Raw genomic sequence first — 135,576 nt, 5'->3', positions numbered from 1 at the left:
TTTGCTGCGAGTGAGCTAACTTCAACCTAAAGTTAGCTATAGCGTCAGTTTGCTAGCTAAAAAGCTAGCCGTGGGATACGCAGGCCAATTGATATTAATGGTCCGAATTGAGCTAAAGTTAAGAACGTACTAAATTGATTTTAAACAATTTTACTTACTTACTATCGATAATGTTAATCGACACTTACTATCGATTAACATTAATGCTGTATTCGGGGAGCGACGACGTAAATTTGGCAGCCAAACCAGTTGCAGGGAGCCCAACCGTTCACCATGGCGTAACGATCGCGAGTCGCCTGATAGGACACGCCAAGACAGCGCTATTTCCCGTATTACTATTATTTCCCATAGTACCTATCTCCCACTATGTCAATAAAACACGTTAAAAATACGATTACCTACTATATAACTTTATTCGGAAAAAATAGGACACACTATATTAAGAAATCTGCAATTATGAATGCACACGAGTCAGGAGAACTTTATTCTTGATTTTACAACCCTTAATAACGCAAAGTCAATTGGATTAAACAGTTAAAAAACACTAAAATGTAAAAACACCCCACTTCGTATTTTCCAGATTAGGTGGCCCTAATTTATGTTAGTCTGCAATCATGACATTGCTGACATTTTAGTCTAAAATTGTCCAATTTTCAACAAATTACTTGCCCTTACCCTTTTATACAAACACAGCTTCTCACAAATATTTTATTTGGAACAACAGAAACATATTGTATTAGAATATATCCTTATCTATGAAAATAGTTCATATATCATTGTCTTTGTAGCAGAGCTGTTACATGATAATGGTTGAGCTACAGAGAATTTGTCCCCAAATATGGTATGCCTGTAAATCCAAGGGTATGCTAATAGATAAATGGTAACCACCTTTTATTGCTTTTTAGGATGTAACCAAACAACATATCACAAAACAAGGCTATTAAAATGTCAACTCCATGTACCTCTTATAATGTATTTATGTAAATCTATATTTTCTCTAGCTTTAAAAAGGTTTTAGTATATCCCCTAGCACCTATTCTTATTATGTCTTGATACTTTTGTATGAAGTGTATTACCTCTCTCTGTAAAGAAAAAAAAAACCCAAAACACTGTACTTTACATTTGGACAATGAAAAAAGAGACTAAAAAAGACATGATACCATTTCGACATAGACATCAGGCTTTGAATAAGAAGACATTGTCCTGATAATATTTATGTTTAAGCATGGTGCAAAAATGATTCTGTAATATTTACTGTTGTCTGAGTGATATTAATTTTTATGTGTTAAGTGTAAATAAAAAAACCCAAACAGTATATGATTTTTAAAAACAATACAATTTAATTTCCTTTTAACATTCTCCCTTGACACAATTTATTGAAACACTTTCAAACATAAAATTAAAACATCAAATCATGTAATCCATTTGACAAAGCACAAAAATAAGCAACAAATTAATCAGATTGGTTGTGCAAAAAAACTGAACTTTCAAACAATATTTTTGGCTGTCATGTAATATATTCATCATCTTTTAAGGCCAGAGATCAAAACAACAAAAGCAACAGAAAAAGGACTGAGATGAGGTAAATACAAGTCTTATGTTGGTTCAAGAACAGCAAGATGTATAAACCATGTCTAAAGACCATATGCATAATAATATACAAGAAGTAAACGAGTACAAAGTGGGTTCACATCAGAAAATTGACACAGTAAGAATTGGCAACATGGAGGTTAACAGATAAAGGTGCTCAGCAAACAAACATAAAAATAGTTTGTGAAAAAAATTTTTTTTTCCTCTCTCTTTTTTTCAATTTAATGGTCAGTGGCACTGTAAAGCAGGTCTGTAATATATACTTTACAAAATGTATTTTACCTTATGTATTGTATAAAACAGTACATTTTCTGTATTCTCACTTTAAGAACACAGTACCCTATAAAACCATGTATACAGTATATACAGCAGTTGTTCCACAAGAGGTTAGGTTGGTTGCTCTGAAATAACCCTAACTGAGTCACAGTTGGGCAACAGAAATTTAACTAACTGTTAACTTTGAAGTCCTATGGTAAGTCCCAATTGTGTATTTACTGCATGCCTCCAAACTAGGCTGTAAACTGCTGCTCTAGAGGTTAAATCTCACTTTCTGATTTGCACTTTCTAACTCATGTTGTCCTGTAGTATTCTAAGATATCACTTTGAAAGCATTAATGATGTACAAAATTGATAGCACAAGTTCATAATGACACTTGAAGGTTAGGCACAGCTGCGTAAAAGAGGCTAATAATGGTGTATTTTATATTCAGGAACAGTACATGTCAAATTTGTATAATTTTCAAATTTCAGCAAAATAACACGATGACAGAGATTTATTTAAGTAGCCACTATCACCTATTCCAGAAAAATAACCACGCAGAAGTCAGAGAAAAGTGTTTTCTACTGGTGTCCAGGATTTAAAATGTCAAACTTCAATAATCAATAAAATACATTCTCATTTCAGTGCTGCTCATATATTTTTAGAGCTCAATACTACAGAAGGAACCTTTAAACTTCTGTTTAATATCCAGAGGCCAGTCTCAGTGAATGCTACTGACCAAAAATGTATTTGTCTGAGCCCAAGTAAAAGGCTGCAGAGAACATACTGGTAGACAGTTTTACCCGTGACATAATACCTCAGACTATTCTTGCAACCCAAGCTACCTCTCTATGGACAGAGGTGATCTTCCCTGCTGCTGCTGCTCCCAAAACACGAACTATCACCACAAATATAAAGACGCATGGCCTGAAAATGACCCGTTTTTAGGCATTACCGGATGGGGTCCAGGGATCCTGTGACCTTAAAATTTATCCCGTCTCCAGGTAGAGGTGATGGGATGAGGGGGGAGAGCCAGCAGATGTACCACCGAAGTCCCAGAGAGTGGCGCAGGTTGCCAGGGAGTCCAAGGCTGTAAGGTCGTCGGTTTGAGTACCACTCCCTGGTGGTCTGCCCTCGAAACATGAGGAAGAGATGAAAGAAGAAGAAGGCGGACACAAGCAGGAAGCCCACCACGCAGGTGTCAGCGATGAAAGCAAAGGCAAAGGCACGTGCCGAGACCTGGCCTTAAGACAGAGAGAACAAAAGGACTTGATAAACCAAAGCCAGTAGTGCATGTATGAGTCTGACAATCAATAAGGCTAAACCCAGATTCTACCTGAAACTAGCATGATCCAAGGTATTAACAGCAGCAAGACGCTGTGCATAGTCACACCCTCCTTCAAAATGACGATGAAAACCTCTGCGTTCATCAGAGTGGCATACAGGAGTCCAGACCACATGAATAACAAGCAGCTGAGGAAGTAGCGGTAGTTACGGAAACCGACACATCTGCCAAAAAAGACGCAGTGATGATCCCGGCGCAGAACACACACATTGCAATCATAGCAGTGGGAGCAGCGAGGAGGAGTGTGGGTCTCACAAGTGTAACAGTACCTGCATGAGAAACAGATGACCAAAGATGCCCATAAACATTATTTCACAGATGAAGTTAGCAAAGACAAATGGAGAGAATAGTCTTTATCAGATGTGACACTCTAATAACTTAAGGTTGTCATTGCACACTTGGTGGAAATTTGTAATACAAAGAGCACGGTCTAGACCTGGACTTGATATAACACTGATTATGAATTGGTGCTTTACAAATAAAGACTGATTGGGGCACAGACAGCCTAGTGTTTAGGTCATGCTCAATGTGTGCCTGCACCCTGGGTTCAAGTCTGCCCCTTCAATACAGATTTTCTAAAATAAAATTAATATCTAAAAATGTTTTTTGAAAAAAAGTGTACAGCTGTGTACACTCAGGGAGTTTCTTGGTCGGGGTGTCAGACCCAGACACAGCAAACTGTGAGACTAAAACTTCAGGAAAACAACCTGAGGTGGATTGTTGTGCAAAATGACTTCAAATTGAGGCAAGTCCAAGTGAATCTATGTCCGTAAGGAAGGTCAGAATCAGAAATGCACAGATGCCTCGATTTAGCATCAGATATCAGCCCTATTTACAAACACAGACAACCAGTTAAATCATGTTGCTTGCACAGATATTGTTATCTGTATTGTCTAATCAATTTTATGCTGGCCTCTAGTATATCTAGCAACTAACTCAAATACTTTTTTTACAGGGCAGAAAAAGAGACCTGATGGACAAATTTTGACCTGTTTTCATGGTAAACTGAGAGAGAAAATATTGACAAGAAAATATTGGAGTGTTACAATAGATAAAGTATCAAAAAACATTTACTTTTATTATTACTTTAAACATTGATATCAATATCAGCCCTGATTTTCAGTGCATGTCTAGAGTCTGTAGTCAGTGATTTTAGGGCCTAACAACAATGAACAGAAAACTAACAAGTGCCTTTTTCAAAGAAATTCTAATACATTTTGTGCTTTAATATTAGCCAACGTCACAAATTTAAATGCTCTTAAAGCTAAAAGATGTTTTGGTTTTAATTCTGTAAGGCACTTTGAATTGCTTTTTGTATTAATGATAGTCTACAAACAAACTTGAAATGTCTTGAGTTGATATACATATATATATGGAGAGAGTTTGAGAGAGAGAGAGAGATAACATTGATCATTTGTCAAAAGATTGCTGTCAGGATTTTCAGTAGTCATATACTAATGGTAATGCCTCTCAGATGAAAGAACACTATTGTCTAAAATATATTTGTATGTTGCAACCAACAATCACAATGAACAGGTATCTTTAGGCAAATTTCTCTTAATTTCTAGAATGTTAATCAAAAAAAGTTGACAAATAACACACAAAAGAAGTACACATCATGGAAAAAGAGACCCTGTCCCAAGTGTGACAAACATAACATTTCCAAAAGTGCTGAAATGTAAATAAATACTGATGCCCCCTTATATACATATAAGCCCCAATACATTGATAAGCACTGAATGTATTCTATTTTTCATGAGATCCTCACAGCTGCCCCTCTCTTACCTCCAGCCTTGCCCCAAGCCGTCTCCTCCCAGGAACACCCCCTTGATGCTGGGGCTGGTCCTCATGAATAGCACGGCGTTCCAGCAGATGTTAACCAGCATGAAGTACTGGGCTAGCAGGTGGACGGCTTTCCACCAGGAGGACCACTCTGTCTTCTTCTGGTCGGGCTCCAGCGGAGCCTCGACCAGCACCAGGTAACTCACCTCCCCGGTGATAGAGAAGACCAGAAAGGTGTTGAGGAAAACGGGGAGGTGATGACACATCCTCTCCACCCTGCAAAAAGCTTTACTCGCAAAACTCGTCATGTTTCCTTCCCGTCCGTCCACCTGAAGACAGCTCAAAGGGCGATGAGCTCACTGGAAGGACTGGTTTGACAGACGCACGTTGGTAGTCGTTGGTTAGCTTTTAGCCTAATAATACAAACGTTACCGTTTATGACAAATGCATAAAAGGCAGGAAATAACCTTTATCTTGTTCTCCTTGAAGACAAATTAAAAACATGTAAAAGCGAAAATGAGTCGCTGTTACTTCCACCAGAGTCCACTTCCCACCATGGTATGTTAGTGAATGGAAACGCTCCTTCTGCTGTGTGTTACATGAAAATATATCCGTAGTCAAACAACAAATTTTGATTCCTAACGTAACACGTCCTGTTTAATCTACAGTTAAAGAAGAAGCGTAGGTTTTTTGTGTTTTTATTTACCATGTTAGGTTGTAAACCGTAATCACTGGAATTATTTGCTGCTTTTCTAATGATATTTTAATTCCATGTTTATTTATTTCATCATCCCAAAAAATTCAACCAGATTCAAAGATGCCGCATTTTCAACTGATGCTATGAGGTTTTTATAACATCATTAAAAAAATTTTCAGGGAAATGCTAAATAAAATGCAAACATGGTATTTCAATTGAATGCACAGTCTTTTATTATCAAATTGAAACTTGTTCTGAAGGGAAAGCAGACATTTCTTATGAAAATGTTACTACAAAGTAAAATATTAATTGTTTATCCGTATTTCCATGGATGTTTTCATATCTTATCATCAGTTTGGCATTTTTACAAAGTGTCATTACTATCTAACCACATAATCCCACCCAAGTGTGGGCAGCATGCCTTTGGTCCCTCCCCCTCACACAGACCTTAATCCCTGATAATCTCGGCATCCAGTGAAAACCTGCAGTCATGGCTACACAGAAAGAGAATTTACTATCTCCGGGGAATCTGACCGGCATAGAAAGAAACACTTTCTCAAAACAAAGACAGAATGGTCTGAAGAAGAGGTATGATGAATGGCGCAATCGGGCCAAGAAGTGGTGATCAGGAGTTTTTAACTTTTCTATGAAATAGATCTGGACTTTGGATGGGATTTGTAAAGCTAAAGCTAAAAAACGGACCAAGAATGCAATCATAGCCAAGCACTTATTCATCTATTCATTCATTTAAATAGCAGTTTAAGGGTGTTGCAATGACAACTCGGGGGGTTATATGTGTATATCTCATTTATCTCATTTATTTTATGATGCTTTTTTATGATGCATTGCCTCTTAAATTCTCACCAGGCCAGTGCTGCCACAGACTGATTTTTCAACTCTCAGGAGACATCAACACCTGTAAGGGCACAAACAAAGATAACAAGATGCTTGTTCTGTGTATCTGACAGTCTTGAGTTTTGTAATCCATGTCTTTGTGTGTGTTTTACCCGCAGTAGGGCCATGCAGCTGCAGCAGCATTGGCAGGAGCTGAAGGAGAGAGAGCTAAAAGCCAAACAGCATAACTGGCAGTTGATGATGCAGTTTGAAGAGGCACAGAACACACTGAGAGAGATGATGACCCTGACTGCCACCATGAAAACTATTCGGGTGCTTATACACACAGAAAATGTACAAAAAAAATTTAAGGAAGTAGCTTGGGAAATGGAGTGCAACTACTAAGTTAAGTTTAAGAGACACTTCTTATCTGTACCTTGGTCCTGCCTCTATGAAGCTGAGCCTTTCTCTTGAACCTTGTCCCCTCCAGATGGAGTATGAAAGATACCTGAAGGAGAACTCCCCCATCTGGCAGCAGCAACTCCAGGAACAAACACAAGCTGCTCAGAAGAAGGTACATATAAAGAGAGAGGGTAACATAATATAAATCATTATTAATGTTAACATCCCTCTTATATAAGATGTGCAATGTCCTTACCATCAATTTGTGAGAAAATTACTGATAAAAGAACTATACATGTACAAGAATTTCTGTGTGCCATGAAGCTCCATGGAAGCCCAAATTGGAAATACATGAAGACATTTGATGTACTTCAGTTTTACTGTGGCCTTAAAATGACACACATTTGGTTTTAGTCCATTCTCGCATGATAGTGAAAAAATTTGGTTTTCTTGAGGTCTAGTCTTAACTATCTTGGTATTGACGGATAACAGCATTGGCTTATAACAAGTCATTTACAGGAGCTCTGTAGAAAAAGATGTAACATATGACTGAGAGTTTAATATCTGTAGAAAACAACATAAATTTATCATTATCATGTGAATAAAATAAACTGAAATAAATATAAGGATAACTGGCATCCCAGGACTGCTGTACCTGATAAAGAGAATTGTCTAACTGTTCTCTGAGATATCAAATAATTTCTTGATGACCAGAAAATTATTTTATCACTAGAAAAAAAGCTTTGATGCTGATGTTAATAACTGCGCTATTCTGAGGGAAGAAAAATAAATAGAAATCAAGAAAAGAACCAAAATTAACTCATTATTGCAGGAAAACCAGCATCATTTCCTTGAGATAATGATATAAATGAGTGAGGATAGTGTGAGATAGTGAGAAACAAACTGTTAAATTAATTGATTCCTCTAGAAAACAGAGAAAATTAGATGTATAGATATGTGTCAGCTCAGGGATTCCACAGCTTAGAGCTTCTGCAAACTCCTTGTAATGAGACTATTTTGTGTTCAACAGAGGATGGAGGACTATCTGAGGTCATGTCTAAAGAACACACAAAGGATGACAAAGTCTTCATCAGAGCAACCTTTGGATCCACAAGGTTTGCCCTCCTCTTTACTGACTTAAAAATATCAATAAAGATATAATAATTTTGCATTTAATTTAATAATTTAGGGTGCCAGTTTAGCTCAGTTGGTAGAGCAGACACCCATATACAGAGATGAGCACTGGTCACATTTGCTGCGTGTCTTATCCCTCTCTCTCAGATTTTCTGTCTCTCTTCAGTGGTTCTACTAAGAGTAAAGGAAAACGCCACCCCCCTAAAATAATACTTTAATAATTTGTTAACAAATTTTCCTCAGAGAATTAAAAGTCACACACAAAGTTTGAGCATAAAGAAAGCACTAAACTCCAACTCTTTTTGATTGCAGGCCTTGCTGTGAAGACTCAAAACATCGCTCCCCCTCAAAGTCAAAACAACCACTTGGACTACAACCAAGATGGCTCCCCTCACCTCCCCTTTATGCAGACTTCCAGGATGATTTATCCTCAATCCCAGACTGCTGGGTTTCCCATCAGAGTGCCCCATCAACCTCAGCATTCTTCTCACGCCCAGCCCACCATCCCACAACCTCAAATGTACCCTTTCCCCCACCTTGCCTCCACTTTGGGTCCTTGCCCCCCAGGCTGGGGGGCCCTGCAGCCAGACTGTCCCTGGTTCTCCATTGCAGATGCAGCTGGACTCCCCTCAGACTTCGAGACACTGTGGGGTCATCTCCACAGGGAGGAAGAGCAGGCTGCTGAGGAGAAGGCTGAAACAAGCAGATCGTTCAGCTCACAGAGAGGAGAAGGTGGTAGAAGCAGAAGAAGTCATTCATCCCAGGAGCTGGATGTCAAACCAGGTGAGACGAAAAGGATGTGAGTAGTGGAACTTTGTGTTTTAGTGTCCTTCCCTTTGTCTCTTGATTAACTCATGCATGTAAACACTGTGCCTACAGTTCGTCTGTCCAGTGGCCATGCAGAGAGCAGTGAAAGCAGCAAGGAGTCTGATCAGGCAAGCAGCAAGAGCAGAAGGAAGAGGAAGGAAAAGAGAGGAAGAGCACAGCATGCTTCCTCAGAGAGAGAAGCACTCAGCTCTCAGGGGTAAGAAGCATTCTGAATGAAGTTTCAACAAATTAACCCACCCCTGTTAATCTCTTATCCTTAAAACTGCACCACTCTGTTAAACTTTTCATCTCTGGGTCCTACACTGACTTGTGAGGTTCTGTGTCCCAGACCATTCCTAATCCACAAAACAACAAAAGAATGACGTCTAGATACACTAAAGGGGAATGTCTAAGTGTAACCTTTGTTGGTACACAAAAGCTCCACACTGCTGTGTTTTTCAAAATTAAACTGTGATGCAGCTAAGAATCTAAGATATGGACGTTTAAAGGTGTTGTTAGTTGATAAAAAAAAAAAGATTCATCACAATTAATTACAGGCTTTGAGATTAATTGCATCACTAATGTGAGGACTGCATGACAGATATACGTACCTAATGAATTACCCTGTTTCCAGAGATGGTCATTTCTGAAACTCACATTTTAATTTTACTCTGTTCTTTTCCTTCTTAAGACATAATTCTGCAATTACTTAATGTATCAGTGTGTCCCAGGTGTTGTTGATTTTGCTCTGGGATAGTAAGAAAATTGGGGAGTTTAGTGCACATCAGGCTTCTAGCACAGCTGCAAAATGGGCATCTGCAGTAATGTCTGAACTGTCATGTCTGTAATCACAACATGAAGTAAGAGCACACAGTGTAAATGTCAGTGAGAATAAAATCATGTCCATTGGGTGTGGTTATGACATATGTAGTGCTGGCATATAGTTAAGAAGATTTCTGTTATCACACTAGTACAGTTTGAGGCAGTTTTGACCCTGTATGTTTTAAATAACAGCAACTTCCTGTTACATGGCAATATACATCAAAATTTGCTGAGCAGTCAGAGCTATGCCCCTTAAGTTTTGTTCATCAGTTGAAGCAATTATTTCTCTTTCAAGGTCTTTTGGAGCTTTATACAAGTTATGACATAGTTTCAGATTCATTTTTGCAAGGAGTAGTTATTCCCAAATGAGGCATGGAAATGTTAAATTTTAACCAATCATGTTTACTATAAATCCAAAAAGTCAGACTTTCCTGTTTTGATAATATGGTTCTGTGAGGCTTTTTTGCATGTCTGGGTGTGATACATATGCCTGACCATTTTATTAATCCTAGGTTGAACGCATTGTGGGGGCTGAATTCTTAAAATATTGTAGGGGGTGACAATGAGCAATTTAGCCATGCTAACTGAAAAACTCCCTTTGAAATGTTTAATTTCTCCACTGGGTTCATGTCGGGGCTACACGGCGGCGCGGGGGTTAGCACCGTTGCCTCACAGCAAGAAGGTCCCTGGGGTTGGCATGTTCTCCCTGTGCATTCATGGGTTCTCTGGCTTCCTCCCACCACCATAAACATGTGTTTTGGTCAATTGATCACTCTAAATTGGCCGTAGGTGTAAATGTGAATGTGAGCGTGCCTGGTTGTCTGGCTCTTTATGTCAGCTCTGTGATTGACTGGAAACCAGTCCAAGGTGTACCCCACCAGTCGCCCAATAACAGCTGGGATTGGCTAAATAAGCATCATTCAAAAAGTTTGCTAGTTTTTTAATGTTTGAAAATCTCTCCAATCTATCTCTTTAACCCCATGGAAAACACTCATCAATGACCACCTCCAATCCATATCCACTAATATGCATGTCTATGTATTTTTGTCAGGTCATCTGGGACTTCCAGTGCAAACATCTTTGCTGCAGCCACAGCCCGAAGCTCAGAAAGTGACACCTCATCAGAGAAAGGCAGTAGCAGAAGAGAGAGAAGAAGTGAGGGACTTGGTGTTGGATCCCTGAAGTCTGAGAAGGAGATTAAAAAAAGAAGCAGAAGAAAGGGAGATGAATCAAGGAGTCACAAAGATGGCGATCAGTCATTTGGTGAAGAAGTGAAGAGCCAGACTGAGAACTCCAGGAATGAAAAAGCAGAATATCCAGAATGTGGATCTCGGATGGAGGAGGAATCTGGAAGTGTCAGTGTTGATATTGACAAGGGAAGTTTAAAAGAAACAGAAAAGGAGGAGGGTGAGAACTCTGAACTCAGCAGCATGGGAGAAAGGGAGGAGGAGCAGGAGAAAGATCTGGGAGATGAAGATGATGTTGAAAAAGAAAACAGTAAGATAAATGAAGAGCAAGAGGAGAGAGTTGTAAAGGAGGCAGGTGATGAACCTTCAGATAGAAAAAATACAAGTGAAGAAGAGGACGACACAGGAGCAGAGGATGAGATGGAGGAGCAGGAGTCAGAGAAAGAGGAGGATGGGCTGAATGGAGAAGATGAGCTCAGGAAGCAGGGTTCTGCATCTTCTCAGGATGAAGAGGACAGTGAAGGAGGTGAGGGCAGAATGGAGAAGGACAGGGAGTCAGATGAAGAGGGCGGGAGTGATGATGAAGAAGAGCAGAGAAGAGACAAAGCAGGAGAATCAGAGGAGGAAGAGGATTCAGACGACAGCATCATTGCACCTCAAGAGAACAGGTAAAATTATTACAGAAGAAAGGATCTCACTGACTGATGACAGCCTCTGAATTTAATGGTATCTTGTTTTTCAGAACCAAAAAGATCTATGTTTTTCCAGAGGCAGTTGAAGATGAAGAGGAAGATGAGGAGGAAGAAGACAAGGAGAGTGAAACAGCTTCATCTGATGACAATTCAAATGATGACAGTGATGATGATATTGAGCATCTACTTGCACCTAAAGAGGAATTAAAGGATAAAGAGTGAGTGCTGTCTATGCTTGATTTTAAACTTATACTTGCAAAACAACTCATGTTTTATTTTTACCATTTTTCAGAAACAAAGAGAAGAGTTCTGGTGAGAAACCCAAAGGTACAGAACAATCGTTCATTACAGCTGAAAGATGTTTTGGAAGCTTAAGGAGCTGCTTTTCAAAGATGTTCTCATCAGTTTAATTTCTGTTCCAGCGAATGGCGACAAGGTGGAGATATTTCAAGTGGAAAGTCACGAATCAACAAAGACAGATCTACAAAGTGACTCTGATGAGTTTGACCACTTCTATGACTAAATGTTTTAAGTTCAACTGCTTTCAAATAAAGAACAAATGTGAAAGATGTTGCAGTCAAAGTTATAATTTTCAGTCTTTTTTATTCTAAACTACTGGAATAATTAGATAGGGGTTGGTAAAACGTGATACTGCAACACTTTTTGATACCATGTGTTCAAAAAATACAACCTATTTTAATGATCAATGGTACTGAAGCCAACCCCTGCATCTCATCCAAACTGCACAAACATGTTAGAAAAATTCTGTACAGAAACACGGGTATAGATACTGCAAGACGTGGCTTACTTTTTTGAGAATTGAGGAAAAAGGAAAGAAAAAAAAAAAGAAATTATTCACTGGGTGCCTTTAATCTACCCAGCATTTAAAGACATACAGACCTGTAGACTAACATTAGTGCATTTTATATTTGTGTTACACACACAAAAAAGTGATTTTTTTATATTTTGAGAAAAAAGAAAATGACCGGGTCTCTGGGTAGAGTCTGTGCAGGTTCTCATTCATCCAGGTCATGGCTATCCAAATCTTGGTCTAAAAAGAACTGAAGGAGGCCAAATGCCTTCAAGAACTTCAGTAGTCAAGTTGTTAGTCCCCCCCACCTTTGGATCAAGACTTGGAAAATCTTGGTAGTGATGTCAAATGGTTGCCCCTTTCTTTTTTTCCACATCTTCCACGTGCTCACCTTGATCTATGTCACATTAACTTCTCCCTTCTGTCCTTTTCACCAGAACTTCACTTGGGTTAAGATGAAAAAGGCTTCAAGGATGAAACTCTTTCGAAAAATATGTGGGAAGAAGAGCACACAGCAACTGTATGACATCACAACCTGGAGTTCATTGTGCAACAATGGCAAGCCACATGTGAATTTACTTTTAATATTTTCTACAAATGTAGAAATCTGAAGTTCCCTTTTAAAATATTGTTTTTGGAGATTCTGCCTTTATTTTGATAGGATGGCCAAGAGAGGCAAGAAATGTGGGGCAAGACGTGCACCAAGACCTTGAACCGATCCCGCAGCCAGTGCATTAAGGAATATATGGTAGCCTAGTCCACCAACTGAGCTAAACTGGCACCTGTACTATATGAATTTAAAAGACATTTAGGTTAATTTCATAAAGTGCATGTGCCTTAATATACAGAGTTTTTTAAGTTGCCAAGGTAAAAGAATGAATATTGGATATGTAATGTACACTAAATTTCGGTTGCATAACAAAACGAACATTAAGCAAGATCCTTTTACCTAAAATTTGTCAGTCGGTAATATAAAAAAAAGGAATAGGCTGAATGTTTTGACTTTTTTTTTTTTGCCAGTTCTGCACCATCCAAGGAATAAACCCAAGTAGTTTTCCTCAAGGCTCCTGTTGACCTGACCCTAAATGTTTGGAGATGTGAGTCTGCCTTCAAATTCAAACAGAGCCAATATTTTTCATATTGTAAAAATTTCTGTTTCAACATCTTATATTTAGGTTCTATTGTGAATTATTTTCTAAAAATATGGGTTGAGATTTGAAAATCACTGCATCCTGTTTTATTTATATTTTACAGTGTCCCAGTTTTTTTGGAACTGGGGTTGTATATGAAATTATAATAATCAACTATCTTACAGTTTCATCAATTGACATAAGTTTTATTGAACATTTTAAAGTTTTTTTTAACACCAAAAGAGTTAAACTTATAATTCATCATTCATTTATTTTTGTTTTTTAATTTTCATTGAACGGCACTTTGGTGAACTGTTGCTGTCGCTTCCAAAAAAAAAAAAAAAAAAAAAAATTGGTTTGGATAACATCACCCCCGAACTGGCCCACATCTGTATCTAACTTTTTTCTCACTTTGCATGTTTCCAACATTAGCAGTCCTGTTAAATTATAATTTCCCTCCTAGTTAAAAAAAAAAAATAAAGTTCTTAATCACCACGTTTGAATATGTAAGGAAATGTGAAAGTGGAGCTTTCTCTCAAACTTTTTAATAATTTTAAAAGCTTTTGTGCAGTTTTACTGTAGGATCTACATTTGTTTTCTACATATTTCCCACATTTCAGAACAGTTTGACTTATAAGGAATTACATATAGACAGTTCAATATCTGAAGGCAGTTCTTACTCAATAAATCCCTTGTTCTGTTGAGAATGCCAACAGACTTAGATAATATTGGAATAATTGACCATCATTGGTATCATATTGAAGTTTAAAGGTCTAGTATCATTACATCCCTCAATGCTGCTAAATAACAAAAGCTGGGGTTTTTGCAGACTTCAACTCATAATATTAGAAACTAAGAAACAGAAAAGTAATGCACAGACCAAAGCAGTTTGTACAAAGAGTCACAATAATTTATTGAAAAATGTGTTATGGTTTTATCTGAATAGTTTATATTCTGACCACATTAAAGTACACTCTCAAAATGTTTGTCATAAGAAAACAAACAAAAAACAACTATTATTGTTGCTTAAACAGTAGAGTGAATTATTTGGGGCATGTTTGCCTTTAAACTTTATATTTTAAACTTGTTCTAGATAAGCAGGCTTGTTTCTGCCAACATTGAGTACTCAAGTCTTTCATTTACTTTAGATTTTAACCACCTGTGCAGCCAAACATGGGCTTACTCTCTTCCCGTCATCTGATGCAGCAGTGCGCTGAATGAGCAGTCTGCCGTAGGTCCCGCCCACCCGGCCTTTAGTCAGCCGTGCAGGATTAACACACACACAGCCGACTACATCCTGAACAGGGGGGAGATGAAGTTAAGAAAACATCAAATGTAAACAATGAAAAAGAAAACTAATGGAGGAAGAAAAGAGACAGAGAGATTTATCTGATTTCTTCACATTGAGTAAAATGTGCATTATTTTAGAGGTTTTTCTGCAGAATTCCCTACAAAAGTCAACATGAACCTACTTCCTTTTAGAATGCTTTGTGTTCTAAATACTGCTTTTAATTTGATTCTGCGTATAAACCAGAGCCTATGTTGGCTCTCTAATCTCTCCATTTCTTTGTAGGTTGTTGACACGTGAAAAGGTGTTTTACCTTCACAAAGTAGCGCAGCTCAGAGGGAATGATCAGAACATCTGGGGTGAGTGGCATCTGTCCATAGCCCTGAAACTTCTCATAATCCATGTTCACGTCCTCCACAGGCGGGTACAGCGGGTAGTAACTGCAGAAAAAACACAAACACAGCAGTTATTTATGCTTGGCAATGCTCAGATATAAAGAACATCTGAACTCTTTCAGGACTCCTACCTCCTCTGGGTGAGCATGTGTTTCAGTATGCGTGAGAACCGTTCTGTACCAGTGCCACTGCAACAAAATTAATTCAAAATGTAAACACAGAATAATGTTTAACTTAAGTATTAATCAGTTATATACAACAATTTCTTTTAACATTTGACTACAACTTACAAAAAAATAAAAAAAATTAGGCAGCTGAAAGCAACTTTGTTGTTTGAATAATTAGAGATGCACCATATTATTGGGCTGATGTCGGTATCTGCAGGTTTTAAAACAGATACTTTTGCTGTGAATATCAGCACATATCAACCATGCAACATATCGCCTTGCCATCTGTACCAATAAGTTTTTTAAGTTTTAGGCTGGAGCAATAAACATACGCAAGTTGCCAGCATTGATATTGGCTTAAATTAATCGGCAAATATTAGCATATAGATTACTGGCAAAACAGCAGGTATTGAGCATCCCTATAAATAATGGAACAAAAATGTTCAGTCTGCACGTTTAAAACCTCCAACTGTTTAGCCAATCAGAAATTTTATAATCTAGCGCTTTTGCTGGATGAAGGCTAAGATAACTGAAGACAGTCCTCCTCACCAGCTGATCTCCTCTGCCCCCATGTGGAATAAGATGTCTGTGGACGTCAGGCCAAAGGTCACACCGTCGATCAGCAGGGTGCAGGGGTCAGGGACCAGGGTGACACGCTGCAGACATTAAACAGAAACACAGGATTACATAACATGATGTGCGTCATGTGCATTTAAGACAGAACCAACGAGAGATGTTTCTTCTCTGCTTTAATTTGCCAACTCAAGCATCACAACCATGTTTTGCTTCAGAGCAAAATGTGGAACTCGTGTAGGACATACTACAGTGGCCCTGAAGGCCAACAGGATTAATATTTCAAAAGTGCAAAATAAATTTCACAAAACACAAAACTATTTCACAAAAGCTTGAATCATTAAAACCTCTTTGAGGCTCTTTATATGATAGATCTAATTCTTTTCTTTTAATGCAGACATCACTGTTTAAATGGGCTGATCCCCTTTTTAGGAAGCAAAATACATCAACCAAATACAGAAACACTAGGATTCAGGTGTTGTACCAGAGGATTTAAAAGTTGCCAAAGTTATTCCTTTGTTTAAATCAGGTGATACACATTGTTTTAATAATTATAGACCTATATCTATTTTGCCTTGTTTTTTGAAAATATTGGAGAAAATTGTCTACAAAAGGATTCTTTTTCGTTTAGATTCTAACACAATTCTTTACAAGCACCAGTATGGTTTTCGCAGAAATCACTCCACATATATGGCTCTGCTTCATCTGACTGACAAAGTCACCTCTGCACTTGATAATAATGAATTTGCTTGTAGTATATTTTTAGACCTCTCAAAAGCATTTGATACAGTTGACCATCATATTCTTTTGGACAAACTGCATAAATATGGTTTTCATGATACTACATATGAATGGTTAAAAAATTATCTTTTTAACAGAAAACAGTTTGTCTGTGTTCAGGGTTGCTATTCTGACAAAGCTAGATTATTCTGTGGGGTTCCACAAGGTTCCATTCTTGGACCTTTATTATTTCTCATTTACTTAAATGACTTATCGAGTGTTTCAGATAGTGTTTTGCCAATAATGTTTGCAGATGATACAACCTTAGTTCTATCTCATCCAAATTTTAGTTCTTTAATTAAGAATGCTAATATTGGTTTAACTGCTTATTCTGATTGGTTCAGATTAAATAAACTATCTTTGAACATAAAAAAATCAAATTTTATTATTTTCAGTGGTAAAAAGTCATATAACAAGAACCTATCTCAAATTTCAATTGAGTCTGTTAAGATGCCTCAAGTGTCAAATACAAAATTCTTGGGAATTATTATTGATGAGACTTTGAGTTGGAGAGAACACATTGACTGGGTTAACAGAAAAATAAATAAATCTATTGGTATAATAAGGAGGGTTAGTCACCTGGTCACTACTAATTGTCTCCTCACTCTTTACTACAGTTTAATTTATCCTTATCTTTCATATTGTAACTTAATTTGGGCAAGTACATCTACTACTACTCTTCACAAAACTTTGGTCCTCCAGAAACATTTTGTTAGAATTGCAACCCGGTCTGAGTCACGTACATCATCAGTTCCTCTAATGAAGAGACTCAAAATTCTTACCATTTATGACATTAATGTTCTTCAAATATGTGTATTTACTTACAAGATACTTTCAAGTGAGGGGAATATTCCTGAACAGTTTAAAATATATTTCAAAGAAAACTCAATGGTTCACTCTTATTCTACTCGTCATTCTTCTGATCTTCATCGTCCAAAAATTCTTACTTGCAGAGGTCAATTTTCATTCAGGTATAGAGGTACCAAACTATGGAATAGCTTTTCTCATCTGCTAAAGAAATGTTCCTCTACAAATTGTTATAAAAGATGTTTAAAGGATCATTTAATAACTGCTTTGAAATAGATTCTCTTTTTCATGCCAGTTATGTGTACATTTTATAAATTATTTTTTTGTTTTTTTATCTTTATCCCTTGAGTCATTGGCAATACAATCCCTCATAGAACTCACACACAGTCATACACACCACTCACATTTTCTATGTAATCTTCTTATTTTTTATTATTTTTCTTTCTTTTTATAATTGTTGTTGCAAGCTTGTCATAACTTCCGAGTAACTTGTTTTTTGTTTATTTTTATTTATTTATTATAATTTTTTTTTCTTTCTTTCTTTTTGTATGTTATACGTGCATATAATATTGTGTAACTTTAATATCCTTTAGGTGGAGGCTTCAAATAAGCCCTTTGGGTTTTTTGCCTCTCCCTGCACCTCATATAATTTGTCATCTTTGTCTTTTGTGTATTTCATAATTGTGCAAAATAAATAAAATAAAAAATAAAAATAAAAAAAAACACGAATACATTTCACAAAACACAAATACATTTCACAAAACACAAAAATATTTTACAGAGCACGAAATGAATTTCACAGAGCACAAAATATGTTTCAGGAAACCGGAAAGGGTAGGACCCTGGTACTTGTCTCTAACTGGATGAAACCCCAGTCATTTTTTGTGTCCAGTTGATACTACAATAGCCGATCTAGTGCGAAATTTAAAGTTTTACCAGGTTAGAAGAGGACATTCAGCTGATGTAAGGCTTTAACAAGGGACATAGGTATCATGTGATTCTGAAATGCTCTCTACGTATCTACACATTATTGTGTCACTCTTGAATGTCATTTCCGGTATGTCAAGTCCCAGCAGTTCTGAAATAGTATTTCCCTCCTAATGATATTTAATGAAGAATATCCGCTACTTCTCCCAGTCCGAGGTCCTTCCAGTGAGATTTAAGGGTTCCAATTAGGACAGGGTGATATTCATGTTTTGATAATATCCTCTTCCTATTTTAATAGCATGGCTTGACAGAGGGCCACTGCCAGCCATTCCGTACCATGACGCGCAAGGAGATATGCACCGGTATATATGAGTGTGTTTGTCGTTCGCCAAATTAGCCCTGAATCATACACATGTGTTCTTTAATCATTTTAGGTTCCAAGTGATATGTGTATTTGATGATAAATAGAGAGCATTTCAAGAATCACACGATATGTATGTCCCTTCTTAAGGCCTTATATCAGCTGAATGTCCTCTTACATCCTGGTAAACACTTAAAATTTTGCACTAGATTGGCGATTGTGGTATCAAATGGACACAAAAAATGACTGGGGTTTCATCCAGTCAGAGGCAAGTACCAGGGTCCTACCCTTTCTGGTTTCCTGAAACGTATTTTGTGCTCTGTGAAATATTTTTGTGTTTTGTGAAATGTATTTATGTTTTGTGAAATATTTTTGTGATTTCTGAAATGCATTTGTTTTTTTGTGAAATGTATTTTGCACTTTTGAAATATTAATCCTGTTGGCCTTCAGGGCCACCGTAACATACAGCAGCATCTAAATCAATTAGAATATCATGAAATTTTTTTTTTTCCTGTAATTTGATCCAAAAAGTGAAACCTACATGTATTCTAGATTCATAACACACCGAGTGAAATATTTCTGGACATTTTTGTCACATTGATGCAGTCATTCATGCAGAATGAGCCCTGATCAAGTTCTAAGTGCATAAATGAAAACAATTTTCCAGGAGGTCATTTCTGTATAATAAATCCTTTTTTTGAACTGGTGTTTCACAAACAAACAACGAAAAAGAAGCAACCTTTGCAAATTGGACTTTTCCACAATATTCTTGTATTTTTAGCTGTAAGCTGTAATCATCAAGACTAAAACATCAAACCTCTGAAATATTTCACTGTGTGTGATAAATCTAGAATATTCAGTATACAAGTTTTACTTTTTGAATGACATTCCAGGAAAAGATTAGCTTTTTCATGAAATTCTCCTTTATTGAGCTGCACCTGTACATTTTGTTAGGACTACCAAAACCACTCAACCAACTCTAAGATAATTAGTGGACAAAACCTACGGTTCAAAAACTGTGCTTCTATTAATAAGTGTGGTTTATGATAAGCCTGGTCTTCTATATAATTATCAAATAAATATTGTATGAACATAGTCTTGGTGTGTCTTACCTGTGCCTGGTCTTTGTTAAGGTTTGGCAGGATAAAGGGGGGCTGTGGGTAGATATAATGGTGGTGGACGTCTCTCTGGGATGGCACAAACACCAGACGACAGCCAACACTGTGGAAAAAAAGAGAACATATGGCTTCATGATGGTGAGTTTCTGATTCTGACCAAGGAGCTGGTTGTGGACTTTCGTCAGTGCCCTCACCCCCCTCACGTTTCAATATTCCATATTTTGTATTTTTGACATTATTAGTGCTCTTGAAAACTACTTTTATTTGCCCTCGATTTCCATTGTGTTTCTGTTGCCAATGGCCTGCTTTGTATAAGACACTTTTTCGCTGCTGTAAATTGGAATTTCCCCTTGTGGGACTAATAAAGGAATATCTTATCTTATGGTGCATCAAAGGGTAAGGAGATCATGCATTAATAGAGGGACCACTACGATGGGAGATATGAAACATACCTTTTTGTGCCATCCACAATGCTTTCAATACATCTTGAGAAAATGGTCTCAAACGTTTCAGTCACCTGGCCTTTCTATTAGAGAGAGAGAGACACGTCACAGTCAGAAATGTTCGAGATACAATTTTTCACCCTTTAAAAGACAACAAAATATAAGGCTGGATTAAAAACATCAAATGAAAATTGTAAACTTGAAAGAATGTGGGTCAATTTTTACACATTTTCACTCGTAATCCACTCAGTATCACTGCTTACATGTAATTGGTCTTGTCTAGCCATGATTCAAACAACCCATTATAACAGCACTTTATATTAAATATCCATGCATGCCAATAATGTCCCATCCTCATCACTTCAGTTTTCATGTCCAAAAATAATAACATAAGTTAGACAAACATCTTTTATTTCTCAATCTGAATATAAAAGACTGAAAACTAAAAAAAAAAGATATTTAGGTTTTTAGAGCAAATAAAGCACTCTATAGCAGAGTTTGTTAAGCTCACAGCTGCAGAGGTCAACAGGCTGTTACATAGCCTACATGAAGTTTGATCAATTTTATATGAAGCAAACAGCTGATGCAAATGCGACAAAAACAGATGCAATGATATTATCACTTCAAAAGCCGTCTGTCAAGAGCCTGTGTGCAGATGTGCACTTATTAAATGCTGTATTCTTCTCTTGGAGACTGCACAGGTATCTAGCATTGGCAGGTGTACTCCGTTTCTCCATTTCCTGCCTCATAAATGATTTGAAAGTGTTAGGGGCAACTAACTAGGGGTGTAAATTACCAATTTTTTTCATGATATGATACAATATCGATTCTGTGTACAGAAACACTATTTTCCAATATCAAACTCTGCCTTGAAAGAATTTCAATTTGATTCAGTTCAAGAGCCTATGATTGAGAAATCTCCAAGCTGTGACACCCCTACTGAGCAGTAATCAGGTAATCAATACGTTGAACAGATGAAGTTTAAATTACCATGCAAAGACTTGGGGATGTGCATTATTAGCTGACCAAACATCATTATCAGAACCACCAGTCAGGTAAAACAATTTGTAAATATTTCCATATGTTAGCCCTCAATGTCAGTTAAATATGTCCATGCTGTGAGTAACCACCTTCCACCAGCTGTAGCCATAGACTAACAGCAGCCCTGCTTATTGGACTTTCCCTTCATGAACTACAGCCAAGATGTAAACAAGCAAAGTGAACAGATTGCATCCCTTATGAGCAGCACAGTTTTTTGATCCAGGACATAGAGATAAATCCTAAGCAGGCAGTGTGAGTGAACCTGGCAAATAACTTCTGACAGAGTATTTGGATTAAACCACACTCTACGAACCCGTACAACATGGTTTTCACACAAGATGCAGCGATAGCTCTAGGTCTGAGACGTAATACAAAAATATGCTTATTATCAGCCGCAAAAAATGTTGACTGATTTTAAATGCTTGACTTGATGAAATCAGATTAAAAATGAAAAAGCAACAGATCTAGGAGCAGTGGGGTAAAGAAGAAGCAAGCACACTTTGACATCCAGATCGTCAGCTGTCATTACTCCATGACTACACCCATTCCCCTCCATCTACTCCACATTTGCCCATCAGTCACACCACCATTTAGTTCTGTCCCTGTGTATTCCCTGTATTCGTAATTCCCTCTCTTATTTTTTATTCTGTGAAATACTAAATGCTTTGACTGGAAAGTGTGATTATTGGCAGTTTTTTTCTGAGTTTTTAATACAAGAGATTTCTACTTTGAATATCTTTGATACTGTGTATTTTTTGTGTGGGTTTAATTTGTCATTCAATTAAAGGATCTGCATTTTATATGTTTAATCCTTATGTTACATTTTGGTTTAAACAAACTTAACTAAAAATAATAATTATACCAAAAACAATAATGACTTACCTTTACTGCCAGTAGGGAGACCTAAAAATAATAGTAAGACCTAAACAAAAAAAAAAAAAAAAAAAAAAAAAAAAAAAAAGCTCTAACAAAACTGTCACAAGGTGTTTGGTTTCACTTGCCTCAATTTGTTCATGTTTGGAATCCACAAATGGTCCAAGCTGCAGGGGAGAAAGTTTCATTAGAAACCAGTCCATAAGCTACTTCCACTTAACATTCGTATGTGTGAGCAGCTAAACTGTGACAGAAGAGCTTTTTGTCTAACTGCACTAAAGTGAAATTAATGAATAAATAAAAACTGTACCAGCAGGCAGACATCAGGACGATCTCTGATTATGACACTAATGAGGTCCAGTAAAGGGTCATAAGCAAGGCTGTCAGAGGGAGTGTACGGCCCACACGCTACGAGGACATTCAGCGGATCTAAAAATGATGAGTGAGGATGGAATTAACACAGGACTATGACCTGAAACCTACTGTAACACAAGCAGGCTGAAACAGCACCAAAGTTATGATGTTTTCAGGATTTACATGCATTTATTTCAGCAAGAGTCAGTAAACAGTACCACAAAACAATGAATGAACCCTACCTTCATCTGTCTCCATTTTCACATCAGGGGTGTAGAAAGGAAGCGGAATCCCCTGTCAAAAGAAAAGACTTTTTACTTTAAGCAAAACTTCACATTAATGCTGCTTTACTTACATTAATCTTTACATTATCATTACTAACGTTATCTTTATATATCAGTACCTGGGGTGGAAAGTAACAATGACATTGACTCATGTTACAGCAAATTAGCTTTTTGACAGACTTGTACTTTTATAAGTAGTTTTTAATGAGTTATTTTACTTTGACTAAAGTGTACTCTTTATAGATTTATTTTGGGGCATTTTTGTGCCTTTATTTTCATAGAGGAGGACAGTGCATAGAGTGGGGGACAGGGATGAGGGCAGGGGAGAGACATGCAGTCAGGCCGGATTCAAACCCAGGCCATCCGGGTACATGGGGCGCGCTTTAAACCACAAGGCCACCTGTGCCCTGACTAAAATTTACTCTTGAGAAAGTTTCTACATTACTATGATTTAAGTTACTGAGTTATAACTTAAGAGTAAAAACATAAAATTTAAATGGCTTAAAGAGGAGGTCCAAGCTTCACATCAACTACATGAAACTGGCCGGTTGTTAGTTTTACAGGATCCACATGGTAGTCAAAGGCACACACTCTAGGGGTAGGATGTCCCGGTTCTTGCTGTAATTGAAGGGTAGGGGGAAGTGCTTGGGTTACACAACTTTTCAAACAGAGATTTTCCAGGGCACTCTCAACACTGAGTGTTATGTTGCTTCGCCAGATTTGAAAATTACAACAATCTTATTTCATGATTTAATGTTGGTTTAAAACATTATGGTCCTTTTGATTTCAAACAAGTATTTCAAGAAAATCCTTCACAGTAGAAATTCAGGGTGTAACGGTTCACAGAGGTCACCGCTCGGTTCATACCTCGGTTTTGGGGTCAGATATGAATAAAATGACAAAAAAATGAACATAAAGTCTCAGATTTAAAAATCTAAATCTCCCAAACTTACATGTAGTGCAGCTTATACTGTGTTCCATCTAGTATTATTTAGAACTATCAATAATAGTTGGTAGAGCCTGTAATATATCGAACATGAGACAAAAAGGAGGAAAACAAAAAATCTGAAAAATAAAAGTCAACCCAGAAAACAGAAGTATATCTCCTGATTTTGAAAAATTCAAAATAAACACAAATAAAATGGAAATTAAAAATACATGCTTTTTGGAGCAATGTATCATATTTATGATTTATGAAGTGTGCCGTGACACTGTTGATAATAAAAAGCAAGTCAGTGCAGAGCAAGCGAACCTGAGCAGAGCACTTAAATGCACCTGTAGTCGGCATTCTCTTCTACAGGTCCATGTATAGTAGGGGTGGGTAAAAATATTGATTAATTGATGCATCACAATATTTCCTCCCCCAATTCAATATGGATTCAGCAAATCCTCTGAATCGATTAATCTCCTGGCCAGTGGGGGTCGCTGTGCGTGTGATTCGCGTTGTATGGACAGAGGCCGCACTCGACCAAACAACAACAACCAACTATAACCATGTTATGTGAGGTTTATCATAATTTCCAAGAGGACAGAAATAGTATTTAAGTTTACATGCACTTTACTTTTTCAGCATTTATACAGAACTGTCATGTTTTTTAGTTTTGTACTCCATATGCACAATCAAGTTATTGTGCAAATTTTTATTTTCAGATGTTTTGTTGCTCAAAAATGTAAGGTGACTTACCAAATATGTTCATATGGGCATGAAAATAATTATTAAAAATTGTCAACGGGTTTTTGGTGTATTTCTACTTCTGACTGAATCGACATTGAAGCATTTAAATCAATATCGAATCGAATCGATATCAAATCGAATCTCAACCTAAAGAATCGAAATCGAATCGAATCATGAGTAGGGCTGCATATTGTTAAGAACCTCACGATTCAATTCGATTTCGATTCTTTAGGTTGCGATTCAATTCGATATTGATTTAAATGCTTCAATGTCGATTCAGTAAGAAGTAGAAATACACAAATAACCCGCTGACAATTAACTTTAAACCTCACATAACATGGTTATGGTTGGTTGTTGTTGTTTGGTCGAGTGCGGCCTCCGTCCATACAACGCGAATCACATGCACAGTGACCCCCACTGGACAGGAGCTGAATCGATTCAGAGGATTTGCTGAATCCATATTGAATTGGGGGAGGAAATATTGCAATGTATCGATTAATCGATGTTTTTACCCACCCCTAATCGTGAGGTTCTTAACAATACCCAGCCCTAATGTATAGTCCTTAAAATGTATTAGAAGCAGTAGTATTCTCAACCCTCTCTGCTTTTGCATCTGGAGGCTTTTTAAAAACAGCGCAGAGACAGGGGGAGAAAGAAAGGGCCGGTGGGTTTTGCTTGTCTGCTGTGGAAGACAACTTTTCTTCTTCTGTTTTGTTATGCCGACTTTTCCCCCTTTGTCGATGTTTGTTTAATAACGGTTAACAAACAATTACCAGCATTACTGTCACCCAGATTGGTGGGCAAATGCTGTCAAAATTGTTTTGTTTCTTTATTTTTTAGTGGTTCAGATGTATACATCATGTGACTATGTGCAACAACTCAGAAATCATACATTCAAAATACTACCATTTAGTTGCATTTTTGTTTAAGACAAAATAAGTACAAGTATGGCGTTTAAATAAAGAAATATTAAACTACAGTTTTTAAACTTTAACATCTCAGCTTAGTTGTAATGGGTTGTAAATCAGAATGTCTTCATTCTCAGAGCAATAATATCTATAATCTGCAGACGAGCCCAGAAGACAAACGCATCAGGTACAAAATAACTTCTGCTGTAAAGTGAATGATCAGGTGTGCTGTTACCCCGAGGTAGTTTAGACTGATGTCCAGTGGTCTCTCAACTTAATTTCCCCATTTGTATGTGACATTTGAATGCCTTATAATATACAGAATACAGTAATCTAATTTACTGAGGTTACCTGAACGCCTCATATTTTCTGTCTTTCAGCTCGTCAAGTTTGCTCATTAACTCCAATCTTGCTGATTCTACCACATATGTCTACACTAGAATAATATTTTTAACCAACAGGAATTGCTACAAAGTTTTGGAGCACTTTTCAGCATTTGTCTGAGAAGGTGAAGAAGAAAACTGTCCTGAAGCTGCTGAAGAGAGTAGTATGAGTTGAAGGTACCACATTCTGGTTTAATGTGATACACAATATTTATGTGCTATTATGTTCCCCTTGCAAGAACTGATACATTTTTCACACCAGTTATATCTTAAAATGATGTTGCGGCATAGAGCCAGTGAGATTCGATAACAGTATCAATAAACTAAAAGGTTACTGATTTTCAGGTATTTCAAAAACACAGAACCCGGTATCGATCCACATCTGCAGTCTCTAAGCTCCTTGTTGTCAATGATGTTGGTGGTCTGCAGTCTTTGGTGACCTGTTACCGATTGCATTAGTTAGCTTAGACGTTGTCATTGTGTGGACAAATCCAGGTCTGCTGGACTCAGCCAGTGTAGCTTGACGACCATGGCTTGATCCTGTGTTGTTGTTAGTGTCTTTGCTAACATTAGCAAAGATGTGCTTTGCCCGAAGGTGGTACTTAAGACTCATTGTGCTTCGGTGTAAAGACAGTTAATCACTGCAGCATGTACCCACAATTTTGGTTTTATCTTAATTAACACTCGCCAGCTTTTTAAAAAGAAAATTGCCATTAAGCAGACCTGGGTTTGTCTCCTCACTCATTGCTGCTGGCTGTGTCTGACCCGTCTCTCACCTCTTCACCCTAGAGCTGGGCGATATGGCCTAAAATTGATATCCTGATATATTTTTGCTATATCCCGATACCCAATATATATTGCGATACTTTGAAATGCCCTCTACGTGGCTGTATGATGTTTAATTCAGCTCCAAATGACACTAGTTAGGTGATTAAAATAGACTGTTCTATTGGATTTTTTATAAAATTGTTTGCAGAATGGGTAAAAATCAATATAACATCAAATTTAACACTGTTTTATTTTGAAAAAGACTTCATTCAAACTTTTACTAATAAATCAAACATGCATAAATCATGAAATACTCAGTCTTTTATAGCGTATGGACAGTTCTGAAATGTTTTCTGAGTTATGTTTACTATTGCTGATTATAAAATGATTATTTTCCTCATTAAGGGTGAAGCAAACCTTCACAAAACTCACCAATCCTGCATGCAGCTGATGGCTAAAACCCTGCAGTCTAGTCCACCATTCAGGCTCACAGCTGTGATTATATTGGTCTGTTATCTGTGCTGATGAACGCTGGACCATTTTCTGACAAGTTCATAACATGGCAGCATCTTTAGAGCTTATTTAAGTAGCTCTCCTGTGATATCATGGGGGAAGAAAGCTTGTCTGGAGGCAGGAACTTTCTTAACTCCGTGTTGTCGGTGTTTTGAGCTGTTAGGCTGAGATCAGGCTCCATAGCTGTGGAGAAGTGGATCACATTTGTCTGCTGCTGGGCCGTCTTCTTTCTGACATGTACAACTCTGGCAGGGAGTGTTTTAGCACCATGCTCGTGCCCAGGCAACTCATGTATTCTGGGTTAACTGTCTTTGTGAGATTTTTAATCCTGGCTTTTCAACAACTCTGGGCTCATGTCTTTAGCGATGTGTTGTGTTACTACTGCTGTTAACTTGGAGTCATTTTGTGGCATATTTTAACGATTACCACGTGAGTTCAACCTCTTCCTTTTTAAAGCTGAACCCCTGGCAGATGACAGACCCAGCACTGTTTCTCGTCCGCCTCTGAATGCAGGTAACTAGCTGCTAACTCGCCACGCTGCTCTGTTTACCCGTGGACATAATATACGTAGATGTTGCATTGGCCAGTGGGCTGTACATCAACGCCTCCGCCATTTTGCCAGAGGCATTCCTGGGCAAGATGCCTCACTCCTGTGCTGCGTGGGTCTGCACTAATAGATGCACAGAAGAGACAAGATCCCGTGGAAAAACATTTCACGGGTAAATTAATGTGTTTACCCATAGTGTTTACCTCCTTCCTTCTCCACTGATACAAAAATGTGCATGTGCGGAGGAAGGTTTTCTGGATGGGCAGAGGAGTGAGCGCTCTACTGTTACAGATGCATTCAGGGACAATGGGAGAAGCGAAACTCCAGTGAGAAATGCAGGCTGACGGCTCAAAACTTCCACATAATTTATACTTGGATGTCAGAGATATAGTCATTTTATACATCGTGCGTAGCAAAAGACGCGATACATCGAGTATACTCGATATATCGCCCACCCTTACTTTACCCTCAGGCACTAAACATCCACGCTGGAGGACTACGAGAGGAAGTTGTGGTCAAACTTATTCATATGATTAAAATGAGTTTTTCTTGTTTTTTTCTTTTTTTTTTACGCATTAAGGTTACAAGATTAATCACAAGTGTTAACACATTAATGTTAACAGCCCTAGTTATAACTCAAATCTTACACCTAACCTCCTACTAGGTATTAAGTCCTCTGTAAAATATGGCTGTCATAGTGATAGTTCTGAGAGACAAAATAACTCAGAGGATGACGAGGGGCTGAGGATTTTGCTGGCAATTTGGTGTCAGCAGTGTGCTCCTCATGATCAATAACACTGTTGTTTTTGATGAGTGGAGATAATTTCCACCGACCACCGTTGAATTATCTGGCATTATTAGCAATTTCACCACATGATGTCGGTGTTGTTATTTTTTACTGTCTCTAGGTTTAGACCGTAGGCATTAATCATCACCATGGCAAAATTCTTAATCATTTTTTTATCCACACTTGGCGCTGTTTGAGGATTAATGGAAGTTAGCATGAGTTATTTTAGCCATTAGCCTGTTATGAGAGAATTCGACATGAGAGGCAGCATTATGTCAATCACTGGGTTGAAAAATTATTTTCATTGGTTAAATTAAGTAAAACGTTATATCTGAGAAAACATTTTGGTTAGTTTGGCTGCAGTAGCTTTACCTCTACTTCAGACAACTTAAATCAAAGGAGCTGTACTTTTACTTCAGTAAAATACTGTTGTACTCTTCTCTCTCTGGTCAATGCATAAAAATGATTTTCTTACTAACCTCATAGAGTTTGGAAGCCATCAGTTTTCTTCCTGTTGTGTTCATACCCTCCATGACCACAACCTGAGGAAATGAGAACAGACAAGGACATGATTATAAGATAAATACTTCCGATAAAACATTAATATCATGTAGCAAAGGTGGAAGAAGCACAAGACTACTATACCAAAGTAAAAGTGCAGTTACTCAGGTAAAAATGTAAGTAAGTAGAATTAAAAGCAGTGGTCTATAAATCTACTTAAGTAAAAGTAAGTCTTTAAAAGTTTACTCATAGTACTGAGTAGCAACTTTTAAAACCCAAAGAGGCTTGAACAGTGAATTTGATCTTTTTTATGTGCAATAAGTGAATATAAATACCTAACCAGGTTCTTTATTTGTAACTTAACCTAAAGTAAAATGTTACAGACATTTTATGATTAAATGTGTAGTCATTCTCCTGTACGTAAGGTGTTGTAAAAACCAAACAATTGACTAGTTTCCTGTTGCTACCAAAAAAAGCCCGAGTGCCTCATTTTGGCTTTTAGTGTTTTTCTTTAAACTCAGTGCTTGATGCTTTTCAAAGTGTAGTGAAGTACAATAATTTCCCAAAAGTATACTGAAGTAAAAGTTAAATGACTGATTTGGAGAAGTACAGGCACACAAAAAGCAACATAATTACAATAACATGAGAAAATTTATTTGGTTACTTTCCACCCCTGCTCTAGCAGTGCTGAAAGGTTGTCAGAGTTCTCGGTCAGACACTGGGTGAGACTCGTGTCCAGGTCCTTGGCATGCTCTGTTACTCTTGGTGGCCTTGTATCCTGCTGCACACACCTCAGTGCACAGGAAAAGGAGAGACCACCGTATCAATGCTCTAATCTAGTGATTTACTCTGACACAATACAGAGCAGAAAGGGAAAGTTGGATTTTACTGTGGCAGGTCATTAGGTGCTTGATACACTGACTGTCCTAAGGACTTAAAGTAGTAGTACTTTTATGGTCCTTTTACTCACCTGACCAGGAAACAATGAGTACTCTTTCAGCTCTTGTAAGTCCACAGGTACTTGCTGTCCACCTTGTTCTGGTCCTGCCTCTAACAGTATGGACTGAGCATTCAGTTTGCCATTGCTGTCACAGCAAATCTGCCCCAAGACTGTAATACTGTCCTGTAGGGGAGGACATAAAACACAAGAAACTAATCGGACAGAAAATGTATTAAAAAAAAAAACAAAAAAAAAAAAACATTCATTTAGTTTAGATCATCAACATGGTAAATCTATTAGCTGCTTAAGTAAAGTAAAAACTTGGACTATACCTGGGCAGGCAGAGAGACAGGGGAGAACTCCTCAATGTTGAAATGAGTCCTGAGGCCATCGCCAAGCTCCTCTATCTTCTCTGTCAACACTACAAAATGGAAGGGCATTAGATCTTCAATTTTTAAGAATGTTTAAGCAGCATGTTGGATTGCCAAAATGACTTTTTCATAAACACAGTAAGAAAAAGCTGCTTATTTTATCATTTAAAGAAATGTATGGTCATCAGGGTATACCGTACTATGGGAGATAATGTCCAAGGTTTTTAACTCTGTATTTCATTTAACAGAAAAGAGAAGTCTTGGTATAGATGTTTCACTTTTTCTATTTCTTTTGTACAAATGCCCACGACTGCATTTATCAAATATGAGCCTATTCCTCCTAAAGTTGAAGTAGGAAACAGTAAGAATCTGTTACCATTTCGGACATCACGCAGCCTCTGGAACATGTACTTGTAGCTGCAGTTGAGTGAGTGTTCAGGTCCCTCTAGCAGCTCCACCTGGACATTTGCACCTGGAGCCTTCCTGCCAACCCAGCGGGTTCCCTGCACAGCCCCGAAAGTAGCCACCACCTCCCCTTTGGCTCCTCGCTGACTGTACTTCTGTGACGGTGTGGCACTTCCAAAGGAGTGGAAGAAGAGCGGAGTAGGATCAAAGTAAAACAAAATCTACACTAACAAGCATCGTCTAGTGTTTAAAATCAGTTTTCTAAAGATTTATTGGCATACTATTATACAGTGCTTTCACTTAAAAAATGTACAACCCAAATTCTTAAAAATGGGGCACTGTGTAAAATGTAGAGTGATTTAAGACTCTTCAGCAGTTGATATTTCTTAAGTAAATGCTGTAACAATGCCATAATTTTAAACTTGGATACGGTTCTAGTAAAAATCTAATGGTATCAATATATGTTTCAATACCAAAGCAACTACAAAACACTAGTCACTGGCACTCAACAGTTGACATTTGTTTTGTAATTTTTTAATCACCCAGATAATGCAAACAAACCCCTACAAGCCATCTACTGCACACAAAAGGCTGGCAACATCTCTCGACATTTTTGGGCACATTCCTCACCTACGTACCTCAACAATTAAATAGATTAATTTTCCAAGCTTTGGCCATGTTATTGTGAGTACCTGGGAGAAAAGCTGGCAGGTGACAGTAGCAGGCCAGGGCTCACCATCAGGGCTGCTGTTCTTTTTGATTGTGGGTGTTCAGGAGTGGTCAGGGCCCGCTTCTGAGAGCCCTAAACACACACACACCCACACACACAATCATCAATGCACACAATCAGCCTAGTATCTAGTTCATTTGGTGTAAAGGTATATATAAAAAGAAACACTTAGGTTAGGGCTACAGTAACAGCTAACCTTAGCAGGAGTAGAGTAGGCATCCAGTAGATTCTCCTCTTCTTCTTCTGCTTTAATTCTGAATAAATAACATCAAGGACTTTCTCACTGAAGTGCATTAATGACTGAAGACAGACAAAGTCAGAACATTAAAGCAGTGTTCATTTTGGCAGCTATTTAAAATTTAGTCTTAAGATTAAAATTCATTTTAAGTTTAGCACAGTGGAGAAATATCATGGATTTGAAACCTCTGACAGTCCATCACTGACACTTTAGTTTTTGTAAAGCTGAATGAAATGAGACTAAACCTACTTTTCATCAGAGCTTTAAGCATTAAAGATCCAGATCTAGTCTAGTCTTCCAAACGTAAAAAGGTTGCCGATTAACATTTTCAGCCAAAGTTTTAGCCGACGGATTAACGCAGTGAAGCGTAAGAAATCATTCTGAAGGATACAAGTCTTGTAGTGAATGGATGTCCCTGGTTCTATTGTGAGTCTCCTCTTTTCTGAAGCTTTGTTTGGATTTATTTTTTTTGTTCAACACCTGCAGAGAAAATAAGCACACTGTAAATGAAATACTGAAGTCTGTATCATGTTTCTAATACAATGAAACGTTTAAATTCATCAAATAAAATGACAAAATTTGTTATGACATATTAACAGTCAAAGTATTTTCTTTTCACCTCATGTTCAAATTGCTCCAGGGTGTCCATGGTGAGTTTTAGTCCATTTTTTGTGGTGCTGTAGGCTACCCACTCCAGAACCATCTCATCTGCCTGTATCCTGTTACAGATACACTGTTCCACCACTGGGACAGAAGAAACATATGAGAGAGAGGAAGGTGAGTGGGTGAAAAAAAAACTCTCATTACACACTGAGGCATCATAAAGTGTAATTTCTCCAATTATTGTATATTGAATGAAACTTAACTGTGGGGCAGACCAAAGATTTATATTGAGTGCACTATACCGTTGTTATGATACTGGTATCTGCAAGTATTAGCTTGGAAATATGCTTATCGGTAGATATGACAATTCTGCTATTTACAGCCTATACATCTATACATCGGCCATACATACCATATATATAGGCCTTAAATATCAGTAAAATGTACCACAGTACCATCAGTTCTAGCGTCTAGGGCGCCACACACTAAAAGAAGCCTACCATAAGTGCTGAAAATTTTGAAAGAAGCCCCAAGCACAAAAAACAAAACAAAACAAAACAAAAAACAGAATGTATATCCTCCACTTCTCTCTCAGCTCTGCTTGACTCAGCCTCTCTTTGCACAGGTGACTCTTGGACTTCTTTAAAATAAACAAAGTGTCTACACATTGCTGTCAGCTGAAATGAGTTTTGAAATATCAGTATATAGGTTATCAGCAAAACTCCAGTATCATGCATCCCTTATATATTGCTGTCACTTCAAGCTGAGTCTACTTTAATTAAATATGAACCATATTCAAGATATCTGAGAGGCCTGGAGATAACTGCGTTTGACTGATAATGTACAATACCCCACAATTAAGATAAAACAGGTGTTTAGTGTTTATTTTCGTTTCTAAAATGCAAATTAGATGCTCTACAAAAATATAATCAATCTATCCATAAAGTACACACATAGGAATGCGCAATATCATCGCCACTGGCAGATACTACCTGAAAAGTGAATGACCAGTTTCTGCAGAAAAAAAATTCTGCAAATTCTCTGGTTATAAAAATCTGCCTAGATGAGCTGTAAATATTAGCCACACAAATAATATAATGGATTTTTAAGCTGGACCAACAGGCTTTTGTCAGCTGGAGACTTTTTCTTTATTCGTTATCATTCCTTACAGTTCTAGTGTGTTCTAAGGACTTAATTTGGTATTTTTTTCATCTTTAAACTTTGAATTGTGTTTTCAGGACTGAAGCTTTAGATCTGACCTACATTTAGAAACGGTATTTATACCGTTAATATCGACATAAATCTAATATTGTGCATCCCTAGTGCACACTGGTTAACGCGTGTTTTGCTAAAGTGGGCACCTATAAGCTATTAAGGTAGTTGATGTTGGTTAATGAAAGGGTCATATGATGGAAATTAAAGAGACAAAACCAATTATGTGACAATATATCATACCATGATGCAGTAATGTAAAGAAGCTTAGACTAATCATCTCAAAGACCCATGAAGTGTTGCATAGCGTTAGTCTGCTCGCTTGTGTGTTTACAGCTATCAAACCCAGGAGCAGTGGAGGAAAATAACTAATGAGCAACTTCTACAATGAGCAGATTTTAGCTACTTACTTTTGTCAAGGACAGAGTCATCTTGGCATGTTATGTCGAACATTTCCAGCTCTGACTGAAGGCTTTCTCCGGTTACTGCTGCCATTGTTTTATGCTAGTTACTTTCTCTGTTATGGATAAAGGGCTATGATCCACTGAGACGTAGTTAGCTACTTCATACCATCGCCGGATATCTAAATATTTCAGAAAATATCCAAATAGTAACTGAACTACGCATTCAATACAAGATATGAAAACTCCAAATAAACATCAGATGTTTTGTTTCATTTTACCGCGAAAATGTGCTGTCAGTGTTGGCGGCCGGAGCTGACGTCAGAATGTAAAGTCACGAGCGGAAGTGATCTCCTCCGGATTTCGAGTAACAGTCTACTGACAGCCAAAAAGACAACTACCGCCAACTATTGGACTGGAGTTTGAAGCAGTCGAAAGGCAGGCTTATAAATGAACTACAATAAAAGCTTAAGTGAACAAAAAACTAAATGCGTCAGTCCTTTCAGAATAAAATTATCTATCTAACGGTTAGGGGTTTTAAACGGCGTGAGATGATGAAAATTTAATCCATTAAAACCATCACTAAAATTCCAGTTGGCAACCGTTTTTACATGAGAAGGATGAGACTGAAACCAGCTAGTAACAGATTTGTGGTGACAAAACGTTGTCAAACAGTGAGTTTAGTTTTCATGAAGGAAACTAACATTAGACAAAAATGTAACTATTTCTATGTTCTATGTTCACCTTTCAAAATCCATAATAAATCTGTTGAAATCCAAGTAAATATGAGGGTAAAAGAGGTAAGAAACAGAGAGAGCATGGGCTGTTAGGTAGGATGAATCTGTAGCTTGTCTAGCTGTCAGTGATAGAAAGCAGGGGTCACAGATTTTGCAAGGTGCTTGGAGACTATAAGTATAATGTGGCATCAGATTCAGATAATAAAAATAAAGGGTCTGACTAAATTTTAATCACTTTTTATTGACTCAAAATTAGAGTTTTCTTGTCAAGTAAAACTAGAGTACATCTATAAGTGTAGGAAATTACCAAAATGTGACATAAATTAATAAACATTTTAATCTTGAAATTAGGACTAAATTTAAATAACTGTAAAAATTATGTGGTGGGCAATAACAGAATTAACATCTGCCACAAAATTAATATATTTATGTTCCTTCGTAATTGGTCAAAATAATTTTTATGTACTTTCAGGCCTGTTTGAATATTTTCATTATTGATTAGTCTAGTGATGTGTGCAGAAGTGGGTATACCCTTAGTTTTAAAGCAAAGTATGCTCTATGGTGACAAAAAATAAGTGGCTCTACCCCGTACTCCCGCGTATACCCTGCACACCACTACTAGCCATATCATAACTATGTTATTATATAATGCATTTTGTTTATTTTTGGGCGTACACTGAAAAGAACATGAATGCATGGCTATTTCAGATTATAAATAAAGTTTAATACAGATCTCTTCTGTAATGTTACCTATTTGAGAATTTATATTTTTTGCTACAACAACAACAAAAAGAAAAAAAAGAAAAAAAAACCAAAATATTTTAAAACAGTACACTTGCATTAATTAATAACTATTTCTACTGCCAGCCCATTTATGACACTGCAAATGCTTACAAATAAATCTAAAAAAAAAAAAAACAGTGTTGTCTGCCTCCTCATTTATTACGAACTCGACACAGACAGATGTTCTCAGAGTTCGGTTCTTGTTGGTTCATCACTCTCCAGGTGTCCATCCATCTTTTGGAAGCAAAAGTATTTAGAAAAAAAAAAAATCTAAAATTAGATGTCTTAGAGAACTGAAGTGCTGCTTTAGTCTCTGAGCACAACAAACATCCAACTTACCTGATCTGAATAGCACCCACCCCTGGAGACAAATTTCCATGATGTCACCCTCCTCAGGGATTCACGGAGGGAAGCCGACAGTTCATGAGTGTCACGCACCTAACCAGCACATACATACATTATGGATGCAAGTATGACTTCTGTCACACCATCAGCCTGCTTGTACCTCAACATACATATGCTTGCTAATATCGTCTGTAAAACTGAGCTGTGAAAGTTAATACCTCTTTTATTTGAGTCAACATTTTCTTTCCCATTTGAAAAACTGATATTATTACAACCCCAAATCCAGTAAATGTATATGTATAAACGTGGTGTAAAATGTATAACGGAAAGCAGAATGCATTGATTCGCAAATCTCATAAACCCCTATTTTATTCACAATAGAACATAAATAACATATCAGATGTTGAAACCGAGACATTTTCACCATTTCATGAAAAACATTAACATATTTTGAGTTTTAAGTCCCATTTTTGTATGATGTAGGATCTAGCTGCTCCACAGCCCTGGTTCTGCTTTGACAGATTTTTTTGTTTAATGATGTGCCAAATGTTTTCTGATGGTGAAAGGTCTGGACTGCAGGCAGACCAGTTCAGCACCCAGACTCTTCTGCTCTGAAGCCATGCTGTTGTGATGGATGTGGAATGTGGTTTAACATTGTCTTACTGAAACATGCAAAGCCTTTCTTCAAACAGACGTTGTCTGGATTGGAGCCTATGTTTCTCTAAAACCCCTGTTTACTTTTCAGCATTGATAGTTCCTTTCCAGATATGAAAGCCCCCCAAAATAAAGACCCTAATGCAACCCCATACCATCAGAGATGCAAGCTTTTGAACTGCACTGATAGCAGGCTGAATGGTCCCCCTCCTCAATGGTCCACAGGAACTGGTGTCTGTGGTTTCCAAAAAGAATTGAAAATTTTGATTAATTAACCACAGAACAGTTTTCCATTTTGCCTCAGTCCATTTTAAATTAAATCAAGGGAAGACGATGGTGTGGGAACTTAGCTGTAACTTCTAAAAAGGATGACCGGACACTGCGTTTGTCTTTTTCTTCACTTTACTTCGAACAATGAAGCATTACTACAAGGTTGCATGGCATACTCTCTCTTGTTTCCATTCATTCTTGTTACATTTCTCAGGCATACTTTACATCACTTTTCTACACTGCTTTATGGCATACAAAACTGCAGTTTCAAAAGATTAACAGATGCATACTGCCACCTTGTGGTCAGTAGAAGTAACTGTTCAATAGTCTAAAAATCATGAACTTAAGTGCTTCTAACTGAGATAAACCTATTTTAGCCTTTTAACTAAATGTAAACTACGTTAACTACTGTATCAATGAATTAAAAATACAACAAGTGGCATTTCTGGATTGTTTTCACATATGGCTTCTTCTTTGCATGATACAGCTTTAACATGCAGTTGAGGATGACACAGCCAACTGTGTGGACAGACAAAGACTTCTCGTAGTGATTCTATACCCATGCAGTGATTTCCAGAACAGAATCATGAATCTTTTGATATTAGGTTCTGTATATAGTGGGTTATTCAAGGTCTTTGCATGGTCTTTGTCTCTGTAAAGTGTCTTGAGATAACTCCGGTTATGAATTGGTGCTATACAAAGAAAGATTGATTAATTGACTGACTGAATTTCACAATGAAGAACATTTTTCTGAAATTGTTCCACAATTTTTAGACTTTTTTTTTTTTTTTGCAGATTGGTGAACCCTTCTTGACTTTTGAGACTCTACCACTCTAAAACACTCCTTTTATACCCAGTCATGTTACTGATCTGTTGCCAATTAATCTAAAAGGTAACAAAATATCCTCCAGATTAGCACCACTTACTTTTCTAGTGTTTTGTTGTTCTGTCCCATGCTTTCAAAATATCTTGCTGTCATCAAATTGTGAGCAAATATTGTTCATGAAAAGGTAAAGTGTCTATGTTTCTATATCTTTTATGTTATGTTCTATTGTGAAAAATATGGGTTTTTGTAGAGATTGCAAATCATTGCATTCTGTTTTAATTTACATTTTACACTGCGCCCCAACTTTTTTTGGAATTGAGGTTGTAAAATCTCTTCACCCCTCACCTTCATGCAGTTCAAACAGGCATCTCTGAAGTCTGTGCTACTGCTGCAGCTCACAATACTGATTGATGAATTAAGAATCACTTCAGACGCTGAACGCAGCTTCTCTTGTTCCTTACATGCAGCACAAAACACAAAAACACACCATAAGGTCCTCAATGACACTCTTATACAAATGTTTTTTCTTTAAACAGATAAATGATCATCAGAATAATAATAAATCAAATTAATTTCCCCATCTCCAAGAGCCCAAAATGTGCTTTTCCCATAAAAACCGTGCACAACTTTGTTTTTCTTAGTTTGAAATGATAAAATGTTGATCATAATACTGGTTGTAACCCAGTAATGTTTGCCATTTTCTTCCTGATAAAAAGGAAATTTCAATAAATTGGTTTTAACTTTTGTTGATTTATTTTCCTATCAAAAGATGCCAACAGAAATCATATCACATTACTAGAAAATTACCTAATCAAAACAAACAGTGACAAGCATGAATAAAGAGATGTCTGTATTTCTGGTGTGTTTCTCAGACTTGCTTCTTGTCTGCAGTTTTGGGCTTTCAGTGCGTTCTTCAGCTCAGTCTGCAGGGCTGTTGTTACTCTCTGCCTGTTGTTGTTCAGAATATCCTCCAGGTGGTGCTCTATCAGCGCCTCTGTGACTTTGGGAGGAGTACAGACAACAAAACAGCAATCAAATAACAACTTCAATCCAGTGTTTTTGATTAAAGATATGGGCCTCGTCTCACCCATGATGTCAGAGAGCTGGCAGGTGAAGGGGTCAATGTGCTGCAGGAAGAGGAAAAGCAGGAGGCTCTGCTGTATGGGGGAAAGATTCAATTCTTGTTCTGGCTCTTCAGAGTTTTCTTGTTCAACCGTGTAAACAGTGCCAGAGCTGTGCACAAGATCTGCAGAAGATGTTCAAACAAGTTTTTTTTTAAGTAATAAATGAAACGGGAAACGAAAAAGTTAGCATGGTTTTAAGTATTTTTTACCATACATGGCAAGTCTACACTGGTTACAAGCAGAGATGTACAGCTTTGGGTTACAAAATCAGAACAGGTACGTCACTTTGTGGAAATGGGGGCCGTACCTTCGGGTGAGGCAAGTGATTGCTTTAAAGTTTGCTTATATAATTCTAGCTATAAAACTTGATGTTGCTTAAGCTGAAAGATTTAGCCAATGTTTACAAAGCCTTCTCCTCAGCATGTATTAACAGCACCATCTCCTCAGACTAATGTAATCCTGTTTCCTCACTGACAGCAAAATTGTGACAAAGGTTCTGCAAACACACAGCCAGAGACTGCAGCTGACTTAAGTTTTTATTGTTACTATGAATGAATGAACTGACTGTGATTAAGAGTATGTGGTTTTACTTCAATTGTGATTCATTGTGTAGTCTAAAAGGGGAAAAAACAGATTATGCAAGAGACGATTCTAAGAAATCAGCCAGTTCTTTGCTTTATCATGACTTGACTGGACATCTCCATTGCATAAAGTTTCCGTAGCAGGGAGGGTTTCATTTGTGGTGATTATGTCAAATTTCAGACACATTTTTCTATATTTGGTTTTAAAAGATTCCAATTCAGCCTGCTGTCTTTGTAAGGATTTTTGACAGTTTTTTTTAATTAAGGGTCAATTTTGGACTAAACTCATGGATGAATACAGTGAAGCTAACTGTTGGAAGGAGTTCAAGTATCTTGTAGGTCGTTTCCACCAAGCAGTTCGGTTCAGTTCGGTGCGGGACGGCATGCTTTTTTTGGCGTTTCCATAGAGAAGGGGTCCCAAAAAAAGCGAACCGTACCGTCCCACTTTTTGGCACCCTTCTATAGGGATGCCATTCTTACCTAACCGTACCAAAAAGGTGGAGCTACACACACAACAATAGGGGCTGCACTGACGTCATGTCAGCGCGCGACTCAGCTGCTCGCCTCCGGGCTTCAAAGACGGAAGTCTGCGCTGTGAGAAGCGGGCGAAAACAGGAGAAAAATGGACCAATATCTGCCTAAATGGGAAATATTTGGACTCGACGGAGATCCTAACTGTTTCCTAGTCTATGGATATTGATGTCTGGCCACAAATCAAGTTTCCTGACGTTTGGCTGGATGATTTTAAGAACACAAAGCAGAACCTGAAGGCTCACATCAGCCTGATCCATCCGCGATGGATGAGAAACTAAATTAATGCATAAGTTTTGTGAATACGAAGCCTTTGAACAGTTCATTCACATCAGTAACTAGTTATTAATCTACATCTTACGTTAGATAAACTGTGAAAACATCGCTCTGTGGTTGTTTAACGGGCTCGTAAAACTTCAGGCTGCAGACTATTTTTAAATGAGATCAGCGCACCCCAGATTTCTGACTTAATCTAGGTTGATTTTAACTCCAGCAGAACTTTAACTTTATTTTTTAATGCGGCGAATTCTCACAGTACAGCTCTAAACTTTCATAGTTTGTCGTATAAACTGTTCTAGACTAGATATATTCACATGTTAACGTAGCGTTACAACTCAAACCATCTCTATACACGTATTCCATCAGCTGAGGATCTTTACTGACAGCGGTTAACATCATTCAGATGTACTTATTTTTTTGAAGCACTTTCAGCTGAAATAAAGCTATTTAATGTTTATTCCCGACTGATTTCTGTCCCTCATCCTTTCTATAACTCTGCAGCTGGAACAGCTGACTCGCGCTGTCTGTGACTTTACATGCATGCTTTCACAGCCCCACCCACCAAGAGAGCACGGGTGTCTGTGGAAACGCAAACTATTTTGGGGTTTAGCGTACCAAACCATACCAAACCGAACTGAATGAAACCGGACCCCCTGATGGAAACACGGCTCTAGGGTCTTGTTTAGGAGTGAAGGTAGAATGTGATTGACAAGAGGGTTGGTACAGCATTAGCAGTGTTGGAGGCCTTTTATAAGACCATCCTGGTGAGAAGAGAGCTGAGTCAGAAGGCGAAGCTTTTGATTTACCCTCACCTACAGTCATGAGCGTTGGGTAATAACTGAATGACTGATGATGAGCTTGTAGATACAAGCGGTCAAAATGAGATTCCTCAGGAGGGTGGCTGGGCACAGCCTTAGAGAGGGTGAGGAGCTCGGACAGTTGGAGAGACCTCAAAGTAGAGCTGCTGCTTCTTTGCATCGAAAGTTGCCAGTGGTTCAAGCATCTGATCAGGATGCTTCCTGGTCGCCTTCTTGTGGCATATCCAAGGGGGAGGAGATTCTGTGACCCTGGGGGCAGTCCCAGAACTTTCTGGAGGGGTTATATAATCCATCTGGCCTAGAAGCACCTTGGAAACCCTCAGAAGAAGCTGGAAGATGTTGCTGGGGAGAGGGATGTCTGGGTTGACCATGACCCAACCTTGGATAAGCGGAGGCAGACAGTGGATGGTTGGATTGATTTTAAACCAACCCGTTCCTTTCCAAGAATTTGACATTAGAAATCAGTTCGGTATTTTTCATGCAATACATTTTCAATAGGAATGCGCAACATTATTGGCATATTGGTATCAACAGATATTTGCTCAAAAAGGTAATTATTGATTATAGCAGATTTTAACATTTCTTTTGATAATTGCAACTGATATATCAGCTGTAAATATAAATCTTTATTTAAATTTGTCATATGAACAAATAAGTTTGTGGAGTTTAGGGCAGGGCCAACAGACTGACATCAGCAGAACTTTTTCTTCTGTTCATTCTCATTCCTTTCATTTTAGAGTGTGCTTATGGGACTGGAGTTTGTTTCTTTGTTTATCCTTACACTTTGAAATGTGTTTTAGGGACTAAAGTTTAAGGTCTATATTCTTTTTATATATCAGTACTGATATCAGTGTCAGCTAAAAGAAATTGGTAAATACTGGCAAATGTGGTATCTGCAGAAATGCAATACCCTGCATACAAAATCCACAAGCCAGTTTTGTGCAAAAGTACCATTAATTCAGTAAATACTTGAATGCAACACAGATTACCATCTGTGATGCATCCTTTTCAGAAAAAAGAAACACAGATGTTGATCACAGCAACACAATGTTTTTAATAATTTTTAAGAGGAAACGAAGAAAAGATTTAAAGTGCAGCATAATTGTATGGTTTCAAAACCACACACACAAGTTATTATGGTCAAAAATAAATATGAATCTTTTAAAATCCTTTTTTTTTTTTTTGCTTTAGGACATAATGGAAACCAGACAGTGCAATGTCAAACTTAAAACACAAAACTTTTCCCACACTCCAGACCTCTGCTGTGAGATTTTTTTTCAGCGTGGATGTAAGAAGACTTTATAGTTTCAGGAATAAATGTTTAGAATCAGCATAAACCACTTGCGCAGATTAGTTGCACATGGAGATAATTCAAAAAAGATGTCTTTCCCTCCTGTAACCCAGATTTGTGATGGGGTCATGTCTCCAAGTGCTGTCCTTAAATATGTTGTGATTGTTTGTTCATTGTTCTGTTTGGTGTTTTTTTTCCTCTGTAAGCACTCCTCTTATTCAAACTATGGGCTTTTGTGATCCATTAAAGTTTTTTATGGGAAGCTCTAGGATAGGGCTGTGTTTACATTCTCCAACAAATAAACCCAGGTGGTTGGAACTAGTATTTTTCCATTCAGGCCTTGTAAACCAGATGTAACAAATCTGAGTCTTTCAGGGTGTCTGTTTTTAAGACTGGATTAACTGTCCTTGACCACAAACCAACTTCAAGATGAACATGCATCCTGTCCAAGAAAACTGGCCATTACAGTTCCCTTAGCCGAAGACCAAAAATGCCTCCTTGTCATGAGTGAGTGTTGTGGTTTTTGTCTACCTTTAAAGGGGGAACAGTGAAGGCTGTGCAGGCCCAGGTCTTCACAGTCCAGATGTGCAGGGAGGGTCTGGAAGAAGGTGGAGGGGCCTGTGACAGGGACAGTACTGGGGCTATACACCAGCACCTGAACACGTGAAGTCAAGGAAGACTCAGATATTTAAGAAACCTGGGCTACAACAACTGAATTAACACAAAGCAGAAGCACTTTAACATCAAGGAAAAGATTAGGGGTATAGAATATTAATGGCATGTTCAAGGTATTGACAGATATCTTATAAAGTTAATCACAACTATTAGCAGATATGAACACTGTACACATTTACATCTGAAATGCGACTACATATTGACAGAGTCTATGGGAAAGTTTGTGCAGTTTAAAACACATACAATGGCCCCACCGGAGTTGATTTTTTTTCTCATTCCTTAAAAATTTCCAGTGTTTGGAGGAGTGAAGTTTCTGGTCAGAACTACAGCTAGTTAAATTTTTTGCGCTTGAGAAGAATGAGTTCTCAAGTGTTTATTTCAAGGCTTTGTCAGGGAACCACCTTACAAACCTGTTATTTTGAAGAATACATTTTAATTTGAAAGGGTATGCTCAATGAAAAGGGCCACTTTTAATTTAGCACTCTGCATGCTCACTGTTGTCAGCACACTGCTACAGTGCTGCCTGTGGCTCTCAAAAAGGAAGATGAAGTTTTGATTCTTACAGTTAAAAGTACATTTTTAAAATGACGTATGTTTACTCCAAAGAAACACATTGTTTTTCATTCCTCAATGTGTAGAGCTAGGAAAAAAAAATCTAGTTTATGTTGTTTGTCTAGTCTGTCTGTTTTTAAATCAAATACAATTATATATAGTGTAATAACAACATTAAAATTAATATTCATAATAATTGTAGAATGAAGAAAGATAGGGTGTAATACAGAGGTTTTCAAAGTGTGGGCGAGTGAGCCTCCCCTAGGAGAATGTAATTTATTCTGCGGACCCCCACCCCACCCCAAAAAAGGATTTGAAAAATGTAAACTATATTTTCAAACCTTTGTCTAATCTGTAAAGATTTTTATGTCTAACATTTAATATTCTTGATACTTAGGTTTGCCTGTATCTTTAAACATCAGTTATTTGGTTTCAGTAATTAACTTATTGCCAGTACCACCTGATTTTTATGCTCTGCACTCTAATTTAGTGGGAACCATGAGTGTGCATAAGAGTGGACCATCCTGCACCTTCAGCCCTGTCTGGAACTCACTTAAGATCACTGTTGGTGCCAAAAACCTGCACCTGCAGAGGCTGTCCTGGTGTTTAAGGTGCTAAACATTTCAGTTACCTTCAGTGACCAAAATTCCTTCTACCTCCTATCAAAAAAGTCCCCTGACTTAGTGCCTTGACTCATGACCCCAGGGTTTGCAGAGCCTTATGCTATCATTAGTGCATACATCTTTGCAAATTAAACAGAATCAATGTTGAGCATCATCAGGACCAATGCAGGAAAATCCTTACTTTAAAAATCGACTCTAGTCTCCGAAGTAACTATTAATCTGTCCACTTTGCACCACACACAGCAAAGTTAGCAAAGCAAATCACCTTTTTCTCTAGTTTATGGGTCCACACCTCCCCTGAGGTCCTGTGGCGCCCCCCAGGGGAGGCCCGCCTCACGCTTTGAAAACCCCTAGTGTAAGATAAATAGTAAGTCACTACTCAAAGCTTCAGACCGAAGGTAATGTTTGAATTTAGGTCAGTCATCCTCTGTCGCCGTGACAGTCCTCTCTAAAATCCATGCTACTGCTGACCTGGCACAAATGTGCCTGTTGATCTCACACTACATCTGAAGCTGACAACAAACATCACCCTTCCACCCACAATGCCCAATTTAGGTTTCTCTGAAAATTTTCTGGCTTTGTGAATCATACTATCAAACCCATAAACATGACAGCTAAACTGCTCTGTAGTTCTCCCAACTGGCATTTCTTTAACAACTAAAAACACATTTGATATCCAAAGTGGTGCTCCAGTCTAGTTGTTTTCAGTCATGACTAGCCCTTACTCTCTGGTGAGTGAGGACTTAAGTTTCCTAAACCTCACCACACAGAGGAAGAGCGCAGCCCCAGTCCAAAGGGAGTAATCCACTGTTTCCCAGCTGTGCCCCATGACCACAGACTTAAAGGTGCTGACCCTCATCCCTGCTTACACATTCAGCTGGAGACCACATCACGGTCCAATGATGTGAGCTGAACCACGTCCTCTGTAAAAAGCTGAGAGGCCACCACAACAATTATACTCGGCAATTCAGCTGCAACTTCAAATTCTTTCCATGCAAACAGACAAAGGATATTTGAATGCTGGTAAGTTGAGTTGTCAGATGTGGGTACTGCAGCACACAGGGGCTCAGGAGTGTGACAGGCTGGATGCAGAGTTCCCCAAACAAGCCGTGATCCATGGCTGCAGGGGGGATACTGAGGGGTATCTGACCTCCACAAAAAGGGTGACCTCCGAGACACCAGCGTCCTTTTATCACACTCCCAGGAGGCCTTTAAACCCAAAAAATTTGTTTCATTTGTTTGTGTCATTATTAGATAAGCATTGCATCAGTTGGGTTTTATTATTGGAGTGGAAAGTATTACTGGCATAATATTGGTATCTGCAGATATTAGCTTAAAAAGTTACAAATTAGTACCTGAAATAATACATTTCTGCAGATATTTCCAACCAATTTATTGGCTGTTAGAGAGATATTTTGGTATTTTTAAAATTTGGTTGTATAATGTACTGGGCAATAGTTATGGCATTAGCGTTTCTGTGTGTGTTGCTCCAAAGCGTGCTGGGTGCATGAGCAAGCACGCTAGGCTATTCAGTACTGTAGACAGGTACAGTTTGTCCAAACAATTTAGTGAGTTTTCTGTAAATGCCAAAAAAAATTTATCTCAAATGTACACAATATCGAAGAATTTTGAAGTGTTTATTTTTCCCCCAGAAAAACTCTGCATTATTGTGCAATGCAACTTTCAGCTATGTGTTCTTCCCCCTCAGCACGTCACTATCTCCTAGTCTCTCTTTTTGGGAGAAAAACACTTCAAAATTCATTGATAAAGCGTGAATTTGAGCCAACATTGTTTTATTTTGGTCCATACAACTCACTAAATTACATGCAGAAACTGTACCCTTCTTCAGTGCTGACTAGCCTAGCTTCCTTATGTGATTACCCCAAGCATGCTCTCAAAAAGGGGCAACATACTGAAATCACAGAAGGTTAATGCCATTGTTAAAGCCAAGTACCTGAAACAAACCAACTTCAAAGTACCCAAATATCCCTTCAAACCCCGCCTATATCAGCAATATGTGCGATTAAGTTTGTGGAGTCGTATTAGGCAGGACCAGCAGACCTACATCAGCTGAAGTCTTTGTCTTGTTTGTTTCTTTATTTCATCCTTAAGCTTTAAAATGTGTTTTAAGGACTAAAGTTTGTATCAGCTAAAATTAATCTGTAAATATCGGCATACTGGTTATCTGCAGAATTCCAATATTGTGCACCCCTTGTTATCACTTCTCTACTAAGAGTGATATAACTTTGATACACACAAAAACTGCCCATTGAAAATAATAAAACAGAATTACTGACTGTGTGCGACAGGTGACATCCAACACCAGCGGTGGTTGGTCAGCCCATGCGATTCTTCTCTTAATATTCCCTCTACAAGAACACACACTCAAAAAATGTTGCTTGTGAGGAGCAAAGCAGGAAAAGGCTTAACTGAAGTAGCAGGACACGTTATCATTTCATTTTTTAAGCTAACACACAGAGAGGGATTTTGATTCCTCTGTACTCTTTCTGATCAAAACAGATTTGTATCTGTTTGTTGAAAGTGTTTGCAAATCCAACTATTTCTCAAAGCAGGCTTGTAGAAGGTATAATTATGGTCTTGAAAAGACAAAATCCCACACACAGTTCTTGCTTTAAATTACCATTGATTAGAATAGTCCTTCTAATGGTGATGCAAAACAAGAGCAGCATGTGTACATTAATTTTCAAAATTCAAGTTACTTTATTTAATAAATCAAATTAAATTGCAATTAAAATAAAAGTTTCTGTTTTTAATCCCAATTCAACTCCCTTTATTAAAGGGAAGGAAAATTTAAGACCAAAAAATATTGGCAGAAATAATTCAGGTTCAGGCACTTAAAATGTTTTTTTTTTTTTTTAAATGTAAAAGACCTTTAATTCATTGTTCTAGAAATATTAAAAATACAGCAATGCATATCGGTGCAGTTATCATTTGGATTATTTTTGCCAGTGGTTTTTGGTCTTAAACTTTCCACCCCTTTTCTGAAGTTTCCCTTCGATGAGTCGGTCTGAGAGACACCAGAAATGTCCAGTTGTATCTGCTTTGCATATGTAGTCTTCTGTTTTTTGAAATTCTGTAGAGAATTGTTTGTGGTGAAAACTTTTCCCAACATCTGTCTGATACTAAGAGTAAGTGACTTCCTAAGTGGAAACAGACCTGCTTTTAATTTGAAAGAAATTAAAGAACCTTGGGCAGCTCAAAGACTATGACATGAACTTAACCATGGGGAAGGGAACTTGTTATGGATTGAAAAGGAAACAAGTGAACAGGAAAAAGGTGAATGTTTGATAACACAAGGTGTAAATGACTTTTGACTGGTCCCCTGAGCTGTCTAAGAGTTTTTTTTTTTTTACATTAAATGAGACATGAAGGAGCAGTGGTGTCCTCATCTTTCATCACTGTGGCTGCAGGGATAGGCTTGAACAAAATGATAAATGCATTAAGCTGACAGCCCTAGTTTTAAGTGATACTAGTTTATTGATAAATATTATTTATCATAAAAAAAACATGCATAGTTAGAAGCCATACCTAAATTCTCGCCGGAAGATCTGTTGACCAAGTTTGAATAAGAAGTTGATTTTGATCTATGAATTTATAAAAAGAGCACATCACATTTCTGCTGCCCACTTTAGAAGAATATTGTGGATGCTACTTATCGGGAGGAAAAGACCCTACCTTTGCATTAGCCAAGCTGAATGTGTGTAGGAGTGCTTCTATGTAAGCACACCACCCTGGACCAAGAAGACTTGAATCTGTCACCTGAAGAGTGCAGTAGGGACAAAACGTTTAAAAATTGTTTTAATCTTGGTAGTATTATTAAGGCCAGCAAAATGTTTGTTATTGTTTATTGTTTCTAATACCTGAAAAGACAGGAGAAATCTGAGGGAACCATGCCGTTCAGTGAAAGCACATAGCTCCTCAGGGTCAGGCTGAGGACATGACCATGCACAGTGAAACATGCTCTCCTTCAAATCTGTGAGGACTAATGCAGAAGAACAGATACTTCACAGTGCAACAACAACAAGTGTGGCATTTGAAAGTCAGATATGTGTTGCTACCCATACCTGGCTGGAGTTTGTCCATGTTAATCCCTGCACACCAAGGACCAGCTGCTGCAACTGGACCAAGAGTAAACCATGTTACAGCATTCATGCTTCACATCATTTCTAGAGATGAAATCCCAGCAATTGTTGATATCTGCAATTTTCCATTTTATCATCAGCACAGAGGGAAACAACACTTATTTTTTAGGTGATGTTTTCTTTTAATCTTTACTTTACAGTATTCTGTTACTGGCTTAAATTAAAACTCCTTCTGCCCAACAGTGACCAATCTGTCATGCATTTTCTCTTTTAACTTGCATTTATCATTCGATTCACCAGAAATTCTGCATTACACTTTTCACTACACCATATAATTTTCACCCTGTTAAATAAAAGGGATGGTAAAAATTACAATATCATTCCTATTTTATACTGAAACTAAGCTAAGATTAGGTTTGTGTTTGTTTTACATGGAAAACGCATCAATAGATTACTACTGCAAAAGTTGACTGCTATTAAAACTTTTTACAGGGGGCTCACTTCTAAATTTAAACCTGGGCTCATTTTTTCATTATTTATCTGAAAATAAAAATGCATGTGCTTACTTTAGGCTTTTCATATCCTTTGAAAACTATGGGTGAAGTCTTACCAGTGCAGTTCAGACTTTGAACAGGAACTCGTTTTTCAGTCCACAAGAGTACCAAAAGACCTCCAGTACTCTTTAAACCATGCTGCTGCCTCTGCCTTCTCAAACACATGATCAACCGCAGCACCTGGATTAATCAACACACAAAGCACAAACTCCTGTTTATAGCTAGCTAATGCTAGCACACACGGTAGGCTGATAATTTATGCTAAATAGCTTCAAAGCTGGATTACAACCCTTCAGTTTAGAAACAACAGCACATACCTTAAGTAAAAAATAACCGAACCCATAAATGTCAGTGGCAAGCTTTATGTTAGAGGCTAAAGCCTTAATTTAAACGATTACCTGCTGTATTTCTCTAATCATCTTGAGAGAAGAGTCACAATTGAAATGTGACGCGCGCTAAATGGAAGATTTAGGATGCGCGCGATCAGCATGATGACCACTAATCATTTTTCCTTCAAGCTCTACCACAGGAAACAACACTGTAAAAATAAGGGGGTTGGAAGTCAAACTATTATCTAAGATTAAAATTAAAGGTTTGTCTCATGAACATAACAATTTACCTTAAAAGGCTGTAAGGCACCTATATGAGAAAACTAAATTAGGCTAAGAAATGCTGACTTAATCTACCAACTAAAGAAAGGGTGTCAAACTCAAGGCCCGGGGGCCAAATCAAAAATCAAACGATCTTTCTATTATAACTGGCCCACCAGTATGAGGTCTGCAGATTTCCTCTAGTAAACATGGAAATCTAAACTTGATGATTTAAAATATCCTTGTTAAATAAAAAAATATGGAAAAACTAAAGACTGAAAATTACGGAAGAGTATTAGGGCCACTGGAAAAAAAAAAATTTTGAGACAAATTTTTTTTTTCAATTGTGAGAAAAAAGTCAGAATTCTGAGTTTAAAGTCAGAATTCTGAGATTAATCTCAGAATTCTGAGAAAAAAACATTTGAGACTTTTTTTTCATTTGAAGAAAAAACTCAGAATTCTGACTTTTTTTCTCAGAATTCTGACTTTAAACTCAGAATTCTGACTTTAAACTCAGAATTCTGACTTTTTTCTCACAATTGAAAAAAAAAAATTGTCTCAAATTTTTTTTTTTCAGTGGCCCTAATACTCTTCCGTAGAAAATAATTCAATAAAAAGTTAAAAAAAGTGGGGAAAGAAATTAATGTGGTCTTTTCATATTTCTAATTTTGCATATCACAATTCTGACTTAAAATGTGATTTTGACTTTTTTCATGTTTTGACCTTCAATATTAACAATTTAAAATTCTAAGTCATATTTTTACCTTTTAAACTTGTGATTTTGACTGTCTATCTCATGTATTTGCCTATTAAAAACAGTGTTTTGCCTTTAAATTTCGTGTTTTGACCTTTTGAACTAAAAATTTTGACTTTATATCTAAGATTTTGAGCCTTTAAACTTATCATTTTGCTTTTTTTTATCTCAGAAGGATTTATTGTCATGTTATTTATATTCCTTCATATTTTACTAATGGTGAAATGAGGTTGACAGTCTATGTTTAAATGTGTCGACCTTGTTTGACTGTAAGGTTAGGCCTAAATTCAGAATCCATGATTGACTTTCACACTCCTGGCCTAAATATTCTGGCCCTCAGAACATCTCATTGGAGCAAATCTGGCCCCAGACTCAATTTGAGTTAGACAACCCTGAACTAAAGTAAAACTGTAAGGGAGAGCTGGGCACAACCTAACACTTTTGGATTTGGTTCAGTCATTTAAAAAGATTATGTCAGTTACATTGATCATGTTGTTATAATACTAACATACACACCTCTACCACAAACTAACACTGGAATAGTGTTCATTTTGACTGCTATTTTTAATTTTAGTCTTAGTCATAATCTTTTGATTACATCTTTTAGTTTTAGTCACATTTCAGTTATTTCTTCCCCTTTTTTTAGTACAGTTTTAGTCAAAGAAAACTCCAAAATATTTTAGTGTAGTTTTGGTCCATAAAAGGTTTTTACATTTTTGTCTTTACATTTAGTCTAAGCATTTATGATCTTGCCTAAATCTGGTACCATGTCATGGTGGTGTGTTCTATGCAAACTGCCAAACCTGGGGTCCCTGCTTTCTTCTGCTAAGAGGCAAAGAAGATACAGATGCATTGTTTTTCGACAGATTTGCCCACAGTGGAGAAATATTGTGGATTTTTAATGTCCGATGAAAACTAAATTATATTTTAGTCTAGTTTTAGTCATCTTGAAGAAAACGTAACTTTTTGTCAGTTTTAGACATCACAGATCTGTCTTTGGCTAGTCTAGTTTTCGTCATGTAAATAAAGGGCTGTTGACCAACACTTTTAGTCACAGTTTTAGTAAAAAGTTAACCCTGCACTGGAATTGTGTTTTTATATTTAACGGCTTTTTGGAAGATTGCACTGAAGGTGACTGAAGTGAAATGTTACAACTTCCTCCATATATGGGGTTAACTGTAACATCAGTAGGGGTTGTTATAACACTTGAAGTTTGCTTGAACCCAATTATTCATATTTACGAAAAGGTTGAAATATAGATTGATATTAAGCATATGTAAATATTATCTCTTAGTGATAAAATATGTAAGAATGTAAATAATATAGAGAAAGATGATATGTATATTTATATATGTATATGTCACTGAAGGTCTCTTGCTTTTTCTTGGTTTTATCTGCAGAACTTATGTCAAAATAAAATGCATGCACATTATTTGACGCCTTTTTAAGATTTTTTTCAACACTTGCATATCCAGATATTTATAAGAGTAAATAAAAATTGGTACCACAAACATAATCTAATATTCTTTATTATATAAAATTTTACAACAATGACGCAGCATATGAAAACAAGATATAAAAACAAAACATATGAGAATGTTTCTCTATTTTTCCTGCCTAGCTTTAACATCACTTTATATGTAAAACTGTAAATATAGACATAGTAGCTATGAATCAATTTCCTTCTTTGGCAGACCATTCCTTGTATCCACCTTTATAGTTACGAGCACTAAAAGAGAGGAGAGAAAAACACATTTAACAACAATAACAAAAAGGAGAGACAAAAAAATATAATAACTGTGTCCTAGAGGAAATATGTACACAGGAAAGATATGTATTTTAAAACATGAGCGATATTAATGCAGTTAACTTGACTTGCCAATTCAATGAAAATATGACTGTATGTGTACATTGACAAATTTAAAGTAAAATATAAATTATTTACTTCACATATCCAAGCTCCTGGGCTTTGCTTGTGGCTTTACCCCCTCGCATTCCCATCTGGCAATGGAAAACCAGCTCAGGAGTATCCAGCGGTGGTTTTGTCACTCCATATTTTGCCTTGAATTCTTCTGGCTCCAGAGCAAAAGCAGCCTCCACTGAATCAACTGAGTAAGGGAGAAATAAAGGAAGCAAAAAGATTCTGTTACATAAATGGTGAGCAAAAAGGAAGATCAAACACCCAATGCAATACAAACAGACTATGGTACTTATACAGCTCATACAACCATACCTCAGAAAGAACTTTGGTCCAAAAACAATTTGGATTAATATCAACACTTGAGTAAAGTGTGGTTATTCAGTCTTGAGTATGATCCACTTTCCTTTATTTTGTGTTTATCTAATTAACAGAATGTTAAAAATCACCATGGATATGAAGTGACCCTGGAATATGTCCCTTATCCACCTCCTCTTTGGTGCGGACATCAACCAGGAGGAGATTCTCACTCTTTCCCAGAAGAGCTTTCAGATCCTCATAGGAGATTTCTGCATTACCTGACAATGGGAGAAGAAACACTGATAAAAAAAACTTTGCAATGTCATACAAAACAATTTTGAATATCTTCATAAAAATTACACATTTTACATGAGTTTAAGTCAAAACTTTCTTAAAATTTCAACACCATCAAAGCCTGTAGAACACACCCTTAAAACCCACCAACTACTGCAGGTAATACGGATCATGCATTAATATGACACCTGACACACCACAGCAGTGCACTAATCAGCCTCACAGCAAGAAGGTTCCTGTTCCTAATCCTCATTTGACAGGGTCTGTCTTTTCTACCTGTACATCCTCCTTTAAGCTTGTGGATATTCTTAGCTGAGGTACTGTTATCTGTTCATCTGAATCTGAAGTTATTGAGAATAACTTTGAAAATCATTACATAGTTGATTTCAGACTGTAGAGGGCTTAGCTGGTAAAGTGTGTTTTCAACTCTCTAATGCTGGCACTCCTACTTTTACTCATCAGACTCTTTGAGTGAGAAGATATGGAGAGAGAGTATGTGGCCCCCACTTATCTTTGATCTACCCGGAAATGGAAACAGTTGCCTTGTTCAGCTTTACTTCAAGGTGAAGATATGAAACTCGTTTGGTGGTTGTTGCTTGAACAACCAGCTGGCATTCCCCAAGGATATGCCTCCAGATGGCTCAATCTGCTGAGTCATTCACAACTACTACGCCATAAATAAAAAGAAACAGGCTGTATCGCAACATGTTTCATGTTAAAGAAGTGTTACTAAAGGCTACAAAACATTTCTTGAACTTGAATAACCTACTATGTGAGGCAGTAAGCAACGACTATGGACCTGTGTTAAGTTATTTTGTCACAAGAACTTTACTTTTCATTGTAAGACTATCCGCAATTCTGCTCACCACAGTTAGATTTTAATCAAAATGTTTTAATTAAGTGTTCAGTTGAATTATTTTTCTTCTCAAAGAAGATCGTGGATGGTATTCAAAAAATCCGACAGGAAATCTGAGAGACAGCAGAAAATATGGAAACACTCACCTGAGCTGGCCATCCTGGTTGATTGAAGCTGTCCTCCTATTGAGGGGTCGTTTCATACGTTATAAACAAACATCTTCTTCCTTATACTCACGACAGATCATTGGATGAAACGCACATGGAAGGCGGGACTTGAACGGAAGGACTTCTGTTGGTAGCCAATAAAATCCATATCATAAGAGTTCCGGAAATCGCCCTTCAAAATAAAAGAGACGTTGAAAGTAAGGGGGGTTACTTCTTGTGCAGGAAAAAATGGAAGCGCTGGTCAGAAAAGAAATTAAAAATAAATGGCTGGACAGGTAAGACTGAGATAGTATTGAAAGGAACTATAATTTGCAAAAATATCTATCAGCAGTTCAAGGTGTCATTAGAAAGAAAATAAGAGAGGAGGAGGCAGTGTTAACTCCACTTAAGTTTGACCATACAGGTTTGATTCAAAGTTTTAAGACATTGTCTTTGGTAGGTAAAAAAAAAAACAAAAAACAATCAGAGGAATACTCGGATTGTAAAACCACAGAACATATACAACACAGTATTACATTGTGGAAAATATAGTTGGGAGAGGATAAGGTGTAATCAATAAATAAAAGCATGAAGGAAGAGAAACTTTAGTATGGAATGGGAACAAAAGGAGAAGGGGCAAAAGAAACAGAAAGTTGTTTTTAAATATTTCAAGGATATATGGGTTTATTTCAAAGCAATTAGTTGTTCTTTGAATGTAGTATGCTTGTGCTACACAATCCAGTACAGTATGTGGCAATAAGCACCTTGTCTGAATCATGATTCAACACACAGTAAAACCTTAAAAAGAAGAGATGAAGTAGTGGTTTCATGAATAAAGATAGGGTTGGATGATTTAAATTCTCAAGAGAAATCAGAAATTACACAGTTCATAAAACATTTTCTCAAAGGGACATGTTTTATATTCATAATTCCAAAAGAAACATGATAAAATATAGGTCTACTTAATGTTTCCAAAGCAAAAGTGCTTCCCTGAGAATGACCTAATATTTATTTAAACATTTTTTTTCTGTAACTTTTATGCTAAACTATTGCATTTCATATTCTATATGTATTATTATTCTTTCTAATTATTGGTCATAAGATCTTTAGCATCCATATTGCGTCCATTACTTATATTGCTTATTCCGTAGGAGGTCATAGTGTGCTGGAGCCGATCCTAGCTGTCATTGGGCAAGTGCTGGGTCACACCTTTTACTGTTGGCCAGTTAATCACAGGGCCGACATATAGAGACAAACAACCAGGTATATTCATACCAATGGGCGATTCAGTATCACCAATTGGCCTAACAAGCATTACTATGACTATGAAGGAAGCCAGAGTTCCTAAAAAAAAGCTCATACATGCACAGATAGAACATGCAAACTCCACACAGAAGGACCTATTGAACTGGAATTAGAACCAGGAACCTTCTTGCTGTGAGCTGACAGTGCTAACCACCAGCCACTCAGTGCTGATTATAAAATGCCTTATAGCTTAAGCCACACTTGAAAGTATGAATAGTTTTAGGTGGCAAAAAGGGAAAAAAACTTTTGAGTTTTAGTCAATTTACTTAGCCATATTTCAAAACTGATATTGATGTAAAACACTCATATTTAATATTCATTTAACAGTCCAGCAATAACGTTCTACTTCTCTGCTGAAAATTGAATTCACTTTTCTTCACAGTTTTTATTAATAAACATCTTTTTTTAGTTTGACTTTGTCTTGTCTTCATAATGATAAAGGTTAGTCAGTGAACTTTTTTGTCATATTTTCAGTTGACTAAATTAACACTGCAGTTACTGTGCTTCCCTGAGATCTTTACAGTCAAAGTAAAAATAATCACTATACAAACTGTTAAATTAAATATCTCTGCTCACAGATGAATAACAGCTGAGATGAGAAAAAGAATAATGACAAATGCAGTTATTTCACACAGAATGAGGAAAACAATGGATGAATTGAACTGTTATAATTGAACAGTCACTAGATCTCAATCCAAATCTTCATTAATTCAATATTTTGGTCTTATTATTGAATACCCCCATTTTAGTTGAAAAGACATAAGTAACCCCAGACGTTGGTAGAGTTTTTATCAAAATAACTTTTATTTATATCAAAGGTTTAGGTCAGCATGTAAATAGGAAAAATAATTAAACAATTTAAAGAAAATCCAGCCACAAAACAATAAAAGCAAACAGTACATTAAGTAAACAGAGGTTAATTTGCCAGCAAATTGACCTGTAGTTTGAACCACTATTTTTTAGCAAAATGACTAATTTGTTAGTGTTATTCAAGGAATACAACTCATCTTGATCCCATTATGTTTAAATATCCCTTGAACATGGAGTGTAAACAACATTTTTATTCTAAAGTTAATCATCAAATATCCCAGAGCTATTTTTTCTAATTACAACATTGTCCTCCCAGCTTTAAGGCCCCTTGAGAGCCCGCCTAAGGGGCCATTTCAGTGTGAAGGGATGGATTGTCAGTGCTGAAGCAGTCTAGTTCACAGAGTCTCCTGAGTGCTGTACGAAGGGTTCCCCAAACCATCAGTGGAGTCTCCCTTTGCCTTTTTGTGCATCTTATACTTCCATATGATCACAGCTGCTATGATGAGAATTAGAAGTAGGGCAACTCCTCCTACTATTACCCCAGCAAACAGCTTCTGGTCAGAGGATTCATGATGGTTGAAGCGCATACAGGAGAACTCTGATTCACCACTACTCCCTGCTTTGTTCACAGCCTGTACACACACTCTAGTCCCGACTTCCACTGAGCTGATCACTCCTCTTCGTGAAATGTCTTTAAACTTCTCGGGCTCCCCTTCACTTCCTTCTATCACCACTTTGTACTCAGACACCACAGAAGAAGGAGCACACCACTTGACCTCTATCTTCCCCCTGTCCGCCCCTGTGCTGATTGGATTCAGCGCCATGATGCGAGGTGGCTGAGGGGGTCTATCTTCCCTGCTGACCCCAGGGCAGAGGCACCCATATTTCTCTAAAAGGCTTGCACAGGGCTCCTGATTTTCTGAGCAGGAGTCATATTTGCAGGGCTGTAGCGGTCCTTGTTGGACTGGAGTGGTCTTCTTGGCAATTTGGATGTCCTCTTCATCTTCATCTAAGGAACTGTAATTGATGCGATGGCGGGTCGTGGGAGGAGAAGTGATGGCAGCATGACTGAAGAAGTGAGAGTTGGGAAGTGGAGAAGCAATCAGAAAAAGGAGAAGTGTAGTCAGGATCCTGCACAGTGACATCATACCTATGGGCAGAAATGACAACTGGTGAGAAAAATCATACAGACATAAATTAATCACAAACATTGTTCATAGTCGACTGTGAAATAATTCAGTCTGGGGCAGGAAATGGCCTACATATTCATGATCAGTGCATCCTCAATGGTATAATAAAAATGACAACAGGAAGTCTGAACATTGAGGTGGAATAAGGGAGCTATGATAATTGTACCAGTGCGTCAAAACACACGGAAACAAAACTCACAAATGAAAGCAAGTGTAACGAAGACTAACAGTGCACCCAACAGAATAAAGTTTATAAGACACAGAACAAAAAAAAACAGCTTTTTGTAAGACTTAAATAATTCTTCAGTGTGTTTACCAAGATATTATTTAATCAAAGTCTATGGCTCGGAAATGCCTCTTTTTTTATATCCAAATATTTGTGGTTTTCTGGTTTCCATCCTGTGCTATAGATAAATAAACACTGAGTGATGGAAGAAAATAATACATCTTTTGGGGTGACCCTATCAGCACCTCTGCTGTCTCCTGGAAACAAGCTAAAAGAGAGCTGTGGGAACCAAAGGACAGAATCTAAACACAAATAGGTTTTAATGTTGAATCTCTTGTTGAATTTAAGAAAAACCTAAAAGTTTTTCTCATGCAAATAGAAGCTATACACAAGCTCACCATTGTTTTGCATCTGGTCAGCATAAGAGTATAAAATCAATTTAAAATGCTGAAAACGTTTTACTGTACCTCTTTGTTGGTGGTAGATTTTTAAGTCTTAGCTCTCTCTTCCTTCTTGTTCGCTCTCTTTCAGTGTGAGCTCACTCTGTTCTCACCGTCTTAAGTTGTTTCCCTTCGATTCCCCTCCTCCTTGACACCCCCTCTTTTTCTCCCCTTAGTGCCTCTCCCACCACCCGCCCCCTTTTCAAAATCGTTTTCATGCTTTTCTTCGTTTTTTTTTTCATGTCATGCCTCCTTCACTTTCTCAGCAGGGCTCCAACCAGACATCATTAGTCTTCTTTTATGTTTTTAGTTTACGTGGAATTTTTCAGGGGATGTGTTTAAGGAGGAAAAGGATTGGGGGCAGACTCACCAGTGCCAGTGTGCTGCTCAGCATATTAATTTGCTTAGCAGCAGCAGGAGGCATGCATGTGCGTGTTCCAGCATGTGTTTGTGTAATCCAAAGGTGTATCTGCCTGTTTTTGATTACGTCTTTAGGAGCTGAACTTCCTGAGTGCTCTCCAGGTGTTGTTGTGGAACTAAACGGCACATAAGGTCACTTCATTGTGTGTTTATGTGCGCCTTTGAGAGTAGGGGGTCAAGAATGCGTACTTGTGTGTTTATATGGACCCCCCCTTCTTCATCTTGTGGCCCCTATTGTGACAAGCTGGAGGGGAACGATAAATTCTCCCTCCATTCTCATCCTTTTATGGGGTGAAGCTGGCAAAGCAGGCGAGTTCTTGCTTTTTCAAAGTGCCTGTGTAGAGCATATGAAAGGAAAAGTACCAATGCAGAGGCCTTTGTCTTTTTCCAACTTTAAAACTCAAAGGAATTACTTTTCCAACATCACTAAAATCCTGATCTGTCCTTTTAGATTAGAGTTCAGCTGAAACAGTGTCTGTTTATTACGAAGTCCATGACATGGAATTTCTCTAAGAGTTTCTCACCAAGTACATGGAGCCAAAGTACACCATAAAACAGCTGACAGTCCAGAGGGGTTGTGAGAGTGTGTACTTTTATGTAGAAATCAACTTGTTATGTAAATAATAAGGAAAATGTTTTATCAACATGTTCAACAGCTGAAAATGGAGACAAATAAATTATTGGTAAATGAATGAAAATGGAAGACAGACTTGAACTTAGAGTCATATATATGTATACAGCAGGAAGTAGTAAATGGATGATGTACAAAAAGGCATAGTTGGGGGAAAACATATCAGATTAATGCACTTTGTGGATTTGTATCCAAATAATAAAACGAAGAACAGTTAAGGGTCAACAGCAAAGATCTAGCAATACCTCGCAAATAGAGACAATGACACAAATATGAACAACTTAAAAGATTTGACAAAAATATAGTGCATATTACAATGCTTTCTCTCTATGACTGGTTTCTCTTTGACATTGATAACTGAGCATTCTAACTTTTTATTGTCAATTTTTATCATGAAAAATTAGGGCTGTCAAACGATTACAAATTTTTAAGTGCAACCAGTCTCAGTGTTTCCGTAGCCAATTGCGATTAAGCTCCCCATTTTCAATTTTCACAATTTTGCTTTTTAAGATTGTTTTGTTTCATTTTGGATTTTTGGAACTAACACCTGCAATTATTTGTAAAGAAAACTTAAAAACTGGGTTAGAATAGAGATTATGATTTAAACTTGACAACAGAAAAAGGAACTTTTGAAGAGTTGAAAAGATAAGGAAAAAATAAAGAGGTAAAAGTTTTGAAAACACAGGGGGCACAGAACTTTTGGCTGTCTGTGTGTTCTTTTTTAAGTGTAATGAGATATTTAGGCAGTTTAAGACTTATTTAACATCTTTATGAAGCCATGGAAGAGATAGAAAATGTGGGTTTTTCTTTCAGTAACAGATTACTTTTATGAAAATTTAACTAATTACGGGATTACTTGAATTGTAAAACTAATGTGTTATGTTACTCATTACAACAAAAAGTAATCTGAGCACTTTAACAGATTACTTTGTAATGCGTTACCCCAACACTGCATGTCAGTACACGACTTTTGTCGTTTTGAAAAGAAAACAACTCACTGCTGTTTTTTGTTCTTCTTTTAACAAAGAAATGTCGTCAGGTTCTGATAAAACTGGCGCTTTAGCAGCATCCATGCTAATGTCTTCTGTCATAATTGCAACGGCCTCTTGTTGCTGCTTGCTTACATCACGACGCTGCAGCGCCCGAAAGTTCTGCCCCTCATCACTGATTGGTCCTGTCACTTTCTAACCAGGCCCGAAGGTTCAGTCGGGAGCTTTGCAAGATGAATTCACGCGTGAGAAACACCAACGGGTGTATCCATCTGCTTTGCAAGGTTAATCATTTACTATTTTGACTGTCTTTCCAGATGGCTTGTGTCATTTCCATTCCTGTTAGTTGTGTTTATTTATGTTGACTAAATTTTGGTTTGACTTTCCAGAACTTCTATGTTTGGTTCACTGCTGATATTTATTTTTTATCATCCCCTGAGTTTATGCCTTTGCTAGTCCGGTAAAGCACTTGGTAAACGTCTGTTTTTAAAGGTGCTATTTACATAAAGTTGTTATTAAAAAAAGGCACCTCTGTGTTCACGCTGGAGACAGTCCCAGAATGCACATGCCATTACTAGAGTGGGAGTTTGGGCAACCTATGGCAGCAACTATAACAAAACACATCCTGTTATAATTTTAAAAAACTAAGAATTTCTCTCTTTGAAAACATTAGGAAATATCTGGGATACTTACACATACAGGAGATATATATATATATATATATATATATATATATGATTAATACTGATATTTCAGTGCAGAATTTCTACATATCGTATCTTTAATGATGACAGCTATAGAAATAAGATGATTTTTTTAATTAGTAACTATACAACCACTAAATAATGAGTATTCCGCCTAAAAAAGGAGGAATATGACGAAAAGGAAATTTCATGTTTTGTTTGTCAGAGAATTATAGAAAATATAATCTTATTTGTTAATAAATTGACTTAAATCTTATGTCTAGTAAAAAAAAAAGCCTGTGCTTAAATGGTATTGTGAGCCCAGCATAGTGATATGTACTATGTACTGTATAGTGAGTTAACAGTATCGTTAAATCCCTCATTGAAAATATCAAAAAGGTCCAAAAAGGTCAATTGCATTTCGAGACCAAATCATATCAAATATCAGCGAAATATCAATTATTTTTATCATAATATTTATTCAAACTTTAAATAGATTTAAAAAACCATGTAGGTCAGGAGCAGAGAGTTACTATGAGCAACTGGTCTGTGGTGTCTTTTATGTCAAATGCGCTTGCTGAGAGGGAGTGTATGAGTCACAGTTGCAGAAATGACAAGCTCCCTGTTACAAGCAAAATGAAAAACTAGTTGTTCATTTGGGAGGTTCTGCAGAAGAGCCTTGCATCATGAATTTATGTGGTTGGGTTGCTGGAAAAGGGTGTAAATCCTCTCATAAACCTGCAGGTCTACAGACAAATGGTAGGTACCTAAGGCTTAATACACCTTTTTATAGACTTCACAGGAAAGGAGAAGAAAATGTGGTGGGGGGTGGGTGGCTAAGTGGTTAAAAAGGAACTAAGCCTTCAGATCACTTCTTTTAGATGAAAACACATTTCTTTGGAGAATAAGAAGCACTGTTGATCAGATAGGGTCCAAATCTTGACATTTGAGCACAAAGTCTTTAAATTCAACATTTTTTGTTAAAAATGTGTATAGGGACTGTCCTCTACAGGTTGGAACCACTACAACTTTAAAAATACAATTTCTACTGGCTGATCTGGTGCCATGTGTTGTCACCACAGAGCTCAAGAGTAACAGCCCACTTTTTCCCCCACTGTTGACTGAACTATTAGCAGCTGGCAGCTGAAATTTGCAGGCCCACCAATTAGAGACTTTGCTGTGACACTATAGGACTGTGGGTAATGTAGTGGTGTCAACAATATACCTGCTTGTGTCTTCTTTATGATCATATATCTTTTCACCCTGTTTAAATCATCTTCTGTTAAAAAACAACCATTTAATTAACTAGTAGTGGCAGAAAAGGAGAAGTGCAGAAGTTTAAGTCATTAAGTCAGGATCAACCAATCAGAGACATTGCTATGATGCTCTAGGACTGTGTGTAATGACTGGACTGTGAGTGGAATGTGTCTGTGAGTAATGCAGTGCTGCTGGCCGAGATCCTGAGTGAACTTTTTTTTTTTTTTTAAAGACAAGGTCAATAATGTGAACTTGTGACTGGATCAACGCCATGTAAGACTTCATTCATTTGCAGTTGCACCACCTGACACAATGGTTGTGACACCTAACATTTGCATCTAAATTTCAAATTAAACAGGCAAATATTTTGGCCGGTACTTTTATTCTTGTTAGAAAGTGAATACATTTATTAGATAAAAAATGAAATGAAGAATAAAATGGTAAATAACATTTAACTGTTTTATAGAGGTTGTACCACCTGGCATGGAAAGTTTGACCGCTCACCCAAGAAAAACTGAAATGAATCAATTCTGTTGGAATATGTGATACCTCATTTACCTAATAAGAAGTAAGGTTCATGCTTTTAGAATTGTCAGTGATATTATTTATTTCATAAAGGGACTCTTGCAGTTTCACCACCTGAAACACTGTTTGAGACACCTAAAATTTATCAGTAATTTAAGATTAAACAGACAAAATTTTGACTCATATTGTTACTTTTGCTCTTGTTTGAAAGTGGACACGTTTTTGTAATAAAATCAAGCATTTAATGATTAAAATATTTTTTAGCTTTCTTACATTGCAGGGTGTATCCACCAACTTTTGACTAAAAATAAATGTTTTTATCTTGACTTGAATAATAATAAAAACTTTATTTATATTGCACCTTTAAAAACACATGTTTACAAAGTGCTTTAACAGACATAGCAATAGCAAGAACTCAGTCCTGATTATCAAACAGAAAATCAAAACTAACTGAGACACAAAAGTCTATGAAATTAGTGAAGTTGAAAGGGATGGGAATGACGTAGATGATCTTGAAGGCAGTTACAACACTAAAAGATGAAAAAATCCAGGAAAAGACAGTATGATATGATATGAAAGTAAAATTGTATACACACATATAAAAACATCAGATCATTAGCAATTAAACAAAAATAAGAAGATTACAAGCAGATAAAACAGAAGAAACAGGAAAATATTGAAAATAGAGGATACTGAGATTGCAATGGAAAGGCTAAGGATAAAAGGAGTAAGACCAGCAAAATAAGAGTGATAGTAAAAATGAGTTAAAGGAAGTGTCACATAAGAGCAATTCTTTAAAAGTGAGTGTTAAGGAGTGATTTAAAAGATGTTACTGAATCTGCCAGCCTTAGATTCTCGGGCAGGTCGTTCCAAGGTTGAGGGGCCCTGACAGCAAAAGCCCTGTCTCCTTTAGATTTTAGTCTCAACTTTGGAACGGCCAGGAACCCCCTGCCAGAGAATCTAAGGCTGCGTGAAGGCTCATAAGAGGTCAGCATCTCAGTAATATAACCTGGGGCTAAACCCATGAGAGCTTTAAAAGTGATCAGTAAAATCTTAAAATCAATTCTAAAAGTAACAGAAAGCCAGTGGAGGGAAGCGAGGATAGGTGTGATGTGATGTTAAAACCAGTTAAAAGCCTAGCTGCTGTGTTTTTGACCAGTTGGAGGCGGGACGGGGATTTTTGGTGATGCCAGAGAAGAGGGGGTTACAGTAGTCCAGTCGGGAGAATATTAGGGCGTGTATGATTTTTTTTCCAGATCAGCAGGGGGCGGGATGAGTTTGACTTTTGAGATTGTTCTGATGTGGATGAAGCAGGACTGTACGACTGTTCTGAATAGGATCTACAAACCATTTCACTCTGCAGTGAGTGTCGGCTGGAGTTAAATAGATGATAAGTAATGCTACAATCGTAATTTTTTTTCACTTCAAGTCTCATGATTACCATGCACCACCCTGACATTTAGGAACTTGCAAAGACAGAAATTTTTTTGATGATCATACTAACTTTATTTTGATAAGTTTAAATAACATGAATTTTTTTAAAATATTTCACCCCCCCCCCCCCCCCCCCCAAATAAATAAATAAATAAATAATGCTGAAGTATTCTAACTTGAGATCTCACAATTAAAATGTCATTTTTGATATCATCACTCTTCTGTTCATTCACTCAATAGTTGCACCACCTGACATTTTTGGAATTTGAGGTGCCAAAATATGCAATTAATTATTATTCAAATAAAGTGAAAATGTGTTCAAACAAAGTAGGTTTCATATAACATACTGATGTAATCCATGAACTAACTAATTTTTATTTCCAAAAAGAAAAAATAAGATTTGGACACACAAAAATATGCATGCCATGTCACTGATCCTTCTACATGGCCATTAATGATCATTTCACACTCAGGTAGCTCACTCTACCTTGAATGGCTATAACTTTGGCTAATAATTAAACCTGAAAAAGACTGAAAAATGTGGCTGTTGCTTTGTCCATGATGTTCTAAAAGCATATTATCTTTAATTCCAGAGTAAGTGCACCTCAGCTAAATCTACAGCTAACGACCTTGTTAAACCCTAGAGTTGCTTTAAAAAAACATCCTACAAGTACAGGAGAAAATCATGAAGAGAAAGATTTTGTGCTTTGTCCAAACGTAATGTGTCTGTTACTGACATCTGTTCAAAAGTTGTTCAAAGTATGCAGAAAAACTAAATCAAAACATTTTAATCCAGTTTTAGTCCCGTTAATGGCCTTTCCTTTCAGTCACAATGTTTATTCTCTCTGAACTAATTCAATCAACAAAATTGTAAAACTGATGTAGTAGTAAAATACTCATATTAATGATCTAGCAATACTTTAGTTGATTTGAAACACTCTGATGAAAATGCTGACCTTACATAAACAGTGGAGAAATATCATGGAACTTCATTTCTAACTGTCCAGCACCAATATTTTAATCTTGTTTTAGTCTCTGACAAAAACTATACTTCATTTTTATCAAAGTTTTATCTTCAAAGATCTATTTCTAGTTAGTCTTTGTGTCGTCTTCCTCATGGAAAAAGGTAGTGGACTAACATTTTAGTCAGAGTTTTAGTGCACAAAATTAACATTAATTGAACCATATTTTTATTGTACATTAGCATGCTCCATACGAAGATTCATACATCCTTAGCTTCTCCTCAGATGTTCCCTCATCTCCAGCTTTGTTTAGCTGCAGGTACCAGCTTGTTTTGGCTACTTTAGAGTAGACAACCATCTCCTCCACCCTTGCTAGTCCCTCTGAGTCAGGAGCTGACCTGCCTAGAACTGGATGGTACAGGTTACTGTGACTTAACAGATGTCTAAATGATTCATTTCAGCACCCATTCTTGAGCCACACAATACACTTCCAAGCACTTTGATTTCCAAAGCTTTGTTTACTTACAGGAATATTTTCTCAGTTGTTTACTGTTACATCCCCCATAAAGTATTTCAAGATGCAATCACTGAACAACACGAAAGCTATTTGACTTAGTGAGCTTGTAACGGTTTACTGGTAGGATTACATCTCAAAACAAAAGAGCGGCTCTTTTGCTCAAATAAGGAAAGAGGATTATAAACAGGCAAACACAGCCAAGCACTCAATTCTTTTCTTCTTCTCTTATCAGGGATATAAAGAAAATGACTCTGCTTATCTTTCTGGCCCATGACTTGTAATAAGCTACTTTGACCCCTTACAATCCCATTCAATTGTACAGTATGGTGACTTATAGGCATCTCTTTGTTTAGTCACACTCATGGTCATCCCTGATGAATTTCTGGAATCATCTTTCAAGTGAAACCAAGCACAGCAAAGGAGGCTGACTCACAGTCCCTACACTCAGACTAGAGCACTGATAACCCTGTTTTGTCTCACAGAAGTAAAGCCGAGTTCATAGTAAACTGGTTCAATAGTAGACTCTAAAGTTGGCGACATCACCAAGGAAGTATTCTTCTATGTGTATTACTTTCCAGCGTCCGTGACAGGCCTGCATGCTGAAGTTTTATACAAGCTGAGGCTCCAAGGCCCCCGAGGAATGAAGGAAGCTAGAGAGTGTGAGTCATATTGTACTACTTTAGATAATGACTCGCCTGCTGGTGCATTTTCTCTCTCCCACCCCTACAGCATGTTTGAGCATGCTACAGAACATGCACCCGACAGACGGCATGTACCTTCAACTCATCTCTTGATTATAGATAGCATCACCATTTCACAAGACAGTAAACTGAGTTTTAGTTTTCTTAACCAAGAGAAATAAATGTCATTTAAGGCAGAAATTCCCCTTCAGTTTCACATTTACTCAGCCTCGGTCTTTCTTGGGACTTATCATGTCCACTCAGAAATGTGGGGGCCTCTAACAGATGCTCATTCCCTCTCCTGCCCACACCTCTCTGAGGAGTTGAAGTATTCCAGTTCAAACAGGAAGCACTACCAATGGCTGTATCCCCCTCACCTTTGGCCCCCCACCTCATTCAAAAGGAATCCTGGGGTAGTCCCAAAACCAGACGCTGTGAAGTTATGTGAACTGCTATTTATAGTTTAAAAACACTGAGGAGCCAGCGTGGGCCACTCAGCCTTGCTATTCCTCAAGGGGATCATTTGAAACAGTCCTATAATGATGCGGCTACTCCAGTGGATGATGATGATGATGGTGATAATAATGATGATGATGTTGTTTTGCATTCCTAACTTCAATTCATGTTTGTGTGATTATAAACAATGCTAATTTTGAACCGTGGTAAACAGAGAAGCCATCCCGCTTCAGGCTGAGCTCAGTTTAATCCCACCAAGATGAAGTTACCCCTTCATAGTTGTGATAGATGGAAGTTTTATTTAAAGGTTATATCATGCTAAATGCTAGTGTATTATACGTGACAATGCAAACTTGATTGTTTTGACTTGTTTATGTGGTGATTGGGCCATTTTTCTCTGCTACAATGCAAATGGTAGGTTAACCAGATTCTGTCATCAAAATCATGATGTTGCAGTTCTATATTCTTGTTTGAAACTTCTATAATGTACAGAATCTGACATTCAATTCTGGAGACAACAACACATTTTACTGTACATTCAATGCTTTTTCATATCCAATATGTTTCACATTTAGTCTTAAACAAATGTACCAGTAATGTGGGTTGAAAACTCAATTTTTAACCCCTTTACTGTCATGTTACAATGTTACAATGTTACAATGTCATTTAGCAGACGCTTTTCTCCAAAGCGACGTACATTTGAGAGCAAGAACAACACAAGCAACGATCTAGACAAGAAGAAACAACATCAGTAAGTGCGATCAAGTGCTTCAGGTCCAATTGGACGCAAGTGCTGCCATGTAGAGTTTAAGGCAGAGTACCTAAAATATACGTTGTTGTGGAGGTTTTTTTTGTTTGTTTGTTTTGTTTTGTTTTTGTGGGTTTTTTTTTTTTTTTGTTTTGTTGTGTTTTTTTTTTGTTTTTTTTTTGTTATTAGACAGCAACAATGAATCAAGGAAAATGTGGGATCACTAATCGCCAACCATTAGACTTCACAACAACTATTTACCAAGTACCAAGTGCTGGATCATTCCCAAAGAGCTGGGCAAAGAAATCTCAGAAGTAGAGCAGGACAGTGCGAGCTAACTATAGTTGGGAAACTCATTCAACCACTGGGGACAGCAGTGGAGAACAGTCTGGCTGAGACTCAATCTACTACTGGGGACAACAGTAGAGAATTGCCTAGCTAAGTGCAAAGTGTTCTCTGAAGAGCTGGGTCTTTAGCCTTCTCTTGAAAGTAGAGAGGGAGTCTCTAGATCAAATGGAGTTGGGTAATTCATTCCACCATTTAGAGACAACAGAGGAGAAGAGTCGAGCTAGTGACTTGGGAGCATGATGTGCTGGAAGTACCAGGCGCCTTTCTCTGGCTGAGCGTAGTGGGCGAGAAGGGTTGTGGACCTGGATGAGGGACTCGAGGTAAACAGGAGCAGTTTTAGTTACTGCTTTGTAAGCAATGATTAGAGTTTTGAATTTAATGCGAGCTGCAACTGGAAGCCAGTGTAGAGAGATTAAAAGAGGCGTGACATGAGCTCTCTTGGGTTGGTTGAAGACCAGACGTGCTGCTGCGTTCTGGATCAACTGCAGAGGTATAACTGTGCATGCAGGTAGGCCTGCCAGTAATGAGTTACAGTAGTCAATACGTGATATTATAAGAGCCTGTACCAGGAGTTGTGTAGCATGCTCTGTCAAGTAGGGTCTGATCCTCTTGATGTTGTAGAGGGCGAAATGGCAGGACCGAGCAATTGAGGCCACATGGACCTTGAAGGTTAGCTAGTCATCAATCATGACACCCAGATTCCGGGCTGACTTAGTGGGCAAGAGCTTATTTGATCCAAGCTGGATACTGATCTGCGGTTCCACAGTGGGACTGGCTGGGATGATAATGAGCTCAGTTTTGGGCAGGTTGAGCTGAAGGTGACGTTCCCTCATCCATTTAGAAATATCAGCAAGGCAGGATGAGATCCGAGCTGAGACAGTTGTGTCATCTGGTGGAAAGGACAGGAATAGCTGTGTGTCATCTGCATAGCAGTGATAAGAAAAGCCATGGGAGCGGATGATTGCACCAAGTGAGGTGGTGTATATTGAGAAAAGTAGGGGACCAAGCACAGACCCTTGAGGCACCCCTGTTGATAAGCCATGCAGTTTAGACACTCCTCCCTTCCATGATACTCTAAAAGATCTCCCTGTGAGGTAGGACTTAAACCACTGTAGGGCAGATCCTGAGACACCAAGTGAAGAGAGTGTGGAGAGGAGGATTTGGTCGTTTACTGTGTCAAAGGCAGCGGACAGATCCAACAGTAAGAGAACTGAGGACTGACCAGCTGCTCTGGCCAAGCGAAGTGATTCCGTTACCGGCAAAAGTGCAGTTTCAGTAGAGTGACCCCGCCTAAAGCCAGACTGATTCTGATCAAGTAGATCATTGTTCTGCAAGTGTTCTGAGAGCTGGTTGAAGACTGTGCGCTCCAGTATTTTTGATAGGAATGGGAGAAGTGAGACCGGCCTGTAATTTTCAACCAGGGCTGGGTTGAGAGTGGGTATTTTGAGCAGTGGTGTAACCCGCGCTTGCTTGAAAGCAGCTGGGAAAACACCTGTGGACAGAGAGGAGTTAATGATACAACTCACAGCAGGGCTGATTGTGGGCTCAATCGCCTGCAAGAGATGTGATGGTATCGGATCGAGGGGACAGGTTGTGGGCTTAGAGTCAAGCAGAAGCCTGGTGACTTCGCTCTCACTTAGTGGAGAGAATGAGCTAAGTGAGGCATCACTAGCTGGTGGAAGACAACTGAGTTGGACAGGCTCAGAGAATTGGTTGCTGATGGTAGAAACCTTGTCAGTGAAGTAGGAGGCGAACATGTCTGGAGTCAACATACTGGAGGGTTGTGGGTTAGAAGGAGAGAGGAGCAAGTTAAAAGCAGAGAAGAGTTTGCGTGCATCAGTGGCAGCACAGATCTTTGATTGATAGAACGCCTTCTTAGCAGATTTTAGAGCAGAGGTAAAACAGGACAGTTTTTGCTGATAAGCACTCAAGTCAGTGGTTTGTTTGGATTTACGCCATTTTCTCTCTGAGCCCTGCCCTTTGGGTTCTGATGACCTCAGTGAGCCAGGGACAAGGTGGAGTATTTCGAATAGGCTTAGACACCAGAGGGCAGAGTTTGTCCAGAGAGGAGGTCAGTGAGGAGCAGAATGTGTCTGTGGCCTCGTTAACAGTGAGTGTGAAGGACTTGTTACATGAGGCTAGTGCAGCTGAGACCTCGTCAGACAGCTGTGTTGGGTCAAGTGACCGAAGGTTTCTGCGGTATGATCTTAATTGAGTAGTAGATTGTTGAAGTTCAGGTAAGCCAAGTGAGAACTGAATGAAATAGTGGTCAGAGAGGTGAAGTGGTGTTACACTCAAATTAGCCGTGGAGCAATTGCGAGTTAGAATCAAATCCAGTGTATTACCACCCTTCCTATCTCAAAGATCAGAGCTTGTTCTGCTGGCAAATTTAGATTCAAACTCTCTTAAAGCTTGGACTACAGTGAAACTCCGCCCCGGCTGTTTTCACTTTAGCAATCAATAGAGGGAGCCACACGCGTCAACTGCCTCACCTATTGTTGCAGAGAGAGTGAAACTAACACGTTCAGCCTAAGCAAAACTGCCAACAACCTACTTCCAACTGAAACAACCAAAAGCAGATTCCTCTTACCAAGTAGCTTCTCCCTTCCTATCTCAAAGATCAGAGCTTGTTCTGCATGTAACACTATTAAATGGTTATGTTATACTGTTTTATCTTCAAATATGGCCCATTGTCTCTGTGGATTATGTCCAGCAATCATCTTTGCAGGTTATGATCAATCTGTGTACAGAAATAACAATAATTTATCATCACCCACAACATTAAAAACACCTATTCAATCTTATTTAATCCATCACAATGGCTCTACCCTAATTTTAATTTTAAAGAAATTCCTACTTGTTTCTGTTGAAAAAGTCAAATAATTCTACTTTTATTTATTGCTTAAAGTTGTAATAGGTGTAATGGGTAATATATATATATATATATATATATATATATATATATATATATTAACTAGAAGTATCACCTTGTGGGTTCTTCTGTTGCTGGGGTTTTGTCTCTCTTGATGTGCTCGAATGTTCTCCGATGCTTTGTCTTATTTGTGATTCTGCTTGTTGTCAAAACACTTTGTATGTCAGTTTTTAAAGGTGCTATACAAATTAGGTAATGATTTTTCTTCTTTTTTTTTCTTCTTTCTTGTGTTGAAGTAATGTAAATCTTAAACGTCTGCCTGTTAAAATTTTTATTGTGTAAATAAAGCATTTGTTAAAAATAATAATAAAAAATCTTCTTCTTCTTCTTCTTATTAATTTCAAATCATTATCACACCTTATTTCAAGATTGGAACATGTTAATTCTTTTCCGCCCTTTATGCAGATCTATTTTCTTATTAAGCAATTCAAGCATTAATTATTGCTTTATATACTTGAAATAATATTTGTATATGCAGGTGAATATGACCTAAAATATTTGTAATTAGATTTTTCCAAAAAAAAAAAAAAGTTGGACAAAACACTTGCTTAGATCTAAGTTTTTTCTGTGTGAGCAAAAAAAAAAAAAAAAGTTTCCTGCAAATAAATCTCACAGTATGAATTAGGTTCAGTGTTCTTGTTGTTATATTGCACTGTAAGTCTTTGTCTGCTATTTCAGGGGCATTCCTTTAATACCAATCCAGACGTTAAACATTTTTAGGGCTGTCAAAAAATGATTATTTTAAAATCTTTTAATACTGACTAATCTCATCATTTCTGCCACTGGCCTCGCTTTGGGAAGCACTTTGTCAAACACACAAAGTTATTAAATTTTTAATTTACTAGTTCCTCTATTTTACACTTAAAACAGGTTTTGTTCAATTTTGGAATTTTTTTTATTGTTGGAAGACCTGATTTTATTTTGAAAAAAAAAAAAAAAGAGATTCTGAGTAAATTCAGGATATGACATAAATTTACCAACAGTAAAAGTAACTTATGTTTAAAAAAGGAAGTAAGCAGACCGTAAAAAAGTAAATGTTTGACAATACAAGGTGAATAGAACTTTTGACTTGTCCACTGGGCTGATTGTCAGGTTTTTAAAAAAATAAAATAAGCCATTAGGAAGCAGTGGCATATTATTGTACATAACTGTGACTGCAGAGAGATGTTCCAGTGATTTAACCAAAGTGTGCTGAAAGGGACAAAAAAAGCATGCAATCAATTTATGCTGACCGTCCTTATATTTTTAATTATTGATACTTACCCTGTTAAATTTATCATGATAGAGTCTAAAAGGGGTCTCTGTGTAATTCTGTTGAATTCAATAAAAAATAGGGGGGAATCATGCATAATAAATTCTTTGGAATAAACATGTCTGAAGGGCAGCAACAAACCATCACAGCCCCAACTTGAAGAAAGGGCTTTTTGGACTCAGCTCTAAAACTTCCAGTCACAAAACAGGCCTCTTTCATGTCACATGATCTTGCTTGTCAAAAAAGGAAAAACACAGGCGTTTTTAATTCTTTCAAGGATTGCTCAGTTCTAATCAGTTGTCACACTGAGCTCTAACAGCAAGACAGTGTGCACACTAACTCTTAAACCAGTGCAGTTAGAAAAACGTCATGCACTGATTTTATTGTTAACATAGTGGCTTTGGCATATCATTACATAAATGAATGCATACTATTTATTTGTCAGGCATGACATTAACATTATGTTTGTGCTGAAATATACTGCAGTAAGGACAAAGAAAATTGGCTTAGCTAAATTAAACTGAAGTACTGCATATGCAGAATATCTCTCTTCAAATACACAGAAAACATCACAAGGTTGACAATGGATAAGTATCATACTATCTACATTCGTTCCTATCCCCGTGGTCCTTAAGATGGATTCTTACATGGAGCTGTAGCTCCACTCAGTGGTCACATGTTGTTTTTGCATCCTATGTTAATTTAACAAAAACAAAATCCCCTTGAAAGACTTGGAAAATTGAATTGGATTCCTTTCATTGATTTGCTATCTGATTAAAACTAATAAGCTGGTAAACTGGCTGACAGGATTTTTATCTATTTATTTGTCAGGGGAAAAAAAGGAATTTCAAGCCCACAATACAGAGTCACTTTCCAAAAAATGATAGAATAGCAAACATGATTTCTTAGTTTTTTCATTTTAACTTTCTTGGAAACTTTGTGTATTGTGTAATTGTCTTAGCCTGGTCTCATTGCTCTTACTTTATGGGGTTGTACAGCAGGGCAGAGCATCTTTTGTTAGGAGACTTTACAGTTGACCTACATAGTTAGAAAAGCACAGTTATAACCCCCAACCCCAACTGTTAACGGTTGTGTTTTAACAGTCTGGTAAGTAATAACCAGAAGCTTACTTAAACAGAAAATGACAGCAGTAAAACAATGTTTTTCTGCACTTACTTGAGCTATTTACTTTAGCACAATTCTGAGTCAATTTTCAGGTACGTCTTCATGATTGTTTTGAGGGGATCTTAGGCACTCAGGGGGACTGTTGATTAAAAGCCTTTATTTCATGAGGGCTACAGAATCATAAAAACATGCCATGTTTCAGCCTTACAGGCCTTCATCAGGGCAGTTACAAAATGGCTGCCAAGCTGCTTTCTCAGCAGGTCACATGATTAGTAGTACTCACATGTTAAAGTCAAAGGTTACACAATTAAAAGATGTAAAGCAGTCAGTTAAATGATTTCTAAGTACATTAAACACATCAACATTAAAAATCTGTATCACCTTACATTGGATTGACACACAGAAATGATCTTTCTAAGCAGTTATTAAATTAATTGAGAACTAGAAAAAGGAGAGAAGTCCAGTTCCCCATTTAGACCAGGAAATTGTGTTGCTTTTAATGTATGTATCCAGAAAGACTCTCTTTATAAGAGCTTTTTTAATCTGTCTCCTCCTCTGATTGAATGTTGTATGTGCTCAATGCCTGATATTTTCAATCTTGCCTTCAGCTTAGTTCTCCCGATGTAAAAACACCCGCAAAGATATCCAAATCTGTAAACTACAAAAGCAATGCAGTTTATAAAATACTTCATGTCAAACTTCTAACCTCTTGTGACATCTGTAAAATAGCTGTTTTTTGTCATGATTATGATTTCCACATTTATGATTACCTATTTGAGATGGCTTCTTACCAGCTTATCATTTAAGGTAGGGGCTCGTCTGAAGCTGATAGTAGGAGCATGAGGACGGGCTTCTCTGAGAGATTTGTCACGTTGTTGTAAGCTGTGTCAATAGTCTTCTCTGAATATCCTCTCTTCTCAAATCTGTGACTCAGATCTTGGACATTTATCTCAAAATCATCTGCTGAATCACAGATTTGTTTAACTCTCTGAAATTGACCAAAAGGTATGTTATCAGTCAGCCAGGGAGGGTGAAAATTGTCTGCTCTCAGAATGGTGCTAGGGTCAGTCGGTTTTCTAAAAACGGTTGCACCAACATCACGATGCCAACATCATCTTTAAAGATCTTCAGATCTAGAAAATGTATATTGTCTGATGACAAAACAAGATTTAAGTTTAGATTGTTGTTTGTTTTATTGAAATATGAATGAAAATTCTGAAGGTCTGACTCTGATCCTGACCAAAGTAAGAGAATGTCATCTGTGTATCTACCCCACCAGATGATTTTATCAAAGCTAGACATTCTGGCTTGAAAACACAAACTTCTCCTCCCAGTGTCCCTTAAACATGTTGGAATATTCTGGTGCAAAGCATGCTCCCATAGCTGTACCTTTCTTCTGTTTATAGAATTGATTCTGAAAGAGAAAAACACTGTTAGTTAAAGTCCATTCAGTGAGTTGCAGGATGAATGCAGCAGGGGGCGTCTGTCCTAGTTGACTCTTTTCCAGGTATTGTGATAGAGCTTCCAACCCTTCTTTATGATCAGTATTTGTATGAAGGGATTCAACATCCATAGTCACAAGAAGTGCTGACCCTTTATTTCTTTAATTTTATTGAGTACATGTGTACTGTCTAGAATAAATGAGGGCAGCTCTAACACAAATGATATGATGTGAAAGTCAACAAATTTGGATGCTGGTTCTGCTACGGACTCATTCCCACTTATAATCGGTCTTCCAGGGGAGTTTTCTAAGTTCTTATGGACTTTTGGGAGCATACAGAAAGAAGGGATTCTGGGTTTCACACAGCAAAAAATCATGTTCACTCTGAGAAATCCACTCTTGATCCTTTATTTGCTCTGTTAGATTAGACATTAAAGGCTCGTAGTACTCACTGTTGTTCAGCTGCCTCAAGGTCTCTGTGAAATACTGGTCTCTGCCCCACACCACCACTGCTCCTCCTTTGTCTGCTCTCTTGATTATGATGTCATCATTAGTTGAAAGCCATTTTAGTGCCTCATTTACGTCTTTTGACAGGTTCCTTTCTCTTTTAGACTTTTAGTCTTTGTCCCCTTCATGGTGTTCAAAGTAGGGTGGAATGTGGTAGGAATGAAGGAGGACTTAGGCTTAAAAACAAATGCTTAGATTGGCTCTTAAACATATTGCATTTATATGAATTTAATTTTGAAACAGTGTACAATATTGGTTAAGTCATCTATTAGCCTTATGTCATATCAACATACGAGATAATAATACAATCTATCACAAAATGTATGCACTCAGAAAATAGGAAAGCATTAATTTTGATACTGAAGGCAAGACTGTGCAGATTTTTGTTACTATTTTGATGAGCATGGGTTTAATTGCTATTCTACTTTGTCATTCAAACCCTGTAAGTGGGTAAATGTTATTTTGTACTGGAAGTTAAATCAGTACTGATGCATTAGGTTTTCAGCATCTTCAGTCATGTACCTAGTTGAACTTCTTAAGTGAGGCCATTATAAAATGGTGATTAATACTAACACAATGCAATAAATTTAAAACTGTTAATATGGTTTAGAACACATGAGATAGACTAACTTTGTATGCTGATAACAAGTCCAGCTATTGATCAGTAGAAGACCTGATATTTCCTTCAAATTTGAGTCAATTAATTTTATTCTTGAAAACTTTTCCTGCATATTTAATGAGCAGATAAACCTACAGAAGTATTTACTAAATAAATCTATAAAGTATATTTCAACTAAATGTCATGTGGACTCATTTAGACACCTTTAAAGTGTAACTGTATGATGTTAATTCACACGGTCAAATTTTCTGTGTGTTTTGCTTCATCAAAGAGGTGTGACTTTACCTAAACAATCTGGTTGGAGATCTATTCTCTTGCTGTTTTTGCCAGTAAGTAAATATTATATTTTACTGTGCAACTACTCATTTCTCAGTACTGAGAGCACATTTTAAATCAAATACTTTTAACTTTTACTTGGGTTGATTTATAGACCAGTACTTTTACATAAGTAAATTTTAACCAAAATAACAGTACTTTTACTTGAGTACAGCAGTTGTGTACTTTTTCCACCTCTGCCTGTAGATTACTTGCCTAAAAGTGTTACAGGTTTCAGTTAAATGCTATGGACTGAATGTAAGCTTCCATAATCCAAGCTATAATTATAAATATACTTTCACTTAAACGTATTGAGGACAACCTTAACTGTAACTGTAACCTTCAGAAGCCTGTTTTTCTGAATATGTCAACTCAGTAACTTTCAAGTATTAATATTAAATTTTGAAACACTCAAAAGAGCAACCTTAATTGAATATAATATACGAAATCAGAGGGAAAATGGTACTCTTATGTAAAGAAGGCAGGCTGTAGCTACACTGGACAGACGCCATTACCACGAACACCAGAGGTCGCTTTAAAACTTTTTTCGTAGCTTTAACGCTCAAGCACTAATCAGAGCTAGCAAAGCCACGTTTTTGACAAAAAACCCTGTAGTTTGAACCCAAGGGACGCAAGTCCCTACCGAGCTTTAACAGCCTTTCTAGTTAATTGACACGCTTTTTCACATGACGCAAGACGACTGACTGCCTTTTCTAACCGTCACTTTCGACGGTTTGAGGCAGGGTATTTTCGTTAGGGCAGTCAGTCTCGCAGCCTCCGGCGACAAAACAATGAATAAGTGAGCAAAATGTGTCAGTACAGTTTGTGACGGCTGGAGCTAGGAAACGTTCGGGTCTATCCGTGAATCCGATCAAGCACGAAGCCTGCGCCCCTCCCACAACTGTGTCGTCAGTGTACTCGAGCTCCGCCATTGGCTCCAACCGTCCATCCACCGGGAAAAGGAGGCGGAGAAGTTCCGTTGAATGACAGTTCTAGCTATGTTGACACTCAAGAGTCTAGCCAGCCTCTGGGACCCACACGGGCCTTCCTATTTCACATTTACAGCCTGTAAAGATAGCGGATGAAAGAGACGGACCGCCTAATCGTTTCTCTTATCACCAAGGGGTGTTGCGGAGCGTGTGCGGACTGTATGAAAGGAATACACTGGGGCGAGGCGGAGCGGACGTTTCACAGGTTGATTTTTTTGGCAGCGAGCGGGGAAGCCAGCAAAAGTAAATACATGGTCTTGGTCTCTATAGGCTGCCTCTAGACACAGCAGCTCACATGTAAAGAAGAAATAGGCGGCGCCTGATGTTTCCTGGAAAAATACAGACTTCAGACCAGAATGTCACATTCTGAGTTTGTAGGTTTTGGTTTATCTACTCAAGTTCACACTCAGACTTGGGCTACAATCCGCGTGTAGGTAGCTTGAGGACCGTCCGTCTCACATATTTTGACAGATAGCCAATCAAATCTGCTATTCAAATTGGTTCTCTTATGTCAGTGACCTATATCTCATGCATGTGCGCCGAGAGCCCACAGTAACCTCTCCACCAGAGCAAACGGCATGGGGATCAACGGGTTAGACAACCAGGCGCAACCTTCCAGTGGAGAGTCCCGCACAGAAGAGCCAGGTGCAGATCCTCAGATGGAGCAAAGAGATGCACCACAAGAAGCAGACAAGAGCAAGGAGAACCAGGCGGCTGGCAGCGAGTGCAAAGTCGTACAGGAGGACGGCACCGTACAGCTGATAGAGGCCGGTGCCAAGCCGCCCCTCTGCCCGGCGTCTGAACCCGAGGCTGGGATCCAAGTGGAGAAGCCCGGTCATGGAGCCGGCTTCGTCCCACCAGAAGGAGGCTACGGCTGGTTGGTGGTCTTCGCGGCAACCTGGTGCAATGGGTCAATTTTTGGGATCCAAAACTCTTTTGGCATCCTGCATTTGATGCTGGTGAAGGAGCATGCCAACCCAGAGGACAAGACATCTCAGTTTAAAGTGGGTGAGTAAGCAGTCTGCTGTGGGGATCCTCACAGTGAGATAAAACAAAGCAACATACTCTGCCCTGGATGAGTGTCTTATTAAAACAACGGATTTAAAAAAAAATTCTAGGTAGAATAAGGGCCTGGAGTTATGGACTATCTTTTAGAAGAACATACTAAAAAATCACACCCATTAGTTTCTTATGATCTACAGGTTACTCTCTCTACTATATATCTATATATATCCATCCCTCAAGTAAATATGTAGGTCATCTGGGGGTTATGTGAGTTTAACCTGCACTTTAAAGTAGCACGCAAAGGTAGTGTTACATGCCTTTTACCCCTTGTTCACATGTACGTTTGGAGCGCACCATCACTGATGTTCAATGATTAACAGGCATTCATCTGACTAACAGTGTCCTGGCCATCCATTCATGAACAACCTTGTTAATCTGTAGGACAGCTGCTGCAAATGCATTTCAGTTTTTCACAGCTAGCCCTTAGATAAAGTCTCCCACTTGAGATCTGAGAGTTACAGAAATGTACTTTACATTATTCAGCAGTCTGTGAACCTTTGAGCACACTTTCAAAGTGTGACCCAACAGAGTAGCACTTGGGTTTTTACTCCTATGCTGAGTCAATTCTTGACATTATGTGAATTATCCGTTCTTTGCTTTCACTGTTTTCCCTTTCCTACTAATGACCTAACTGGAACACTGCATCCACATATTGCATATAAGAAGATAACAGACCCCGTGACTAGATTTGATTCAAGGAATTTTCATCCTTTTGTCACTATACAGCTGTTGTTTTTGACTTATCCTGGCATACATGAGCAAAAGAGTCCAGTTTTTTACCCTTGTGTCTCCCAGCATGTTTTCCTTTAAACCATCCTGTTAATGATTTTACAGCTGGTTTTCACTGGTGGATGGTCAAATAATTTCTCAAGTTCACTGGGTGGGTGCCAGCTTGACAATGATAAAAGCTTACAACAGGGGAGATGCATCTCAATATAGAAATCACTGATGTTACTTTAAAGGAATGGAACAGTTCAGTCTGATTTTAAGGAGATAAATTGGTTTCCAGATTAAGTGTATCAACAAAGAGTGCAAGTACTCTCCGAGGCTGCAGCTCATGACTCCGAAATTTTCTTGGTTTTCCTTGTTACTAAAGTGAAAATGTTGGGTCCAAAAGGCGACATTTGGCAATCAATTAATGGCCAACTGGAAGGACTGTCAGGGAGCACAGACACCTGCCAAATGACCAAAAGTTCTATCCCCTGTAATATGCACATCTACAAGCACAACTACAGAAATAATGCATATCCCTTCTATTCAAGACTTAAATGTCTGCTTTATTTCTCTTCCCAAAATATTGTTGTACCAGTTTTTCATTGATTGTGTTCTTTAACTTTTAGGGTTATGATGATACCATGTTTTTTAACTTTGATATGATTCTAATGAATATGGAGTGATATCATTCCCTGTTTTAATACCATAGCAGCAGCAAAATGAAGTCACCCAGTACTGGACAATTTCTTTTTAATCATCAAAATTGCAAACATGCTTCTGCACATTGTCTATGTTACACAAACACACAGTCAAGTTTTACTAACTGGTCTCTTCCTCTGCCTGATAAAAATAAGAATGGTATTTGGTCCATCAGCTAGATTTACCAGATGCCAGCAAAACTGATTGGAAATAACAGATCAATTTGGTAACTGATGTCTCTTCATGTCACATAATTTGACTGATTAGGGCTGTGATCAGCTGATACTGATGCGTAGGTTCATCCCTAAGTTTTTTTTTTTTTTTTTTTTTTTTTTGCAGGATATTAATAATTTGGATGACTTTTGCTTGTTATCATGAATTTGTTCACACAGAAAAAAACTTTCACAAGGAAGACTGTGGATGATTGTTTTTTGCAAGACAGATAATTTATAAGATCAGATAAGATAATCCTTTATTAATCATTCAAAGGGGAAATTCAGGGGTTGAGGCAACACAAGAGAGTAAGTTGCAAATCGGTAATTAAGATTAAAAATAATAATGGAATAAATAAATGTAGGTCAATACAAGGGATTTACCAGTTAAAGCAACATAAAGCTAAAATGATCATTTGTTGCAGCTAGTTATGTCAGCACAGTGTGATGGTTGTTACCGTGGTATAGCATGGACTAGTATGACTTAGTGCTATCATGCTGTTGCTACAATTTGGTTTGCTTGCAGCAAAATCTATTCTGAAAGTCTAAAATGTAAAAGTTCAATAAAATTGTGAGCAGTACAGTTTTTACCCCCTACGATCCTGCTGTCTAACAAACATCACTATCAATAAATAGCTCCTTCATGAAGACAGTAAAGCATCTAGGGAGTCCACCTCTAGAGATTTTTGGTCTCTCGAGGTTCATCACCCTAACAACTGACTGTATAGGTTAATCATAAGACTGTTTTGTTCATGTTTTATTTTTTTATTGCTTTAAGCAAACCATTTTTCTGAGCCATGACATCCTACCCAGATATTAATGGGAAAATAAAAGTTGTTTTTTATAGGGCAGGAGCAGCCATGTAACAGGAGAGGGTATTTTTCTTCACATCCTGTTGAGTTCCACAATCACCAGAAAAGGTTAAGGTCAGGATGTGGGAAGGGATTATGTCGCTAAGACTGTTCTCTGGAACAAATTCAATCATTTTTTTTTATCAGTCTGAAAAAAGTAACTTAAGAAGAGAGGGGCAAAGACAGCTTTTTTATGATCAGTCTCATTTAAGATGCCGTTGTTAGCACAGACCAACGTCTCTTATGACTTCTTATTATGTTGAATTTAAATAAAGGAATTGCCTGCCGTTTCTCTGGGTGGCACTCTTGTATGATAGAGAGCCTAAAAACTGTCAGAACTTGAAAACAGATACAGCTCAGCTTAAACTAGCTGTTAACAAGTCATTTCAAATATATGGCTTATGTTGCATTCAACAGAAGGTAGTTCCTATTGAGGTATTTCTATACAGACTGCATCCCTCCCCTTTTTTGGCTTGTTAAGGATTTCATCTCCAGCCATTCTTTGGATTTGATTCCTGCTTGTTCTCATATGTGAAAGGATTAAGCTGAGCTCTGACCTTTTCCCCTCAGCAGCAGAACAATACCGACGAGAACAGCCTAAATTCAATGCTTACAATTGTAAAGCCTCATTTTTGAACAGGAAAAACTAAACTCACTTGTGCCGAACATCTAAAGACAGTTCTTCCTGAGCAAAACGCTACAGAAAGAAAATAGAACGGGGTGATAAGAGATTAATATAAGGTCTCTGTACTGACTCCATTATACTGGGTATTTATTAAGCCTTTAGGGGTAAACAAAATATTTTCAAATCACACAGGAGAATCAAGGTGGAGGATCAGATTTTTTTTAAATGATAGAAGTTAATGAGCTCCCACTGCAGATGGTGTTTTGCTCAATGAGTTCAACATGGCCCTGTTGGAAGTTCAATACTAAAACCACTGGCATGCCAAGGTGTGTGTTGAGTGTAAGAAAAATTCCCAGAACTCCCCCTGGAGTGAGCCCCTCCTGAGGTGTTTTGATTAAAGTGACTTTGCAGGAAATGCTAGAAAAAGTTCAAACTACAGCTCTGAAGCAAAGCTCTGTGTAAAGAGGTTGTAGAAATGGACTGAGTGAGCAGGTGATGAATTTTTCATTGATCCCTGAAGTTTCATCTATCTGAATATATATGGCGCTAGTGGGAGAAAGATCAGCGTGAAAGGCTGTTATGAGGTTAAAATACCCCAGAGGCTGAACTGAGAACATTATGTCCCATTTGTGTGAAATGTAGTGATGAGGACATGGACCAGCAATAACCAGCTTTTTTCTGTTATTATTATTATTATTTTCTAAATTCATTTCAGAGAAAATTAGGGCTTCAAGATCAGACTGATACTGTAGAACAGGTTCCACCTGTTATAGGTCTTTAAATTTTCAGATAATTTTCGATACCAGGTGTTTTAAATGCAACTGTCTCTGTTACTTAAATTATCAAAAGTTTAAGCTTAAAACATGAAAAAACACGTTTCTTAAGACAAGACTTTTTTAAAGGTTACTTCTAAGTGCACCTTTAACACAATATTGGATAATTTACTTTCACTTTGGGTGTAAACTTTAGGTATTTGTTATTCTAATTATTTCATTTCATTTCAGGCAGGAAGTGACCAACTTAGTGGATAACTGCACCCATAGTGCAGAACATGAGCAAATGAATGCCAGCAGTGACCACTGTACAACATGAACACATCTAAATACATTAAAACATGTAAACACTCCAGCACCATGATGGGAAAACTTGTCCACCCCAGATCTGAAATGGCAGTGGGCTAGATCAACTGAATCTCTACAGAGTTAGATTAACACTAGATGTTTTTTATTATTTAACTGATGCAGTGGTAAAGCATTTATAACCTTAACCTGAAACCTTACCCTAAATTTATCCCTTTACGAATGCATCAGTGAAACTTCTAAAACTTATAAAAGAAATAGGAATTAAAGTGCTTTATGAATGATGGGTTTAGTGTTTTTAATGCTTTACTAATTCTTAATAGTATTAAGTTATTAATAAGTGTTTCCAAAACAGAAAACATTAAATTACAAGATCAAGAAGCTATAAACCATTAAGCACAAATGTCTAAAAATGTCCTAAAATTTGAAATAGAGGGATATTTATCTGCTTACCTTACCTTACTCTGAAAAGCACATATAATGCAGTAATATTTAAGAAATTCAACATACTAAAAACTAGTCTGTAAATTGGATGTTGTTAAATTGGACAAAATGACTGAAACAGTGAATTGAACTGTTGAGCTCTGTGAGTGTGTCATTGTCCTGTGTTTGTGACCTGGTTCTGTGACATTTGGTCTGGGAGTCGTGGTTTCCGGCTTAAGTCAACATTACTTTAAACATAATTTAGTGAAGTTTCAAGCAGACAGTTTTCATCTGGTGTTGATTTCCCAAAAACAGCAAGGGGATTTTCATAAACACTGGAATTGTCAGACTGGAAAATCCTGTATATTGAAATAAGTATGACAGCTAAACCAAAACCTAATTTAGCACTTCTTTGTCTTGTTGTTGCTATTCACAATTCATGGGAACATGAAAGCTAAAATAACTCGTCGTAGTAATTTCAACTCTGTTACATTTTTTTTAAATGGAAGTTTTGATTGCATCATGAACAAAAAGGTTTGTACAACAGGAGGCTACCACTCAAGCAGTAATTGACAACAAGGTTTTGAGCCAACACGCTCACACATAAGCAAAGCATGAACTCATTACAGCTTCTGTGAGGAAATTCTGGTTTGTACTGGTTTTGTTGCCCTCTTTGGGTAGCATGAAGCCATTGAATTCTTGCTGATATGTGTAGGTGGTATTTTCTGATAAAAAATTTCATTCTGTGTACTTTTCACAAGCAAACGTGACACCCACTTAGAATCTTGCAAGCAAAAGCTGTTTCCATGGATGTCGTTAGACAGGTACCCTAAAATGTTCCTAAGTCTCCCCCAAGAATAATTACAGTAAAAACAGTGACTAAATTGCTTAAGGAATGCACCAAACCATTATGTTTTTTTCTGTTCAATGTACAGAGCAGTGATACTCAACCTGCGGCTCTCAAGCCACATGTGGTTTTTAGTAACCTGTTGAGACTCTTTTGAGGAAAAAAGAATCCTCCTGAAAAACATTTAAAAAGGCAAACACTGTCAGTAAAGATGAATTGTGGTCACACCAATAAATCTTTTCCCCACACAGAGAAGACGTGCTTTACTTGCCAAATTTGAATGAAAACTTGTATTTTTTTCGGATCAGTATACAGTCAGATGTGAACAACAGAGGAACATGCGTAAGAGAAAGACAGCAGAGGAAGTTCCCTGCTGTTGTGTCTCCAAAGTAAGTTCATTCATTGAGTTGTGTTCAACTTGAAGCTTCTTATGCCCTCATTTTAACACTTTTCTTCAGTCACTGCCTGATGATGCTTTTCCACACTCGTGTTTTGTAATGACCATTGTGATACGCATAAAAATCACCAAACCTAAAACACAAGGATCACATGTTGGCTTAACGGTATATTGAGTGAAACATGTCCAAATGTGGATGTTATATTTGATCTTTAATGCAATACTGATAATAAATACTGTCAAAAGAGCAGAAACATAAAACCAGAGCTACAAAATGAGGCAGGACAGTGTTTCTGGGAGAGCTGCAGGTGTGAGGCAAGGCTGGTTTTAGGCCTTGTCCACATGGAGACGAAAACATATTCCGGTTTTGTTTTGGAAAAGTTTTCTGTAATTATAGATTGTTTCAGGAAATGTCCGCGTAAGCACAGAACCACTGTATTGCTGCCACGGAAATGCACCAAAAGAAACAAGATCACAGAAACTGACAAAAACTGTCTTCTAGTTGCCCTTCTGGTTGTTCTCTGCGTTGGATTTAAGAACATATGGTTTATGCTGTTCTCAGTGGCGGTAAAGGAGCATCGGATTTTGCTGTAAAAGCCATAATAGCTAAATAGCTTCTGCAGCATGAACACACCCCTGTAATACACTATTGTTGTTTTGATTCGATATGCACATGCGGGGTAAGTGGCCTATGCCATAGACATAATATACAGGGATTAACAAATTTATTAGACCACCACCCAAAGTAAGGTTTATGCCACAGCTGCCCTAAATTAACAGCATTGGTAATTACCAAAATCATTTTTAATGTTTCTGCAATGGTTAATATACCAATATGTAGAAGCTCATAAACTGAAATGATATTTCTAATGCTAAAATATAATTATTATTGTTATCCATGGATTTTCAAATTGACTGATTTACAAAAAAACTGAAAAAATAGTAAAGCACATTATTATTTCTTGATTAATATGTCAAATTATAGTTATTTACTTAAATTCCTGAACAGAAAAAATAGTTTTAGTGTTTGAATGTTATGCTTGATTCATTTCTGACTTCTCAGAGAAGCCCAGTGAGCCAGTTCAAATTTGGGTATAAAAAGGTGAATTCAGTTTGAAATTCCTCATTCCTGTTCAAAATGGTGAAACTTTGCGAGCTCACTGAAAATGAAAGAGTCCGCATTAAAGCACTTCATGATGCTGGTTTGTCTCTGAGACAAATAAGACAGGTGGTCTAATAAATTTGTTTAGCACTGTATGTATATGTATATTATGTCTATGGCCTACGCTATGTGTGATATGCTATACTATGCACTATGCGCTATGCATTCACATCACTATGGCTGCAGGACAATGCTGACACCCCTTAACCAAAATGTGCTGAAAGGGACAATAAAGCATACTTTTAATTGCGGTTAAAAAAAGAAAAGATTGTGGACTTCAACCCTTAGAGCTCCAGCAGCATGGATCCGTGCGGGGGGCACACCCCTTTGAAAACTGCTTGATAACTTTTGAACCATACTTCATAGACACTTACTCTTTTTTTCTTCTGAAAGCTGACCATTTTGCCGTTTGTTTGCTACCATCAATGTCTCCGTAGTCCTTAAGGACGCCGTCCTAGCAAGCCCGGAACTTCGATGAGTTTTCGGGGTCTTTAAAGATTAAATCCTCTGTTAGATCCAGTAATAAGCATCTTTTTGTCCATTTTTTAAATCATTTTCGATATTATATCTTGGCTTTATTCAGTGGATTCCGCCATATTTGTTGAAGGCAACGTTTGAGATGCTTGAGAGTAAAGCACTGTGGGAGTTGTAGTTGACTAGTTGCTTCTCTACTGCTTAGAGGAACAGCACAAATGTATCTAACTGCAAAAATAGCGCATGGACCCTTTTTGTCTATATGTATATATTTTGAAAATCGTTTGTCACAGAATGTGTATTTTTTCACTGTTTTGTCCCCAAGAGATGGGAGAACAAGTCTGTGCAAAGAAAATGTCACTGTTGTTTACTGCGTGTTATCAATGAAAATCTGTGAGTTTCAAATTCCAATTTGTTTTTTTATTTTGTCTTTAGAGTCCTATAACTTTTTCGAAATTCAAGTGACATTACTGTGGTAGATATATTCTTAAAGCCCAGGTTGTCCTGAAACAAAAGATGTATAGAGCTTGACTGTGCACCACAGTGTTGATGTTTTACAAGCTTTTTAAGAAAAAAGTCTAGACGAGACATGATGGTGAAAAAAATAGCTGTGAGCTCTAAGGGTTAATTAATTGCAGTTACCTCAATTAATGTTGACAGCCCCATCTATTACACATTTATATTTTACTGAATGCATGAATGGATATGTTTTCCAGATAATAGGTCCTGATAAATGCTCTACAAATAATTACTTATTAATTAGTTATGCCTTCTAAGGCATGGTATAAAAGAGTGGATCTGTTTCTGCAGGTCCACATGAAAACAGCATCTTCAGGACAGCTGTAAGTCCCAGGATGGCAGATCAGAGAGTTCTAGGGCATTTTTGGCATTCCAGAGGGCAGGGGAATGGGTTCAGGTTGGATCAGAGTCAGTAAATGGCTCCTGACATTCACAAGCAGTTGTGTACTCAGGAAGGACAAGTGTAAAGAACACCAAGTCTCACCTTTTGTAGAACTGACCTGTTCATCTTATTGTGACAGTCTTTTTTTCAGACATGAAACAAGTCAACAACATTTGATTCCATAAATGATTAAAGTACTGTTTTTTTCTATCAGTAATGTAGTAATGCTTTAAAGCTTTGTAACAACCTGCGGACAGAAAAGGAGTTCGTAGGGCACTGACTGAGTGTTACCCCCTTTCTATGGAGCATGCTTTCAAATTCCAATTCTCCTTATTAACAACATTTTGGGTGGGTACCTGAGATAATCCTGACAAAGTGCTGTAAATACACAAAAACAAATCTTCTTAAGTAGCAACTTTAGTTCAGATCTTAAGTTCCAGTCCTTATAACAAACTTTCAAAATCATGGAGGGTGAAAAAGATAAAATTTCAGCTGTGAAAAAAATAGTTAATACTGCATAAAATGTTTTATCAATAATTATAATTACCTCCACCAAGGAGGTTATGTGATCGGGTGGGTTTGTTTGTTCGTTTATTTGTTTGTTTGTTAGATTGTTAGCAACATAACTCAAAAAGTCATGGATGGATTTTCATGAAATTTTCAAGAAATGTCAAAAATTGCATAAGGAAGAACTGAGCAGATGTTGGGAGTGATCTGGATCACCGTCTGGATCCAGGAATTTTTCAAAGGATTGTGTACTATTGGGAGATAGGGCTAATGGCAGAGGTCTGCGCTGTTACCACTTTACACCAGGAGATGGCGGACATGAGTGACTTCAAGCCCAGCAGCATTTTTTTGTGTGTTTCTATTCAAAGTTTTGGAGTTAATAGAGTTTGAAAGACGCACGCCTGGTCGAGGAGACGAGTCGAAGTGTAACAGAGAGAAAGACAGTGAATTGTAGCAAGAATACTCACAATGCTGGGAGGAATAGAGGAATATTCACCCTCTGCCAGGACTTCCACACGTAGCAATGCCAGTGCTTTGTCTCACTGTGTCTCCACCCCACTGGGGAGGGAGTAATTGGCGAAATAGATTTTGGGAGTGATTCGGATCTCCGTCTGGATCCAGGAATGTTTTTGAAGGATTCTTTACTATTGGGAGAAAGGGCTAATGGCAGAGGTCTGCGCTCTTTGAGTGCTTTTCTAGTTTTAAAAAAGTATTGTAATTCCCCCTACCCTTTTCTTTATTTTCTCTTTTTCTTTCTTTGAAGGTGTCACATTTAGCCAAGCAGCATTTTGCAGAATAAACTTGTTAAAAGTGAAACATAATGTAAACACATGCATATCTAAATTAGTGTTTAATCACCAAAAATTTTAAATTGTTTTCTATTTTGTTAACTTTAAATAAGCCATTTGTTCATACATAGAGAGGATTCCCTCCATGGAGTCTGCCATTTTGGATTTTTGCCTTTTTCATGTGTATTGTACAAAAGGGGGGAGCAAATAACCAAAACCCATGGATTGGAAAGGAGTCCACCTGTAGTAAATTAAATTAGATCTGATCTGGAAAGGCACACGCCTCTCTATAGAAGATCTCACAGCTGACAATGCACATCAAAACAAAAACCAAGTCATGAGGTCAAAGGATCCTGTCTTTGAGTCTGTTTTCCACTTGGAGTTTGCAAAACACTCCATGTGAAAGCCGAGAGGGCTTTCGTGTGTTTTGCATTGAGGAGAGGCTTCCACCTAGCCACTCTGCCATAAGCCCAGATCAGTGGAGGACTGATGTGATAGTTGTCCTTCTGGAACTTGGTCCCATCTCCACACTGGATCTCTGGAGCTCAGACAGAGTAACAATTGGATTCTTGGTCACCTCTCTTAAGGCCCCTCTCCCCCAGCTGCCTGCAGGGTGACCAGCTTTTGGACGAGTCCTCGTCTTGCCAAACTTCTTCCATACAAAAATTATATGGGCCACTGGACTCTTGGGAACGTACGGTGTAGGAGAAATTTTATTTGTTAGATCTGCCAAAATCTTGTCTCTGAGCTCTGCAGGCAGTTCCTTTGACCTCATGGTTTGGTCCTTGCTTTGATATGCATTGTAAGGAGGGTGTGTGCCTTTTCAAATCATGTCCATAAATTTAATTTACCAACCACTGACTCCAATCAAGGTGTAGAAAGAGAAATGGTACTGTAACTAAAAGCAAACCAAAATTAACTCTGATTTCTCAGAAACTGTGCACACCATGTGTACATGTGTCTACATTAAAGCTGATATTGGCATTGAACTGTATAACAAACAACTCTGCTGACATTTCGACCGTATGTAATGGCAGAATTTCCATATCAGCTGATAAAAAGACACACATATATGTATTTGCACTATTTATATGGTGTAGGGGTCAGGCAGTTTGCACAGCTGTGAATGACTATTAATAGCTTGGCACTTAATATAAAAAGTGAACATCAAATGGAGCTGTTCCATCTTAACACGTCACAGAGTTACCAGACACACAAGCTGTCAGAACACATCAGTGGGCTGGTAATGCTGTCTCATTTGAAGACACTCCACTCCCATCTGTGACAACTCAACCTCCAATTGACTAGCTTTACACCTGCAGTCCTCTGCAACTATGCAGCCTGACCTGATGCACAGTACGGTAATTATCCAGTTATGTAACTGATGCTAAAATGAAATGATATTATCTCATTGTACAGTAGTAGAGGATTAAAATATTAGGAACTCTGAAAACACAGTACTAACTTTCATTTTTTAAAATTTCTTTTTGGTATTTTACCTGATTCACTGCTATTTTGGCATTGTTAGCTTTCTGAATAATACTTTTTTAGCACTCATTATATTTCAAACATGTTTCAGCCAAGTTAATATCCATCCTTATTATGTGCCCATTTGATAATCTTACCAAACATCATAATTTCATAGGTGGTCATGTCATTAACAAGCAACAGAATAGTTAAAAATCAGAAGGAAGCAGGGTCATATTTGAAGTTTTAACAAATGTATTTCATATTTTAGTTACAAACAAGCTTCAGTTAATATTAGCATTCAGCATTCTTAGCCTTTGGCTAGGAAGTGGATGAAACTTAAAATTCACCAAGGATTTGAGCTAATTTCTTAATAAAAGTTGAGTTTTGCTGTTGACTTGATGAAGGGACTATTGTCTAACTTATTAATGAGCTGTGAAACATTGCAGATATGTTTCAGGATTTACTGTCTTCGCAGGGCCTCATTAATCAGAAAGTGGTAAAATGCTCACTACCCTTGGCAAAGCTGGAACACAGCATTTGAGTTCCTTACTCTAAATGTGTCATCGAAAGAAAACATGCCCTCATTTGAATGTCATTCAAGTGTTTTGAATAAATTAGATTCAGTTTATTTTTCCACACTGAACCAACATGCCAGTAATGTTGGTCTTTTCCACTGAAATGACTGTATAAACCAGGCCTATTAAATTGGCGGCCCAGGGGCCACATGCGGCCCAGAACCAACTCCCAAGTGGCCCAGCCTGTGGTCATTTCAGAGATGCAGAGGGCAACCTGTTTTGCAAGTTTTCATGAATTCCAACAGTATTTCAGACTATGAATGCAACACTCCGCATAGCCTAGCAACAGTCTAGAATTTGGCCCAGTTGAATTATTAATTGAATAGCCCTGGTATAAACTGTACTGTTGAATAGGTTTGGGTGGTATTACAGTAATACAGGGTACCAGGGTATTTAAATATAGCCAAAGTATTTCTTTAATTACCATCATGAAAATATGCGCTGTGTAATGTACACATGTTTCTAAGAAAGGCCTTCAGTGTCTTTTCAAGAAGCAGCATCACTGCCTGTGTTTGGAGATGTTGTAAAAGTGCCGAAAGAACTCCTGTTAATGTTGTAGGGCTAATTTGTTAAATGAATAAATTGTCAAAAGGACAGGCGTAGGTGGTCAAACCTTGATGCCATCATTTAAAATCCAAACACCAAGAAGCAAGAAAACACTGCAGTCCATAGCGCCAGCACTTACATTAATATATGTTTAATTTGTTATCACTGTCTGATTTTAATCAATTTAATTGTGCTGCAAAATGCACAGACGAAACAGTGAGATGGTTTCTGCTTCACATGAATTCATCTTTGCCCTCTCATCACTTAGCACATCTTAACACCGACATTTTTTTCTCATATAATTGAGCAAAATGTGTAAATGAAGCCCAGACAGCTCTCACACAGTCTTAATATATTGTCATAACCAGTCTTAGTTCATACTGAGCTTTTTTTTTTTTTTTATGGTAGCGGTTCCTACTGTTGGAAAATTAACCGTTAATGTTGTCTAACTGTCCTTTCATTCACAAACACCTCAGTTTTGGTGTCAATTAATTTTCTCTCTAACTTCCTTAGGCTCCTTCCTTAAATTCTTAAAAGCATCAATTCAGACACCATTAAGGCACTGGCACTGTTTAGTATCAGAAAAAAAGAACAGAACGATACCCACCCTAGCTTGGATCTCTCCAGAAGTCAGAATGTCAGGGGAACTGCCCATTGTAATGCAATCTAAGGTCATGTAAAACCTGGCACTTCTTTTCTGTGAGTGTAAATCAGCAATTTTGAATTAAATGGTTAAAACTCAATGCAGGACAGAGGCTGTCATCACGGCATGCACTGAGCTGTCTGAGAGGTCTAAATCAAAATGATGAATATGTTTCGTCACCCTGTCAGATGGAGCAGCATAAGAGGTTTCTGGCGTAAAGCTCAGGCATATTAATAAAAACATACTAGACACAGCCCAGAGTTCATCATTGGTTGGTTACAAACTGAGAAAAGTAAGTTGTAAGATTACTGCATAGTAATGTATTAGAGCCAGGGAGAACGGGGCTGGTTGTCTCACGGGTTGGTTGTCATATTCATTATATCTTACCACCAGAGGGCGCTGTCTCTCAAAATCTTGGTATGGAAATGTTCGGAATTGGCGGAATTAGCTCATCTACATAGACTTTTCTGAAGTAGGACACTTTGTGTTTTTCAAATTGTAAATAATCAGGTTCTCAGTATTTTTCTTCTAGGCTTTTACACAATGGGTTTATAACAAAACAATTGTTACCCTTAAAAAGTCTGGAAGGGAAAGCTATAGTTTAGATTGTTGTTAGCTAGCTAGTTGTTAGACAGTCGCTAGCCTTAATGCTTGCAAAAAATTGTAGAGCGACGCATTCCCTCAACGCAGAACTTCGAATGGTCAACGACAGCGTCACGTTGACGGCATACCTATGCTGTGGACGCAACGCAGAAGCATATATCAGGCTTAACTCAGGTAGTGAATAGGAGTAGCCTAGTTGAGTACGCTATTATTGTTAGGGTTATTTGTTTTATTGCTGTAGACCTATAGGCTTGACTAAAGAGGTTCCTGTTCATATTCCTTCCTCATTTTGTGTAAAGATGCATTAAGTTGTATATTTGTCAACTTGTCAATGCAATTAAAGCTTCAAATTTAGTTCTGCCTTCTTGCCTTCTTTTTAAGATTTTTCACACTAAAACAACATTGTGACAAACAACCCCATAGTGTGTGTCAACCATCCCTGTGATGGGGTTGGTTGTCAAAATGTGTCAGAGTGTCTTTGATTGTTACCTTTACACCTTAAGCTTCAATTTAATGCAGGAATGGCTATTGACTGATGTTTTGATGATGAGCGATTCACACTAGAGTAAAAAGTGTGACAGCCAACCCCGTTCTCCCCTTCTTTATTAAAACCCTTTAACCACTCAGTCAACTTGTCTGTTATTGAAAGGGCACGTAGCCAAAGGCACGTTTGGCCTTTGATTGTACAGTCATTCGACAGTCTAATTTAAAGCACATTTTCTAACTCTGCGCCTGATAACACCACTAACAGATGTCACAATACTTTACAGCTCTTCAGTTTGCTCACAATCTGACATCCAGCTGTGCAGAGGCATACACTATCACAATGACTGTGTGTAATAAGTAAGCTATGCAGCTGGTTTGCACAACCTATAATACAACAGAAGATTTTGAACTTGGTATTACTATAGTCTTTTCATCCAAATACTCAACATTAAGGGGATAATTTAGCAGTGTAATGCCGTCCTCTCTGCTATGTCACAAGCTCAATAACAGATCAGAAACAATGCAGAAGTTTCATTAAGCTTATTATCTTTTTCTTCTCTGTAGTCACAAGGGGAGATAGGAAATAGGGGATTTTTCTTTTAGTAACGTATTACTATTATGAATAAGTTAACTAATAAATTCCTTGAATAGTAAAACTAACGTGGTACGACAAAAAGTCATCTGAGTACTCTAGCTGATGACTTTGTAATGTATTACCCCTAACACCGATGGCCATGAAGCAGGAGCAAGAGAGAGGGAAAGACGGAATGTGCACCATTGTGCAGAGAGGAAGAGAAAAAGTGAGAAAACCTAATTTGATCCTGTCCTTATGTAACTCTGTTTACCAGTGAAGTTTGTGAGCAACTATAAATCACTTAAGTGTTGTAATGGTGTTCTTATTTATTTTTATTTATTTATTTATTTGTTTGTTTATTCTAGTCATGGTAAAATTTACAACCTGTCACAAAGGAATATTCAACTTCATTACATTCCATGGCCAGAAAGGTGGAGGGAGAAGAAAAATTCTTATTTAGCCTGCCCTTTATGCGAAACACAAATGTTCAACAGCTGGTCTACCAAGTTTACAATAACTGAGAGAATGACATTACAGCAACATTCAAAAAAGATAAAGTAACAAAAAGACTTTGACTACGTCTACCCTCAGTAGTAAAATAAGAAAACAAAATAACATCCTATTCACCATGTTCAAACTTTTTAGATTTGGTAATAGACCCCTTTTCTCCAAAGAATAAAATAAATTGTATGTCGAGGTGCGCTTATAGTCACCAGGAGTGGACTATATGGCAGCTGCTTGGCCTGAACTGCTTCTTGTGATTTTGATAACTAGGCAGGCAGTAATATTTTATGTTAAAGAATCTGCGGGGGGTTTTAACAGTATAAAAAATGGATTCCGCCCAGTCCTACCATTAAACTGACCACATGCTAAGGACATTTAACGAGGCTTTGAGGGGATGGGCTTCCTTAACCATGTTGAGTAGTGTACCACAGCCTTTCCTCTAATGTTACAAAAATACTTACAGCTATTGTTCCTTCAATTGAGAGTGCCCGAGACAGTTTCAGCTGCATTGTTCAGTTGATGGCACATTTCCTCCTTGTGACAAAGGAAATGTTTCTGCACTCAACTTGTCCACGAGAGCTTTTTCGAGTTGTTGGATTGTGTATTTGATGAGTTTGATGAGGGAAAGCCAAAAATACTGTCTTTCCTCATAGCGTTAGCTGCGCAGCTGGTATATCAGTCCCCCCAGATCTAGGAACAGCTTGCACCGACAACTAAAGGAAACGAACCTGTTACTAAGACCATAGGAATTCTGGCAATGGGTGAATTTGCCAAAATGTTGAAGTATTCCTTCAAAGCTTCAAGATTTCCAGTGTCCCTCTGCTCTGCTATGGACAGCTCTGCCCTGAATCAGTACTGCACTCTCCCTTTCTTCCCACCTCCACCCCAGCATCCACCTTTAGGGTGACAGAGGGTTTAAGATATTGTATCATTACAACTCAATTCTGCATGTGAAACATTGCAATGAGCAATGAGGTCGGAGCTTGATGTCAAGCAATCATTTTATCCTGCTGTAATCAATGCCTGAAAAATTACAAATGTGACTCACTAAAATTATGATTTTAAAATGCATGTGAAGATGGAAAGAAAGTTAAATAAAGTCTAACGTAGGACTGGCACACCCAAATGTGACTGCAGTCAAATTTCTGCAGCATGTATGGTACAACTGGTCCCCACTGGCCTTGGCATTTTGGGATTGTTTGAGCAGCCTAAATGAGCAACATAGAAGTTGTGTTGAATGAAATTACAGAGAATGTTGTCCATGTTTTCACAGTTTGACTTACTACCAGAATACAGCTTCTACCTTATTCACTATGTCAACCAGAGGATCATATAGTTACTGAAAGTGGGGAAATTCACTGTGGTGGATTGGACATGCTTCTGCCAATAAATCAGTTCTCCTCTGATGCTTTTAGACTGAGAAAGGACTGTATTCCAGTTAAATGAATTAAGTGAGCTTTGACCAATTTGAATTAAATGCACATGTAAATGTTATAGATGTACTTAAATTCTAATTCTTTGCCTCTTATAGAAACAGCAGTGCAGAGGCATTCACCCTTCACAACCATGTTAAATCAATGAAGAAGCACCATTGCACAACAGTGGAAAACAAGAATTCCGTTGCTTGCAGCTTTATTCAGCTTTGCTATCTTTGTAGACCACTCTTAATGTATTTGGACTGACTGTATCTATAGAAGACACAACAGACAGAAAATGTATTTAGTTCACAAATCTCAGTAGAGTATGCTTGCCCTGTATTCCTGATCCAAGCTAAGGTCTCTGAGGACATTCAAAAGCCTCCAGCATTGTTTCCCTCATTCAACAAGTTTGTCCCCTCAATGTACAGATGGCTCCTATAGGGTCTCTCTGGCTGTCACATTGCATGCATCACTTAAAGAGAGGAAAGCTTGTTAAGCCCCCTCCACTCTGCCACCGTAAACACACAGACAGTAATGTTGTGCACACACACAAATCTTGTCTAATTGTGTTCTTTTTTTTCTGCTGGGAAGTGTTCAGACCTAATGGTCTATAATGAGTACACCCCACTCAGTCTATTCACAAACCTTTCCTTGTTCCAAGGGCAGGCTGGGAATGAAGGCCAGAAAAAAGAGGAAGGAGTACGGGAATTAGGCTTATCTTTGCCCCCTTTCTGCTTGATGTAAATTGGACAGTGTTTTCTGTAGACAACATACTTTAGTATTTTTTCTTACACAACACTATGAAGTGTATATGGTACATTTTAGCACCTGAGAGACCCACATTGGTTTGGTCTATAAAGCTTGTGGATAAAAGCTTGAGTGAAGTAAAAGCATTTGTCATAACATGACAACACCAAAATTTATGGCACTGCTGGTATTATTGGTACTCAAGTTATTATACTGTCACAGAATCACAGAGTGCTGCATTCGCTGTAGTCATTTTCTTCCTCTGAACCAATTTCTACTACAGGAAGACTGAGAGTATAAAGAGTGGAAATAACCCTCTAGCCTAGTATAATGGGCCTCAAAAAATGCTGTCCGTTCCATTTTGTTCCCGTAGGTTTTTTTTTCCCACCATTACTCTATCCTGTAAAATCCCTCAGAGAAGGACCTGGAAAAGCAGATATGCATATATATGTTTTTGTATGTTTGATTCATTTTTGACTGGAATTCTATCATACTCTCAAGTCAATAGTTCTCTGTTACCTTTTAAGCATTTTAAAATGTTTATTTTGTTATTAAGTACAGGCAACAGGTGGACAAACAGTAATAAAAGGAGAACAAAGACAACAAGAAGTCATCTTGCATACAGCATATAGATTATGAAAAAGAAAAACAAAATAGGAATTTGCAAAAAATAAATTGAGCCCTCTCTGTCTGTCCATAATTTTAGCATGGGTATCAGAACAAAAGGTTATTCTTTATATTTAACAGCAAAAGTGTGTTAAAGGTTTCAATTCCCACACGGAACAATTTAATTCCATTTTATATAATTTACTTCTTTATTAGTTTGCAATTATTATTTTTTTCCCCAAAAGGTAATAGCATTGTAATTTATTTCTAACAATGGCTTGATTCCGATTTATTCTTGATTTAGCCTTTAAAATCAACATTTTAACAAAGCAAATGATGTCTTTTGATATTAGGGAAGAATTCTCTATATAAAAATACCTTTTCTTACAATCTCTTCAGATCCTGATGTCAAACAAAATAAGTCAAAAGCAGATAGCCCTCTTCACTGGTTAAAATAAGAGTATTGTTTAATGTATTTTTGTCCAGTTGATTTAGATTGACCATTTTTGCAGCAGGTTTTGATTGTATTGTAAGATAATGTTACATCATTGATGCTAAGCAGCTTTTAGTTACACAGTGTGTAGTGGCCTTTTGTTTGAAAGAACTCTGGCTGAAGACCACCACTGTCAGATGCAAAACCACCACTGTGATACACCACCTTTGTCAGGAAAAAGTGGAATTATTTGCTTGTACAATGAATTTGCTGTTTGAGAAGAAGTTGTGCTAGCTTTAACTGCATTAGTGTTAGTTGGTGCGTCACTGTATAGTTGGCCATAGTAGACTTTTTTGTAATTGGATTTTGCAAGTTATGTTAGTTACAAGTGGTTTAAAAGGCTTAAGGCTTATATTTATTAAATGATATATTTTACTGTCAGGCTGTTCTTAACCCACCCTACCATAACTAACCCTACCCTAATCGGAACAGTAATCTGGTTTGCTTTTGGAAGTTTTTTGGTGCATTTCTGTTCTGACAGTGGTGGAGTCTGACAGCGGTGGTCTGCAGAAGCAGGTGTCTGAGAGCTGCGGTCTGTCTTGATATTTTCTGGAGCTACTTTCACTGGATTATACTTTTCTTTGTCTTTCCTTGTTTTTTCGCCAAGATGGCCGTAAAAGCCAATTTGAACAGGCCACTTAGTCTGTGAGGACAACAGTATAAGCCCTTATTCTACAAAGAAGTTTCAAGACTTGGACTCACAACTGTAGGAAGTAACAAAGCAAGTGTTGTTCCATCTGGAGCCACAAACTGTTAAGTGTACGAAGAGGATATGGGAAAATACATGTGGTAGAAGCACTAGATGGAACAAGCAGGCAGACCCCAGACTGCTAAACCTGATCTGTGGGAACAGTTAGTGACTCCACAGGCTTCCAGTGGAAACAGGAGGCATATAGCAGAATATAAGTCTTGATTGGAGACAACACAATGGGTGGTAGAGAATGACAGTTGAGATCTTGCGGTCTGTCCAGACAAACCAACCAGATCTGTGGTAATGAACACAGAAGAGAAAGGAGGTGATGGTGAAACATCATCAGGAGAGAATATGAGAAGCTCGGGAAACAGTAGTGAAGGAAAAAGTGCACAGGAATGTTGATGTTAACCTGCAAATAAGATCTAAGTTGGTGTACAGAATGTCTTTACTTGACTGTAGACTAGCTGGCTAAATGCAGTCACTATAATTTGTGCTTAAGCAGATGGGAAATTATCAGCCTAGGGACATCATATTTAGGACCAAACTGGACAAAGTGGAAACAGTTCTGTCTGGAGGTTTGCAACTTTCTTATTAAACCATAGGGCTATATGTTTTATTTCTGACTACATGCAAACACAGTTGAGACTGCAGCTTTTTTCATGGATCATGTCCTTTCAGGTTTCTACCACTGAACAGGGCCCTTGCTGTAGTCAATTTAATGACTGCTAACACCCTCTCCTGTAAAGGCTTAACTGCCATACATGTATGCAAATGTTCTATCACACAGCACAGGATGTCTTACTGGAGAGATATGTGCACAGATCAGAACTCTTTTTAAAGGTTTCTTTTCATCCGTATAAAAACCCATCGGGAGCAGTCAAATGTTGGTGCCTTGGTTCCATTCTGGAGAGCCTCATGATGCATGAATTCAGCAGAGTAAACATGATGCATACAGTATAACAGGATTTTTTACTCATGTTTATACATGATGATCTGCCAAGGTAGTTTTGTCAAGAATACTAATCAATACCCAACAGCTCGATGATGCCTTTAATAAATGCAATATAAAATTGAATTGAATTAAATTGAAAAATAATATTAAAGTTGATGTCCTAAATAGAAAGCTGAATATGTTTGGGGATTGTGGACTCTTGGTCCAACAAAGCCAGGTATCTGAAAGGTCATTTTTACTGTCTTTTTTAGCACAAAATGAGAGAAATCATCAATAATTTCTACAAAAACAGAAAGACTAGGTGTACTTAATAAATTTGAATGTAAAGTCTTATCTTTGCAAAGCAGATGCACTGTCCAGGGTCCATGTCTGTCATTGCAAGGTGGTAGCAAGGCAAGGTTTATTTGTGCTACAGACAGAAAGCAATGGCTCCTGAAGGGTTAAGTTCAGATGTAGCTACAGTATAGTGGCAATTCTATGAGAACTGGACTAACATAACAGCACAGAAAGCTTTTCATAAGCTTTTCAAAAGGTGTTTCTCGCTCTTCTCTCCACCTGCTTTGGCATGAGTTTGCTATAGTTACAACTCAGTGGGGTTCAATGGTGCTGTGAGCTGGTATGGCTGCTGCTGGTGTATCAGTTGGCTTGAATGTAGCTATAGTATAGCAGCCATTTTAGGGACATGTTTATTTAGTAAAAAATAGCAAAGAACAGCATTGAAAGCTTCTCTTGGCAGAGAGAAGTTTTTACTGTTCTCCTGACCAGCCTGGGCATGAGTCTTATCCACCAACTAGCGCCACTGTTCACCAATGGCCTGCCTGTCGAGCTCAGGTTACTACTGGAGCTGCACAAGCCTACTACATTATTTTGTCTTGTTGCTCAGATTGGCCTGTAATGAATGTAACAGGCAGCAGGTTTGCCAAGTCACCTTCCAAGAACTGTTTCTAAAAGTACTGTCCTTTCTCAATACTTTGTATGGGAGATTTCCCAGATGAATATGAAAAATATCCATGCAATGAATATGTGAAACAATCTACATGGTGTGTCAGGTCAGCAAACTTCTAAACACTGTCAAATTTCACAAACACTGGTAATATTTAAGTATCATTTCCTATGCATTTTTGCATTTTAGACATTAATATCATAAAAAAAACTAAAGATTCATTTTTTTTTTAAAGCTGGAGTTCTTTGTGATGATATCAGTCACTAACATAGCAGAGATTGTGGAGTTTTAGATCAAGCCATGCAGGAAAGAATTGAAGCTCTGATCATTTTGTCAACCTTTCTTTCATGGGTGTCATTTTCTGTCATAGCAGCCGGCTGTTTCTGTCAAAGACAAAGGTAGCTTGGGTGCCGGTTTAGCTCAGTTTTCAGAGCAGGTGCCCATTAAAATGAGAATATAGTCTGCAACGCCCTGGTCCTGGGTTTGGTGCATGTCTACCTACATCTTTTCCCCTCATGTTTCCTGTCGGTCTTCAGCTATCATATCAATTAAAGGCAAAAGCCCAACAATAATATTAAAATAAGCAAATTTAGCAATAGAGTGCAGGATTTTGATGAAAGCCAGATATTTCTTTTAGATTGCAGGGAGACAGAAACAGACTGTGAAAGATATGTGGAAGATGGATTCAGGTGTCACACAAGTATTAAGTCTAAAACCCTCAGAATCTCTTAGAAGAGGGATTATTCAAGCTCTTTGTCAGTAGTGCAATACAGTGCCAAGTGAATTGATGTGCCTCTCTTTATTGTGCATTTTCATTACATTTATGTTTTAGATTAAAAAACAAAGTTATCTAAATGATACCTAGCATCACCAGTACCTGTTGATACCCAATTCTTTATACAATACTGTCTGATATTTGCCTTGATATGTTATATAAAAGGATTTTGCAAAGAACATTGAACAGCTTTTTGGACTTTGAACAATTTGTACAAAAAGTTCCATATCAGTGGGAGTACATCCCCCCTCTCTTGTTTCATTTGAATTAATAAACTATAGGAAGTCTAAGGGAAGGGAAAGTCCCACCCGTATCCTATACATAATCAGCCGTACAATATGTATCATAATATTCACATAGCACAGAATGTCAACATCTACAACAAAGAGTGTGTTTGTACAGTGCTCTATATGTTAAACACTGAACTCTGTGTCTGTGTGTGTAAGGAGATAAATCAGTTGGTAAAGTGACTTGTTTATTGATGTCCCAGGTCTGGTTCTCTTGGCGTGTAACCTGCATCCCAGACATCACAGTAGACATTAAGGCTACCTTTGCTCCCCAGGAGACTGGACCCAGACGATTGTTTGTTTGTACTTCAGGGTACGCAGTGTCCCTGTTGGATCGCTCTGACTGGTTAGGGTTCAACACTGGATGGATATTACACAACAGGCCAGAATTTTCTGCTTTTGATCCACTTTTGATCTGCTTATTCAACATGACTGATCACAAAGTGTTTCTGATCTACTGATCTGTTCTCAGGAAGAGACACAAGAAAGAGATATTAACAAAACTTCTTACTTCAACCTCTGCAAATGTGACAGATGCATGCATGACAGCAAGATTAAACATAATATTTACTTCTGATTATGGCCTTCAATAAGACCAAATGCAGCTAAGGTTAGGCAAAAATCATGATCACTAACATTTTGATTGAAATTCAAATCAGAATTTTTAAACATGATTACATCATCTCATCTGCATTACATGCATTTTTCAAATATGGCAAAACCTACAGACAAAATTAGTGTAACAGCATGTGGCACAGTCATCGTTTAATTGGGATTATCTTTTTTCATAATTTTGGGAAGCCAAAACTGTAATTGAAACATGAATTAGTTGCCCACCACTAGCTAAGGTTTTTGATGTTTTACATGCTTTGATACTTTTTGATACCCCAGATTTTAAAACAAAAAAGTAAAACACAAAAAAAGATTTCAGTCATTGTTTTAATCAAACACTGCCATTTAGAAAAAAAGCAATATCTAAATTTCAAAACAGTCTTGACGATGTTTGAGTAATACGTTAGAGAGTTTCATTGGGTGCCGAAGACTTAGATGACATGGGTTCAAAATAGGTATCAATATCCTTTGATTTTTACTAGAACTTTAAACGGAATAAAAGTTAAAATGTTAAAATTAAAATGGAATAAAAAAGAAATCTGGTGTTGTTACAGCTGCGTGCAGCACATGGGAAATTAAGATACAACTTGGAACAAATCAGGAGGCTGTGCGTAGCGTTGTTGCTGTTAAATAGTGTCTTTTAGTTTTGTACAGGAATAAGCTGTAGTAGTAAATGTTTTCATTCAGTAACAACTCAAACTCCATACATTAAACACAGTATACACATTTTAAACGAGGTCTGTTACATGACGTGTTGAGTAATGACAGGAAAGACACAGGAAAAAACACACTGCTTATAAAAGCTTATCCTCGTTTCTTATCAATTTAAGCTACCAACTTCAAGAAATGCAAAGAAACAACAAAAGATAAATCAGTCACGCTAGTAAGGAATAGGGGCTTGACAAACCATTTTCCTGAAAACCAAAAGTAAATTACATGTTTTTAGATTTATTTTCATATCAGAGTTAAACTTGCAACAGAAACACAAATCTCCTGTTCATACCTGTGTCTGCTTTTTGTACATTAAACTTACAAACACCTCTCATATAGACTCTCTTGAATTAAAAAGAACTTTTGCAGTGAGTCAGAGAACGTCTTTGATTTTGCTCTCAACATTATTTGCATTGTTTTAAATAGTAAAATTTAATTACATGGGAATTTAGAAAAAGTAGATGTGTGAGCATAGTATTCAAACTTATTTATAACACCTATGGCTTATTTTTACAGTTTTATTATTTAATTTATGGCTAAATTTATGGCGTAAAGGTGGATCCCCACATTTCCAAACATATAAGAAATAGTAGGTGAGCAGTAGATTAAGTGCACAGCCGTATAATTTGACGCAGTTCTGGATTTATACAGAACTGCTACTGACTTTGACATTTTCCCTTGGATGTATTTTTATAGGTTGTTTCTTATTTAATATGACTATCAGTTTCCTTTAGATCCCCAAAAAACATACATTTAGTTTTCTTAATAATTAAATACAGTTTTTTACATCACACCGAGTTTTGAGATTTACCAGCTCCCTTTCCACGCCACACAAAAGTTCCTTTAAATTCTTACCAGAGCAAAATAAATATATATCATCTGCAAATATTACATATTTAAAAAACATCAGTTCATTGCAGATATCATTGATATAAAGTATGAACAGTTTTGGACCGATCAATGATCCCTGGGATACTCTACAGGTAATCTTCTTAAATCCTGACACACTTTCATTAATTTGTATACACAGTTTTCTAAAAAGCTTTCCAGCTAAGAATATCCATCCTCATAACCACACATCTTTAATTTCCTCAATAATTGTCTGGGATTTCTGCAGGTTAACATTAGTTTACAAATAAACAGATTCAGTTGTTTCACAAACACCTTCTCTAAAATAGAGAAAACTGTGAATGAAGTGATACTGGTCGGTAGTTTTCCATGCAGTGCTATTCTCCTTTTTCAAAAAACTGGAATCACCTTTGCTAACTGCATGCTATTGGAAAAGATTCCCTTGTGAAAATACAGGTGAGAGATCTAGTTATATAATCAATAACCTCCTTAATAATTACTGTGTCAATTGTATTCATCATGGCTGATCTTTTATTTTTCAATTATCTCACAATTTCAATAATATCTGATTCATCTACCTTACTTAGAAACTAATGTTATTGTTTATCAAAGTATTGAACATGTCTTATCATCAGAAACAATAACCATTCTTGTCAAATTAGCTCTAACATCTACAAAATAATAATTGAAATCATCAGCAATGTCATTAGTATTATTTATGAAATGACATGGAAGTTCTACAGTACGTATTACTTTATTCTGAATAATATGATTGAGTAACCTGGCACGCCAGATGGATTTGTTTCAGTGAGAAACAAGGAAACAGTGTATCCATCTGCTTTGCAAGGTTAATGATTGAGCACTTTCAAAGTTCTTTGTATACTGTTTTACTATCCTCTAGTTTTTAACCGTTGGATTCCTCTTGTGCTCCCATGGTAGTTTGTTCTTTGCACACTTATATTTCTTCACTCTTCCTAGTTCTCAGTTGTAAAACTTCTTGTACGGTTGGTTTTTCTGATTACATGCCCACCACAGACCTTTCCTCATCCATGGTTTGTCATTAAATTTCACTTTCATCCTGCACTTTCTTATAGGAAAATGTTTTTTGTATAATTTTAAGACTGTAAACAAAAATTCATCATATGCTAGATTTGCATTATCAACATACAACTGATCCCAATTATGATTTCTTATTTCCATATTTAAGGCTTCAACTGGCTCTGGTGTTCTTAATCTCATTAATCTGGAGGAAGTTTGACTTTTGTCATCTGAGCATTTAACAGTTAGATTATGCACAACTATGGAAACAGGAGTGTGATCATTGATATCACTTGTTCCTTGAAAATGAAAACATAGTGATTAAATTGTACTTTGATCCTAGTAATCTGATAAGTATTGTATTAAGAGTTGAGTATATTCTTACATCCCTGTGTTCTTTAAAAAATGTACCTTTTCAACTGCGTTACAGGGAGTGATAAAAAAAACTGCCTCAAGGCACATGTTCCAGTGGCATACAATGAAGGAGAGGCTTTTAAGGGCTTTGAAACTGTTGAAATACTACACATGATGACAGGTGTGAGTGTATTGTTTCCATGCAGGAAAGGGAATCCTTTCCTTTTCATTGTTTTCAGTTGTATTGCCCAGTGCTCTTTCCTCTGTGTCCATTATATATTTATTAACGGCTCACAGCATATGTCGTGTTGCATGAACTCTGATCCTCGTATGTATAAGATTCACTTCAGCTCATAAATCTGACAAGCAGGACTCCCATATGTTTTAACAATTAATTCTTCTTGTCCTCCTTTCCTCTGCAGCCTGGGTCGGGGCCCTCGCCATGGGAATGATCTTCTTCTGCTCTCCTGTGGTCAGCATGTTCACGGACCGCTTCGGCTGTAGGAAGACAGCAGTCAGCGGGGCAACGGTGGCTTTTATAGGGCTGCTCAGTACATCCTTTGCAAAGTAAGCCAAAGCTACACCTGTTTGATGTTTAAATAAGCAGAACTGGAGTACTGGGTTAGCTCAGTAGGTGGAGCATGTAGCCAAAGTCCTTGAAGCAGCAGGCCTGGGTTAGGCCCAGACCCTGGGCCCCTTGCTAAATATCATCCCCTTCTCACTGCTCTCTGTATTTCCTGTCTGTCCTCAGCTGACCTTTCAACCAAGGCAAAAAAACAAAACAAAACTAAAACAATCAGGGAAAAATATCCAAGCATTTCAATGTATGAAAAAAAATCTAAGTCTTTGATACCATCGCTTACATTCAGGCAGTAATGAGTCTCATTGCCTCCCTCAAGTCTTATTGATAAAAGTAAATTTTGTCTGAAACACACAACAAAAGATTTTTTTTCCTGTTATAAAAATTTCAAATCCATGATCCATCTTCCAGTTTTTTTATTTTGTACAACAGAAGAACAAAAAGTACTTTCAGCATTTAGTTGTTCAGATAAACAAAAGTAGTGTTTTTACCCACCTAGGGGTCTGCAACATATGGAGCATACTCAGTTGGATAACAAGCGATGATCATCTCGAGCTGGACAAGGTAGCAAAAGGCTAAAGAGAGGGCAGCGTATGTAATAAAACTGCCATCATTTTGATAATAAGTTCCATTTCCGTTAAAACTGGGTAATATTGGATATTTAAGTAAAAGGTGATGAAATCAATACCTGTTTTGATATCAAGGTTACAAAAATAAAAGTCTTAGACATCTAATATTAGGCAGATTTTTGTTTATGATTATCAAAAGTTAAGGCAAATTCCTCCACAAAAACATGGAATTTAGACAGTGTGCAGACTTTTCCTGCAATTTATAGATGAATTAAACCCTCTTCTTGCAGTTGTCATGTGTTAGTACAAGGACAATTAGATATTTGGTCTACAAACTGAACAAACACACTGGTCATTAGAAACAACACATCCAAATGATTTGTACTGAAGCTGTCAAATTAAATGGTTGGTATTTGTTATGATGATAACCACACTTTATTGGCACTCAGATAAGATTAATTGTCTCTTATCTATTGAAAAACTGCCTGGACTTCAATGGTGAATTTCATCACTGTAAAGTCAAATCCCTCCCTTATTCATCAAAGATGTGAAGAGGGTCTCTGTACTTCCTTCTAAGATCATTGTACAACGTTTCACTCTGACAGCAGCTGCATATTACAAATTTTGGATGTTTTGTCATCTTTAAATTCTTCAAATCCTTTTCTGTAAAGCTATTAATCTTTTAATAGCTCATGATAAATCAGTTGAATAATAAGCAAAGCATTACATTTTTTACATTTCTGTTCTGTTGTAGCTCCCTGAGCCTCCGCTATTTCACCTACGGTATATTGTTTGGCTGTGGCTCCTCCTTCGCCTTCCAGCCCTCGTTGGTCATCCTCGGACACTACTTCCGCCAGCGCCTCGGCCTAGCCAACGGTGTGGTGACGGCGGGTGCCAGCCTCTTCTCCATGGGCCTTCCAGTGTTCCTCAACAAGGTGGTGGAGCCTCTGGGCCTCAGCAGGACCTTCCAGATCCTCAGCCTCTTCATGCTGGTCCAGGCCCTGCTGGCGCTGCTGTTTAAACCTTTACTGCCTCCCGGAGGAGGCATGGGACCCCCCGGCATGGGGCCTGGCAAACCCCAAACCCAGCCAGGAGCCACTGCCCAGGGGGGGAGCAGGTGGGGCAGGGTTGTCAGTGAGGTCAGAAAGTACTTCAACCTGCGTGTTTTCCACATCGTGACGTACAGGGTGTGGGCCTTTGGAGTAGCCACAGCTGTGTTGGGCTACTTTGTGCCATATGTTCATCTGGTAAGAATAATAATGGGCATGCTCAAACCTTCACTTCAGTCACTTCAAGATTGTATATTTAGAAAAAAATCTTTCCCCTATACTAGTTTGCTAAGCATGGCCACTGTTAAAGAGCTAGTCATATGTTTTGATTACAGTACATCTCAATGGATTTTAATGACAGATTGTCTGCAGATTTCTGGCTGTGTTCACTGAACAGCTCTCTTTTTATCCACATAATACTTAATATAACCTGTTATGAAATACATACCATAACTTCTTTGGTATCTGAATCTGTTAGAATCCTGACCTCTTATAGATAGCACAGGGTTGCATAGCATTTTTTCAGTTGTGTAGTCGTTGTCTGATGTCTAGCGTAGTATCTAACTTCACTGTGCTGTCACAGGTGATCCCACTGAGCTGACCAGACAAATAACAACCCACTTCATGACACAAATAGGCCTTAGAAAATAGAAATATTCCTGATGAAATGTGATATGTAGGCACAAAGCTTATCCTTGTAAGCAACCCCCCCCGAGTTGGCTTAGGGAAGACCATTTTATCATTTTTCTTAACTGCATTGTGCCTTTAAAGGCAGGAATTATAATTAAGTCTGGAATACTAGCACATTAGACATAAACCAAAACAAAACAACCCTAACCATTAAAAAAAACAGAATAAAAAAAAAGCCTAAGAGTAAAATCAGCCAAACAACAACAACAACAAAACCCCAACAAAAGAAGCATACAAAAACCTCCACAAGTATAATTAACCCAAATATTGTAACCATAGTAACACAAGGACCCAGTTTTATAATTTGAGACCAAGAGTAAAAAGGTGTAGGATGACTTAAACATTGAAAATAAAATAGAATTAAAAAGAAATAAAAAATATAATGAAAACACACCAAACAAAAAAGGTAGTAAAAGCAAAGGAAGTTAAATTAAAAAAGAAACAAATGAAGGTTAAGGCAATAAAATGATGAAATAAATTAAAGGAGGTCAAAGCAATAAAATACTAAGTAGTGAAAAGAGTAAAAAAAAGAAATAATCATAGGAAAAAAAGAGTTATAAACAACGTAAAATAGATAAATGGGGCTGTCGAATGATTGCGCTTTTCAATTGCAGTTAATCTTATAATTTTTTTCAGTTAAACATGATTAATCTCCCCATTTTGAAACTCCACTCTTATGCATTTAAAACTGTGTTTGGATTTTTGCACTGTCCCGAGTAAAGGGTACAGACTTTGACATAAACTTAACCATGGAAAAGGGACTTGTTATGAATTGAAAAAAAAAAAATCAGGGAACAGTAAAAAAGGTAAACATTTGATACCACAATGTGCAGTGACTTCTCCCCTGTGCTGTCTGTGAGTTTTTAAAAGTGAAATGAGACACTAATGAGCAGAGGTGGACTTATTTTACATCACTGTGGCTGCAGGGAGATGCTGCATTGGTGTAACTAAAGTGTGTTGTAAGGGGCACTAAAGCATGCGATTGATTGCAATTGAGTGCACCAATTATGGACCTTAATTATTAAAGAATTAATGGATTAACTGTGACTGCACTGAAATAAATGCAACAGGGGAGGTAAAAGCATAAAATAAATTAAATAAACTGATATAAAAGCATTAAAATGCTAGGAAAATACAAAGAGATTTAAAAAAGTTTTAATTAGAAAAATGGAGTGACAACATTAGGCAGTAGAATAAAAAATGCTGTTATAGGATATATATCAAATGTAATAAAAGCAGGAAAAACAGATGTCAATTATAAGTTATAGCCAAAATGAAATCAAGGATATTAGGGAGAGAGCATTAATCCATAATGCAATGGACTAAAGAAAAAAAAAGTAAAAGAGCATTTAAAGGCAAAAAGAAGGGTTCGACATCACATATACTGACCTAAATGTATAAACGTGAGTTTAAAGAAGTGACTGAAAAGATGTCACTGATTCTGGCCAGAAGGCTTGTTCCAAAGTCAAAGAGCTCTTTTAGATTTTACCTCAGCTTTGGAGTGGCAAAGATGCCTCTGCCTGAGGATCCTCAGTTGTGGGCTGTGGAAGGCGTTCATGCTGGGAAAGTCTTCAAATTAATTCTGAAATTCATTGGAGACTGATGTAGGGAGGCTGTGATTGGAGCAGATGTGATGCCGTCTGTTAAAACAAGTAAAAGCCTTGCTGCTGCAGTCTGAACTATTTGGAGGCGAGAGAGTGTCCAAAAAAAATGCACGGCCAACATCAATGTGCAGGCTCTGCAGCAAATAAGCTAGTTTTAAATCTTTAACAGCTTTCCATGCATGTAAGCTTTGACTACAGAAATATAATGGCAATTTTTCAAGTGAGTTTATTAAATTTCCTTTGCATGTCAATAAGTTTGTGTTTATTTGCTGCTTTAGCTTAACCTGTCAGCTAAATTTCTGATATCAATCCTCTCAATCACATAGCAGGATTTATTGTATGATGAATAAAGTCAGATCAGTCAAACAGTTAAAGCAATAAACAGTTTTTGTTCCCGTTGTCATAATAAAATCAACCAAAAACATTGTTGAAAAAAATATTACCTTTTCTTTTCACAACTATTCAATTCCAAATCAAGAGAACATAATCAAAAATTTGCACATGACTTTCAGCTGACTTTGGAGTGAGATAGTGAGATAGTGAAGGAAGACGATGAAGTGTAAAGCTGCACCTCAGAGCTGTGAAGTTGATCTCCCTCCATCCAGATGTCGGATGTTCCAGCTCCGGCCTCCCTCCGTCAGGCCTGTTGTTTCAGGCTCGGTCCCAGATGTAAACACAGCCCCGGCCTTTGTATTGGCTTGACCACCTCAGGAAACCTCTCCTGTATGTGCTCCCTGTATCCCTAAACATGCCTATCCTATGGCCATTGATGAACATCGAGGCCTTCAAAGGAGAGAAAATATTTCACAAGATCAGGAAAAGACTTCAGAGGGAGGTTTAATGTTTGGGATCAGAATTTTTGAGGAGGGGGGGTCAGCACTGAGGGGAGTGGGAGGGTCTGGCCTATATGCGTTGGGTCTTCCTGCCTGCTGTTACAAAGGTCTGTGGATGAGGACATTTTGTTATTGTAAGACTTGAGCTTTGCAACTATTCCTCCACTCCCCAAAACACACACGCACTAGCTGAGTTGATTGACGTCTGAGGAATGGAGCACAAAAACATAGCAAAAGTTCACCAGCAGGTTGTGGGAAATATTTGTAGGCATCTGGAGAGATTTTTACACAGCCTATTTAACCATCACTCTACAGTCAAGACCTCATGCTGCCATGTGTCTGTTTTCTCTCTGTGTGTTTCAGATCAACTTTGCCGAGAAGCAGTTCAAGGAGACCAAGAAGGAATGGGTGCTCCTGGTTTGTATAGGAGCTTCATCTGGGTTGGGGCGCCTTGCCTTTGGCAAGATTGGAGACCACATTCCTGGTCTCAAGAAGATTTATATGCAGGTGAGAATTGTGTACAGTCCACTTGTTTAGATTGGCCTATTAGGGCTATTCTAAAAATATATACACGCAAAATGAGATTTACATTTCCAAGATTTTGCTGCAATTTTTTGAGATTATAAAGGTGTAAATTTACAAAATAGAGAAACAAAACTCAGAATCTTTAAGATAGTAAGGGATAACATTTCTATAAACAAAGTCCAGAAATTATCTGTGACTGAAGTCACAAATGTTACACAGAAGAGAAACGAACCATAAGATATTCTTTTTCTTCTGTCATGCCGTAGTGGCATGGCTATTAAATGATGAGACTTCACTTATGAGGATAAACCATATGGTTCACAGTCATATGTGCAGTCTCATTATTTAATAGCCATACCTCGTAGATGTTTATCACACATTTATGTTTTTATGAACTGGCTCAATATTCCGTAGTGGTCTGATATTGTATTTATTCCTGGACAACTTAATATGAAAGAGAGTTTTTCCCCCCATTTTTCCTAAGTGACATGATTGTTTCTTCATTCAGAAAAGAGGTGCGGCGAACTCAGAAAAACAAGCTTCTTTAAAAGCTCACAGACAGTAATTCGATGTGTTAGCAAACATTTACGTCTATACTGTTCCCTTATTTCCTTTTAAATTCATAACAAGTTCCCTAACCAACGGTTTAATTTATATCAGAATCTTTAATCAAGCCAAAATTCCTTTTTTGTTTCAGATGAAAAATATGGTTTGCATCCACACAGTAATTATCAATTGCTTTAAGGTGTAAAAATAATCTAAAATGAAAAAAAAAAAACTGTTTAAGATGCAAAACAGTTTTTAAAATGTGATAAAAATGAGATAAATCCTAATTAAATGAAGAAATTCTGAGATTTATTATAATACAAAATGTAATAATTTGACAGCCCCTATATTGGCTGATATAAAAATTGTTTGCCATGACATTATTTTGAATCAGTCTAGTAAAGAACTTTGTGATCAGTATGAAAAGATGTAATGAACCTGTTTACTGAAAAAAACGATGATTTGAAATGTATTTAAAATTATGATTGAAGCCTTTTATACATACAAATTAAAAAACTTTTTTTTTCTTTTAATTATAAAACAGAATATCAAAATGCCACATTTTGCATAATAGAATTCAACCATTATAAAATAAAGAAAGCTTTCATGTGAAGAGGAAACCCTACCTGCTTAAGAGTAGGGAAGATTACATCTGGCGTAAATGGAAGCCAGATCACTGCAGTTATTCAAGTGAACATGATAAATCAAACCTGCTAGTGTTTGTCCTGTTGAGTGCCAGTATAAAAATCCATTGGCTTTATTGGCTAAAAACCATCAAAGGAAATCCCCATGTTGCTAACTGACTGTGTCATTTAGCAGTGGGATCTTGGTCAAGCTGAGACTGATCAATTCAGATTTAAAACCCTCAGAAATTTTACTCTGAAAATGTACTTCTCTTCATGGTGGTGATGCACAGAAACACAATGAGTGTTTTTTGTACAACTGGTCATTGCAGACATCTTTGTCCAGCACCTGTACACCATGCTGTTTGCCATAACTAAGAAATACTCTGTCATATAGCTGGAAACACTTGTTCTTTCTCTTATTCAGTGTTTAACACAATTCTTTTTGTAAGAGAAGGTTTCTTTGCACAATGTGGTTATTGTTTGAAGTTCAAGGTAACACCTTTTATTTTTGAGGCACACAGCCCATTTTCACAGTTCTCAGTATGAAACTCATAAACTCTGGGCTTTGTAAAATCAGCAGCAAAAGCTGAAAGTTTAGGTTTAGAAAACCAGGCCAGCAACCTTCAGCAGCTTCAACAAAGCACAAAGCACCAATCTTATTCCCTTACCCGCCTTGAAAATGCAGTTTAATCATATAAACGACCCTCAGCTTTATTTTTCTGCGAGCTTTGCTATAATCCACACATAATTCTTAATGCATAAATTGAACTGGCAATCTTATCAGGTTCCTGCCATCACCAGCCAACTACCCTTACCTCCCTCATGATGAACAGAAGGTTTGATTCAAATTTCAGTTAGTTTCACACTTTTGGGATATTTAGACATTTGAAAGTCATCTACACCCATTTATTTTTAGAGCTTAAGATGGTTCAGTGGTAGAGAAAAAATGTTCCACACTTTTATGCACTTTTAGCTCACTGGCACAGCTGTTGCCTGAGGATAAACTCTGTCACACAAGAAGCATACTGGAAGACTAGATCTTCATGTACAAGCAAGTACAAAGACCACAAAGACATAAAATAATGACAACCAAAAACAGGTTTTACATTCCCCCTTTCCTTACTATCACCAATGTCAAGTTAGTGTAGCTTTTAAGTTTACTCATAAGGAACAGAGGGAAGATAAAAAGAAGAGAACTTCTGTATGTACTGCACATGTTTATATTGACACAGCTAGTTTCAGTTTTTGTGCCTTGGTGGGTAATAATGGATTTAGCAAAAAGAAATAAATGAAACAGCAGCGACATCCTTCACAGTTATAGGAGGAAAATCTAACAGTTCACTATTTTGACCTGGCTGCTAAATCATCAATGAGCAACTATGGATGTAATGGTGTTTTTATTATTCTGGACCAGTCATGGTTCGGTGCACTTGGTCAAACGACGAATCTGTCTAAATACTTTCTAAAGCCTGAATGGAGAAAAACAGCATCACAGATGACAAAAGCCAGCCAGTTCAGGTGACAGTAATGATCATCACTGTTGAACTGTTTTAAGCAACCAACAAAGAAGAGAAAGAAGCATAGATGTAAAAAACATGTGACAAAGAAAAGTTAGTCACGGATGCACTAACAGAGGGGCGGAGAGATCTGTCGGCTTCTTTAAAACTGGAAGTGCTGGCAGTTTGGAGACTCCTCCGATACAGCCCTGTCTTATACTGACCTCTTGCCTTCATCCCATAGTGAAAGAATTAGAAACAGCAAACACCCCAGGTCAAAAGTGCAAAAAGCAAATTCGAAATGATTTTTCCAAAATGTGTGTGTGTCGGTGTGTGTGTGTGTGTGTGTGTGGGTGTTTGGTTTATTTATCATTTCAATTGGTGATTGGTGATGTTATGTACTTCTGGTAACCTGGCACGAGGAAAACCTCTCATACACAGTGTTTGGGAATGGGCAGAGCCTTTGGAAAAAAAACAAATTAATTGGAGGGTGGTTGTATGAATGTTCTGTTTGTCACATCTTTACGGGCCAGGCTGGGATTAATCCTGTCAATAAACAAGGAAGGAGAGGAAAAACATTTCAATTTTTCTTTTTTTTTTTAAATCAAAAACAGAATCAGAGGTCAGTGAGTAACTGCAAATAAATACGTGAAAAAACCACATAATTACTTGAAATGGATTTGGTACCACTTACTTAAATATGAAATATATGAATAAAAATGTAAAAATGTAGTTATAACCAAGTGTATCATCTTAATTTGATATGAAATAAAACTTTAAATGTACATAAAAGCAAATTTCATGTAAAAAACGTTATCTTTTATTGTGAAAATTATAGGTTTTTCCTCTTGATTTAAGATGGAATATTAAACATAGAAATAAACATACAAAAAAAAACATACAGTGCAACTAGACATGATCTTTTATTTGGAAAAGTAGAAGGATTTCTCTTTTAATTTAACATGAAGTATTGATATTAAAATAAACATAAAATGTGACTAGATGCAATCTTTTATTTTGAAAGTTAGAATCTCACTCTGGGGGCATGGCTTCTAGGTTGGCAATTGGAGGTCTGTATAGGAGAGGGCTGTACCAGAGAGCTCTCCAGGCTGCAGCCAAACACTCTATGCTTCTTCCTCTGACCATCTTCTCTGTGCTGCTTTTAAAAAGCCTCTGGATATAAAAGCAGAGAAGGTGGAGGACATTAATGATGCTAATACATTTTAAAGGCTTTACATGGACATGCAGAAATAGAGAACAGCAACTACAATTTGCTTACATTAGATTTTCTGCAGTCTCACACTGATGAACACAAGTCATGATTTTGCAAAAGTAGTACACATTGGAACCACTGTTATCTACCTCTACATATAAAGCCTTTCATATGCTGTTAACTAACAACTCTGTGTAGGTAGTTGTACCTACAATGGCAATACAGCACACTTTATAAATCATGAATATGATCCCTTCAAAGGCTCTAAAATACAGATACTTGTTTTCATTATAACACATTGTTTCATCATTCTCAAGAGATATTAGACTAAGACATCTTTTATATCTGTTTTCTCTTCTTTGTTTCATGCTATATACCACAGCCTGTACCAGCTATCAGGTAGTTCTCAATAACATAAGAAGGATCAAATTGTAAGCTACTATACTGTCAGCTATAAAAGCATTAAATGAGGGAAACTTGAAAGCATTTTCTTGGTCTGTTTATGTGGTCTTTAAAACACTGGAGTACTACTCAAACAAATGAGACCAGAAGTTCTGAGTCTTGTTTTATTTTATGTACATTGTATTTAAAGCTCATGAATGTGCTCTGGCTGTCTGTTTCAGGTGGTGTCATTCATGGCTCTGGGCCTGATGTCCATTATGATTCCCCAGTGCTCAGTGTTTGAGGGCCTGGTGGCTGTGTGTGTGTTCCTGGGACTGTGTGACGGATGCTTTCTCACCATGATGGCTCCTATTGCCTTTGAGCTGGTTGGGCCTATGCAGGCTTCGCAGGCCATAGGCTACCTTCTAGGATTAATGGCTCTTCCCATGACAGCAGGTCCACCCATCGCTGGTGAGAAGATGATCTTTTCTGTTCCTTTTTTGTATACAATTTTATGATTTATACTGCAGAATGAACTTGGGGTTATCTAGCTTGTTTCACAATGGAGTTAGCCTGTTGTCAGCTGAGAAAAAAAGAACATGTGTAAAACCTTACTTTCTGGTTAGAGATTAGTACATGAAATTTTTAATCCATTCTCACAGATTCGTTATCCATTTTGACTTATTTACCCTGGTTTAATTGTGGGACTGGTTCAAAAACATTTATAAATCCATGCCCACAGTTAACAGGTCTCTGACCATAACCCACTACTCAGTTACCATGGTTTGCAAATACATGCCACACAGAGTCTTCATATGTTTGGTGTAAATAGTGAATGGACTTGAGCTTGTATAGTGCTTTTCATGTCATGTGACTGCTCAAAGTACTTTACACCACAGGTCACACTTACCCATTCACACTCTTTCAGTCCATTCACTTCACATTCATACGCTGATGGCTGAGGTTGCTATGGAGAATTTGCCATCAGTGTTAGCCAGGAGTGGAAGGTAGCTAATTACATTTACTCAAATGACTTAAACTAAGTATTTTTTACTTCTACTAAAGTACGCTTTAACCAGAGTAACTGTGCTTTTACTTGAATTCATTACTCTACTTATTCCACTTCTGTTGACTACACAGTAGCACATAATGACAAAATGATTCCACATCACAGTCAAAAACAGCTGAGGACTACTGGGGTTCTTTTGGTCATGATTCTGATGGATTATTGTTAATTTTTGATGGGAGACACCTTTGCACCATAAGTGAAGTCATCCACTGAGTTTGAGTTCCTGTCTGTGACTTTAGGTGTTCCTAAGGGATGCATACTGACTATTTTCCATCAGTATGAATTGCCTTGCTATGAGGTTGACTCTCTGCTTTGTTCCTGCCAGAGGATACCCACCATGCCACAGATTTTCAATAAATATATAGTAAAATATTTCTTTTAAAAGTGGAGTTTAACTTTATGTAGTGTGACAGAATAGAGACACTTTTAAAGGGTTACATTTAACCTTTTATGAGTTTAATTAACACTGTAAATTTTTCAGTGTATTTTACTTTATTATAGAGGTGGGGTTTTACCTGACCAACCTGGCTGGAGGTCTGTTCTCTTCTTTTCCAGCCAGTATGAAGAGATCATATTTTACTGTATAATTCCTCAGTAGCTACTCAGTACTTAAAGTAATCTTTAAATGAGACTTCTACTTTTACTTGAGTAGATTTATAGTAAAAATCAGTACTTTAACCAGAGTAACTGTATTTTTACTTGAGGACAGTAGTTATGTACTTTTCCACATCTGGTATTAGCTAATCTCTAATTCAAATGCACTCATACACATTTACACACCACTGACAGAGCAGTGGGAGCAAAAAATAAAAATCCTCATGGAATACCACTGCCCCTGCTACGACATTCTCCTAGCAGCATGTAAAAGAGTGTTTTGTTTTGTTTTGTTTTTCTTTGGTTGGAGTGAGGGGATTGGGCCAAAAGTGATCTGATGATCTTGTAGTGTTATCCTACCTGTCATAACCTGGCTCAAAGGCCATGACAAATTCAGGAAGGACACAAAATTGACTGTAATTCTTGATTATTTATCTCAAAAATTTTGCAATGAACAGAAGACAAAATTTGTGTAGAGAGACAGCAAGCAGCAGGGGGGGGGGTGGGCTTTTATGCCCTGAGAGCACTCTGGTATTCTCAGTAAGAGAGGCTGATTCCTCACTGGGAACAAAGGAGAGAAAGAACACATAAGTCAAACTTGTTTAGAGGCGGTACGGCAGTGGCGGTCACATACCTGAGCTGACACCAGGGGGACTTTATGTTTCTTTGACTCGAGAAGGTTGATAGTCACTGGGCACAACAAGGTGACTGATATCAGTTGTATAAGGTAGTCAGAGGGGGTGCTAAGAAAGAGTAGAACAAATGCTGGCTGTCTTACAAACAGTCTGTACAAACAGACTGTACCCAGCTCTCTGTGTGAGTACTCTGCCCCCTCCTTCTTTTTCTACCATTCTTCCCTCTTTCTCTCCAATAGTAGGGTCGTGCAGAGGGCTCTGAAGGCAGAACATTTGATGAGTCACACGTCCTTGGGCTCTTTTTCTTTGCCATCCTCTTGCAGATCTTCCATAGACTTGGGCTGTTTTTACCACAAAGCACTCACTTTTCTCAAGCTGTTGAATGAATTACAAAATCACAAAGAAAATCCATGTTAAAAGGCTTGTTACTGGTTCAGTTTTCCTCTTTGACTGGAGCAAGATACTGCTAAGTATCTAAAGTAATAAATTCACAGAAAATCCCACATCATACTCTGGCTGAAACAGTAAGTTGACTAGTGGATTTAGATAAAATTAATCTGCACCTATTTTTATGTGTTTCTTTAAATACATGTTTATTTCATGTAAAAAAGACAGGTTAATTATATATTTTAAAATGTTAAAATGCTATAGAATGCATTTTGGGTTTGAATAACCTCTGTTAATGGCTCAAGCTGCTTTTTGGGAATTCATTTTCTGCTTTAAAAGTTATTTATTGGTCATCTTGTTGGACTTCAAATTTGGAAATGGGCGGTGCTGTTGACAATACAGACATATAGGCACACCTTGCTCCCCTTTTGTTCTTTACTAAAGTTCCTGTTTATCCGAATGGTGTCAGTCTATTTCTGTGAAAACGTTTCCTCTCAGATGATAGGAACAATAGCATCAAGTACATGTCTGACAGGTGAATGTTTTGTGTCCACTCACACAGAGAAGTATTGAGGCACCAGAATATTGTATATAATGGCATGTTTTCAGTTTTCCTGCATGCACATAATCTCTTTTGGTTACATTCATAAGTTAAAGACATTATGCAGACCATATTAATACCAAATAATCAAATTAATACCCAGAAAAGTAGATATGCAATAGAGTGCTTATGTTTCATTACGTTTAAAAAGCCATTTATTTACTCTTCATCCTGAAATAAAGGCTCCTCCATGTCTGAATGGGATTATCACTGGGTCAACATGTGTTTTTGTACAGTACAGTCTGTACAGTTCATGAGCAAGAATGCATATGTTAGAGGCAACATTGTAAGAGCACACCCCTCCCACTCCTGTTGTGTCACAAGCTCAGCAGTAGATTAAATATTCAGAGCAGCGTGTTGAACTTGTCGACCCTGCTTTGTCACTGTGATACAGTTTGTTTGCTTTGACTCGCATGCAGATAAATATAGGATGAGCCTACGTACCAGGGGCAGGGTGGGGCTTTTGGGTTCTATTACTTTTTTAAAAGAGCACAATCTACTCCAAGCTTAGTGTTTTTTGCAACAAACTAGTTTGGAAGTTACTGCATTGTATATAAGACAAAGCAGTCCCTCGGGAATTTATTACCATTAAATCAAGTTTTTTGTACCTTATTGGCTATGTGCATACAGTCCCTAACAAATTTATTAGACTACCTGTCATATTTGTCTCAGAGACCATCCAGCATCATGAAGTGCTTTAACAGGACTCTTTCATTTTCAGCGAGCTCTCGACATTTTACCATTTTGAACAGGAATGAGGAATTTCAAACTGAATTAACTTTTTTATACCCAAATTTGAGCCGGCTCACTGGGCTTCTCTGAGAAGTCAGAAATTAATCAAGCATAACAGTCAACCACTAAAACTATTTTTTTCTGTTCAGGAATGCAAGTAACTAACTATAATTTGACATATTAATCAAGAAATAATAATGTGCTTTACTATTTTTTCAGTTTTTTGTAAATCAGTAAATTTTAAAATTCATGGATAACAATAATAATTATATTTTAGCATTAAAAATATCATTTGGGTTAAAGATCTTCTACATATTGGTGTATGAACCATTGCAGAAACATAAAAAATGATTTTGGTAATTACCAATGCTGTTAATTTAGGGCAGCTGTGGCATAAACCTTACTTTAGGTGGTGGTCTAATAAATTTGTTAAGCACTGTATATATTGAGTCTACAGTCCTCCACATGAGCAAGACAGTCTAGCTGCAGACCTATCATCTCTGATGGCCTCTATTGCTGCCTGGTCATGTAAGACACTGGCTGTGTCCGAAACCATTCACTCATTCCCTACTCCCTATCCACTATATAGTGAGCAGCATATAGTGGACTATATAGTGGACTCAACTGCAAAACACAAAAATGATTTCGGACACTACTCTGGCTGCGGGCGATGACGTCATCACTGTCTCACAATTTAAACGTTTAGCAGCAACGGCTCGTAAATTTCCTTGACAACGGCTGAGGATCGAAATTAACGGTAGAATTTCAATAAAAACTGCTACAAAATGTAACGTATTTTTACAAAAAAAATAGATATACTAATAGATAAAAAAGTTGTCTCTATAGTGACAACATAATATACATTTTTGTGTGTATTATCACTTATTTTTGCATAAAGCTGATGGTCTCATGTCTTGTAATCATCATAGGGGGAAAAATTTACTCTGTTTTGAATCCTTAATATTATCTTACAGATTTGGCAGAACCAATAAACAAAAAAGCATTTTAAAAAGTTTTCAAATATGTTCCTGTGCTCCTCTCGTTCGTCCGTCATGCTTGAGAGCAGCGACCGCGATGCATTATGGTAAATATTGCTGAGCTGGTGGCCGTCGGTTGCTCACTACTTTTCACAATATATTGTGGGATAGAATGAGTGCACTATATAGTGAATAACAATGCTCACTCAAAATTCGGACACCACTACAAAATGGCGTATTCACTATATAGCGCACTATATAGTGAATAGGGAGTGATTTCGGACACGGCTACTGTCTCTGTCAGAATGGGAGTGCCATAATTTGCTGGTACAACATATTTCCAGTTTTACATTTTTTGAAATTCAAATTTATTTATAAACAAAGTCTGGCAGTTACATTCATGAAATATTGAAAACATTACAGACAAAGCAACATTTCATAAATGAAACAGAAAAAAAGTTCAGAGGTCTAACCTGGGATTAAGTGATGTCTTAGCAAGTTTTAGACGTAGTTACACAAATGGGGGCTTGCTTAAGCTTCGTGATCTTTACATAAGCCAGTGTTGCTAAGTTAGCTTTAGCAATGTGAGCTTTAGCAAACGTAGCTAAAGCTAATGTAGCTGTTCAGATAGCGTAGTTTATGTAGCTGCTTTGTGAGCTTAGCTATAGCTACATAAGCTTATTTTGAAAATTTTAGTGTGTATTTATTTTCTGGCAGAGATGGAGTTTCACATGAACAGTTTGCCAGAGGGGCCATCAGAGATATACAGTCTGCAGCCAGACCCTTCTCCAAATGGGTGGCCCGGGCTCAAGCAGGAGCTGTTGTTCGTTTTCTGCTTGCTATTCCTCACTCTTCTTATGCTATCTACTGCTATCTAAAAAGGATAAATGCCCTTAAAAAGAAGATTTTTGGCAATAAAGTACACTTTGACACAACTCCACAACAGCAAAGTGAGACAGCTAGAGGCAGGCAAAAGCTATTAAACCAAGAAGAATTAGCCTAGCTTTGCTACTGGGGAAAATGCTAGTTTGGTTTTTGCCAACTCAAAAAATAAAGTAACATTGTGTCATTGCAGGGAAAGTCAGCTGCAGCACCAACTAGTGTGGGATTAAAAAACTTTACTTAGCCATATTTTGGCCCAGTTACACCCACTTCAGGCCTTTATTTATGAACATCAGGGATGATGTAGTATAATGAACCCTGTGTCTGGTATGGCCCTCAACCAAATTCAGCGAGACTGGCACATCAACATTTTTCTTGCATCATCAGTTAAGTTTGACACACTGACATTCACCAATAGGAAAACATTTGCTCCCTATCTTTGTATAATCACTTGCTATTGTGATGTTATTTTAACCTTGCAAAGTAAACTTAAAACAAAAAGGAAGGAAATTTGTGTTTGGTACATTATTTCTTTGTTGTAACAATGCTTCTTGGTAATAATCTTATACTGTTGGAAAGCCTGTTTATTACCCTTTTAAATGATGCCACATTTGTAAGGATCATGCATTTGTGGGATGAGCAGCAGAGCTGAGTATGTGGGCCGCCCATGCCAAACAGCTGATTCTGCCATTGACTCTTGTTTGGTGTTTGGTGGATTGGATTATTGAAGTTTGAAGAAACAAGACATATTGACAATTTAACAATTTATTCATTTAACAAACAGGAGCCTCAATAGTGTGTGGAAGAACCATACTCAGCCACAACAGCCTGGCTCCTCCTCCTCATGCTGGTCACCAGCCTGGTCACACACTGCTGTGGGATGGCATCCCATTCTTCAACCAGCATTTGTTGCAAGTCAGCCAACATGGTTTTGTTGTTCACCCTGGCATGAACAGCACACCCAAGCTGATACCACAAGTGTTCAATGGGGTTAAGGTCAGGACTGCTGGCAGGCCATTCCATCCTCTCCACTCTCAAATTCTGGAGTGGAGAGAAAAAAAACAGTATTATTGGGGTGTCGTCTTCTTGGGACGCCCACTTCACGACCCGTCTCTGACGTTCCTCATTATATGGACCTTTGCCTTCAGTTTGGAGATGGTACTAGGGTTCCCTCCAACAATGCTGCAAATTGGTTTTGCGGAACACCAGCTTGAAGTTGCCCAACTGACGGGCCCTATCCAGATCAGTCAAACACGGCATGCCGATTCTTGAAGCAGACATCTACTGGCCACCACAGGGCCCATGCTCACAGGTGCTGCCAGTCAGGCACCTGATTGGCAGCACCTGGGGGTAGCAGAAGCTCAAAACAAGAGTCAATAGCAACAGCAAAATCAGCTGTTTTGCATTGGCAGAGAAGATTTGGCACATTTTTCATGGGCGGCCCACATACTCAGCTCTGCTGCTCATCCCACAAATGCATGATCCTTACAAATGTGGCATCATTTAAAAGGGTAATAAACAGGCTTTCCAACAGTATAAGATTATTACCAAGAAGCATTGTTACAACAAAGAAATAATGTACCAAACACAAATTTCCTTCCTTTTTGTTTTAAGTTTGGATGGATTTGCCAGACCACCATCAGGCAAATCTAGCTTGAAAAGCATGATTCGAGGAGAACGAGGCAGTGGCTATGGGTAGGGTTGTGCTGTTTGCAATGGAGGCTTCCGATGTAACATTATTTTGTAGCCATAGTATAGCAGCAGTTTTATCAGAACTGGACCTTTTATGAACTGCCATACCACCAGTGCATATCTTTACATTTTTACATGCTGTAGTGCCATTTTAGTATTTAAATTGGCTATACATCAGGACAACCCTTAGTACCCAAATTTTAATATGTATGCGATAAGTCCATAGTAACAAATTAAATTGTTCAAAAGTGCAAAAAACTACAAGAAATTTTTTTTTTTTGACACATTTTCCTAAATACAGATGTCATAGCTGTATCCCTCAAAATTTTGATTGTAAAAAAGTTGCACAAGGTCACTTCAACCCAAACATTTTTTTTTTCAGTATGGTCATAACTTTATTTTTGAAATACACTTATCTTTAAAAACTGTGGCAAAAATGAAAATAAAATGAAATTGTGCTCAATTTGCAAAAGATAGCATCTTTTAAAAAAATAAACTGTTTACAGTAGTGCAGTCAAATCTCTAAGTGTGCCAGATCCTTTTGAGCACATGTGTTTGCAGAAGACCATGTTAAAAACAATAATAAGTTTGACTCGTGACCTGCAAGAAAACAATACAATTATTACCCGGATTATATCATATTATATTGTTTTTGATGTGTGCGCATTATACTACATTTCTGCAAAAAAAAGAAAGGATATTTCTAGAAGGAAACAGTACTCTGGAAAACATTGAATGTGTGATATGTTAGTATTACTCCTCTGGTTTTATATGCAAAAATAATTATTGCTCTATCTCTTTTGGTTACAATTCTACGCACGGTTGGAAATAGATATACAAATGGGAGCGCAGGCGATCCTGTAGGTTTTTTTAAATAAAGAGCAAAGAGCAGCACTGAAAGCTTTTTGTGATGGAAAGGATTATTTTCACTCTCCTGCTGACCTGTTTTGGCATGAATTTGCGATTGTTGCAGGTGGGGTTGAATTGTTCTGTAAGCCAGTGCATTTAATGGCTACCACAACGGTAGCAATTAGCTTAGATGTAGCTGTAGAAAAGTGGCAGTTTAATCTGACCTTGACCACGTCTTTATTGAAACAAGCAAAAAGCCACAGCGAAAGCTTCTCTTAGCAGAGATATTTTTCGCTAGTCTGTTGGCCAAAACAGGACAATATTTTTGTTTTGCATAGTTTGACATGGCATCATTGCAAACCACAAAAGAATGTGTGTAGCCTTCCCAGCCATTAGTGGTATTTTTGTTTTTTGGATATCGCAGTATTTTCCCTGGGGCTTCTTACTGCCTCTTGACTTCAGCTCTTTACTAACACAAATATGATCTTTTGATGTCACTATCAAAGGACACACAAATACAAGTTTTTCAGCACATTTCTCAAAATTCATACTTTGATCAGAGCTAATTCGTTGTCTGTTTGCTTGCTTTTTCATTGTATGAATTCAAATCAGACATCTAAACTCTAGTCAATCTTTCACTGAGGAAATGAAGGATTTTTTATGAATCTTTTGTTTTCCACTGAATATCTTGATTGAGAAAATGATAACACTAACAATGTCCCTTTGTTTTCTGCCTAGGTCTCCTCCATGATTACTTTGGGAACTACACGGTGGCCTTCTCCCTGGCAGGAGTGCCTCCTATTGTCGGGGGTGTAGTGCTGTTCTTTGTCCCACTGATACACAGCAAGCTCCAGAGAGGCCAGCCTGCATGGACACAAGAAGAAACGTCCCCAACAGCCCACATGTTGCCCACTGCTCAACCAACAGAGGATCCCAAGGGCTGCTCCAATGGAGTCATCCTGCCTGGCTACACTGACGTAGAGACACACATCTGAGTCGCAATGTACAAAGGTGAACTATTTTTTTTTACAAAGTATGTTGAATGATTATTTTTAAAATGCAAATAGTACACAATGAATGGGGATGAATTTTCAAGCTAGAAATTGCTTTTCTCAGCACTTTTTATGGGTAGATAAGTTGTCTTAGTTTATAAGCCACAGCTAACTTTTGAAATGAAAAAAAATTGGCATTAAAAAAAGCGACTTATACACAGAATATATGGTATTTGATTACATAATTTTGACATTATTTTTAAAAAAACTTTTTTTTTAATTAGGGCCACAGTCAGAGAAATATAAGGCTGACCACTTTGATATCGCTTGCGTTTAGTGTGTTAGAGTTAGTAAAACCAGTCTGATATACTGGTATTTTAGGATGTGCTCAGTAATTGAATGTGCTGAAGAAAAAGAACAGCCATTTCAGTGGCTGACATGAATGAGCTTATAGTTGTTTAGTATTCTGGGCCAGTTGATTAGGTTTCAGGGGGGCCCTGGTCTGTCCAGGCTGCTAGTGGAGCTGCCTCTGGTCAAGATGGAAGGGAAGCCTCATGCATCACAGAGTAGAGATGCTGACAAATCATCTCCACATTCAGAACCAAAATTTGAGCAAACTGCACAAAGTTGCCAAACTTTATAGGAGTGTTGGTTCTTTAAGGTAATCAGCATGAAATGCTTTGTAAATCAGAATGCTTCATTTCTTCAGAGTGTTATAAATTAATAATTTTTGCTTGTCAAAATGTTTTCCAGTTACCCTATCATCTCAAATTAGTAATAATAAAATGACTAGTTCTTGTGTCAAATGTTTGTTTACAGAATTAAAACTGTAGCAAAACTAAAAACTACTACTAAAATATACAGTACAGTCATGCACAAGCTTCATGGTCTATTGCTGACCATATTTCATTTTCATTTTCATTTTCATTTTATTTATTCATTCCAATACAGTGATTGGAGCAGGATGAAGCGAACTTATAATACCTGCACCTTTCTTAAAACAAGAAACCGCTTACATCAGAATTAAAATAAACAAAACTAAGAAATCCATAAATAAAGCTATTCCATCACCACATGCTTTTATATAATTTCCCTATTCTCTGCTTATACATCTTCTTAAACTGAAAAATGTTTTTACGGCCCTTTTCTTCTACTGTCAGTGAATTCCACATTTTCACACCAACAACAGAAATACACATCTGTTTTGTATTAGTCCTCGCCATTTAGTGTTTGAAATTAAATTTTCTTCGATGCTTGTCGTCCTGTGAAACTAAAACAAATAACCTCTGCAGATTTGCAGGCAACAGTCCACTTCTTGCTCTGAACAAAGCCAATAACGTCCCTAATTCAACCATCTTTTTAAACTTCAACAAACCTGACTTTACAAACAACTCATTTGTGTGTTCCCTGAAATCAACATTGTACATTATTCTTATAGCTCTTTTCTGTAACAAAAACAATGGCTTTGTGCTGCTAATATAGGTGTTTCCCCAAATTTCACTACAATAACTCAAATATGGCATAATTAGCAAACAATACAAAATCCTCATTGATTTATTATCTAATACATATTTTGCTTTTCTTAAAACAGAAATATTTTTTGACACCTTATTCTGAATATAAGCAATATGTGGTTTCCATGTTAAACTTTAATCCACTATTACACCCAAAAAACAAATTTCTGACACCTTTTCGATCAAAACTCCATTAATAGACAACAAGACGTTTTCATCCTTTTTTCTATTTGTGAACACCATAAACTTAGTTTTACTCCAATTTACAGACAATTTATTCATATCAAACCATTTTTTGAGTTTTACCATCTCATTCTCTATACTCTCTGTTAAAATTTTTAAATCATCTCCTGAAATAAGAAAGCTTGTATCATCTGCGAATAGAGTAAACTCCAAGATCTTTGTTACAACATGTAAATCATTAATATGTAGAATAAACAATTTTGGCACCAAGACCGAGCCTTGTGGTACTCCACATTCAATATGTAAACAATTAGATGTTTTCCCAGCAAACTGTACATACTGTTGTCTATTATATAAATAACTTTTCAACCAATCTAAAAAAAGCTCCTCTCAAACCATAAGAATTTAATTTTGAAATTAAAATATCGTGATATAATGTATCAAATGCTGTCTTTAAATCAATAAACACTCCTATTGTGTATTTTTTGTTGTCTGTTGCAGCTGTAATTTCCTCTATTATGTTCATTAATGCTAGAGCTGTAGAACAATTTCCTTGAAAGCCATATTGGCTTTCATTTAACAAATTATGTTTCTCAATAAAAGAATCTAATTTTTGTATGAATAATTTCTCAATTAACTTAGAAAACTGTGACAGTAAAGATACTGGTCTATAATTAGTAAAGTTCTGTTTGTCTCCAGCTTTAAACAATGGAATGACCTTTGCCATCTTCATCCGATCTGGAAAAACTCCTATGCGAAAAGAAAGATTAAAAATGTAACTTAAAGGCTTTGTGATGCAATCAGTAGTCTTTTTCACTATGATCATGTCAATTCCATTACTGTCTGTAGACATCTTGTTTTTACATTTTGCGACTACAGTTCTAATATTCTCTTCGCTCACCTCATTGAGGAACATGGATTGTGAAACCCTGCTTTCACCATTCCAACCAAATCCTATTTGCCCTTTATGTTTCTCTATTGAGTTTGCAAGATTAGGTCCAATCTTTACAAAAAAAAGAATTAAATTCATATGCTATTTCATCCATATTCTCTATAACATCATTACCAGAAATAAAATACTTAGGGAGACTTGTAGGTGCAGAGGTATTTCCTATTACTTTGTTTAAGATTTTCCATGTGCCCTTTGTATTGTTTTTATTATCCTCTAGCATTTTGCTGTGATAGTCTTTTTTTGCTTGTCTAAATATTTTATTTTTATAATTAGCTTCAAGATAATAATGGCCATAGTTTGGACACCCCTGGATTAATGTGCTGCTTTCAAACCTAATTGCATTGCTTTTAAAGCTGACAGACTTTTGAAAACCATGTTAATATCTTGTGTTTATCTCTTATACTGTACTTTACTCTGTTCTCCCCCCTCAGGGATTCGGCCCACCAGCACCTTAACTCATCTTTAGATTGACCTCCTCCCAAACATGAACTTCCTGTTGGCTGATAAATTAACCCTCTAACCTTACTGGACTCTCAATGTCTGCTTGTAATTTTTAATGTGGAGGGAATTAAGAAAGGGGGAATGCTATGGCTACCAGCCACAGAGGAAGAAAGGAGGCGCTTCAGAGTAGGACCAAGGACCTGTGAATGGAGGAGAAGCACAACACAGTCCCAGCTAGGATTGCCTCCTGAGATGGGACTCTGTGGTTACATGAACCTCCAAGAGGAAAGAAATGAAGAGATTTTTTCTTTCACTGGTAATTTTTGTTTTCACAGCTTTTATCTCACTGCCATAGCTTTTTGAAGCAGTAGAAGTCCGTTTTTTAGATAACACTGATACATTAAGGTGAGAGGCATTTAGAACTAAGCATTAATGAAGGGATGAATTTACAGTTTGTTTTGTAGTACTTTTTTCATCTAATCTTTTAACACATTACACTCTGTTTAGTTTCAGCAGCTTGAAAGAAATTTCATCTTGAGTGATTTTTCATACTTCTTTTCTGAACATGGTGGCTGGTTACAAGAGTAACATTTTTGTTAAATGTCACAGGACAGACTATTCCTCTGAGAGATCAGCCACCAGACACCATCACCTCATCTCAACCGCACACTGTAACGCACAGTCCTCACAACACCATGGCTCCAAAAACGCCACCAAATGTTCTACTCTACCAGCCTGCCTGCAAGGGATGCATATGCCATAATCCCTCTATTTCCACGTAGGTCAGGGACCTAGCTTATAAAAAGTATGCAGTCAAAGGAAACGAGGCATGACACGAAACACTATGGTTGATACCAGGTCTTTTCTCAATGTGTACAGCCTTAACTTTCAGAGTTTTTATTCCAACCATCACACTCTACGATTTTTAAAGGCCTTTAATGGTTTTGGCAGGGTGCTAGACAAATCCGAGTAAACTGTGTTTGTAATAATTCTCTTTATTTTTTGTATTGTGAACACTGTGTACTCTTAGAAGCAGAAATCTTGCTTTTTGTAGAGTTTTTGGGAGATCGACAGCGTTGGGTAGACTTCAGAGAAGGCATTTTGTGAACTTTTCCTCTCTTTGAATGTGAGTTTGCAAGTGTTGCTACTGTGCAGCACCTGTTTTCCTTTGATTGTAGAGGCATTAATGTGGGTTTTTAGGCATCTGTGTGACAGTCTGTCGATAAATAGGGACTACTGAAGCTGCCGCATAGCTTGAGCCCTCATCAAGCTGTCTCACAGGTAATCAAATCAAATTGCTGCTTTTCATCGTGTCATGAGGGCGCACTCACTGTGTTGGCAGTAACGAAATATAATGTCTTAGCTTTATTGAGCGGTTCCTTTTTTAGGGTAGGAAGGACTGTTTGCAGTAATTTTAAACCCTTGGACCATGCCGTTTGCACTCTTAGAGTACAAGTTCTTGGGCAGGTAGTTTTTTTAATGAACGGATGTGAAGTAGAGCTGCAATAACTGAGTATTTGACTCTGGTTGAATGCGTAGCTTCGTAGCTTCTGCGTTGCAAAGCTTACAGAGCCTCAAAGCTACACAAACCTCACTGCTGAGTGTAGCTTCTTTAAGGAGGGTATTACAGTAGGAAAAACACCTCTGGATAGGAAACATACACCAATACCTCAGTGATCAAACAATCCTCAGCAATCCAGTCGAACACGTTGACATTCTGCATTACTCTATAGTGTCCGTTCTGTCTGTGTGTGTTGTGTAGGTGTAATCTAAATCAGGTCTCAGAGCCACAGAGTTGCCAAACACCTGGTTAATATTGACCTCTCTTCCTCAGAAACCTCATTAGTGTCTGTTTTGGTGCCACAATTTTGGAAACTTCCATTGGTCATATCTGAACAGTAGGCATGTTATGAGTTTAGAGATTTACTCTTCCTTCTAATTTTGCCTTTACACCGTTATCTTCTTTGCTCTTCATCTACACCATTCCTGTCAGCATCTCGTCATGAAAACCTTACTTTTCTTTGAAATGTTTTTATTCATGTGTAATATTCTTGAAGTTAAACGAGACACTAAATCCGAATCAAAAACCCTTCGATGGTTACAACATAGGCCTCTTGTTTGGTTAGGTTTTATTGGCAGTGCAGAGTAGAGGTATTTGATGAGCCACTTAGGATGTAAGCTAGCCAGTGTCTGCAAATCATCATTATTTCAGTCTTACTTTATATCATTTCAGATCAACCTCCAAACATACCAACGTGAAAAAGAAGTCCTGAATTGTCAAACAGTATCTCTTAACCAAAATCATCGTTCTTCTGCTTAATTAATAATGGTCAACTGTGAAAATTCTGATATTTATTTCTAATGAAGGTTACTTAGGCAGCTTTCTATAAAAACCCTTAGGATTTTTAGCTGATTCCCAGTTTTTAAGAAAGCATCCACTTTGTAAAAGTTAAACCTTCGTATTGAAATAGTTTTTAGAGTATTTGTTTTTAAAACTACTGCTCACTGCTTTCTATGGAAGCCCTAGGCAGACAAACATCCATGCAATTTATTTCTCAACATTTTCCAGTGAAAAGCAAATTTTGGTTGTTTTCTAAAGATCATAACACATTTATCTAGGTAGCTTGGGGTTTTCATGAGTTTCTTGAGATCTCAAGATAACAACGAAAACTAATAATTACCAGTAGGGATTCAGTGACACTTGAATTGGGTATCAGTGTTGATACCATGCCTATGTACTTCCACTCATTGCAGATATCGTTCTCTGTGTCATTTCACAAGATGTTAACCACTGGTGGTCTCAGTGGTGACTGTCCCTTTTGATGCCCTAATATTTGGAAAGAAAAGATTAAAAAAAATTACTAAAGTGCCCTTTAGGATGCCCCTATGGTACTTAAAAACATGATAAAGTGCCCTTTAGGGTGGCCTGTCAGATGAAAAACATGATAATACCCCCTCCCTACTAGGAGAGACTGAACCCTGTGTACATTAAGACTCAGTCCTGTATTTTTCAAAACCCAGGAATCAATAATGTTTTAGCTTATCCATACTGCTATCGAGTCTCATGGTTTCAGTGGCATAATATTATTTTATCTTATCACTTGAGTAAAAACGTACTTAGGTTCTTGCAGGAGGAGCAGAGGCTCAAATCACATCAACATTTTGCATGAAATTAAATTAAAATTTGGCACTTTCAACTGTCAGCTTGAAGGGAAATAACACTGGATGAGATGTGAGTAGCAAGCAATTATCTCACAACACTGGCTTTATCTGTTCCAAGATGATTACCCTCCTTATCCGCTCAGATAAGTGCAGAGAAGTGTTTCAAAACTTTGCAGCAAGTCCACTTACTAAAAATATTAATCCAATGTTGACATATTTGGTGAAATTGTCAGAATTAAAGCAGACTTAACAAGCAGACAGTTATAATGTGTTCAAGGTCAGTTAAGTAAAAATGATGAGCAGATGAATGTTAATAAAAAGTGATGTGTTTCAATATCACATCACTTTTGAGGAATTATACAATTTCAGCATTATAAATAGGTATAACAGAAGGACTCAGGACTATTTAAACTGAAGCACTACTCAGCTTATACTTTTGTTAAGATGTATTGTCATCTTCTACTCCCATCAATCAGCATAAAAGGATCGGTAGTGGTATTGATGAGGATATAATTATCAATGAAAATAAGTGATCCTTTCTATCCCTATTCCTACCCTGACCAAGTTCCTCCAAATACTGTATATGGCACATTACCAGTGACACGCTCAAAACTGGAGCAGATCAGGACCAAGCTCAGTGAGAGGGACTTTCCATCCAAACAGTGCTGTGAAAAGCATCTATAGACCTGCAGGCCTCACTTGACTCTGTTCAGATCAGTGTTCATCATCCAACAATGAGACTTAGCAAAACTTACATCCATGGGAGAGCTCCAAGGCCAAATCTACAGCTGACAAAAAGAACACAAAGGCTCGTCTCACATTTTCCAAAGAAAACATCTTGATGATCCTCCAAACTTTTGGGAAAATATTCCATGGACTGATGAGACAAATGTTGAATTTTTTGCAAGGTGTGCGTCCCACTACATCTGACATAAAACTAACACAGAATAGCCTACCTGGTTAAGTACCTGGAGGATTTGTCAACCTGACATGCCAGATGGACTATTTCGTATATCCATTGCATAGATATTGACTGATGACAGACATAGAGTCTGGTCAATCCTTCAGTTTTGCAAGGTGAGGAATCATAAACTATGCTCTCTACCAGAAAATCATGAAGAAGGACATCAGGCCATCAGTTCATGACTTCAGGCTAAAGTGCACTTGGCTTATGCAGCAGGCCAGTAGTCCCAAACACACCAGAAAATCCACCTCTGAGTGGCTTAAAAAAACAAAATGAAGGTTTGGAATGGCCTAGTCAAAGCCCAGACTTAAATCTCATAGAGATGCTGTGGCATGACCTTGAGAAGGCCGCTCATGCTCGAAACCCTCCAATGTGGCTGAATTAAAACTATTCTGCAAAGAAAAGTTAGCCAAAATTCCTTCATGAATGTGAAAGACTCATTTACAGTTGTTGCTGCCAAGAGTGGCAAAATCTGATGTTCAGTTAGGAGCCAATTACTTTCTTGCATAGGGCCAGGTAGGTTTGGATGACTTTTGTTGCCCTAATAAATTAAATTATCATATAAAAATTGCATTTTGTGAACTAAATGGTTCAATAATTCATAATTCTTCATCTGTTATTACAAAGGTGTGGTAGGTTGTAATCGTGATCAGTGAGTAACAAAATCCAGTCCAAAAAAGAGGTATCAGTGCATCCCTAATTAACATCTTAGTTATAGTAAGATAATGAAATGGATGAATTGAGTGAAAAACAAAATGAAATAAAATGTATGGGTGTATTTCCTCTTAGGGCGTCTGTAGCTTTCAAACTCGAGGCCTATGTTTCTGAAGTCTAACAATCTGGCAGATAATTGAAATGACTACATAGGTTTTAGTCTCTGGCAACCATAAAGGAGAAACTTCAGCATTTTGCCTCTGGGTGCCTGCAAAATGCTGAATGTGTCTCCATGCACAAATGTCTCGATAAAATGTTCTCAAAATGTTTTGTATTTGTTGTGTTTTGTCATTTGACTGTGAACTTCCAAGTGTTTTCCCCAACTGTTATGTGTTGAATTTGTTGTCACCTTGTTAAGCCAGCAACTTCACATCATGCTGTGTTATATAAAACAATCTCTTTAAAAAGGAGGCATGATTTAAAAAAAGAGACTTTAAAAGTCTAAGCAGTAACCTCAGTTTGAAAACAGATTTGCCTTACAGTTACTGAACAGCTGTGATACACCAGAACCAGATCAGACATGTTGCTTGTAAAGTGATTATTTTTTTAGATTTTAAATGTGATTTTTTTACTCATTAATTTTTGTCATTTCTGGTCCTTGATCTGTCTTCACCGCCTCCATGTTTGATTTCTGACTTACCCAGTTTCTGGTTAGAACCAGCTGTGTGCTTCAGTTAGGAAATATATCAACATATGTACTTTTATTTACTTTGTAATGGTTTTTAATCAACCTTAAATTGTTTTTATTGTGTTTTCCTGTTTTAAATAATTGATTTTATTTGTATTTTAGTGTGTTTTTGGTGATTAATATCAATGACTACTGGAAATAATGAGCTGTAAAGCTGCTTAATTGAATTAAATTTTAAAAAGTGAAGGAGCTGAAGGAAATGAAGAAAGACATTCACATCTGGATGGTCAGTCAGAACAGTGCTTGGCTTGTCTCCTCACCTATGCAGCATTGTCAGGCTCAGGGTCTGTAATCTGCAACTGCTTCACTCTTTAAAGCTCCTGTGAGGAGTTTTTGGCTGGTAATAAACAGTTTAAAATTAAAATAAGGCATATGACATGCAAAAGCGAACAAGACCATCAGTAGCAATCAGTAACCGAATCACCTTTGAAGTCAAAATTCCAATCTGGGAAATCATTTACAAACTCAAAACTGGAAGGCAGTCACCTTGGATGTGATGCCATTTCCAGCTCTGACACCTGACCTCCCAGGAAGGCATTAAAGACAGTCCTCATCAGTGTTAGCACATGCAGTTAACAACATTCTGTCAGTACAGCCAGAAAAAAATTAAACCAAATTTTATTGTTTTCACGGTTAAACATTTAAAATAAAGAAGGATTAATTTCTATAACTTGCATGTGCACAGGGCTGAGATAAATTATCCTGTTTGTATTTGGGAGTCGAGGAAATTGAGATCCCTCACTGTAGCTTTAAAGTCTGAACATGTAAAACTCTAAATGATGAATGTTAATTCATCTCTTCTCAGCTCTGCTGTTCCTCCGTACAGCAGGGACCCCACACAGACTTAAACTACTAACACTACTACATGATCTAGTTGTGAACACAAACTACATGTTACTCATGTTACTATTCTAATATTCAGTTTTTTGAACATTTCTCTTCAAAGTTGTTTCTTCTGATGCTTTCCTGCATCACACAGCAAGCAGGTCAAAGCTACAGAGACGCACAGCTGAACCATAATTACAGATGGGCTTGTATCAAACCTCATAACAAGATAAAGCTAATGGGCACTATTTGGTCTCTCTGATGTTACATTTTCCACATGTAGAGCAAACTTATCAATTTTAATAAAATCTGCATCTTTTTAGAACTTGATTAACTTGTTGTGTGTCATATTTACTCTTTGTGATCAGTTTTATTTGACTTTGGCTTTTCATTTTGCATTTGTTGATTAGAAATCAGAGAACTCATTACACTTCTCCTCTGGCAGAAAAACCACCTGACTTGATGTCAGGCCAGAATTGTGTAACATTAAACCTTGTTATTCCTCTCTGCAGCATGCCATTTCTCTGCTCCTCTGAGCTCAGTTTGTTTAACTGGCCTTCTTTTACTTAGCCATAGAAACAATATGTAGAACAAGACTGCTGAACATTTATGAATCATGAAGCAGACATGGGATTTACAAAAAGGAAATGGTTTCTTTTAAGTAAGCTGTCACCAGATCCACTCTAGTCTTTTTCAGATGGGCCATTATTTGCTCCACATATTGTTAAAGTCTGTTTCATGCATGCATATTTTTGATTAGCTTAACTGTAGCCTTCTTGTTTTTGCTCCTCTGGTGATAAAATCTCATGTTTCTTTATGGTCCCAGGGCAGCCCTTGTCCCGGGCCTCCTCACAGCCGTGTATGTTCATAAAAGAGTAAGATTTCTGTGCTGGGCTCTGCTAAACTTTACTGCTGCAGTTGGACCTCTATGGCCTGTCTATTTAGCCTGTCCCCTTAAATAAGCTATACTTTTATAGATATATGTATATAAATATACATTTATCTTAAAATCATGTTGCAAAATGTTCTAACAAGGCCAGTGATGCCACATGATCTGAAAGAAAGTCATGCTGCTAGAAGAATTTGTGTAATTTTGTGTTTTTGTCAAAGTAATTTTGAATCTGTGACAAAAGAGGCACATTTTTTTTCTATTAGACCAACAATAAAGATGTAATATGAAAACCACCCATGCTGTTGTTCCCTTTTGTCAGCTTTGTGCTTTCGAGTCCTCTAACAGCTCCACTTCCGCTGGCTCAGGTGTTCTTGACATGCAATCATGTGGAAGATTAACCCCCAGACACCTTTCAATGCAGCATGACTCGGCGAGTCAGAGGAGAAACAAAATACTGTGAGCGACTGTTTGAGGACACACTGAATAGGTGCTCAAACGTGTGATGTGCTCATTATCACCACAGCAACGTGGTGAGGGAGTCTATTCAGGCATCAAGACCTTCTCTGACTCCCAGTTTCCCTTGTTTCACCCTGAAATCTCACACAAATACTGAGCCTTTGCTGAGTCAATGATACAGGTAAGTACTGTGTGCAAGTCGCAGGTCAAGAAAACAGTTCATTAAAGAAGCATTAATACAGTGAGAATTCATCCTGAACTGAGACATACCACTTAAAATCACATTGAAGTATTGTTATTGAAAGATGAGGATGATCCTTAAAGTCTTTTTTTATAACTGAAATGAACTCTAAAGCCTTTATTGTTAAACTCATAATAAACATTTATAATGAATTGGTACAGATTGTCCAAATCTGGAGTGATGCTGTTATTATGTGCATGTGTGAGTCTGCATGTTGGCCTCCAGGCGTCTCCACAGGAACAGTTTCAATGCAGTCATTCATGTAACACAGTTTAATGTCCAGTAGAGGGCCCCGTGTATTTTTTCATCCCTGGTAGATGGTGGAGGAGAGAGGGAAAAGACCTGAAGAAAAAAACACTCAATCATGCTTTGTCATCATGCATCATTATACAGAATACATTTTCACATTAGCTGGATATTTGGATAAAGTGTAATCTACAACATTTGTCAGTAAAGAACAGTGAGTCATCACCAGAGGTCTCAAAAGTATTCACATTCATTACTCAGGTAGAAGTATAGATACTAGGGTTTAAAAAGACTTCTGAAGAAGTTGAAGAATCAACTCAAGCTTTTTACTCAAGTGAAAGTAGAAAAGTACTGGTTTCAAAACTACTCAAAGTATAAAAGTAAAAGTAATGTAAAGGGGAAAAATTCCATTAAGGACAAAAGCTTAGGCTGCGCCACAGGGGCCAATTGCATCCTACCATTCCATTCTACCATTCCAATCCATTATACTTTCATTCCATTCTACCATTCTATTCAGTTCTACCATTCCATTTCATTCTAGCATTCCATTCCAGTCGCCCCCCCTCATGGCCAAATTATAAAAAAAAAAAAAAAAAAAAAAAAAAAAAAACGCGTGCTAAAGTGCCCTTCTGGTTGGCAAAACACACGAAACTGCCCCCTAGGCTGGTTAAAACATGATAAACTGCCCACTTGGGTGGCAAAAAGGCGTGTTAAAGTACCCTCCTCATTGGCAAAACACACTAAACTGTTCTCTTGGGTGAGGAAAACACACTAAACTCCAGAAGACCGTCAGGACCAAGAAATACTATGAAACATTACTGTTGCGATGACTTTTATGTTGGACCCTTTTTTGATCTATATTGAGCCAGAACTATATCTCACAGAACCAGTTTAGATTATCTGGTCTTATGGTGTTAAAATGCACTAGAATACAAGAAATGGCCTCTACTTAATTGAAAATGTTCTGGGGGAAGAGATTTATTTATTTATGTGTGTTCTTCACAATCCAATGATGAATCTACACAGCTCTTGGGGATGCTGATCCTAACTACAAACTAACTTGAGTAGTCTGTCTAGTTAGTCTGTTTTAAGGCTACATAATGTGCCATTTGTATAACATTAACATGTCTAAAGTGCCCTCGAAAACACGTGAAACTTAGTGCCCTCTTCAGTGGCGAGAATGCGCTGTATGTGCCCTTTTTTTTTCTTTTCGCCCCTGCCCTTGAAAAAGTCTGTGCACGCCACTGTAGAAAATAAGCAAAATTTGACATTTAAAAAACTGTATGAAAAGAGAATATTATCACAATCAACAATCAACTACACAAACTGCATCTTGTAATGTGCCACTTTTTGCACTCATAGAACAACAAATAAAATCTTTTTCTTGAAATATGGACAACATATCATCCATATAATTGAGAATACATAACATAGGATCCATAGGGATATTCTCTTGAATTACAATTAAAAATTTAATACATTCTGCTTAAACGATAAATTAGAGATAGAAAAATTCATCCAGAATGCTCTACTTTTAGTCCGTGACTGGGAACATATGACTAACTGGAACACTTTGTGCTATTGCAAAACCTTATTTTCATCCGTTTCAAGACATAATTACACTGGAAGTTTGTGGGAATAAAACACTCACAGGGGACACTCTGCTTAGCAGTAGAGCTCTTAAATATTAACAAGAAAGTGAAATAAGAATGCTTTAGAGAGTGCTGGCTCAACTTTTAAATCTTTAATAAAGCTGTAATGAGTAGCAGAGAGTTTGCCTTGTGACTGTGACGCATTGGAGCAGAGATTTAATATTAAGGTGAAGAGTTAAAGTAAACCTCTTAAAAAATATTTTTAACAAA

General features: G+C 37.5%; 6 protein-coding genes across 10 annotated transcripts; 1 reads left to right on the top strand and 5 right to left on the bottom strand.

The window, feature by feature from the left end:
* Positions 1-1,317: 1,317 nt before the first annotated feature.
* Positions 1,318-5,552, bottom strand: zdhhc24 (zinc finger DHHC-type containing 24). The gene is made up of 3 exons (XM_041796952.1): positions 4,980-5,552; positions 3,186-3,463; positions 1,318-3,093 (listed from the first exon to the last, which is right to left on the bottom strand). The coding sequence occupies exons 1-3, from the start codon at positions 5,282-5,284 to the stop codon at positions 2,801-2,803; spliced, it is 876 nt and encodes a 291-aa protein (XP_041652886.1). The 5' UTR covers positions 5,285-5,552; the 3' UTR covers positions 1,318-2,800.
* An 8,824-nt stretch (positions 5,553-14,376) lies between these two features.
* Positions 14,377-34,212, bottom strand: pola2 (polymerase (DNA directed), alpha 2). Its single transcript, XM_041797599.1, has 19 exons — positions 34,167-34,212; positions 33,895-34,067; positions 32,289-32,413; positions 32,061-32,149; positions 31,628-31,685; positions 31,394-31,503; positions 30,673-30,872; positions 30,258-30,346; positions 29,956-30,108; positions 28,964-29,026; positions 22,862-22,913; positions 22,576-22,694; positions 22,394-22,432; positions 20,361-20,434; positions 19,903-20,011; positions 15,892-15,998; positions 15,307-15,363; positions 15,094-15,220; positions 14,377-14,789 (listed from the first exon to the last, which is right to left on the bottom strand). Exons 2-19 carry the CDS (start codon positions 33,977-33,979, stop codon positions 14,637-14,639), a joined length of 1,809 nt encoding a protein of 602 aa, XP_041653533.1. The 5' UTR covers positions 33,980-34,067; positions 34,167-34,212; the 3' UTR covers positions 14,377-14,636.
* Positions 34,213-34,936: 724 nt separating this feature from the next.
* zgc:195212 (DUF4554 domain-containing protein) lies at positions 34,937-49,131 on the bottom strand. 5 transcript variants are annotated; one of them, XM_041796916.1, is made up of 14 exons: positions 49,030-49,131; positions 48,688-48,811; positions 48,060-48,113; positions 47,856-47,977; positions 47,671-47,754; positions 47,524-47,579; positions 46,272-46,343; positions 44,988-45,183; positions 42,656-42,779; positions 38,588-38,746; positions 38,379-38,500; positions 37,846-37,956; positions 35,745-35,843; positions 34,937-35,639 (listed from the first exon to the last, which is right to left on the bottom strand). In XM_041796916.1, the coding sequence occupies exons 1-14, from the start codon at positions 49,048-49,050 to the stop codon at positions 35,592-35,594; spliced, it is 1,392 nt and encodes a 463-aa protein (XP_041652850.1). In that variant the 5' UTR covers positions 49,051-49,131; the 3' UTR covers positions 34,937-35,591. The 5 variants fall into 5 exon arrangements, 2 of the variants coding, with proteins under 2 accessions (XP_041652850.1, XP_041652851.1); XR_005992428.1 differs by lacking the exon at positions 34,937-35,639 and adding an exon at positions 36,560-36,639 and having other exon boundaries at positions 35,771-35,843; positions 49,030-49,130; XM_041796917.1 differs by lacking the exon at positions 49,030-49,131 and having other exon boundaries at positions 48,060-48,192; positions 48,688-48,803.
* Positions 49,132-51,488: 2,357 nt separating this feature from the next.
* On the bottom strand, positions 51,489-53,616 carry LOC121516619 (thiosulfate:glutathione sulfurtransferase-like). Its single transcript, XM_041797992.1, has 4 exons — positions 53,490-53,616; positions 52,343-52,471; positions 51,921-52,083; positions 51,489-51,704 (listed from the first exon to the last, which is right to left on the bottom strand). Exons 1-4 carry the CDS (start codon positions 53,500-53,502, stop codon positions 51,650-51,652), a joined length of 360 nt encoding a protein of 119 aa, XP_041653926.1. The 5' UTR covers positions 53,503-53,616; the 3' UTR covers positions 51,489-51,649.
* A 1,972-nt stretch (positions 53,617-55,588) lies between these two features.
* On the bottom strand, positions 55,589-57,573 carry LOC121516509 (LRRN4 C-terminal-like protein). The gene is made up of 2 exons (XM_041797836.1): positions 57,488-57,573; positions 55,589-56,754 (listed from the first exon to the last, which is right to left on the bottom strand). Exon 2 carries the CDS (start codon positions 56,750-56,752, stop codon positions 56,000-56,002), a length of 753 nt encoding a protein of 250 aa, XP_041653770.1. The 5' UTR covers positions 56,753-56,754; positions 57,488-57,573; the 3' UTR covers positions 55,589-55,999.
* Positions 57,574-76,309: 18,736 nt separating this feature from the next.
* slc16a2 (solute carrier family 16 member 2) lies at positions 76,310-132,209 on the top strand. The gene is made up of 7 exons (XM_041797169.1): positions 76,310-77,298; positions 103,337-103,481; positions 104,818-105,310; positions 108,603-108,746; positions 113,269-113,497; positions 122,183-122,455; positions 125,517-132,209. Exons 1-6 carry the CDS (start codon positions 76,869-76,871, stop codon positions 122,437-122,439), a joined length of 1,698 nt encoding a protein of 565 aa, XP_041653103.1. The 5' UTR covers positions 76,310-76,868; the 3' UTR covers positions 122,440-122,455; positions 125,517-132,209.
* Positions 132,210-135,576: the final 3,367 nt, after the last annotated feature.

This window comes from Cheilinus undulatus, linkage group 10, assembly GCF_018320785.1.
Source record: "Cheilinus undulatus linkage group 10, ASM1832078v1, whole genome shotgun sequence".
In the NCBI taxonomy this organism is placed as follows: Eukaryota; Metazoa; Chordata; class Actinopteri; order Labriformes; family Labridae; genus Cheilinus; species Cheilinus undulatus.
Note: the sequence above shows the minus strand (reverse complement) of the source record. Positions and strands in the feature narration are given on the sequence as shown.

Bases quoted from the DNA above. Each gene is read 5' to 3' on its own strand.
- LOC121516619 (XM_041797992.1), bottom strand. The intron at 52,084-52,342 runs GTGATTTTTAAC...TCCCTTACTCAG, and splicing joins AGGGTCACTTCATATCCATG to TTGATTCAGTGGAGGCTGCT. The intron at 51,705-51,920 runs GTAAATAATTTA...CCTCTCTTTTAG, and splicing joins CAGGAGCTTGGATATGTGAA to TGCTCGTAACTATAAAGGTG.
- pola2 (XM_041797599.1), bottom strand. From the start codon at position 33,979: ATGGCAGCAGTAACCGGAGAAAGCCTTCAGTCAGAGCTGGAAATGTTC. The intron at 31,686-32,060 runs GTATCCTTCAGA...TTATTTATTCAG, and splicing joins ATCCATTCACTACAAGACTT to AATTAAAGCAGAAGAAGAAG. The intron at 31,504-31,627 runs GTTAGCTGTTAC...GTGTGTGTTTAG, and splicing joins CCTACTCTACTCCTGCTAAG to GGCTCTCAGAAGCGGGCCCT.
- zdhhc24 (XM_041796952.1), bottom strand. From the start codon at position 5,284: ATGACGAGTTTTGCGAGTAAAGCTTTTTGCAGGGTGGAGAGGATGTGT. The intron at 3,464-4,979 runs GTAAGAGAGGGG...TTTCTCATGCAG, and splicing joins GGCTTGGGGCAAGGCTGGAG to GTACTGTTACACTTGTGAGA. The intron at 3,094-3,185 runs GTAGAATCTGGG...CTCTGTCTTAAG, and splicing joins TTGGATCATGCTAGTTTCAG to GCCAGGTCTCGGCACGTGCC.
- zgc:195212 (XM_041796916.1), bottom strand. From the start codon at position 49,050: ATGATTAGAGAAATACAGCAG. The intron at 42,780-44,987 runs ATATCCTTTGTC...TCACGTGTTCAG, and splicing joins CTCAACTTACCAGCATTCAA to GTGCTGGTGTATAGCCCCAG. The intron at 38,747-42,655 runs GTAGACAAAAAC...CATCTTCTGCAG, and splicing joins TCACTGTTCCCCCTTTAAAG to ATCTTGTGCACAGCTCTGGC.
- slc16a2 (XM_041797169.1), top strand. From the start codon at position 76,869: ATGGGGATCAACGGGTTAGACAACCAGGCGCAACCTTCCAGTGGAGAG. The intron at 105,311-108,602 runs GTAAGAATAATA...TGTGTGTTTCAG, and splicing joins TTGTGCCATATGTTCATCTG to ATCAACTTTGCCGAGAAGCA. The intron at 113,498-122,182 runs GTGAGAAGATGA...TTTTCTGCCTAG, and splicing joins AGCAGGTCCACCCATCGCTG to GTCTCCTCCATGATTACTTT.
- LOC121516509 (XM_041797836.1), bottom strand. From the start codon at position 56,752: ATGATGTCACTGTGCAGGATCCTGACTACACTTCTCCTTTTTCTGATT.